This window comes from Chiloscyllium punctatum, chromosome 11, assembly GCF_047496795.1.
Source record: "Chiloscyllium punctatum isolate Juve2018m chromosome 11, sChiPun1.3, whole genome shotgun sequence".
Lineage (NCBI taxonomy): Eukaryota > Metazoa > Chordata > Chondrichthyes > Orectolobiformes > Hemiscylliidae > Chiloscyllium > Chiloscyllium punctatum.
The window spans coordinates 39021449-39158867 of record NC_092749.1 but is presented as its reverse complement, the minus strand read 5'-3'; the positions used below and the strand labels follow the sequence as shown (position 1 = coordinate 39158867).

At 40.5% G+C, this 137419-nt stretch overlaps 3 protein-coding genes across 6 annotated transcripts; 1 reads left to right on the top strand and 2 right to left on the bottom strand.

The window, feature by feature from the left end:
- Positions 1 to 22249: 22249 nt before the first annotated feature.
- cript (cysteine-rich PDZ-binding protein) lies at positions 22250 to 33048 on the bottom strand. Of its 2 annotated transcripts, XM_072580657.1 has the most exons (6): positions 32962 to 33048; positions 31209 to 31358; positions 30066 to 30131; positions 29912 to 29966; positions 24498 to 24601; positions 22250 to 23055 (listed from the first exon to the last, which is right to left on the bottom strand). In XM_072580657.1, exons 2-6 carry the CDS (start codon positions 31222 to 31224, stop codon positions 22991 to 22993), a joined length of 306 nt encoding a protein of 101 aa, XP_072436758.1. In that variant the 5' UTR covers positions 31225 to 31358; positions 32962 to 33048; the 3' UTR covers positions 22250 to 22990. The 2 variants fall into 2 exon arrangements, with proteins under 2 accessions (XP_072436758.1, XP_072436757.1); XM_072580656.1 differs by lacking the exons at positions 31209 to 31358; positions 32962 to 33048 and adding an exon at positions 31078 to 31202.
- An 84-nt stretch (positions 33049 to 33132) lies between these two features.
- pigf (phosphatidylinositol glycan anchor biosynthesis, class F) lies at positions 33133 to 99758 on the top strand. Of its 2 annotated transcripts, XM_072580653.1 has the most exons (6): positions 33133 to 33594; positions 33689 to 33780; positions 47912 to 48028; positions 75197 to 75305; positions 80954 to 81016; positions 99436 to 99758. In XM_072580653.1, the coding sequence occupies exons 1-5, from the start codon at positions 33364 to 33366 to the stop codon at positions 80993 to 80995; spliced, it is 591 nt and encodes a 196-aa protein (XP_072436754.1). In that variant the 5' UTR covers positions 33133 to 33363; the 3' UTR covers positions 80996 to 81016; positions 99436 to 99758. The 2 variants fall into 2 exon arrangements, with proteins under 2 accessions (XP_072436754.1, XP_072436753.1); XM_072580652.1 differs by lacking the exon at positions 80954 to 81016 and having other exon boundaries at positions 33142 to 33594.
- rhoq (ras homolog family member Q) lies at positions 98879 to 120255 on the bottom strand. Of its 2 annotated transcripts, XM_072580654.1 has the most exons (5): positions 119562 to 120253; positions 119201 to 119259; positions 113642 to 113806; positions 101391 to 101486; positions 98879 to 100180 (listed from the first exon to the last, which is right to left on the bottom strand). In XM_072580654.1, exons 1-5 carry the CDS (start codon positions 119704 to 119706, stop codon positions 100025 to 100027), a joined length of 621 nt encoding a protein of 206 aa, XP_072436755.1. In that variant the 5' UTR covers positions 119707 to 120253; the 3' UTR covers positions 98879 to 100024. The 2 variants fall into 2 exon arrangements, with proteins under 2 accessions (XP_072436755.1, XP_072436756.1); XM_072580655.1 differs by lacking the exon at positions 101391 to 101486 and having other exon boundaries at positions 119562 to 120255.
- Between the last annotated feature and the right edge of the window lie 17164 nt (positions 120256 to 137419).

Below are 137419 nucleotides of genomic sequence, written 5' to 3'. Positions count from 1 at the left end.
TGGTTGACAGGAAGCGGACGGTTTGTGTAAATGTATCTTTTTCAGATTGGCAGATATGCTTCAGTGGTATGCTTCAGGGATTGTGCTGGAACCTCAACTGCTTATAATTCACATAAATAACTCAAAAGAAGATTGGGTTGTCAAATTTGTGGCAACACAGAATGAGGTACAAAAATAAATTGTGAAGAGGATTGAGCAGGTCACAAAAAGATATTGGTAGATTAAGTGATTGGACAAAGTTATGGCAAAAATAGTATGATGTGGGAAACTGTCCATTAAATTAAAACAGTATATTATCTAAATACAGTAGTGGGAGATTGCTGAGCTCTGAGACACAGAGGGATCTGGGTACTTTGGCACATGAATTGCAAAAGTTAGTATGCAGGTACAGCAAGTAATTATGAAAGCAAGTAGAATTTATCATGAGGGGAACTGATTTCAAAAAACGGAGGTAACGATTTAGTTATTTATGCATTGGCAAGACTGCACCTGGAGTACTGTTCACAATGCTGGGCACATTTTTTAAGGACATAAAGGCATTAGAGGCTGTTCAGAGAAGGTTTACTGGACTAATAACTGAAATGGGTGGATTAAATTAGAAAAGATGAGATAAGCTTGTAGCTGCTGCAGTTTAGAAGAGGAAGAGGCAACTTAAGTGAAACATGTAAAATCCTGAGGGATTTTGACAGGGTAGGTGTGGAGAGGATGTTTCTATTTATGGGAAAATCCAGAGCTCGGGGGTCACTTAAAAATCATTAAATTTAAAATTGATTTAAAAAAAAGCTTGGGTATTTTTTTTTGTCTCTGATGGTCGTGAATCTTTGGAACTCTCTTTCTAAATGGTCCTTGGATATTTTTAAGGCAGGAATAGATAGACTCTTGTTAAGCAAGGAGGTGAAAGCTTATCAGAGATAGGCGGGACTGTGGATATAAGCTTACAGTTAGATCAATCATGATCTTATTGAATGGCCAAGAAGGTTTGAGGGCCTGAAGGGCCTACTCTTGGTCTTCATTCATATGTTCACATGTGTAAGAAGAAGTTTGGACAGTATCTATCTATGGATCAGGATTCCACTTAGTTTTTTCTATCCCTTCAAATTCCGGAAGGAATTGCTGGGACTCAAGAAACTTGGCCAAGGGTGTTTTAGGTTCAGATCGTTGTACATAGAATAAATAGGTCGGTTCTCATCCTAATCACATTTTAGGACATACACAATACAGCCATCCTTTTAGATGCGATATATGTTCTTCAGCTATATCAATAATACTATCCTTGGGATTTAGAAAACAGCCAACGGTTTTGGAGAGGGATTCTATTCTTCTGCAATTACAACTTTAAGAGTGGCATGCTAGGGATTCAAGGGCTATCGTTGCCTGGCTGGGGAGAGGGATATTTCGGCTGGTGTTCCATCTTCTGATTAGTTTTGTCCAGAGTTGATGTGTGGACATTGCAGAGAACTTGGTTACCTTTGTTCTAATTTGTCTGAAAACAAATAGCTTGCTGACATTCACATTTCAGACTTAAACCTGAGTAAGGTGTCAGAGATTGAATAACACCAGTGCAACAATTGAGCAGGAAAATCATTAAGAGAATGGAATAAGACAGAAACCACCAATAATGATTCGCCTTTGCCAACAAGTTAACTTTTGTAGATCAAAACATGTGTTAAAAGAGCGTATATTTTAGCTTGAGAATATATTCAAGAAACATGACATGCATTGACAATAAGCTTTAAAAATGTGTTGCTGGAAAAGCACAGCAGGTCAGGCAGCATCAAAGGAGCAGGAGAATCGACGTTTCGGGCATAAGCCCTTCTTCCAGCAACACATTTTTATGCTCTGATCTCCAGCATCTGCAGTCCTCACTTTCTCATGCATTGACAATAATCCAAATTGTGCAAGTTTTCAATTAACTGCAGATTATTTTATGTATTATGACAAGTACCTTTCTATTTAATTGTTATAAAGTCCTCCCATTTATAACTGTTCATGTCATCTAATAATTCACATGGAGGTTGTTACCTGTCTAACTTTGGGCCATGGATGACCTAATTCTTGATTACATTCTTTAAGATCTCGAAAATACGTAAATCAGATAAGAATCTTTTTAAAAATAACGTCAATTTTCCACATACTGATGTGTTGCAAGCGTTCCTTCTTATGAGGTTTTTAAATAGTTTTCAAGACAAGCAAGCCAAAAGCCATCTTACAATTTATGGTGTCTTTATTATTGTAAAATATTTCAAGGTACTTTACTGGAACAAAATTCAATGTCACACTGCACCAGGATATAAGAAGACTGATGTTTCTTTGATGAAGTAAGTTTTAAGTAGCATCTTAAAAGAGGAAGGAGGTGAAAGGTTGAGGGAAGCCATTCAAAACCAAGGCAATACTCAACATCATACAAGCCGTGTGCTCAAGCCATCAAAAGAAATAATGGTGAGATCCAATTAGGTCATCAAGCCTTGACTATATCTGCCCTTTATTGTCTCTCCTATCCACTTTTAAAAATATCTTTCTAATTCCACGTTTTAAACATGTGTAGGCTAAAGCTACAGTTTTCAAGACTCATCCAGTGATGTGATACTTAAGAACTAATAGCAGGAAGAGGCAATTCAGCCCTTTGAGCCTGCCCCACCATTCAGTATGATCATGGCCAATCTTATCTTGACCTGAACTGCTAAGCCTAAACTTTCCTACCCATTCCCCAAAAAATTTAGCCCATTACTAATTAAAAGTCTGTCTACTTGTTCCTTAAATTTATTCAATGTTCCAGTAATCACGGAACTCTGTGGAAGTGAATTCCATAGATTCTCCAACCTTTTAGAGAAATAATTCTTCGTCTCTGTTTTAAATATGTTACCATTTAGCCTAAAACTATGTAGTTTTCCCCACAAGGTCCGCCCTTTGTCTACCTTGTCAACCTCCCATAGCATCTTATATACCTCAATTACTTCTTCTCATTCTCCTGAACTCCAGCAAACACAGGACTAAACTGTTCAATCTCCCTCATAAGACAAACCTTTCATCTCTGGAGTTATCCTAGTGAATCTTCTCTGAACTGCTTCCAGGAGACATTGAGGTATTTTAAGAACTTGAATGACATATTCAATCTCCTGTACCCTGTAGGGAAGTGCTCTTTTGCTGAAGTCGCTTCTGGGACAGGAAATGGAGGGCAAGAAATTGAAGGCTCAAAGCCTGTTCTACCAAAGTACAAAAAGCAGTTAACATGCCGTTGTCAGTAATAATATGTGTAGGTGAGGGGAAACACTTGAAATAGCACATTGATTTCCACATCTATATTGGAATTTGTTCAGACTGAAGGTTTGTGTTGTTGGATTAGAATGGTGAAGTCCACAAGTAAAACTACCTAAGCTTCATATATATTCTTAATTTTACCAAATTTTTGTTTGATTGTCAAAGCAAGCATTTTATACTTCTGGAACACACCAGTGTAAAATCAGCTCACATTTATAAATATCTGAATTTTGAAGGAGAGAAAACACATCTCATCATAATTCACTGGAGGAGCCATGGAAATCTCTGATTAATAATAGTTGCTTCCTTTGTTCTGAGATTTCTGTGGCTCTTTCACTGAAGTTATGAAGTATGAGCTTAAGAACCCTTATTATGTTCATAAGTAGAACACAGCAAGTAATTTATGTAATTATCTGAAGAATAATGTTTTAATATGTGTTATTAAACTGTCAGCTTTATTATACTAACTGTAAACCTCCCCAGGTTTCTCTTTCAGAAAATGTTCCAGCTCGCCCACCCTTCGAATATAAAAAAAAATCATCTGCATTTCATACTCTTAGAACATAGATAGAACATAGAACAATACAGCGCAGAACAGGCCCTTGGGCCCTCGATGTTGCGCCGACCTGTGAACTGTTCTAAGCCTATCCCCCCACACTATCCCATCATCATCCATGTGCTTATCCAAGGATTGTTTAAATCTCCCTAATGTGGCTGAGTTAACTACATTGGCAGGCAGGGCATTCCACACCCTTACCACGCTCTAAGTAAAGAACCTGCCTCTGACATCTGTCTTGAATCTATCACCCCTCAATTTGTAGCTATGCCCCCTCGTACAAGCTGATGTCATCATCCTCGGAAAAAGGCTTCCATTGTCAACCCTATCTAATCGTCTGATCATCTTGTATGTCTCTATCAAATCCCTCTTAGTCTCGTTCTTTTCAATGAGAACAGACCCAAATCTCTCAGCCTTTTCTCATAAGAGCTTCCCTTCAGACCAGGCAATATCCTGGTAAATCTCCTTTGCACCTTTTCCAATTCTTCCATATCCTTCCTGTAATGGGGCGACCAGAACTATACACAATATTCCAAGTGCGGCTGCACTAGCATTTTGTATACTTACAGCATGACATTACATCTCTGGAACTCAATCCCTCTACCAATAAAACCTAACACATCGTATGTCTTCTTAACAGCACTATCAACCTAGATTGTAACTTTCAGGGATCTATGAACATGGACTCCAAGACCCCTCTGCACATCCACACTATCAAGAATCTTTCCATTGACCCAGTATTCTGCCTTCCTGTTATTCTTCCCAAAGTGAATCACCTCACATTTATCTGCATTGAATTCCATTTGCCACCTCTCAGCCCAATTAGATTAGATTCCCTACAGTGTGGAAACAGGCCTTCGGCCCAAAATGTCCACACCAACCCTCCAACAAGTAACCCACCCAGACCCATTTCCCTCTGACTAATGCACCTAACACTATGGGCAATTTAGAAGGGCCAATTCACCTGACCTGCACATCTTTGGATTGTGGGAGGAAACTGGAGCACCCAAAGGAAACCGCACGGGGAGGATGTGTAAACTCCACACAGACAATCGCCCAAGGTTGGAATTGAATCTGGGTCCCTGGTGCTGTGAGGCAGCAGTGCAGTTTATCCAAGTTCCCCTACAACTGGCAACATTTTTCCACACTGTCCACTACTCTACTACCTTTAGTGTCACCTGCAAACTTACTAGCCCATCCACCTATGCCTGCGTCTAAATCATTTAAAAAAGCAGATGGTCCCAAAACAGTTCCTTGTGGCACACCACTAGTAAGCGGACTCTAGGCTGAATATTTTCCATCAACTACCACTCAGCCTTCTTACAGAAGGCCAGTTACTAATCCAAACTGCTAAATCACCCTCAATCCCATCTGCATTTTCTCCAACAGCCGACAATGTGGAATCTTATCAAAGGCCTTATTGAAGTCAACTGCCCTACCCTCATCCACATGCATGGACATTACCACTTACCTCTTTCTGACCTCAGTGGTGGGCAAGTTGTTGGAGGGAATCCTGAGGGACAGGATGTACATGTATTTGGAAAGGCAAGGACTGATTTGGGATAGTCAACATGGCTTTGTGCGTGGAAAATCATGTCTCACAAACTTGATTGAGTTTTTTGATGAAGTAACAAAGAGGATTGATGAGGGCAGAGCGGTAGATGTGATCTAAATGGACTTCAGTAAGGTGTTCGACAAGGTTCCCCATGGGAGACTGATTAGCAACGATAGATCTCATGGAATACAGGGAGAACTAGCCATTTGGATACAGAATTGGCTCAAAGGTAGAAGACAGAGGGTGATGGTGGAAGGTTGTTTTTCAGTCTGAAGGCCTGTGACCAGTGGAGTGCCACGAGGATCGGTGCTGGGCCTTCTACATTTTGTAATTTACATAAATTATTTGTATGCGAGCATAAGAGGTACAGTTAGTAAGTTTGCAGATGACACCAAAATTGGAGGTGTAGTGGACAGTGAAGAGGGTTACCTCAGATTACAACAGGATCTTGACCAGATGGGCCAATAGGCTGAGAAGTGGCAGATGGAGTTTAATTCAGATAAATGCGAGGTGCTGCATTTTGGGAAAGCAAATCTTAGCAGGACTTATACACTTAATGGTAAGGTCCAAGGGAGTGTTACTGAACAAAGAGACCATGGAGTGCAGGTTCATAGCTCCTTGAAAGTGGAGTAGCAGGTAGATAGGATAGTGAAGAATGTGTTTGGTATGCTTTCCTTTATTGGTCAGAGTATTAAATACAGGAGTTGTGAGGTCATGTTGCGGCTGTACAGGATATTGGTTTGGCCACTGTTGGAATATTGCGAGCAATTTTGGTCTCCTTCCTATCGGAAAAATGTTGTGAAACTTGAAAGGGTTCAGAAAAGATTTACGAGGATTTTGCCAGGGTTGGAGGATTTGAGCTATAGGGAGAGGCTGACCAGGCTGGGGCTGTTTCCCTGGAGCGTTGGAGGCTGAGGGGTGACCTTATAGAAGTTTACAAAATTATGAGGGGCATGGAAAGGATAAATATGCAAAGTCTTTTCCCTGGGGTTGGGGAGTCCAGAACTAGAGGGCATAGGTTTAGGGTGAGAGGGGAAAGATATAAAAGAAACCTAAGGGGCAACATTTTCACACAGAGGGTGGTATGTGTATGGAATGAGCTGCCAGAGGATGTGGTGGAGGCTGGTACAATTGCACCATTTAAGAGGCATTTGGATGGGTATATGAATAGGAAGGATTTGGAGGGATATTGGCCGGGTGCTGGCAGGTGGGACTAGATTGGGTTGGGATATCTGGTCAGCATGGAAGGGTTGGACCAAAGGGTCTGTTTCCATGCTGAATGTCTCTATGACTCTATGGGATCTCAGCTATCTGTAAGAATAATAGGGTGGTTATGGTAGGGGGTTTTGACTTTCCAAACATAGACTGGGACTGCCATAATGTTAACGGTTTAGATGGAGAGGAATTTGTTAAGCGTATACAAGACAATTTTCTGATTCAGTATGTGGATGTATTAACTAGAGAAGGTGCAAGACTTGACCTACTCTTGGGAAATAATGCAGGGCAGGTGACTGAGGTGTCAGTGGGGGAGCACTTTGGGGACAGCGACAATAATTCTATTAGATTTAAAATAGTGATGGAAAAGGACAGACCAGATCTAAAAGTTGAAGTTCTAAACTGAAGAAAGGCCAATTTTGCCGGCATTATGCAAGATTTTTTGAAAGCTGATTGGGGGCAGATGTTCGCAGGTAAAGGGACGGCTGGAAAATGGGAAGTCTTCAGAAATGAGATAACGAGAATCCAGAGAAAGTATATTCCTGTCAGGGTGAAAGGGAAGGCTGGTAGGTATAGGGAATGCTGGATGACTAAAGAAATTGAGGGTTTGGTTAAGAAGAAGGAAGCATATATAAGGTATAGACAGGATAGATCGAGTGAATCCTTAGAAGAGTATAAAGGAAATAGAGGTATACTTAAGAGGGAAATCAGGAGGTCAAAAAGGGGACATGAGATAGCTTTGGCAAATAAAATTAAGGACAATCCAAAGAGTTTTTACAAATACATTAAGGACAAAAGGATAACGAGGGAGAGAATAGGGCCCCTCAAAGATCAGCAAGGTGGCCTTTGTGTGGAGCCGCAGAAAATGGGGGAGATACTAAATGAGTATTTTGCATCAGTATTTACTGTGGAAAAGGATATGGAAGATATAGACTGTAGGGAAATAGATGGTGACATCTTGCAAAATGTCCAGATTACAGAGGAGGAAGTGCTGGATGTCTTGAAATGGGTAAAGGTGGATAAATCCCCAGGACCTGATCAGGTGTACCCGAGAACTCTGTGGGAAGCTAGAGAAGTGATTGCTGGGCCTCTTGCTGAGATATTTGTATCATCAATAGTCACAGGTGAGGTGCCAGAAGACTGGAGATTGGCAAATGTGGTGCCACTGTTTAAGAAGGGTGGTAAGGACAAGCCAGGGAACTATAGACCAGTGAGCCCTGACATCAGTGGTGGGCAAGTTGTTGGAGGGAATCCTGAGGGACAGGATGTACATGTATTTGGAAAGGCAAGGACTGATTAGGGATAGTCAACATGGCTTTGTGCGTGGGAAATCATGTCTCACAAATTTGATTGAGTTTTTTGAGGAAGTAACAAAGAGGATTGATGAGGGTAGAGTGGTAGATGTGATCTATATGGACTTCAGTAATGCATTCTACAAGGTTCCCCATGGGAGACTGATTAGCAAAGTTAGATCTCATGGAATACAGGGAGAACTAGCCATTTGGATACAGAACTGGCTCAAAGGTAGAAGACCTCAAAGGTGGTGGTGGAGGGTTGTTTTTCAGACTGGAGGCCTGTGACCAGTGGAGTGCCACGAGGATCAGTGCTGGGTCCACTACTTTTTGTCATTTACATAAATTATTTGGATGCAAGCATAAGAGATACAGTTAGTAAGTTTGCATTTGACACCAAAATTGGAGGTGTAGTGGACAGCGAAGAGGGTTACCTCAGATTACAACAGGACCTTGATCAGATGGGCCAATGGGCTGAGAAGTGGCAGATGGAGTTTAATTCAGATAAATGCGAGGTGCTGCATTTTGGGAAAGCAAATCTTAGCAGGACTTATACACTTAATGGTAAGTTCCTAGGGAGTGTTGCTGAACAAAGAGACCTTGGAGTGCAGGTTCATAGCTCCTTGAAAGTGAATTCGCAGCTAGAGCGGATAGTGAAGGCGGCGTTTGGTATGCTTTCCTTTATTGGTCAGAGTATTGAGTACAGGAGTTAGGAGTTCATGTTGCGGCTGTACAGGACATTGGTTAGGCCACTGTTGGAATTTTGCATGCAATTCTGGTCTCCTTCCTATCAGAAAGATGTGAAACCTGAAAGGGTTCAGAAAAGATTTACAAGGATGTTGCCAGAGTTGGAGGATTTGAGCTATAGGGAGAGGTTGAACAGGCTGGGGCTCTTTTCCCTGGAGCGTCGGAGGCTGAGGGGTGACCTTATAGAGATTTACAAAATTATGAGGAGCATAGATAGGGTAAATAGGCAAAGTCTTTTCCCTGGGGTCGAAGAGTCCAGAACTAGAGGGCATAGGTTTAGGGTGAGAGGGGAAAGATATAAAAGAAACCTAAGGGGCAACAGAGGGTTTTCACACAGAGGGTGGGACATGTATGGAATGAGCTGCCAGAGGAAGTGGTGGAGGCTGGTACAATTGCAACATTTAAGAGGCATTTGGATGGGTATATGAATAGGAAGGGTTTGGAGAGATATGGGCCAGGTGCTGGCAGGTGGGACTAGATTGGGTTGGGATATCTGGTCGGCATGGAAGGGTTGGACCGAAGGGTCTGTTTCCATGCTGTACATCTCTACGACTTTAAATGGATAGCTAGGTTGAAATCTTGAGTCGAGCCATGTGTATATTAGGCACGTGTGAGAATCATGTGGAGTAGATCAATTAAAGTTAGGCAATAGATTTCAAGGAATAGTATCTGAAAAAATGTCACCGTTAGAGTGGAGCCTAGTACCTATCATGTATTGTAATGATTATCACATTTGGTGAATAGTGTTATAAAAAAGCCCAAGCCTGAAGTTAGTTCTTGACTTTGCCTTCTTCTCAACCAGTCTATATTGTCTGAAGTCAAGCTCTTGGATCTGAGCAGTAAAAAACAATCAAGAAGACTATCCACTAAGTATCCCTAAGATTTCTAACAGCCCTTCCTAGTAACCAAAGCAGCTTAAGGCATAAAGAGATCCTGTAACTCACCCTGTTTTGATCAACCTCTTCCTACTCATTGCCCAGGCTCGATGGTGAGGGTGAGAGGGTTGGATACTGAAACTCATATTAAATGGTCTAGAACAGATGTATTGAGAATACTTGTAGCAAAATAAAATCGATGACAGTTTAATGTATTTCAGTTAAAATTTGACAATTACTATCCTCCATGGCAATATGTAATTGTCACATCAGCAATTCAATGAAACAACAGCTGGATCAATCGATTAAATTGCACAAAAAATAAACATCTTCATATCACAATCAAAGGCATTTTGCTTTATAGACTTGACAACATTTCTGAAGCGTCTCTTCACTATATTTACCCTTAATCAATCAATCATTGTTCAATCCACGGAAACAACAAAAAGGGCAAGAGAAATAAGTCAGCTGCTGGGGAAGACACCCAAACTACATAATCAAAAATACTTACAGTAAAAAGAAACAGCAGAGTTTTATTCTCATTTTTTATAATCACACAAAGTATTTATAAGACTGTACATTACAAATCGCACATCAACAAATTCCCACCTTACATGGCAATATCAATCTAACAACGGTGCTATGTTATAGAACATAGAAATGTACAGCACAGAACAGGCCCTTCGGCCCATGATGTTGTGTCGAGGATTATTGCTAACCTAAAATAAAATAACCTAGTCGATGCACCCCTCAATTCACTGCTATCCATGTGCATGTCCATCAGTTGCTTAAATGTCTTGAATGACTCTGCTTCCACCACCAACACTGGCAACGCATTCCATGCATTCACAACTTTCTGCGTAAAGAACCTAATCTAATGTCTCCTCTATACCTCCCTCCTAATATCTTAAAACTATGACCCCTTGTGCCATTCAATCCTGCCCTGGGGAAAAGTCTCTGGCAATTGATCCTATCCATGCCTCTTATTACCTTGTACATCTCGATCAGGTCACCTCTCTTCCTCCTCTCCAGAGAGAAAAGTCAGAGCTTAGTCAACCTTTCTTCATAGGACAAGCCCTCCAGTCCAATCATCCTGGTAAACCTTCTTTGCACCCTCTCCGAAGCCTTTGTATCTTTCCCATAATAGGGTGACCAGAACTGGACACAATATTCCCAAGTATGGTCTCATTAGGATCTTGTTGAGCTGCAGCAAAACTTTGCGGTACTTAAACTTGATATCCCTGTTAATGAAAGCCAAAACACCATATGCTTTCATAACAACCCTATCGACTTGGGTGGCAACTTTGAGGGATGTATGCACTTGATCACCAAGGTCCCTCTGTTCCTCCACATTGCCAAGAATCCTGTCTTTAATCCTATATTCAGCATTCAAGATTGACCTTCCAAAATGCATCATTTCACATTTATCCAAGTTGAACTCCATCTGCCATTTCTCAGCCCAGCTCTGCATCCTGTCTATATGCCATGATAGAATTTTGATTTGGAACAAAAGACCATTCAAGTTGTGATTCAACAAATCATGTAGGTTTATTTTAGTTTATACATGACTTATCTGATAATCAATAATGCTTCAAGTCTGAAATGCTGTGCCTGGGAGTGCTGTGGAAGCAGGTTCAATCAAGGTTTTCATAAGGAGATTACATAACTATTTGAATAGAAACAATGTGCAAGGATATGGGATTTGGGGTGGGGGGGTGGGGTGAAAGGGGAGGGTTATGACATTGGCACTAAGTCATAATGCTCATTTTGGAGTGCTGCTGTAGAGATGGAAACCAAACAGTTCCCTCCTGCACTGGAACAATTCTGAATGTACTGCAAATGGCTGAGTTGTCTCTTGTTGGAAATGGTTATTAGTTGGCCATTTGTTAACCCGAAGTTTGTTTTTATCCAAGTCCTGCTGTAGTCTGGCATCAGTTATTAACTAAAGCTGTCATGAGCAAAGATGAAGATCTCCACTCCTGACATGAAGACAGGGATGGGGTTAAAAAGTGTGTAGGGAGGAGGTTGCGGGATATTGTCAAAGTCCCCAATGAAGCAACTGGAGATGGTCATAGACATTTTCTTTCAGTGACATCTTGATTTGGTGATTAATAACAGACAACAAATATCCTTGTTTCTAACAGCTATGACTCAAGCCACCGAAGAGTTTTCCTTTTCATGCAAAAGGTTGAGTAGGTTATCTATTACCTGCCTAATTGCTGGCAACATCCCAACAGAGGTGGGTAGGCAACAGGCACAACATCCCTCATCAGCCAGCCCACTCTGGGTAGGACGTATAGGATTCTGGGTATTGCATCATGGATACCCAGTTCTGTATTAATAAATTTGTTGCAACTAGCACATGGTGGTTATTTGTTATGCTGCACTGTCTCTGTAAATGTCTCTAACTTAATCTTGGATCACTGGAAGCATGATATGCTGCTGAAATGATACTGCTCTCTATGATCAGACAGCACAATACTAGCCCAGACATGTATGCGTCCATGAATGTAATAATTGCATATATTAGTAAGATGTCTGTTAAAGCTTTCAATATCAAGTTACCTATGAGGTAAAAACAATGACTGCAGATGCTGAAAATCAAATACTGGATTAGTGGTGCTGGAAGAGCACAGCAGTTCAGGCAGCTCGTTGGATGCTGCCTGAACTGCTGTGCTCTTCCAGCACCACTAATCCAGTATCAAGTTACCTATGTCTAGCTCTGACGTAATAACAGATAAAATAAATATTGCCACATCAGGTAAATATCCTGCTGGACCCAAAACTCACATCAGTAGTGGCATTCTACACAGAGAAATGCCTTCATAATTGTGAGAGGTTGGCTTCTCAAAGACTTTTACATGTCTGGTACAGCTATGTTATTGAAGACAAGGTCAAGTACATTTGCCTGTATTGTTGAATTTAGGAAATGCATCAGGGCTCTCACAGCTTGATTATTGATGGTGTTAACAAGCTTCTCTTAGTAGTGGAGATTGAAATCTTCCATTCAGAGTATATTCTGGGCCCCTACTTCTTTTGGGATTTCTCCAAGCGATGTTGAATCTACTAACAGAGGGGATAATGGTAGGCAGTGAACAGCAGAGGTCTAACCTGAAGCCATGAGAAGTCAGCAGTCAGTGTTAATGAGTCCAAAAGCCAGCACCATTTAACATAGAAATACAAAATCACACAACACCAGGATATAGTGCAACAGGTTTATTTGGAAGCGCTGTTCTGAAAGCTAGTACTTCCAATTAAACCTGTTGGACCATAACTTGATGTTGTGTGATTTTTAACTTTGTACACCCCAGTCCAACAGCAGCACCTCCAGATCATAGAAAATAAGAGTAGGCCTTCGACCCTGTTCTGTCATTAAATATGACCATGGCTGATCATCTCACTCAATACCTTTTTTTAGATTAGATTACATTACAGTGTGGAAACAGGCCCTTCGGCCCAACAAGTCCACACCGACCCGCCGAAGGGCAACCCACCCATACCCCTACATTTACCCCTTACCTAACACTACGGACAATTTAGCATGGCCAATTCACCTGGCCTGCACATCTTTGGACTGTGGGAGGAAACCGGAGCACCCGGAGGAAACCCACGCAGACACGGGGAGAACGTGCAAACTCCACACAGTCAGTCGCCTGAGGCGGGAATTGAACCCGGGTCTCTGGCGCTGTGAGGCAGCAGTGCTAACCATTGTGCCACCGTGCCGCCCACCTTGTTCTCACTTTCTCCCAATGCACCCTTCAGCCTGAAGAAGTACACCAAAGTCTTTCATCAAAACATTCAATATTTGGCCTTAATCATTTTCTGTGGTAGGTAGTTCCACAGGCTCACCACTCTCTGGGTGAAGGTATTTTTCACTTCAGTCCTAAATGGCCCATCCTATATCTTTAGGATGTGACCCCTGGAGCTGTCCTCCCTAGTCATTGGGAACATCCTTCTTGCACTTACCCTGTCTAGCCTTGTTGGAATTCACACCTCAAAGGCTCACACCTCTACTGGGTCTATCCAACAAGTATAACAAAGTCAAGGGGTCTTACTGGAGGTCTCTGGAAATTAATTGATAGACATAGCTAAGTCAGGCACTATATCCTGGTATTGTGTGATTTTCTGTGTTTCTATGTTAAATGGTGCTGGCTTTTTGACTCAGTAACACTGACTGCTGACTTCTCATGGCTTCAGGTTAAACTTCTGCTGTTCACTGCCTACCATGACCCCTCTGTTTGTGAAACAACTCTGCTCTAGCTTCCCAACATAGAATGATCAACTGTATGGACATTACCTCCAATCTACAGTTATCGTACCCCATCTTATACTCTTCAACATTTCTAATGTCAACTTTCATTCCATCCACCCTACCACGTGGGCTCATTCAAATTAGTTCCAAATGACAAAAATATAGCAAGTAACATAGTTTGGTTCATGTTTACTACTGCAATGTTGCACACAAGAAATGCCTGTTTGCCCTGGCACCTTCATTGCAAACAGGTCCTTTCTGGATAGCTAAACTCCCAAGAAAAACCTTCATAATTCCAGCACAACCCCAAACTGCCAATAACCCTATAATACAACAAACCCTCTACAACGGACTCCACTTGAACGTGTCCGTGCAGATCGGCAAATTTACGCAAACAACTTTGAAGACATGGAAACTGGACAGGATTGCAATGGTATTTTTTGTAATGAGCAGAAATCAAAGCTTCCTGCAGATGCTTCCCAGCGAACACCTCTTCGCCAGATTTGAGTGGGAGCAGCGGCCGAGGAAAAGCGAACCCGGGAGACTACAGCTAAGGTAAGACAGTTTGTTTCAAAATTACTTACCTGTAGCGGGCAGCGGAAGTGAGGTTGGAGCGCATAGCTGGGCGGGAAGGTAAGTGATTAGTATTTGAGTGGGTGTGTTCTAGACCCCAGGTCCTACTTTCATAGGGCCTCCCTCCCACCCTCCTCCTCTAACCTAACTTTAAAGTCCACAGGTAAGTGACTCAGTGTTATTGACTCAGTGTTCTTGTTTTTGGAGACAAAGTGTACAGTCATGGCAGCGCAGGCAGTGGAATGTTCCTCCTGCAGGATGTTTGAGGTAGGGGTGACCACCGATACTCCTGCCGACTTCGTCTGCAGGAAATGCAATCAGATCCTGATCCTCACCGAACGAGTTAGGGAACTGGAACTGGAGTTGGATGAACTGAGGATTATTCGAGAGGCTGAGAGGGTGATTGATAGAAGCTACAGGGACATAGTTACGCCGGAGAACAGAGGTAGCTGGGTAACAGTTAGAGGTGGGAAGGGGAAGAAGCAGGCAGTGCAGGGTTCCCCTGTGGTCATTCCCCTAAAAAATAAGTATACAGCTTTGGAAACTGTTGGGGGGGGACAGCCTTGCAGGTGTAAGCTGCAGTGAAGGGGTCTGTGGCTCTGAGACTCAGAAGGGAAAGGGGGAGAGGAGGAGAGCGCTAGTTATAGGGGACTCTCTAGTTAGAGGGATGGACAGGCGGTTCTGTGGACATGGGCAAGACTCTCGGATGGTTTGTTGCCTCCCGGGTGCTAGGGTCTGAGACGTCTCGGACCGTGTCTTCAGAATCCTTAAGGGGGAGGGTGTGCAGCCAGAAGTCGTGGTACACATTGGCACCAACGACATAGGTAGGAAGAGGGGTGGGGAGGTCATTCAAGAGCTCAAGGAGTTAGGCTGGAAGCTAAAAGCTAGGACAGACAGAGTCGTCATCTCTGGGTTGTTGCCGGTGCCACGTGACAGTGAGGCAAAGAATAGGGAGAGAGTGCAGTTGAACACGTGGCTGCAAGGATGGTGTAGAAGGGAGGGCTTCAGATATTTGGACAATTGGACTGCATTCTGGGCAAGGTGGGATCTGTATAAACAGGACGGGTTGCACCTGAACCAAAAGGGCACCAATATCCTGGGGGGTAGGTTTGCTAGCACTCTTCGGGGGGGGTTTAAACTAATTTGGCAGGGGGATGGGATCCGGATTTGTAGTCCAGCAAGTAAGCTAGCTGTGTGTCAGGATGCCCAAGACTGTAGGGAGGCTGTGGAGAAGGTAGCACTGACAGGGACTACTTGCGGACACAGAGATGGGCTCAAGTGCGTATATTTCAACGCAAGGAGTATCAGAAATAAGGTGGTGAACTTAAGGCGTGGATCGGTACCTGGGACTATGATGTTGTGGCCATCACGGAAACATGGATAGATGAGGGACAGGAATGGCTGTTGGAGGTTCCTGGTTACAGATGTTTCAGTAAGATTAGGGAGGGTGGTAAAAAAGGAGGGGGGGGGGTGGCATTGCTAATTAGAAATGGTATAACGGCTGCAGAAAGGAAGTTTGAGGGGGATCTGCCTCTGGAGGTAGTATGGGCTGAAGTCAGAAATAGGAAAGGTGCAGTCACCTTGTTGGGTGTTTATTATAGGCCCCCCAATAGCAGCAGAGATGTGGAGAAACAGATTGGGAAACAGATTTTGGAAAGGTGTAGAAGCCACAGGGTCGTAGTCATGGGCGACTTCAACTTCCCAAATATTGATTGGAAGCTCTTTAGATCAAGTAGATTGGATGGGGCGGTTTTTGTGCAGTGTGTCCAGGAAGCTTTTCTAACGCAGTATGTAGAGTGTCCAACCAGAGGGGAGGCCATATTGGATTTGGTACTCGGTAATGAACCGGGACAAGTGGTGGGCTTGTTAGTGGGTGAACATTTTGGTGATGGTGACCACAATTCTGTGACTTTCACCTTGGTTATGGAGAGAGATAGGTGCACACAACAAGGTAGATTTTACAATTGGGGGAAGGGAAATTACGATGCTGTAAGACAGGATTTGAGGAGCATACGTTGGGAGCATAGGCTGTCAGGGAAGGATGTGGTGGAAATGTGGAACTTTTTCAAGGAGCAGATACGACGTGTCCTTGATATGTATGTACCTATCAGGAGGAAAGAAATGGTCGTGTGAGGGAGCCTTGGTTGATGAGGGAGGTTGAATATCTGGTAAAGAGGAAGAAGGAGGCTTACATAAGGTTGAGGAAACAGGGTTCAGACAGAGCAGTGGAGGGATACAGAATAGCCAGAAGGGAGCTGAAGAAAGGGATTAGGAGAGCTAAGAGAGGGCATGAAAAATCCTTGGCGGATAGGATCAAGGATAACCCCAAGGCATTTTATGCATATGTGAGAAACCTGAGAATGACGAGAACGAGGGTAGGTCCGATCAAGGACAGTAGTGGGAGACTGTGTATTGAGTCGGAAGAGATAGGAGAGGTCTTGAACAAGTACTTCTCTTCAGTATTTACGAACGAGAGGGACCGTATTGTTGAAGAGGAGAGTGTGAAACGGACTGTTAAGCTAGAAGAGATACCTGTTAGGAAGGAAGATGTGTTGGACATTTTGAACAACTTGAGGATAGACAAGTCCCCCGGGCCTGACGGGATATATCCTAGGATTATGTGGGAAGCAAGAGAGGAAATTGCAGTACCGTTGGCAATGATCTTCTCGTCTTCACTGGCAACGGGGGTGGTACCAGGGGACTGGAGAGTAGCGAATGTTGTGCCCCTGTTCAAAAAAGGGAATAGGGATAACCCTGGGAATTACAGGCCAGTTAGTCTTACTTCTGTGGTAGGCAAAGTAATGGAAAGGGTACTGAGGGATAGGATTTACGAGTATCTGGAAAGACACTGCTTGATTAGGGACAGCCAGCACGGATTTGTGAAGGGTAGGTCTTGCCTTACAAGTCTTATTGAATTCTTCGAGGAGGTGACCAAGCATGTGGATGAGGGTAGAGCAGTGGATGTAGTGTACATGGATTTTAGTAAGGCATTTGATAAGGTTCCCCATGGTAGGCTTATGCGGAAAGTCAGGAGGCATGGGATAGAGGGAAATTTGGCCAATTGGATAGAAAACTGGCTAACTGGTCGAAGGCAGAGAGTGGTGGTAGATGGTAAATATTCAGCCTGGAGCCCAGTTACAAGTGGAGTTCCACAGGGTTCAGTTCTGGGTCCTCTGCTGTTTGTAATTTTTATTAATGACTTAGATGAGGGAGTCGAAGGGTGGGTCAGTAAATTTGCAGATGATACGAAGATAGGTGGAGTTGTGGACAGTGAGGAGGGCTGTTGTCGGCTGCAGAGGGACTTAGATATGATGCAGAGCTGGGCTGAGGAGTGGCAGATGGAGTTCAACCCTGCCAAGTGTTGTCCATTTTGGAAGAACAAATAAGAATGCAGAATACAGGGTTAATGGTAGGGTTCTTAGTCAGGTGGAGGAACAGAGGGATCTTGGGGTCTATGTACATAGATCTTTGAAGGTTGCCACTCAGGTGGATAGAGTTTGTAAGAAGGCCTATGGAGTATTATCGTTCATTAGCAGAGGGATTGAATTCAAGAGTCGTGAAGTGATGTTGCAGCTGTACAGGACTTTGGTTAGGGCACAGTTGGAGCACTGTGTGCAGTTCTGGTCGCCTCACTTTAGGAAAGATGTGGAAGCTTTGGAGGGTGCAGAGAAGATTTACCAGGATGTTGCCTGGAATGGAGAGTAGGTCGTACGAGGATAGGTTGAGAGTTCTCGGCCTTTTCTCGTTGGAACGGCGAAGGATGAGGGGTGACTTGATAGAGGTTTATAAGATGATCAGAGGAATAGATAGAGTAGACATTCAGAAACTTTTTCCCCGGGTACAACAGTGTTACAAGGGGACATAAATTTAAGGTGAAGGGTGGAAGGTATAGGGGAGATGTCAGGGGTGGGTTCTTTACCCAGAGAGTAGTGGGGGCATGGAATGCGCTGCCCGTGGGAGTGGTAGAGTCAGAATCATTGGCGACCTTTAAGCGGCATTTGGATAGGTACATGGATGGGTGCTTAATCTAGGTTAGAAGTTCGGCACAACATCGTGGGCCGAAGGGCCTGTTCTGTGCTGTATTGTTCTATGTTCTATGTTCTACTATTGGAGCTATTGTTGAATCAGTTAAGTACAAGTAGGTCGTAACATCAACTGTGCGCTAAAGTGAATACGCCTAAAAGATTAAAGATCACACAACACCAGGTTAGAGTCCAACAGGTTTATTTGGAAGCATCAGCTGCTGCTCCTTCATCAGGTGGTTGTGGAATATAAGATCGTAGGAGACAGAATTCATAACATAAGTTTACAGTGTGATGTAACTGAAATTATATATTGAAAAAGACCTGGAGTGTTAGTTAAGTCTCTTATCTTTTCAAATGACCATGTTGGTTTCAGTTCTTCCATATGTAAATTCTAGAACTTTCTTATTGTTAAAGTTCACTTGAGAATGTAACTTTAAGTGCCATGTTGGCTCGGACAATGCATTGAAGGTGTGAGGTGCCCTGTGTGAGGCTGCCCGTGCCCCAATGTTCAGATTGACTAAATCTAAAAGAGGGATCTACAGAATTTTACATGGATTCATGCAGTTTTTGAGCAAAATAAAATGCAATTCTGCAAGTACAAATTCACCCCACAAACTTGTAGGGGTGTGTGTGTGTGTGTGTGTGTTGGGGGTGGGGGTGGGGGTGCTATGAGTGTCTGAGAGAGAGAGAGAGAGAGAGAGAGAGTGTGTGTAAAGCAGAAGTCTGTGAGAGGGTGTATGCGAGAGTGTGGGAGTGTGTCTGACTGTATAACAAAGAACTTGTGTATGAAAGAGGGTGTGCATGAGTATATGGATCTGTAGAAGTTTGTGGTTGTCTGAGTGTGTATGTCTGTGTGTGAGACTTTGGGACAGGCAACAATGCAAAGTAGCTGAGCAGAGACTGATAGCCAAGTTCAGTGCCCATGGGGATGACCTCGACTGGGACCATGGGTTCATGGCACACTACAGGTGACCCCAGTGCACCACACACACTCACTCCCACACTTCTACCGCGTGACATTCTCACTTTCTCTCCAACACCTCCCCCCCAGCCCCCCGCCCCCGACACACACACACACGTTTGTGGGAGGAATTTATACTTGCAGAATTACATTTTGTTTTGCTAAAAAAACTACATGAATCCATGTAACATTCTGTAGATCTCTTGTTTAGATTAGAATCAGTCTGAATATTGGGGCACAGCCAGCCTCACACAGGGCACATTACATCTTCAATGCATTATCTGGGCCAACATGGCACCTATTAAAGTTCACTTGAGAATGTAACTTCAAGAAAGTCCTGGAATTTACATATGAAAGAACTGAAACCAATATGCCCATTCTAAAAGATGAGAGACTTAAACAATCCAGGTCTTTTCCAATATATAATTTCAGTTACATCATACTGTAAACTTATGCTATAAATTCTGTATCCTACAATCTTATACTCCACAATCCCCTGAAGGAGCAGCGCTCCAAAAGCTAGTGCTTCCAAATAAACCTGTTGGACTCTAACCTGGTGTTGTGTGATTTTTAACTTTGTCCACCCTAGTCCAACACTGGCACCTCCATATCATATCGCCTGAAAGAGGCATTCCAGGGACAGACTGCCATCTTGTGGTTACTTCGAACATTATTTCCATAATAACTTGGGGCAATTCCACCACCCTCCTCTTTCCCCCTTCAGTATGTTAACTAATTTGGTGATAGGAAAAATCTAATCTTAACCAAAATGATGATTTGTTTAGAAATTCCTTTATAAAATGCCAGTATCAATTGCAAGGTCAATATTGATCACCCTGACTTAAATAATTGACTAGATTGCCAGAAGTTTTAAAGAGTGAAGCTGTTGGAGATTTGTGGGTTTTGAATTTTATTTATTTATTTGACTAATCAATTTAAACTTTCACCTATTGTGATGCGACTTGAACTCACTCAGATTTGGGATAATAAATCCATCTGGATATACTAGTCACATAACCAGATTCTACCAGATTCCGCAAAGTGTGCTACAAGTGACCTTGTACCCTATACAAGAAAGAGGAAAATATTCCCCACCATTCAGTAATTTGCTATTGTAAATAGTATATGTACAGATGTTGTTGGACGTCAGCATCTGACTTAACTGTGATGCTCTTCACAGCTGAATAGTCTGATTCAATATAGGCTTCACTCACAAACAGTGAACATTCACATGGGGTTATAAGAAATGTTTAGAGACTGAGGTGATTCTGCACCAGTCCCCACCAAGATGCTGAAAATAATATCGGCAACCATAATGATGTTAAATGGATAGGAGTCCAAAGATCAGCTTCTCGTCTTTGATATAAACTTTCACCATTAAGTCCTCTTACCTTAGATGGTTAGATCACCAGAAGCCTTTTTGCCTGTATTTGCATTTCATTAATTAGCCTCCTCACAAGAAGCAACACCTCCTTACCAATTAACTTCTGCCCAATTCAAGAACTCAACTGTTAATCCAGGCATGTATTTGGCAACTTTGGCTCTCTGCCTCCATTCCAGCTGAGCACACAGGTTTCACAGCTATGTCTCTTCTCGCCATTTTCACTGGAACTGCTACAACTGCAGTAATACAAGCTATACTGGCAAAGGCATGATGTGCCCCTGGACCCAATTACACTCAACTAGTCAACAGCAAGTCATCTCCTTAGTTGCTCAGCGGTCAGTCTGCAGTGTGAGGTAGCAATTATTGCTTCAGAGTGGGCACTTCGCATAGAAGGCAAAGATTGCAGCTTGTGGCTGTAGGGAACAGTGAAGAGCCAACGTAAAACAGGGGGTATGTGTCACTATCAGCAGAGGTAGTGCATGTACCTACAGTTTACGTGGTTAATACAATCACTTGTATAGGGGCCAATTTCAAATAGGACCTGACTACATAAGTTATCAGAGAGGAATGCACAGAATTGGGTTGTGAACAATGGGGTCTACTGCATGCGTCACAGGACACAAGTCTCTGTAGCAAATGCCAAGACCAAACCACATCATATTGATCTGAAAATCAACCACACAGGGTTACAGTATCGACAAAGCATTGCCCAAAGTGAGAAGAGAAAGTGCATGTTTCCTTGTGACAAGATGGAATTCAAGCTGGAATCTGAGGTCTCCTAAAGGGCTACTTCAGAATCACACAATGCTTTACATCTGTAGTCAATTCAGAATCAATCATAATCTTTGAACAACTGAAAGAAACAAAAAACTTCCTTTGCCCACTGAAGATTATTCAAAAGAGAACACAGCGTGCAGTCTGAAAGAAAGGGCGCAGTATCACCACAAAACTGAAAATGAATTAAGCAAAGCACTGACATGAAGATAGAAAGACGCCTAGGGAACCCAATGTTTACAAATAAACGTGTTAACATAGTGAGATTAAAGATAAGAAAAATTGAGAATGAATATAAAAACCAAAAGAACTGCTGTAAATCAGAAACCAAAACAGAACCTGCTGGAAAGGTTCAGCAGGTCTGGCAGCATCTGTGGAGAGAAATCAGAGTTAACGGTTTGAGTCAAGTGACCCTTCCTCTGTTAACTCTGATTTCTCTTCACAGATGCTGCCAGACCTGATGAGCTTTTCCAGCAATTGCTGCAGAATGAATAGAACTTTGCCAAAAACCATTTAGTGGCAACTTATTTATAAGTGGATAGTGCTAGACACTATTGACAAAGATTTTAACAATGATGTCCAAAACAATACTAAACAGTTAACTGAAGTGCTTCTGAGCAGAGCTGAAGAGGTACAGAAAGCAGAACATAACCAGAGGAAAACCCAAATTTTAAACCACCCTAGCAAACTTGGAGCATACAGGATTTTTAAAGTTATAGATTTAATAGATAACTATTGATGTAGGAGGTTATCTTTAAAATTATTAAGGGCAATTAGAACAATCCAAGTACAAAGTTTTATTGAATTAGTAAATCCAATAGATATTATCGTTTTTCTCCATATACGGTTTATGCCCAATCATTACTTACATAAGTTAAAGAAAACCCAAAGATTACAAAATCACACAAATTCTATAATTAACTAAATATATTCATTTTAGCAATGCAAAAGCACAAATTACAGAAATTTTAATTTATCTCAGCAGTCTAAAACAGAGTAAAATCAAGATAGCAAAACAGCAAGAAAAATTCTATCCAGAAATTCCCAAAGTGTAGTCACCGATATTAGACCATTTCTACTTCTTCCAGTAAAACGTGTACATTGTGTCTTCCTACTTCTCCAATTATTTTCTCCATTTTCAGAGTATTTGCTGACAGGAATTTTTACATTTATTGCAGTGGACAGAACTCATAGGACGTCATGCACTCTTCACTTCACTGCTATCACTTATTGCTGTTTCCAGCTCAGGCGATTGAAGTGAAGTTGTGGAGCTACAATGTGTTATCACCTGCCAAGCTGTAGTGACAGCACTGCACTTCTTAAAATATACATTCTAATAAATGTTAATGAACAAATAGACTTAGTTGAGAAGTTTTGTTTAATTGACAGTCTTCTACTTTTGAAATATGCAGGTATAGAACCCCAGACAGGCTCATAACATATAGTTATGAACATGCTCACGGCTATATTGGTCATAAGTTTCCATGATAACCAATATATCCAGCAGCATCTCTGAAATGAAGTTAGACAGATGTCTGCTTGTAGTTTTTAGTATCCAGGATTTTTTTGCCACACATTGCACAGATGCCTGTAACAAAAGAAAAATTGCGTTACTGTACAAACATTTGAGGTTTCAGTTGATTAAGGTTAAAAACAAACAAACACTGCAGATATGGGAAGTGCTGGATGCAAATAAATCACGTAGCATCTGTGGGGAGAACAGAAAAGGGGGCATTTTGGGAAGGACCCTAGACCAATTCTAGAAGACTGTATGAAATAAATAGGAATAGAAATACTCAGACAACAAATGAAATAGAAACACAGGAACAAAACTGAACATTTTGCATTTCAAGCCAACTCCATCACTCAATTACATCATGGCTGACCTGTACCCTGACTCAAGTTACTCACCTTTGCACAAATTAACTCTTTCTCCATGTCCCTCTGTCGAATTTGAACCACCAGTTTCAAAGAGAAATCTAGTCAGTCCTACCCACTGCACTCCTATTTGTTCTTTTCCCTTTCCACCGCCATTTCCCCAAGAAGGATTTGCTTTATTTCCTTTCAATCACTAAGTTAAATCTATGCCCACAATCTGCAATAAGAAAATGAATTTGCGACATAAATAAACAAATGATTTAGATTTAAGCATTACTACAGAAACTCAGTTACAAGGTGAAGGAAGGCCGGAAATAAATATTCCATCATAAACAGTACCTTGGAGAGATAGTGAAACAGCAATGAAAAGGTAGCTCTGTTTAAAATAGATGACAAAGGCAGCAAGACAGGATCTGACCTCAGAAAATCATCAAGTAGAATCATAATTAGTGAAAATTAGGAATTGAAAAAAACTTAGAACACCGTGGTGGGCACATTTATAAGCTCCAATAACTTGTTGTATAACGTTCTGACCAAAACACTGATATTTGTGGGAGAGGTTAACCTTCATATTGACCGGGACAAACTAATATGCAAATATGCTCCAAAAGAAGAGTTGGTAAAATGCTTTGTGTAACAATTTATTGGATCAACATGTGGAATAGTTTAGGGGGAATGCTAGCGTTCTGTAATATTGTGTAATTTGTCAGAGCAAAATACCATCTGGGAAATAATACATTGAATTTAACATCAGGTTTGAAAGCGACATACCCCAAACACAAACAATCTTAGACTTCAAGCCAATTAAATAGGTATGAAACCAGAAATAAAGTTAACTGGGTAAATAGACCCAAGGGTATCACAGTGGCACAGAGGCTCAGTAGTTAGCACTGCTGCCTCTCAGTGCCAGGGAAGTTACTGAGAGCTCTGTGAAACATGGTGGTGGGGAACCCTTGGTTGAGGAAGATGGCGGACATTTCATTCATTGTCTAATATTTTACTGAAAGCTTTGTCAACACTGCACAGCTAGTTTCATACCTATTGTTGAAGTTGTCAGTGTTGTCGATGTCCCCAGGCAACCTCCATTAAAATATGTTTAAATGTGGTTTTCCCCATGTAAAATAATTAAAACAAAAAGTGATCAATACATACCTTTTTTGTACGCACATCCTTGACAATAATTAGAACCGGCCTGGTGAACTGCGCTTTTACAGATACGGCATACTGAAAATCTGCTCTTTCCATAGGGATCAAATCTAAAAAGACCAAATAATTCTGTTAGATTGTCATTTAACTGGACTTAGGAAAAGCAGATTTGAAGGAATGAAAAGGTTCAGAAGACTGGACAATCCTGTAAAATAGGCATTGAAGATGCGTAAATGTAGAAGTTCAGGAATACTTCATGGGATACAGAACAAGCATGTACTACCAGGGAAGAAGAAGAGTAAACAAGGATTGATATTGACAATAAAATTATAATGGAACAAAATATATACAAGAACATATAAAGAAAACTAAGAAATTAGCCAAGAGATTTGAATACACTTTAAATGGTAAATGTAGTATCAAGCTTATTTTGCTTGCAGTAAATGGCTACGAAAAAGTGAATAGTGGTTGCTGGTTGTGAAAGACCAAATATTAATTTTGATTTATGCCTTCACAAAAGTAAAGTATTCTTCAGTAATGCAAACAAGAGTTTGTCCAAGATTTAAAACAGATAAAGCAATACCAGTCTTCAAAAAGGAAAATAAGGACAAACTAGGAAACAGCCTAATATCTGTTGAGCATTCACTGTTAGAGGTATTATATAGGCATGCCAACTCACGATAGCGTATGAACTGCTGTTTATGCTTTAGGTTGCTGCCATTCATTAAGTGCAGGAAGCTACAGGGCTAGTGTGGTAGAGGGACATCACTGCCTGGTCTAACTAGAAGTCTCTCTTGTAATTAACAAGATATAGTTTATTGCAGATTAGCAATTAGGTTACATTGACATGATAAACATCACTACATTGAGGTGGCTCAGGGTTAGATCTCATTCCTTCGAAATTCCAAGCTGTTCTGCTTATAGTAAGTACGCATGACATCATCACAGAACATGATGCTCATCATACTCCTCTTAACTCTTTCAGACTTATCTACAACAGAAAGGATCCCAAACATTGAGCTAATAAAGAGACAGGCACTCCATAGTGAAAGGAAATCAGCATTAATTTGTGGAAAGTTCTGGCCAATACCTTTTCTTACCTGAGGAAATTAAGAATTTATGAGTGAGAATATTCAACAAATTTTGACTGAAATAAAAGCTATTAACACTGGGCTACACCATTAATTCTCAAGATAGGTTTTGGCAACCACCATCTTTGCTGCAGAATCTTTCTTGCTGCATTTTCTATGCTTCCAAATAAAAAGTTTTAAAAATCAGCAGATATTGCACCCAAATTACATCAGGAAGACCAAGCCATTGTCTGTGGCCCTCATCATAAAATCCACTCTTGAATCACCAAGTTTGTCCTGCCTGGCCACTATCTCAGGCTGAATGTGCCCAACTTGACCATGAATTGATATTCTTCTGATTTGACATTCTCCCGCTCACCAAAACCACTAAACTTCAACATCACTCTCTGCCTCCACTGATCTGCTACTGAAGCCCTTGTTTGGCGCTCTGTGAACTGCATATTCAACTACTTCTGTATTAAGACCATAAGACATAGGAGTGGAAGCAAGGCCATTCGGCCCATCGAGTCCACTCCGCCATTCAATCATGGCTGATGCGCATTTCAGCTCCACTTGCCAGCGTTCTCCCCGTAGCCCTTAATTCCTCTAGACAACAAGAACCTATCAATCTCGGCCTTGAAGACATTTAGCGTCCCGGCTTCCACTGCACTCCGTGGCAATGAATTCCACAGGCCCACCACTCTCTGGCTGAAGAAATGTCTCCGCATTTCCGTTCTGAAATGACCCCCTCTAATTCTAAGGCTGTGTCCACGGGTCCTAGTCTCCTCGCCTAACAGAAACAATTTTCTAGCATCCACCTTTTCAAAGCCATGCATTATTTTGTACGTCTCTATTAGATCTCCCCTTAATCTTCTAAACTCCAACGAATACAATCCCAGTATCCTCAGCCGTTCCTCATATGCTAGACCTGTCATTCCAGGGATCATCCGTGTGAATCTCCGCTGGACACGTTCCAGTGCCAGTATGTCCTTCCTGAGGTGTGGGGACCAAAACTGGACACAGTACTCCAAATGGGGCCTAACCAGAGCTTTATAAAGTCTTAGTAGTACATCTCTGCTTTTATATTCCAACCCTCTTGAGATAAGAGACAACATTGCATTCGCTTTCTTAATCACAGACTCAACCTGCATGTTTACCTTTAGAGAATCCTCGACTAGCACTCCCAGATCCCTTTGTGCTTTGGCTTTATTAAGTTTCTCACCATTTAGAAAGTAGTCCATTCCTATATTCTTTTTGCCAAAGTGCAAGACCTCGCACTTGCTCACGTTAAATTCCATCAGCCATTTCCTGGACCACTCTCCCAACCTGTCGAGATCCTTCTGTAGCCTCCCCACTTCCTCAGTACTACCTGCCTGTCTACCTAACTTTGTATCATCGGCAAACTTCGCTAGAATGCCCCCGGTTCCCTCATCCAAATCATTAATATATAATGCGAACAGCTGTGGCCCCAGCACCGAACCCTGCGGGACACCGCTCGTCACCGGCTGCCATTCTGAAAAAGAACCTTTTATCCCAACTCTCTGCCTTCTGTTAGATAGCCAATCCTCAATCCATCCCAGCAGCTCACCTCGAACACCATGGGCCCTCACCTTGCTCAGCAGTCTCCCGTGTGGCACCTTATCAAAGGCCTTTTGAAAGTCCAGATAGACCACATCCACTGGGTTCCCCTGGTCTAACCTACTTGTTACCTCTTCAAAAAATTCCAACAGGTTTGTCAGGCATGACCTCCCTTTACTAAATCCATGTTGACTTGTTCTAATCAGACTCTGCTCTTCCAAGAATTTAGAAACCTCATCCTTAATGATGGATTCTAGAATTTTACCAACAACCGAGGTTAAGCTGATTGGCCTATAATTTTCCATCTTTTGCCTTGATCCTTTCTTGAACAAGGGGGTTACTACAGCCATCTTCCAATCGTCCGGGACCTTTCCTGACTCCAGTGACTCTTGAAAGATCTCAACCAATGCCTCTGCTATTTCCTCAGCAACCTCTCTCAGAACTCTAGGGTGTATCCCATCGGGGCCAGGAGATTTATCAATTTTAAGACTTTTTAACTTTTCTAGCACTATCTCTTTCGTAATGGCAACCATACTCAACTCAGCCCCGTGACACCCTTTAATTTTTGGGATATTACTCCTGTCTTCTCCTGGGATATTCTCCTGGTTAGCATCAACATCTAAAAACCTCAACTCATCCAAAATTCTGCTGCCCATATCCTCCTTCACAAAGTCTTGTGCACCTGACACCCTGTGCTCACTGACTTATAATGGCTGACAGTTCAGCAATAATTTGATAAACAGAAGTTCAATGCTGTTTTCAAATCCTTCCATGGCCTCAACCCATTTTCTCTGTAACATCTTCCAGCCCCTCAGTGCTGAGATATCTACATTCCTTCAGTGCCAGCCTCTTGCAATTCCCCAATTTTAATTGTTTTACTCCAGTTGTTAACTGTGATCTTAGCTCCATGGCCCCATGTTCTAGAATTCTTCTGGAAATTTACATTGGTCACAAATCTGATGTTTGTCCTAATTTCTCTATATGTATCACGGTGTTATATTTTGTTTGATAATGCTATTCTGAAACAACTTGGAGCATTTTACCATGTTGAAGGCACGATATAAATGCATGTTGATAGTTTTGGGAGACTGCCCTTTTTAAAAAAGTAGCAATTATAGTGGGCTTATATTTTGGGAAATCTAAAACAATAGGTTTGCTTTGTATACTGTGTAAATTAAGTAAACATGCCAAGGTAGTTCACAGAATGCATTTAGATCAAAAACTGACACTAAACCAAAAGGAGATATCAAGGAGGAAGTCAAAAAGCTCGGTCAACAGGATGTTAAGATAGATTTTAAAAATGAGAGACAAAGATACTTTGGAAAATAATTCCACAGGTTAAAGCCTCAGGTGACAAATGGAAGTGCTATTAACAGTGAGAAATGGCAAATATACAAGGTCAAAGTTGTAGGAATGCAGTATTATTGGAGCTTGGTAGGTCTACAGAAGCTCAATAGCAGGTGGTTGAAGCAGAAGCAGAGACAGATATTACATTGACTTTATGATGGAATGCACGTGATTTCAGAAGTTCATTTCAGCGTGCCAAGATGGAGAGTAGTGATAGGGATTGAATCAGAGGCAAGAAAACCAAACATTTACCACACTTCCGTCCTTTCAAAATTTAAGAAGTGCAGTTTATCTAGGATATTGGATAGGTAGTCAGTAAAATGCTATCTTGGAGGACCAGTGCAGACACAATGGGTTGAATGACCTCCTTCTGCTCTGCAATAATTCCTCAATTCTCTGAAACAGTAGTGCAGGTGGTCAAGAGAGGTTGTAGAGAGATAAAAATGGGTGGCACAACGTACTTGTGGAACTTTATGTCACACCTTTGGATAACAGATGAAATGTATACTGTGAATGCTGAAACATTGAGAGGATCTTACAAATCAAAAAAACGTTAACCACAAACAATTTTGAAGAAATGTACATTTCATGACGGAAAGGAGACTTAAGAAATTGTTTATCATTCCATATACAAACTATTCAAATCAACAGAGTGGGGAAGTCCAAAATTAGAGGGCACAGGTTTAAGGTGAGAGGGAAAAGATTTAAAAAGGGACCTTTGGGGTAACTTTTTCATGCAGAGGGGTGGGCATGGAATGAGCTGCTAGAGGAAGTGGAGGAGGCTGGTACAATTACAACATTTAAAAAAACTGGATGGGATTATGAACAGGAAGGGTTGAGGGCTATGGGCCAAATGCTGGCAAATGGGACTAGATTAATTCAGGATACCTGGTTGTTGTGGACGTGTTGGAACAAACAAACAAGTCTGGTTTCCATGCTTTATAACTATGTGATTAGATTAAAATTTAAAAATCTTTAACAGTTTTGCAAGATGCAACCCTCTACGAATTATATTGATATGAAAATGTTCAATGCACAATGTTTCTTAAAATCATAATTCAAATAAAACATACAAATAAATATATTCTAATCAAACACAGTAGCAATCTATAGAACAGAGATCCCTGGTCCAAATTTTAGACCATGCTGCTTGCTAACCTCAGTCAACCTAGAAGCTGGATCACTGCCATTAACCTACAATTCACTCAAAATCCAAATTCCTAACTTTTACCCAGCAATGTCTGCTGAAAGATGATAATGATTAAGTTATTAAGCTGCTAATCACAAGAGCAATCAGAAAATCTCAACGTGCAAGCTTAAAACATAAGAATAACCACTCAGTGTGACTCCTGGAATTTTGCATGTACCTACCGAAATTCATGTGCATAGTCAACATTATCTTTGAAAATCTAGTGTTATACCAACCTTGCTTTTTTAGAAGTTAATGCTTTGTTTTCATTGATCTTGCGGCCACCGCTTTCTGTGTAAATGCATTACAACTTAAATTAGAATTACATGCTCTAAATGAGTATAAAAAAAATTTAAATCCATGTGCAGCCAAGTAGCAATGGATTAGTACCCATCGTGTTTCTTGATCCATCTTTCCAAGTGTCTGGTGTAATAACTCTTCCCAGCTTCTTTTCACCTATAAGAATAAAACAATAAGCAATAACTTGAATAAACCCAAAGGGGAAAACAGAAAGGGGTTGAATTACATTATTTTAATTTACTACGCTATAGATATATTAACTGTCAAGAACTTTCAATGAAAACCCCCCATAAGATCCCTGCAACACCTTTACTGTCAGATGGGGGGAGGAAAGAGAGAAAGACGGGGGGAGAGAAGAGATGGGGTGGGGGGGGAAGGAGGAGGGGGGGGGGGGGGAAGGAGGAGAGGGGGGGGGGGGGGGGGGGAGGGGGGGGGGGGAAGGAGGAGGGGGGGGGGGGGAAGGAGGAGAGGGGGGGGGGGGAGGGAAGGAGGAGAGGGGGGGGGGGAAGGAGGAGAGGGGGGGGGGGGAAGGAGGAGAGGGGGGGGGGGAAGGAGGAGAGGGGGGGGGGGAAGGAGGAGAGGGGGGGGGGAAGGAGGAGAGGGGGGGGGGGAAGGAGGAGAGGGGGGGGGGGGAAGGAGGAGAGGGGGGGGGGAAGGAGGAGAGGGGGGGAGGAAGGAGGAGAGGGGGGGGGAAGGAGGAGAGGGGGGGGGAAGGAGGAGAGGGGGGGGGGAAGGAGGAGAGGGGGGGGGGAAGGAGGAGAGGGGGGGAGGAGGAGGAGGGGGGGGAGGAGGAGGAGGGGGGGGGGGAGGAGGAGGAGGGGGGGGGAGGAGGAGGAGAGGGGGGGGGAAGGAGGGAAAAAAGGGGGGCAGGAGAAGGTGGGGTCGCGGGGGGGGGGGGAGAGGGGGGGGAGAGAGGGAGGGGGGGGCGCGCGGGGGGGACGCTGGGGAGGGGGGGGGGGCGGGGAGGGGGGGTGGAGGGAGGCTTCGGGGGGGGCGGGGAGACGGGGGCTCCGAGGTTGGGGGGGGGGGGGGGGGAAAGGGTGCGCTGGGGGGGGGGGGGGGGGAGGAGAGGGGGAAAATGGGCGACAAAATGGCGATTAACCGTGAGAAAGCCCAGACATTCCGCTGAACCCGGGAAAGGAGCAGCCAGAGCCGCGGGGTGGGGGAGTGTCCCCGACCCACAGCCCCAGCCCTCAGTGAGACCCGAGACCCCGGCCCCCGGCCCTCACTCACATTTCTCACAAACCATCCTCCACGGCCCCCTGCGCTCACTTCCGGCAACAATCCAGCTCAGGTGGAAGTTATCTCCCGGGTCTTAGTGCACCTCCGCAGAGAGAAGGGAAGGGGCCTGTTCTGGGTGTCTCCAGCAGCCCAGTATAAATCCTTATAGGAAAATGTTTCATTTAATTACAAATTATTGACCAATATCACACTGCTGAGGAACAGAACACGAGAACCAACACCTTCCCCACCCAAGCATTGCAGTAAGAAATGCTGGCTGAGGTTAGAAGTAGCCCCTCAGGCTGAAGATCCATCTGAAGGTGCCAGAACAACCTGCTCTGAATGTCTGACACTGTCTTTGTCCTAATGTGGGTTACTGAGATTACAAATAGCTAAACATTTTAGACCAAGCTAAAACGGTATTAGGACCGGTTACATGTACTTATTTTTATTTGGTGTTCACATTCAAGAGATGTAACAAAAAATGCTTTTGGGATCTAGTTTTGAAAATGAAACACTTAAAGTTCTCTATGTTCTGACCATAAGAGTTAAAGTTCTAAACAACAATCCTAACCATGTCCTAAACTTCCAATTTACTTTGAGTTTCAATGGGCTACAATTTACTCACATCTGAAGCTGGAGACACTTTTTACAGACACAGTCTAACTTTTAAAGCTCCTTTACTAATTCTAATTGAAATTCAGATTTTTAAAAACCCTAAGCAATAAATTTAAATAGTAGATTTTTAATCTACAAGGTTAAATGTCCAAATGACCACCACCTATGCGGAAAATGTCTGTGTGTCTAATGCAGTAATGTAACTTCTCCAAAAGTTACTGAAGTAACTCAATTAACAATAATAGGAAACAGCAAGCCAAGCAACACCATTTTAACATTTATAATTTTTATTTGCTAGCAATGCCACCTGAACAATATATTTTTATTTTCATAATATGTGTTCCCCTCATCAATAGCAGTGCTGATAAAGGGTTTTAACTGTGTGTGCCAGTATGTCCTCAGGCCTCTGCCCCCCCCCCCCAGGATACAGTTATCCCAGGTAATGCTGGCATTCAACACATCATACCATCATGCACTGCAGAAGAAGCCCTACAGCCTATTGATTTGCACCAACAAAACAAAATTCTTATAAATCTACACAAGACTCACTTTTTAACACCTGGCCCACAGCCTTTCCTTAAATGACATTTCAAGTATATTTGAAAGGTTGTGAATTTGCCCACCTCAACTACCCTCCAAGATTTCCATTAATCTTGGTAAAACAAATCCTAAAATCATCTCAATCTCCTGTTTGTTATCTTAACATTATGTTCCCTTGTTACTGACCCTTCAACTAAGGGGAACGAAGGCTTATTTTTCCCTGCCCATACTCTTCATAATCTTATAAACCTTAAATCAGTTCCTTCTGAGCCCTCCAGGCTTTCTTCATAGCTAAACTACTTCAATCCAGGCAACATCCTAATAAATTTCCTCTATACCATCGCCATCGCAAGCACGTTCATTCTTCTTCACCCCACCCCACAAGAACGTCCTCTGGATAAAACTATCCCAGGTCCTGCCAACCTCCCCTGGATATAGCTGACCCCCAATTAAACGCAATCTGGAGGAAACCATCCCGTGTAAACCTAGTTTCCTCCCCAAAAAAACAAATTGATTGTTCTCTTGATAACACTACTACAGCTGGCCTTCAGCACAACCTCCACCGAACAAACCTGGTCCCCAAAAGAACTTAACCTGAATCAACTACCTCAGGTACCTGACATCTCCTCCCCGGATACACCTGGCCAGCTGTTGTAACTATTCGAACGTCGAAACGTTACACTGCTAACGTCTTACGTCACAGGTCCCGTCCCCTCGGAATGATTGGTCCAAAATTGCCGAATAGTCAGTAGCTGTGGCTCTGATTGGTGGGATGGTGTTGCCAATTTCCAAGGGATTTCCGCCTGTAGTGTATGTGTATGATGGTGGTTCAGGTCAGGTGTGCAGAGGCTGGCCTGAAGGCAGGGAGAGGGAGATTCCAGATGCAGAAATACTAAAAATTTATTACTTGACTAAAAAGGCTAGTGTCAGTAAGAGTTGGTTGTGTTAAGTTTGGTACCAGTCTATAACGATTTGCACAGACGGTTCGGTAACAAGCCAAGGGAAAAATATGAGGGATATTGAGTTAAGAGGCATGTTTTCTGCGCATATTATTCTGGTCCTGTCCATTGTCTTTTCTACTTTGGTCCCCTCTCTATTTTTGGATGAGTTTTCTGTAACAGGAACCCACTTGCTGTGGTTGTGTGTTTGCTCTGCCACTGTTTCTGCTGTTACCATTGTTTTGTATTTATTATTGGAAACGAATCCTACCTCCAGCAAAAAGAATTCCCCCAGTAGCAAGGTGAGATTGTGACGGACGTTTCACTTTTTCTTAATGTACGGTTTGACTCAAAGTCTTAAATAATCTGTATTTTTTTATATATATTGCCTTCCAGGTCACTAAGATCTTCAGATCCTGTTTGTTGTTCTTTATATCCTGTGTCATATTTCATGGAATTTTAGTTTTATATGGAGCCCCACTTCTAGTGTAAGTATACAATTGGAATTTTGTCAAGACTTTTATTTTGAAAGGGTATTTTATGGCTTACAGTTAAGAAGAAATTGTAGGTAATTGACCTTTTTAACATACTCAGTTTTCCAGGTGAAGTTGGAAACTGGTGGATGACTTGAAGATTGTAAATGTGAGGAATGTAGCGTCTGTTTTATGCAGGCACCTTGGACAATTAAATCGTAGAGATGTACAGCATGGAAGCAGCCACTTCAGTCCAACTTGTCCATGCCGACCAGATATCCCAACCCAAACAAGTCCTATTTCCCTCAAACCTGGCCCATATCCCACCAAACCCTTCCTATTCATATACTCATCCAGATGCCTTTTAAATGTTGTAATTGTACTAGCCTCCGCCACTTCATCTGGCAGTTCATTCCACACATGTACCACTCTCTGAGTGAAAAAGTTGCCCTTAGGTCTCTTTTATATCTTTCCCCTCTCAGACTAACCTATGTCCTCTAGTTCTGCAATCCCCCACCCAGGAAAAAGACCTTATTTATCCTATCCATGCCCCTCATAATTTTATAAACCTCAATAAGGTCACCCCTCAGCCTCTGACATTCCAGAGAAAACAGCCCTAGCCTATTCAACCTCTCCCTATAGCTCAAATCCTCCAACCCTGGCAACATCCTTGTAAATCTTTTCTGAATCCTTTCAAGTTTCACAACATCTTTCCGATAGGAAGGAGACCAGAATCGCATGCAATATTCCAACAGTGGCCTAACCAATGTCCTGTGCAGCCGCAACATGACCTCCCAACTCCTGTACTCAATACTCTGACCTATAAAGGAAAGCATTCCAAATACCACCTTCATTATACTGTCTACCTGCGACTTCACTTTCAAGGAGCTATGAGCCTGCAATCCAAGGTCTCTTTGTTCAGCAACACTCCTTAGGACCTTATCATTAAGTGTATAAGTCCTGCTAAGATTTGCTTTCCCAAAATGCAGCACCTCTCATTTATCTAAATTAAACTCCATCTGCCACTCCTCAGCCCATTGGCCCATCTGATCCAGATCCTGCTGTAATCTGAGATCACCCTCTTCGCTGTCCACTACACCTCCAATTTTGGTGTCATCTGCAAACTTACTAACTGTACTTCTTATGCTTGCATACAAATCATTTATGTAAATGACAAAAAGTAGAGGACCCAACACCGATCCTTGTGGCACTCCACTGGTCACAGGCCTCCAGTCTGAAAAACAACGCTCCACTACCATCCTCTGTATTCTACCTTTGAGCCAGTTCTATATCCACATGGCTAGTTCTCCCTGTATTCCATGAGATTTAACCTTGCTAATCGGTCTCCCATGGGGAACCTTGTTGAACGCCTAACTGAAGTTCATATAGATCACATCTACTGCTCTGCCCTCATCAATCTTCTTTGTTACTTCTTCTTTAACAAAGTCATTTAGAGAAACCAAAATTGAAAGATGGAAGCACTGGTATTCCTTTCTGTTGTAAGAATAGAAGAAGTTAAACTTGTACAGAAACTTGGTTAGACAATATCTAGGATTTTGCTTTCACTGTTGGTCTCTGTTATAAAAGTAAATTGAGACACAAGTGAAGTTGCGCAAACAATTCTCACAGATAATATCAGAACCAAGGGATTAGACCTTTTGAGAAAAGCCGAATAAGGCCAGGCCCTTACACTCTGAGATTGTTCAAGTGGTAAATTTAGTGATGTCCTTTAAAGTTATGAAGAGTTTTGATACATTCTTTGTAGCAAGAAAGGGCATAAAACTTGGAGCTGATGAATATAAGTTAGTTACTAATCAAATAAGGAATTCAGAATACGTTTCTTTAGCCAGAGAATGGTTTAAATAACCTATCGTGGAGCAGTTAAGATAAACATCTTGAAAACTTGTAAAGGAAAGCTAATAAGTGTACAAGGAAGAACAGAACAGAACAGAAGAGTGTATTGAAAGAATTAGATGAAGTAGAGTGGAGGAAGCCATAGATCAGTGTGCTAAATTTCTGTGCTGTAAATCCTATATGGAAGGTAATGTTCTTTGTATTTATGCATTTGAGAATCTGAGTTTGAAATTTGATTTTAAATTGAGAATTGTGTATTTGAGAATTTTAGATGCAATAAAAGCTCGATGGTATATGAAAAACCAAATGAAAAGCTATGGTAATGAATGTATAATAGTTCTGGAATGCATGTGCTGCTTTTTAAAAGTGTCTAAGGTTGGGTTTGAAAGAGTATTTAATAAATCATAATGAGAGAGAGCAATGGAAAGGTGGCAGCATAACTGTTAATTAAGGTGACATAAGTTCAATACTCAAGGATAACATTAACTTGAAAGATCAAAATGTAGAATCTGTTTGGGTTGAGATAAACAATAAAGGTAAAAGGGCTCTCTGGGAACAGTTTACAGGCCCTGTAATCTGAGTTGTGCCATAAGACACAGCATACAGGGGAAAAAATAAATCAAGTATGCAAGAAATGTACTATAATAATCTTGGGTCAACATGGAGATCAGGTTGGCAAAAGTAGCCTGGAATATGAATTTGTAAAATATCATTGGTATGGTTCCTTAAAGCAGTGCATTTTAGAACAAACCAAGGAGCAGCCTATCCTGGACCTGGCAATGTACAATTGGACATGGTTAATCAATGGTTTAATGTTCAGTTTGAAAGAGAGAAAATGTGGCTTCATATATGGATGGCCCTCCTAGTGAAGGAGCAAACTCAACCTCCTCTGGGGAAATAAGGCAGGTCAAGTGACTGAGGTGTTAGTAGGAGAGCACTTTGGGATCAGTAACCATATTTTAAAAAAAATTTAAAGTAGTTATGTGAAAGGTCTGGTCCACAAGTTAAAAATTTAAACTGGGGGAAGACCAATTTTGATGATATTAGACAGAAACTTTCAAAAGTTGATTGGGGGAGGTGGCTTTCAGGTAAAGGGACATCTGACAAATAGGAGGCTTTCAAATGTGAGCTAATGAGAGTTCAGGATCAATGTGTTCCTGTTAGTGAAAAAGGCAAGGCTGACAGCTGTAGGGAACACTGAATAGCATGAGATATTGAAAAGAAAAAAAATTGTCATCGTCCCTGAAGTGCTTGATGGGGATGGTGTAAAGGGAACTTTATTTTCATTTGCAATGATACAGGAAACTTTCCCTCTGACCTTTAGACCATTGTTGTGTCTGCCCTGGGACCATGTAGTTGAAGCCGAACTGAGTGGATTTGTTTTTACTTTTCTTCGCATTTGAGTGAGTGAAGCAATGGTTATGCCACATTTCAACCCCTTGCTGTCCTTGCTGCAAGAGTGGCTGATAAGGGACAGAGTCGAGGAAAGCCATTTTTTGGGGGTTTTTTGTTTTCTTTTTTTCTCCAGAGAGTCACTGGAACTTTATTTCAGTTCAAGACTTGTGGAAACTTTTACTTTTCTGTTCTAAGAGTAGAGTGAGCTTTACTCTATACTTAATCCTGATACTGTCCCTGTCTGATGTGGGGGAATGAGGTGTTGGTCTCGGGTGGGGGGGGTGAAGGGAAGGGGGGAGGTGGTGTGGGGAGTGGAGAGATTTGATTTTTCTGTTTGCACCTATGTTTAAAAGAGTAGAAGGTGATCGTTCAGACTGGAGGCCTGTGACCAGTGGTGTGCCACTTGGTGCTAGGTCCACTGTTCTTCACTTTATATAAACTATTTGGATGCAAATATAGGAGACGTGGTTAGTAAGTTTGTGGGTGACACCAAAATTGGTGGAACATTGGACAATGAAGAATGTTATTTAACATAACAAAAGAATCTTGATCAATTGGGCCTGTTGGCTGAGGAGTGGCAGACTGAGTTTAATTTAGATAAATGCAAGGTAGTGCATTGTGGTAAGACAATCCAGTACAAGACTTGCACACTTGTGTAGGGCCCTGGGGAGTGTTGTCAAACAGAGAGACATAGGGTTGCAGGTGCATAGTTCCTTGAAAGTGGGATCACAGACAGGGTGGTAGAGAAGGCGTTTGGCCTTCATTAATCACAGCATTGAGGACAGGAGTTGGGACACAGTATTACAGTTGTCATATTAGTAAAGGCCACATTTGGAGTATTACGTACAGTTCTGGTTGCCCTGCTATGGGAAGGATGTTATTAAACTGGAAAGGATGCAAAAAAGATTTACAAGGATATTATTGAGACTGGAAGGTTTGAGTTATAAGGAGAGGTATAGAGAATGCTGGATGACTAAAGAAATTGAGGGTTTGGTTTAGGCAAAAAAGGAAGCATATGTCAGGTATAGACAGGATAGATCGAGTGAATCCTTAGAGTATAAAGGCAGTAGGAGTATACTTGAGAGAAATCAGGAGGGCAAAAAGGGGACATGAGATAGCTTTGGCAAATAGAATTAAGGAGAATCCAAAGGGTTTTTATAAATACATTAAGGACAAAAGGGTAACTAGAGAGAGAATAGGGCTCCTCAAAGATCAGCCGCCGAAAATGGGGGAGATACTAAATGAGTATTTTGCATCAGTATTTACTGTAGAAAAGGATAAGGAAGGTATAGAAAGTAGGGAAATAAATGGTGACACCTTGCAAAATGTCCGTATTACAGAGGAGGAAGTGCTGGATGTCTTGAAACGCATAAAGTTGGATAAATCCCCAGGACCTGACCAGGTGTACCCGAGAACTCTGTGGGAAGCTAGAGAAGTGATTTCTGGGCTGCTTGCTGAGATATTTGTATCATCGATAGTCAGAGGATTCTGGGTATTCCAAGATGGGAGGTGGGAAAAATTTCTGGCTGTAACAGCTGCTCCTTTATTGAGGTATTTTAGGTGTTGGAGGTGATTTCCTCGAATTCCAGGAGCAGCAATTACTGTTTTATATGCTGTAGCATTGTTTTGGAACTTTGGGAAAAAAAAAGTCAAACCAACAGCAGTTTTAAAAGGGAGAAGAACAGAGAAAGGAAGCACATGGTGAGGTCATTGTAGGAGAGAGAACCTGCACAGTTAGTGCCTTTGCTGTTTGACATCGGAGTGCATCTGGGAAAATTATCAAACAGTGAAATTCACAACTGATCTTGGAGGAACTGTTGGGTGAAATTCACAGCATGGAATTAGATAAGTTAGTCGTTGTTTTAAGTGTGGCCTACACAGAATCTACACAGGTGAGTAGAGTGGGTTCTTTCTTGGTTATGTGCTTTTGGGGATATGTCTCTTGATTAAACTTAAAATATTAGCCATAACTATTAATTTAACCTGGGGCAGTGTTTGTAGAGGAATAAAACGGTGTTGATTTCTGAACCTGTAGATTGTGAAGGAGCAAAAATGGCCTTTAATAGAGTGATATGTACTACTTGTCAGATGTGGGAGTTTAGAGAGTTTCAGGGTTACTGCGGATTATATCTGCCATAAATGCTGTTGGCTGCGAATCTTATCAGATCGAATGGATCAGTTGGAGAGACAGTTAGAAGCAATGAGGAATTTGCAGCAGCAACACTATGTGATGGATGGCAGTTATAGGAAGGGGGGAAAGTCTCCGATACAGTCACATAGATGGGTTAACTCCAGGAAAGGTAAGAGAGGTAGACACCAGTGCAGGAGCCTTTTGTGGATACACCCATTTCAAAAAGGTATGCTGTTTTGGAAAATGTAGTGGGTGATGGATTCTCAGGGGAACGTAGCACGAACAGCCAAGTTTCTGGTATTGAGACTGGCTCTAATGCAACGAGGGCTACGTCGGGTTCCAAGAGATCAATTGTGTTAGGGGATTCTGTAGTCCGAGGTACAGACAGACGTTTCTGTGGCCAGCAGCAAAAAAGCAGAATGGTGTGTTGCTTCCATGGTGCCAGGATCAAGGATGTCTCAGAGAGGGTACAGAATGTTCTCACGGGGGAGAGGAGCCAGCAAGAGGTCATTGTCCACATTGGAACCAATGACATAGGAAGGGAAGAGGTTGAGATTCTAAAGGAAGATTGCAGGGAGTTAGGCATAAATTTAAAATGGAGGTCCTCGACAGTAGTAATATCTGGATTACTCCCAGTCCAAGAGGTAGTGAGGGCAGGAATAGGACTATAGGGTAGATGAATGCATCGCTGAGGAGCTGGTATATGGGCGAAGGATTCCCTTTTTCTGGATTGTTGGAATCTCTTTTAGGGTAGAAGTGACCTGTACAAGAAGGATGGATTGCACCTAAATTGGAAGGAGACTAATATACTGGCAGGGAAATTTGCTAGAGCTGCTTGGGAGGATTTAAACTAGTAAGGTGGTGGGGTTGGGACCCAGGGAGATAGTGAGGAAAGCAATCAATCAGATACAGGTACAGTTGAGAACAGAAGCGAGTCAAACAGTCAGGGCAGGCAGGGACAAGGTAGGACTAATAAATTAAACTGCATTTATTTCAATGCAAGGGGTCTAACAGGGAAGGCAGATGAACTCAGGGCATGGTTAGGAACATGAGACTGGGATATCATAGCAATTACAGAAACATGGCTCAGGGATGGGCAGCACTGGCAGCTTAATGTTCTACGATACAAATGCTTCAGGGAGGATAGAAGGGGAGGCAAGAGAGGGTGTTGGAGGGGTTGGCCTTTTTGATAAGGGATAGCATTACAGCTGTGCTGAGGGAGGATATTCCTGGAAATACATCCAGGGAAGTTATTTGGGTGGAACTGAGCAATAAGAAAGGGATGATCACCTTATTGGGATTGTATTATAGACCCCGAATAGTCAGAGGGAAATTGAGAAACAAACTTGTAAAGAGATCTCAGCTGTCTATACTAATAATAGGGTGGTTATGGTAGGGGATTTTAACTTTCCAAACATAGACTGGGACTGCCATAATGTTAAGGTTTAGACGGAGAGGAATTTAAGAATGTACAAGGCAATTTTCTGATTCACTATGTGGGTTTACCTACTAGATAAGGTGCAAAACCTGAGATACTCTTTGGAAATAAGGCAAGGCAGGTGACTGAGGTGTCAGTGGGGGAGCACTTTGGGACCAGCGACCATAATTAAAATAGTGATAGAAAAGGATAGACTAGATCTTAAAAGTTGAAATTGTAAATTGGAGAAAGGCCAATTTTGACGGTATTAGGCAAGAACTTATGAAAGTGTGATTGGGGAAGATATTCGAGCTAAAGGGACGGCTAGAAAATGGGAAGCCTTCAGAAATGAGATAACAAGAATCCAGAGAAAGTATATTCCTGTCAGGGTGAAAGGAAAGGCTGGTAGGTATAAGGAATGCTGGATGACTAAAGAAATTGAGGGTTTGGTTAAGAAAAAGAAGGAAGCATATGCCAGGGATGGACAGGATAGATCGAGTGAATCCTTAGAGTATAAAGGAAGTAGGAGTATACTTAAGAGGGAAATCAGGAGCGCGAAAAGGGGACATGAGATAGCTTTGGCAAATAGAATTAAGGAGAATCCAAAGTGTTTTTACAAATTCAGTAAGGACAAAAGGGTAACTAGGGAGAGAATAAGGCCCCTTAAAGATCAGCAAGGTGACCTTTGTCTGGAGCCGCCGAAAATGGGGGAGATACTAAATGAGTATTTAGCATCAGTATTTACCGTGAAAAAGGATATGGAAGATATAGACTGTAGGGAAATCTATGGTGACGTCTTGCAAAATGTCCATATTACAGAGGGGGAAGTGCTGGATGAAATGAAATTGGTAAAGGTGGATATATTCCCAGGACCTGATCAGGTGTACCCGAGAACCCTGTGGGAAGCTAGAGAAATGACTGTGGGGCCTTTTGCTGAGATATTTATATAATCGATAGTCACAGGTGAGGTGCCGGAATACTGGAGGTTGGCTAACATGGTACCACTGTTTAAGAAGGGTGGTAAGGACAAGCCAGGGAGCTATAGACCAGTGAGCCTGATGTATGTGGTGGGCAAGTTGTTGGAGGGAATCCTGAGGGACAGGATGTACATGTATTTGAAAAAACAGGACTGATTTAGGAATAGTCAACATGGCTTTGTGCATGGGATATCATGTCTTACAAACTTGATTGAGTTTTTTGAGGAAGTAACAAAGAGGATTGATGATGGCAGAGCGGTAGATGTGATCTATATGGACTTCAGTCAGGCGTTCAACAAGGTTCCCCATGGGACACTGATTGATTAACAAGGTTAATTTAATGGGATGCAGGGAGAACTAGCCATTTGGATACAGAACTGGCTCAAAGGTAGAAGACAGAGGGTGGTGGTGGTGGAGGGTTGTTTTTCAGACTGGAGGCCTGTGACCAGTGGAGTGCCACAAGGATCGGTGCTGGGTCCTCTACTTTTTGTCATTTACATAAATGATTTGGATGGGAGCATAAGAGGTATAGCTAGTAAGTTTGCAGATGACACCAACATTGGAGGTGTAGTAGACAGTGAAGAGGGTTACCTCAGATTACAACAGGATCTTGACTAGATGGGCCAATGGGCTGAGAAGTGGCAGATGGAGTTTAATTCAGATAATTACGAGGTGCTGCATTTTGGGAAAACAACTCTTAGCAGGACTTCTACACTTAATGGTAAGGTCCTAGGGAGTGTTGCTGAACAAAGAGACCTTGGAGTGCAGGTTCATAGCTCCTTAAAAGTGGAGTCGCAGGTAGAGAGGATAATGAAGAAGGCGTTTGGTATGCTTTCCTTTATTGGTCAGAGTATTGAGTACAGGAGTTGGGAGGTCATGTTGCGGCTGCACAGGATATTGGTTAGGCCACTGTTGGAATATTGCTTGCAATTCTGGTCTCCTACGTATTTGAAAGATGTTGTGAAACTTGAAAGGGTTCAGAAAAGATTGGCAAGGATGTTGCCAGAGTTGGAGGATTTGAGCTAAAGGGAGAGGTTGAACAGGCTGGAGCTGTTTTCCCTGGAGCCCTGGAGGTTGAGGGGTGACCTTATAGAGGTTTACAAAATTATGAGGGGCATGGATAGGGTAAATAGGCAAAGTCTTTTTCCTGGGGTGGGGGAATCCAGAAGTAGAGGGCATAGGTTTAGAGTGAAAGAGGAAAGATGTAAAAGAGACCTGGGGGACAACTTTTTCACACACAGGGTGGTACGTGTATGGAATGAGCTGCCAGAGGAAGTGGTGGAGGCTGGTACAATTGTAACATTTTAAGAGGCATTTGGATGGTTATATGAATAGGAAGGGTTTGGTGGGATAAGGGCCGGGTGCTGGCTGGTGGGACTAGCTTGGGTTCGAATACCTGGTTGGCATGGACGGGTTGGACCGAAGGGTCTGTTTCCTTGCTGTACATCTCTATGACTCGATAAGAGGCTAGATAGGCTGGGCCTTTCTTCACTGGAGCATTGGAAGCTGAGGTGTGACCTTTATTGAGGTTTATAAAATCTTTGAAGGGCATAGATAAAGTGAAAAGCCGAGGTCGTTTTCCAAGGGTCGGGGAGTCCAAAACTAGAGGGCATAGGTTTGAGATGAGAGGGAAAGTTTTCACAGAGAGGCTGTTGCATGTATGAAACAAGCTGCCAGAGGAAGTGGTAGGGGTAGATACGGTTGCAACATTTAAATGACTTTTGGATGGATACATGAAAGAGAAGAGTGCACAAAAAAAGGCAGACTGCGTATAACATGGGCAAATTTCTAATTATCCATTTTAACACGAAATATGGGAAATTAATATACTATTGAATTGGAGACAGATTGCAGCAGTTGTTAGTACATAAAGTTACGACTGTCCTGGAAAATGGATCACAAAGTTGGTATGTAAATACAAGTGACTAGGAAGGTAAATGGAATGGTTTCATATATTAAAACAGTAATGGAAATTAAGATTACAGAATTTTTTTTACTGTAGCTGCACAGGGCATTTGGAGTATAGTGTATGGTTTGGAATTATCATTTTAAAAAATATATACAATTGCATTGATAGCAGTTCAGAAAAGACTCACTCAACGCTCTTTCTGGGATGAAGGGCTCACCTTATGAAGAAAGGTTGAACAGGCTAAGCTTGTATCCATTAGAATAAAAAAGAATGAGAATTGAGCCTCTTGAGAGGACGGAATAGGATGGGTAGCAGCAGCATGTTTTTTTTCTCTTTGAGGGAGACCAGTTTAACAATGATATCCAAGGCAAGTGAGAAATATTTTTCTCTGAAAAGGTAATTAGAGCATTGATAGTGGAGATTGGGTCATTACATTTATTCAAGGCTGAATTAGACAGATCTTTGATAGGCAAGGGAAGTGAGGTACAAACGGGAAAGTGGGTCTGAGACCTAACTCAGATTGGTAATGATCTTTGAAAAGGAGAGGCCAAATGGTCTATTTTCTGCTTCTACATTCCTAAATGTTTTGTACAGAGAAAATCCACATTTCAACTTGTTTGTGTCCCTGTGTTTTAGGTTGTCTTCTGGCAATTTTTTTATGGTCAGTTCTTTTCAATCTACCTCACTCTGCCTCCAGAATTTAATTGCTGAAAAGTACAAGGCAAAGTTTGATATTTAAGACGGTCGATTTTGAGGTATTGAAAGATTGAAACCCAGCAATGCTCCCTTCTCTTTATTAGTAATGCAACTCTGAAGAGGTGCAAAAAAAATCCAGCAATAAATGAAATGATTAACTGGGAGAATGAAATAAAACAGTTTATTTTAAATAGAGCATTACTGCGGAGTTCAGAGGTGTGGAGTCATTTAGATGTATTTAATCTTGAGTCATAACATGTTAGTATGAGGGTTTAGCAAGCCATTAAGAAAGTTAATAGGAAGCCATCTTTTATTGTGTGAAGAACTTAACTTAAAAGTAAGGATGCTATGCTTCAGTTATAAAGAGCATTGGAGAGGAGAAAGTGAGGACTGCAGGTGCTGGAGAACTGAGTCAAGAGTATGGTGCTGGAACAGCACAACAGGTCAGGCAGCATCCAAGGAGTAGGCAAATCGACGTTTCAGGCATAAGCCCTTCATCCTGATGAACCCAATCCACACTCATTGAGCATTGCAGAGGCCAATCTTAAATGTTGTGTGCAGTTTGTGTGCAGATATAAATAGACTGGAAACAATTCAATGGAGTTTTGGTAGAAAGCAGAGTATTCCACTTATTTACCTGCTGTATAAAGAAATTAGATCTTAAAGCATGAATGAACAACCAGTTAATTTTGAATCTATATTTTCTTCTTCCAAATATTGCACATCACTGTGAAATTCAGTTTAGATGTTCCCTTTCGTGCCTTAAATTACTTCTCAAAGCGTCCTATTAAAAAACTAGTTAATTCTTTTTTCAGTCATTCTCCAAGGACAGAATGTAAATTTTCCCAAGCCCCTACCCATCTTTCCAATAGACTGCTCTTATCACTTTTGTATTATCATTTTTGGCTCACTTCCACATTTTTACAACTTTGAATTTATGTTTGTTTAACAATTTTGGGGCCCAAGCTCCCAATCAATTTTTACACTTCTTCAAATGATACAATCATTTCTTCATCAACTAGTTTCAGTTTTACTTTCACATGCAAACTTGCAGATTTTATTACCAACCTCTCCCTTAAGTGAATTAACAATGGTCCCAGATAATGCTCCCTTGATAGGTACAGCCTTTTACTTAATTAGTTATTTACTTACTTCTGACCTTTCTGCAATGTAAGATAGTGTAGTGCAATGCAGAAGCCTTTGCTAGAAAGTTGTATTAAATCAACTGAGTTCTTACAAACAAGCTCTGTTGTAATCCTGATGAAATCTGATAAAGCTGCAAAGCAGAGTGTCGTCATACTGTGCTGGGACATTTTACTGGAGCGTAGGCGTTTGAAGGATGACCTTCTAGAAGTTTATAAATCATGAGGGGCATAAATAAAGTGAATACCAAAGGTCTTTTCCCTAAAGTGGGTGAGTTCAAAGTAGGGGCCATTGTTTTTTAAGGTGAGAAGAGAAAGATTTAAAAAGGGCACCAGTGACAACTTTTCGACATAGTGGTTAGAGTGTGGAATGAATTGTCAGAGGACATGATGGATGCAGTTTTAGTTACAACATTTTAAAAGATACTTGAATAGTACATAAATAGAAAAAGTTTGGAGGGATATGGGCCAACTGCAGGCAGGTGGGACTAGTTTAGTTTGGGAGTATAGTCAGTGTGGACTAGTTGGATTGAAGGGTCCATTTCCATGCTGTATGGCTCTGATAAAAACTGAAGTCTTTTAAGTGGGGGGAAAAAAAATTTTTGGTTTTTATACTTTTATTTGTTATTATCACTGTACCTAGAGTTAGTGAAAAGTTTTGTTCAGCATGCAGTCAGGTTGATCATACTCTACAAAATGCATAAGGATAATAGAACAGCGAGGAATACAATTTTTTGCAGCTGTGGAGAGGATGCAGAAAGGAAAAGGTCAACATTAAATTTGAAATTTGAGAGGTCCATTCAGAAGTCTAATGACAGCAGGGAAGAGGCTGTTCTTGAATCTGTCAGTACGTGTGCTTAATTTTTAAAATATATTCTGCCTGACTGAAGAGGTTGGAAGAGATTATTCCCAGGGTGGGAGGGGTCTTTGATTATGTTGGCTGCCTTCCTGAGACAACGAGAAGTACAGATGGTGTCAATGGATGGAAGGTTGGCTTGCGTGATGGACTGGGCTGTGTTCAAAACTCTTTGTAGCTTCTTACAGGCCTGGGCAGAACAATTGCCATACCAAGCTTTGATGCATCAGGATAAAATGCTTTCTGTGGTGCATCTATAAAAATTTATAAGATTCTTTATGGACAAGCCAAAATTCCTTAACCTCCTGATGTTGTGCTTTCTTGGCCATCACATCAACTTCGCTGGACCAGAATGAGATTGTTGGTGATCATCACTCCTCGGAACTTAAAGCTGTTGACCACCTCTGCCTTAGTACCATTGAGGTAGACAGGGGCGTGCCGTCCACCTTACTTCCTCAAATCAATAACCAGCTCTTTTAGCTTTGAGGTTGAGTGAGAGATTTTTATCTTTACACCATGCCACTGAGCGCACATTCTTTTCTGTATTCTGTCTCGTCATTGTTTGAGATCCGGCCTATAACAGTGGTGTCGTCAGTAATCTTGTAGATCGGGTTAGGACAAAATTTGGCACAAAGTTATGAGTGTATAAGGAGTATTATAAGGGTCTGAGTCAGCAGCCTTGATAAAATAAAGAAATAATAAAATAGAATAAACAAAAAGGCCATAGTATAATCCCAGCAGTCTCAAAATACTCCTTGTACAAATTAAAATAAAAATTGCTTGTACTAGCAGCAACCCTTGGATAGTACTCGCATAAAAATTCTGTCATCTAACATCTCGATAGGTTTAAGGTAACTGTGACATGAACCACTGGACTAGGACATCTGATAACTTCAAGAATAAGCTATCATACATCTACATTTATACATACCCAGCTTCCAGACCTCTTCAGGATTTATCCCAAACACTTCTGGTCTGGGACTGTCATTAATCTCTTACTGAGGTAATCTAGTTAAGATATATTCTCCCCTTCTCAGGAGCATTGCTGTACACTTGTATCTCCATGCAAGGAGTTCACAGTACTCTCTAAAACAAAGCAAAGCAAAAGGCTGTTTATGTGGATGTTTCTGTTGAGCTTTAAAAAATTCCAGACTGGGCGTTTTGTTTATCAAAAACCTTGAAGTACAATGATTCACCCTACTAAACTAAAAACTCCTAAATTCAACACAAACCTTTTAGATGATCAAATTGGCCCCTCAAACTGTGGATGTAAGTTTGCTTGTTGAGCTGGAAGGTTCGTTTTCAGATGTTTCATCACCTTACTAGGTAACATCATCAGTGAGCCTCTGGTGAAGCACTGGTAGTATGACCCACTTTCTATTTATGTGTTTAGATTTCCTTGGATTGGTGATGTCATTTCTTGATCTTTTTCTCAGATGATGGTAAATGGAGTCCAAGTTGATTTGTTGAGAGTTCCGGTTGGAATGCCATGCTTTGAGGAATTCTCGCGCATGTCTCTGTTTGGCCTGTCCGAGGATAGGTGTGTTGTCCCTCAAACTGTTCTTAAAAAAAAACCCACCATGGCTACAGAATTACTTACAACTCAATTATAGACTTATACACAAAATCCCATGTGTTAATAATTCAAAATGCAAAAATGGACTGAAGTGATATAAGCTTTTATTGTGCACATGTTTTTGATATTATAATATATAGCAAATGACTGTTTTATGAAGCTACCAACTATAAACTAATTTTGAATTTTCCAGGTCCTTCAGGGAGACCTTTATGTTTGCTGTTCTTTTGTCAACCTTTACAACACTTCGTTGCCTATGTATGCTAGGACCCAATGTCCAGGCCTGGATACGTGTCTTCAGTAAAAATGGGTAAGTAGTGGAGAGAGTGTAGATTTTGTATTGGTTCAATCATGTGCTTTTGTGGAAAAATGAACAAAATTGGGGAAGTTTGAATTCTGCAAGAAACCGACAAGGTTTTTATCCCTGGGGTGTGGGAGTCTAGAACTAGAGGGCATAGGCTTCGGGAGAGAGGGGCAAGATTTAAAAGGGATCTAAGGGGCAACTTCTTCACACAAAGGGTAGTGAGTTGTATGGAATGAGCTACCAGAGAAAGTGGTGGAGGTGGCACAATTACAACACTTAAAAGGCATCTAGATGGGTACATGAATAGGATGGGTTTAGAGGAATATGGGCCAACTACTGGCAAACAGGACTAGATTAATTTAGGATACTGGTCGGCATGGACGAGTTGGACCGAAGGGTGTGTTTCCATGCTGCGCTTCTCTATAACTTGAGTATTATGTTTTGTAATCCTATGCAATCTCATTGGGAGGACAAAGTAACAAGAATGTTTACAAGAAGTGGTTACAAGAACTGCTTGCATGCAGTTTGGCATAAGCTTCTCCCAGACTTTATTCATGATTTTAAAGGTTTTGAACCATCAGAGGAGCTCCCAAGAATCAAAGAACATTGTGTTGCTCTTGCAAAGCAAGTTGGATTTCAAGTGGAGAGTAAGGATGTTGGAAGACCTGCTTGAGTCCCACTTTGAAGACCTCTCTACAGCTGATCCACAACAACTTGTCGCTGAGGGGGGAATTGGAAGCTGGAGATGAAGAACATGAAGTCCATGAGGCGGCACCACGAGAGCTTTCCACTTCTCTCTTGTCTTCTCTCCTGAGGGGAGTTAAGAAGCAGTTCAGCTCTTAGAAGACAATGATTACAATGCAGAATACAGCAGGGTAGCAGTTGGTGGAATGAGGTCTTATTTGGCACCCTTTGAACAGCTTCTTTATGAAAGACAAAAAATGGCAAAGCAGCAAAAACTAGATGTCTTTTTTAAGCCAACCACCAGGAAACAGAAGACAATGAACCACAGCAATGAACTTCTGGATTAACTAGTGCTAGAACCACAACTGCACCTGGAGTTGGTGGTGATGATGACAACCCTCAACCTCTGTCTTAATAACTCTGCGACCTCAAAACCACCCTCCTCCCCCACCCCCCACCCCCATCAAGTTATATTCAAATGTTTTTCAGTCTGTGAAATTTACTGTTTTATTTCATTATTCGATATGAATTTAATATTTATACTGTGCTATCATTTGTGTTAGGTAGTCTGCTTTTAACACTCTTTTCTGTAAGCCCTGTTATTTTAATTGTACGATTTTCTGTAGCACAAGGTCACACAAGAACGCAACGATCACGCTATAGCAGAAAGGACAGTCTGGGGTAATTTTGCTCTTTGGTGTAGTATTACAGTAATAAGTCATTCTCATTCTCTACAAATTGCCTGAGAACCAATGGTCTATTGCAGGATTCATATAATCTTTCCTTTAAAAATTGAAGGCATGTATTATTTGTATATGGACCTTGACAGTGAGTCTTAACAACCATTTGCTGTCCAGAGGGACTATTATAGTTCTTCTAAACCTTGAACTCAACTGGTGACCATTTCACAGCCGTGGTTGCAGATACTTTACCTAAAGATGAGTCCTCAGGAAACTTTCTCCATACCCTTCCTTTTAAATCTGGGAAGCTGAGCTTTATGTTGTGTCTTCTCCTGCTATCCTGGTTGAAGTCAGTTATCCACTGTCGAAAGCTGTTATCTGAAAACTTGGTGGCTTAGTTGCTTGATGGATATGTTGTCCAAGGTTCCATCCAATTACTTTTATATGATGGTATTAGTTTATCTCTTTAAATTAATTCAGTGTATCAAATCAGTATAACCACAGAAATGTGCAGCCGGTAACAATGGAATATATTACATTTATGGATTGACTATGCATTTCTCTCAGGCATTTAAATCTATTTCCAGAACAATCCCAGTGCTCACAAGGGTAGATGGCAGATAAACCTAAGTCATACTCAGCCATGAAGTTAGCTCTTGACACATTTGGAAACACCTCACTGCTAAAATCTTCAGTTACAGGACTGTTTAATGTTAATTGCACAAGTCAAACTATGGAAATACTTTCCATTCCAAATATAGATTACTGGGTGGTCGTGAGATACATGGGCATTGATAGAATCTTAAGCTGCAAGATCAAAATTCAAATGGGTTTCATAGTCCAGGGACTTTGTTTCAATATAATAGAGAGTACTTAAAGTATTTAATCTTCTTAAACTAGATTGAATTGCTTGTGTTAATCATACTATGGTTAGACTACTTTTGGAGTACAGATACAGTTCTACTTTCCACGTGGAGGCACTGGGGAAAAATACAAAAAGATTTGTCATAACTATACCAGAACCTGGAAGATTTACTTACTCAAGTAAAGGGTGAGTAGGTTGGGATGTCTTTATCTATCAAGAAGAATACTGAGGTATGACCTAATGAAGGCCTTAAAAATTATGAAAGGATTTGATGGAGTAAGAATAGAAAGACGTTATTGCAGGTGAGTGTAAAATTAGAGTTAAAAACATAAGGTAGTAATTGAAGAATCGAGTAGGATTCAAGAGGAAAGTCTTTACCTAGGAAGTCTGAAGAATATGGAATTTACTGTGGCAAATACTATAGGTGCATTTAAAAAGAAGCTAGATATGCAAAGTGAAGAAGAAAGGATTAGAAAAATGTGTGGCTAAATGAGGTGAATTAGGACAGTCCGAAACTGTGGTGCTGGAAAAGCACAGCAGGTCAGGCAGCATCCGAGGAGCAGGAAAATCAATGTTTCAGTCATAAGCCCTTCATCAGTCCTGATAAAGGGCTTATGCCTGTAAAGTTCATTCTCCTGCTCCTCAGCTGCTGCCTGACCTGCTGTGCTTTTCCAGCACCACACTCTACTCCAATCTTCAATATCTGCAGTCCTCACTTTCTCCTGAGGCAGGAGGAGGCACCTGTAGAGCACCAATGGAGTGCTTTTGAGTTTGGTATGACTCTTCACAGGAAGAAGAGTTCTAGACGTGCCATACTGGACTCTCCCTATTAACGTATTTGCTCTCCACTGATCTGCATTTTGTAGCAGAGAGCGGAGGGAGCTGGGTGGAAATGAGGTCGGAGCGCAAAGCTGGTTGGAAAGGTAAGTGATTGTTATTTGAGTGGGTGTGTTCTAGACCCCAGGTCCTACAAAGTAGAGCCTCCCTCCCACCCTCCTCCTCTAACCTAAATTAAAAGTCCACAGACTTGCCCCAAAAAGAGGGTCCAAGGAAGTTCCCATGGATTGAAAAGTGAGGCTTTAGCTCAGGACAAGGAGGTTGAGTAAGTGATTATGCCACAGTTGAAGAGGGTGAAGACATTACTGCCAAGCTGGTTCAGTGTACTACATGCTTGATGTGGGAGGTCAACGACTCTGTGTCTGGCTCGTATAATTGTGGAAAGTGTGTGCTCGTTCAGCTACTGACAGAGCATATTGCAGCACTGATGAAAGAACTCTAGGACCTTAGGCTTATCCGAGAGAACGAGATCTTTCTGGACAAGACCTTCAGCGAGGTTATTACACCGACCATACCAGAAGAGAGCAGACGATGAGGAAGACAGAGAGGAGACACGTGCAAGACATCCCGGGGGAAGTACCTGTCAGGAACAAGTTGAACCTTTTGGAAACAGTAGAGACAGATGACACTGCCAGTCCATGAAGTGGCCAGGTCTGTCAATCAAAAGTTGGCGTGGAGGCAGAGCGGAAGAGTTGGACATGGCACAGAGCCGTGGTAATATGGGACTCCATAGTGAGAGGAACTGACCGGGTTTTTTGTGGCAGCAGACAGGACTTAAGGATGATGTGTTGCCTTCCTGGTGCTAGGATTAAAGACATCACAGACAGCGTGCAGGAAATCCTCAAGAACTAAGGTGAAGAGTCAGAGGTGGTGTACATGTCAGCACAAATGATGTCGGGAGGAAGAGGAGGAACATACTACATCTGGACTTCGGATAACCAGGAAGAAGGCTGAAAAGCAGGACGTCCAGGGTGGTTATCTCCGGTTTGCTTCCAGTTCCTCGGGCTGGTGTGGCCAGAAACAGGGAGATAATGGGCTTGAATGTGTCGCTGGGGAACTGGTGCAGGAAGCAAGGATTTAAATTCTTGGATCACTGGGGTATGTTTTGTGGTAAGCATAAATTATACAAGAGAGATGGTTTGCACCTTTAATAGGTTAGGGACCAGCATTCTGGCAGGCAGGTTTACTACTGCTACACAGCTATGTTTAAACTAAATAGCGGGGGGGGGGGGGGGGGGGGGGTGGGGGAGGAGGAGGAGGGGACAAACTGGATGTTTAAGAAGGAAATTGAAGAGAAAGTTAGAACAAGGGAAGTCAAGAAAGACAATGAGGCAGAAAACTCAAAGGGATCATGCTGTAAGGTTGAGTGAAATAGGAGTTGATGGGAAGGGTGAGGGCAGTAGCAAATTAAAAATACTATACATGAATGCACGAAGCATGAGAAATAAGATGGATGAGCTTGAGGCTGTTTTGGAAATTGGCAGATACGATATTGTGGGGATGACTGAGATGTGGCTTCAAGTGGACAGGGCCTGGGAAATGAATATTCAAGGCTACACGTGCTATCGTAAGGACAGACTGACGGGCAGAGGGGGTGGGGTGGCCATGTTGGTAAGGGATGATATTCAGTGCCTTGTGCGGGGGGACCTAGAATCAGGGGATGTAGAGTCAGTGTGGATAGAGCTGAGAAATTCTAAGGGTAAAAAGGCCCTCTGGGAGTTATCTACAGGCCCCCAAACAGTAGTCTGGATGTCGGATGTAAGTTGAATCAGGAGCTGAAATTGGCCTGTCGCAAAGATGTTACTACAGTTGTTATGAGGATTTCAACATGCATGTAGACTGGGAGAATCAGGATGGTACTGGACCTCAAGAAAGAGACTTGGTGGAGTGCCTCCGAGATGGATTCTTAGAACAGCTGGTGCTGGAGTCTACCAGGGAGAAGGCAATTCTGGATCTGGTATTGTGCAACGAACCAGAATTGATCGGGGACCTCGAAGTGAAGGAGCCATTAGGAAGTAGTGACCATAATACAATAAGCTTCAATCTACAATTTGAGAAGGAGAGGGTACAATCGGAAGTGACAATATTTCTGTTGAATAAAGGGAACTATGGAGCTATGAGGGAGGAGCTGGCCAAAGTTCAATGGTACAATACCTTAGCAGGGATGAGAGTGGAGGAACAATGACAGGTATTTCTGTGTATAATGCAGAAGATGCAGGATCAGTTCATTCCAAAAAGGAAGAAAGATCCTAGGAGGAGGCATGGGTGGTTGTGGCTGACGAGGGAAGTTAAGAAACATATAAAGTTAAAAGAGAAAAAGTATAACATAGCAAAGATAAGTGGGAAAACAGAGGACTGGGAAGCTTTTAAAGAACAACAGAGGATTACTAAGAAGGAAATAAGCAGAGAAAAAACGAGGTACGAAGGTAAACTGGACAAAAATATCAAGGAGGATAGTAAAAGCTGTTTTAGGTATGTGAAAGGCAAAAAAATTGTTAAGACTAAAATTAGGCCCTTGAAGACAGGAACAGAGGAATATATTATGGGGAACAAAGAAATGGTAGAAGAATTGAATTAGTACTTCAGATCTGTGTTTACTGGGGAAGACACAAGCAATCTCCCTGAGGTAACAGTGGCTGAAGGACCTGAATTTAAGGGAATTTATATTTGCCAGGAATTGGTGTTGGAGAGACTGTTAGGTCTGAAGGTTGATAAGTCCCCGGGACCTGATGGTCTACATCCCAGGGTACTGAAGGAGGTGGCTCGAGAAATCATGGATGCGTTGGTGATTATTTTCCAGAGTTCGATAGATTCGGGATCGGTTCCTGCGGATTGGAGGGTGGCTAATGTTGTACCACTTTTTAAGAAAGGTGGGAGAGAGAAAGCAGGAAATTGTAGACCAGTTAGTCTGACCTCAGTGGTGGGAAAAATGCTGGAGTCTATTATAAAGGATGAATTTACGACACATCTGGATAGTAGTAACAGGATAGATCAGAGTCAGCATGGATTTATGAAGGGGAAATCATGCTTGACTAATCTTCTGGAATTTTTTGAGGATGTAACTCTGAAGATAGACGAGGAAGATCCAGTAGGTGTAGGGTACCTGGACTTTCAAAGCTTTTGGTAAAGTCCCACATAGGAGGTTAGTGAGCAAAATTAGGGCGCATGGTATTGGGGGCAAGTACTAACTTGGATTAAAAGTTGGTTGGCTGATAGGAAACAAAGTAGTGATAAACGGCTCCATTTCGGAATGGCAGGCAGTGACCAGTGGGGTACTGCAGGGATCAGTGATGGGACCGCAGTTTTTTACAATATATGTTAATGATATCGAAGATGGTATTAGTAATAACATTAGCAAATTTGCTGATGATACTAAGCTGGGTGGCAGGGTGAAATGTGAGGAGGATGTTAGGAGATTACAGGGTGACCTGGACAGGTTAGGTGAGTGGTCAGATGCATGGCAGATACAGTTTAATGTGGATAAATGTATGGTTATGCCACTTTGGTGGCAAGAACAAGAAGGCAGATTACTACCTAAATGGAATCAATTTAGGTAAAGGGGCAGTACAGAGAGATCTGGGTGTTCTTGTACACCAGTCAATGAACGTAAGCATGCAGGTACAGCAGGTAGTGAAGAAAGCTAATGGCATGCTGGCCTTCATAACAAGAGGGATTGAGTATAGAAGCAAAGAGGTTCTTCTGCAGCTGTACAGGGCCCTGGTGAGACCTCACGTGGAGTACTATATGCAGGCCTGGTCTCTAAATTTGAGAAAAGACATTCTGGCTATTGAGGGAGTGCAGTGTAGGTTCATGAGGTCAATTCCTGGAATGGCGGGACTACGTTACGCTGAAAGACTGGAGCGACTGGGCTTGTATACCCTTGAGTTTAGAAGACTGAGAGGGGATCTGATTGAGACATATAAGATTATTAAAGGATTGGACATTCTGGAGGCAGGAAACAGGTTTCCGCTGATGGGTGAGTGCCGAACCAGAGGACACAGTTTAAAAATACGGGGTAGACCATTTAGGACAGAGATGAGGAGAAACTTCTTCACCCAGAGAGTGGTGGCTGTGTGGAATGCTCTGCCCCAGAGGGCAGTGGAGGCCCAGTCTCTGGATTCATTTAAGAAAGAGTTGGATAGAGCTCTCAAGGATAGTGGAATCAAGGCTTATGGAGATCAGGCGGGAACAGGATACTGATTAAGGATGATCAGCCATGATCATATTGAATGGTGGTGCAGGCTCTAAGGACAGAATGGTCTACTCCTGCACCTATTGTCTATTGTCTATTGTCTATTCTCAATCTATTTCTACACTGTAGGGATTCTATGATTCAATGATCTGCAGAATCTTTTCAGCATCCTGTATCCTTTATTCAAAATTTGGACCCTTGTTTACCCAGCGAGTGCATTCTAGTTGTAGTATACTTTTTGTAGAGGCTCTCTTTATTTCTGGATTTTAGATTGCAGGTCCACCTAGTAATGGACTGAATTTTGACCAAAGAAAGTAATAGCTGTTAAACAATTATTTCCCTAATTCACTGAAGCAGTCATATCAGCCACCCAGTATATCAATGTTCTTGAACTTCCTGGTGCATTTATTTGTCCAAATGTTGAATAGTTTCTAATTTTATTTATGTTAACATCTTCAAGTTAACTCACATAAATATAATGTCGTTTGAGTACTAAGACCTGGAATTCTGTTCCATAGCTACGTCTGTTCAGTCTGAGCAATATAAATCCACTCCACACTGATCCTAGTAAGTAGCACACTGAAAAAATAAGTAAGTTGCCAAATGTTTCTCATTAATATTGAACATCTAGAATATTTGATTTAGTTTAAGCTTTTAGTTTGAGGTATCAGTACAAATGAATGATTTTTATTTTCTTTGTTCATGGGATATAGGTGTCCCTAGCTGGGCCAATATTTATTGCCTGTGCTAAGTTGCCCCAGAGGAGGTGGTGGTGAGCTGCTGCCTTGAGCTGCTGCAGACCATTTGCTGTAGGAAGACCCAAAGGTGTAGGCAGCTGTTGGAGAGGCTGGTTCCAGGACTTTGATCCAGCAGCATTGAAAGAAAGGTGATCCCTTGCTGTTGTTTCCAGTGCCTTAGTTGCTGCCAGATGGTCCATCTGGTTTGATTACTTTTGTTTTCTTTCTTGTTATTGATACAATTGAGTGGCTTGCAAAGCCATTTCAGAGGGCAGTTAAGAATTGAATTGAATTTATTGTCCCGCATACCAAGTCACAGTGAAAGGCTTTGTCTTGCGAGAAATACAGGCAGATCAGAGTTAAGTAGCATAGATAGTAAATAATAGGTAAACAGCGGCAAAAACAAAAACACAAGTACAGGCAAATGATGAGAGTTTGTGAATCCATTCCGTATTCTAACAACCGTAGGGTAGAAACTGTTACGAAACTGGCTGGTGCGTGTGTTCAGGCTTTCTGTACCTTCTTCCTGATGGTAGAGGTTGTAGAAAAGCATTGCCAGAGTGGGATAGATCTTTGAGAATGCTGGCGGCCTTTCCTTGACAGCGGGCCTGGTAGATGGATTTTATAGGTGCAAGGTTGGCCTTTGTGATTGTATGGGCCGAGTTCACCACTCTCTGTAACAGTCTCCAATCTTGTACAGTTGCCATACAAGGTAGTGATGCATCCAGACAGAATGCTATCGATGGTGCACCTATACAAATTGGCAAGGGTATTCACTGTCATGCCAAATTTCCTCAGCTGCCTGAGAAAGAAACGATATTGTTGGGCCTTTGTAACCAGTGCGTCCACATGAGTCCAAGAAAGCTTGTTGTGGATGACCACTCCCAGGAGCTTGACACTCATTCCACCTCTGTGTTGTTAACGTGAAGGGGAGCATGACTAACATCCCGCTGAAAGTCATTGATGGGTTCCTTGGTTTTGCCGGCATTGAGAGCTAGGTTTGCTCAGTGCACCATTTTCCAGGTCTTTCACCTCCCGTCTGTAGTTTGTTTCGTCACAGATGGTGATTCAACCGACTATGGTGGTGTCATCAGTGAACTTGTAAATGGTATATGGTGATGCAGTCATGGGTATACAGTGAGTACAGTCAGGGGCTGAGTATGTACCCTTGGGGGGGTTCCAGTGTTGAGTGTTAGTGAGGATGAAATATTGTCCCCAATCTTTACTGATTGTGGCCTATGGGTCAGGAAACTGAGGATCCAGTTGCAGAGTGGGGCTTATTCCGAAATCACTAAGTTCAGTAACCAGTCTCAAGAGGATAATAGTGTTGACTACAGTTCAGCCTTCAATGAGTAGGATTCTTACACAGCTGTTCTTGGTGTCAAGATGTTCTAGGGAGGAGTGAAGGCCAAGTGATATGGCATCTGATATTGATCTGTCCTAGGGATTCAAACCTGGCTCCTCAGAACATTACATAGGATTACAAGTCTGGTGACAATGCCACTAGGTCATTGCCTCCCTTTAAATGAATTGCATGCTGAAAGAAAAAAAAGCAGCAGTAAGATTCTGTAAATACTGAATATCTGATCAGAGTTGAAAATTATGTATGAGGCTTTTTAACCACTTTTGAAAACTGCCTCATGATGTATTGGTATCTTTATTTTGGTTAAATATTCTTGACTTTGTTTCCTTGGATCGTAGTAATTTGGTGAAACATTACAAATAGATGAGGAATTGGGCCTGGTTGTCTTCCATTGTGGTTAAGGATCCCTAAAAATGTTCACACTTTATGCAAGTAAATGACTGAAGAAATTGCAGTCAACTGCTCAGACATCAAAATGTGAATTAAACATATGAGGAATATTATCCTCCAAGAATGGGTGCCATGAGTGTGAGTGGATAGTTACAATAACTGAACACTTGAGTTTTCGGTCATGGGCTATTTAATCTTATGGTTACCTCCACGACAGTGTCTCTGTTCCCTCTAGTGAATATTTGGCAGGGAGCTCTTCTGTGGATACAACTTTATCTAAACCTTTTGGAGACTTTCAAATATATTGGATGGATTTGGCAGCGCTGTATCATGATGAGAGAAGTACACAGATGAGATTGACATTTGGAAGAGCAATGAATCCACTGGTTGACAGCATTACATCAGATGGTAGCAGAGGTCTTTCATCTCTTAGAAGAAGACCTACTTCCATTTGGACCTGGTAGATAGATAGTTATTGCTGTGGAACTCAGCAGCAAACTTATTTTTTTCTTTAAAACTGGTTCCTTCCACACCAGAGGTATATTGAGGATGTCACAGTTAGCTGCACATAACCACATCCTCTGTCTCAAATAATTAATGTTGCCAAAAAGAGAGTTGTATAACCTTCTGTAGTGATGGCAAATGCCAGAATTGAACACTTTGATTCACAATGTCTCTGAGATATTTGTTCATCAATATGCAGCCAAAAGAGATTCATGAAGTTATTTTCCATGTTCACTGTGATCCATCATGATACACTGTAGGAGACAAATTTTGTGACTGGATTCTGGAAGATAAGGGTTGCCTTCTTCAAACTTGGCTCATCTCAGGACATCTGTTAGCAGCAGTTCTGGTAAGATTAGGCAGACTGAACCAAGTGCTACATGACTATCCGGTGTCGTGGAACAAGCCACTGGATTAATGAAGATGTGTTTCAGGTACCTAAGTACAGGTTTGTGACTTGGCAGCCAAGGTGTTGAGAATGATGGTAGTTTGCTGTGCCTGAACAACATGGTGCAGCAGAGCAGTTGCAAGTGAATAAGGATGAAGGAGCATATAATCTTTGGTTTTCAGATGAAGTTAAAATGAAGGTTGATGGTAGAGAATCCATTGCTAGAAGACTCTGAGATTTCTGCCCAGGGCGCAAAGGTGGGCGAAAATTATGATAGATAATCTAACCTCTCATGAGCAAAGCAGCAACAAAAACCTGGGGCTCAATACCAAATCAAGAACCAGTGCTATTCTGACAACCCTAAACTACCTTTGATCTACTGTCTATCCATTGACACTCTTCCCAGCAGATCCTGTCATGTATTGACATTCGTCATGTAATTGGTGATAGGTAGATGGAGGTGGGTGTAATGGTGATAGGTCAGAGGGAGGGTGGAGCAGATAGGTGGGAAGGAAGATGGACAGGTCATGAGTTGGCAGGTTGGAACTGGGATAGGTGGGGGGAGAGGAAATGTGGAAACTGAAGTCCACATAGATGCAGTATGGTTGGAGGGTCCCAAGGCAGAAGATGAGGTGTTCTTCCTCCAGATGTTAGGTAGTTGGGGTGTGGCAATTGAGGAGACCCAGGACCTGCATGTCCTTGGCAGAGTGGGAGGGGGAGTTGAAGTGTTCAGCCATGAGACAGTGGGGTTGGTTGGTGCAGGTGTCCCAGGATGTTCTCTGAAGCGTTTTGCAAGTAGGCGCCCTGAGCAATCTGCTTGCTCCTGAAAAAAAAAGCAGGTTTTATATTTATGGAATATTACAACTCTCCTTTAATAATTCCAATGATTTTTTTAAAAAAGATTGTTTGATTATTTTTCCATTACTTATAAAGACCTTTTTTGTGGACACCTTTGTGAAGATGCCTTTTTATTTCAGTCCTTTTCAAAAGTGGGCTGAAATGCAGGACTATTTTTAAAACCAGTGTTCCAGCCACCCTCGGACAGTCCACCCTGTTACCTGCCCGGGGTGACTGCAGAGGACAGCCTACCTGCTTTCAGGCTCTCTGTCTGCCCCCACATTCCCATTGGCTCTCGCCCAACCTGACACACCTTTTGGCCACCTCAAGGACAGCCCATCCCCCTCCCTGGTACGACAGTGCACAGAGCAGTCCACAAGCCTTCCAGATCTCAGCCTGCCCCTACACATCGTCTGGTGCTTGGCCATTATGACCTGATTAATACTCCGTTTTTTTTCTCTTTTTTTTCCCCTTTCTTCCTTCCCCTACACTATCACCTGACTGCAGTAGTGCTTATTTTTCCCCAGCGCCCATGTCGTGTGTGTGCAGGTGTTGGACACAGTGAAGAACAGCAAGTGTGTAAATCTTTATTTATATTCCACTACCAGGAAGAAAGGAGACACCCAAGTGGCCAGTGACCATTCTCAAAGGGCAATGCTGTATGATCAAACATTGAAGGGGAGGTCGGGGATTAAATCAAAATAGAGTTGGGGGGAAATAATACACTCCACTCCCTGTGGTGCCCACCTCTCCCTGAACAGCTCAAAGGTGTTGGTGGACACCTCATGCTCCTTCTCCAGAGACCCCTGGGCTCTAACATAACCCCAGAAGAGGGTTAGGTAGCCGGCCCTAATGACCCCCTCCACTGTCTGCTGCCTGGACCTATTTATGGAAGTTTGGCCAAGTGTAGGAGCACACCCATGAGGAGGTCTTCTGACCTCTTTCCCCTCCAACCCCCCCCGCCCCCCTCAACCGCATTGAGAAACCCCTGTTTATATCTGTCAGCCAGGGCTCCCTGATTTGGCCCAGGTTATTGACTGTCCTATCCTTGATTGTGGTTCATGAGATCCACTTGGTCTTGGTTCCAATCATTACAATTTGATTATAATAAATAGTTCTTTTCTTGTTAATGGAAAAATCTAGTGTGCATATTCTGAGAACCTGAATTAGACAATTCTGTGGTTTATTCAAACATTCACATTTGTGACTATGGGAATAGTGGGGCTGAATTTTCAATGCATTGCCCTAGTGGTCAGGACGCTCTACCTTTAATCCCTTTTGTGTATTCCAATCATTTAGTTTTAGAAAGTATGAATGTTACGACTTGTTTTACTGTCTGTGAAAATTCATCAATTGATGGCATGCTATTGTTGTTTGCTGTCAGCTATTGTTCAGAATGAATCAACTTCTGGGGAAGTGAAATCAATGCCACATTGTGCACTTGGTGGGTGTTTTTTTTGTGGTGCTCAGCAGTAAGCACCATCAAATCCATGGCAATAACATTTAAAAGAATGAAAACTTAACATTTTGTCTAAACACCCATGTATAACTGAGAGTTAAAATTTCTTTGAGTTTGCTGCCATCACTCTGTGATGCCTCCTTTGCAGTTTCGGCATAGGTTGTGATCCTGCCTTGACTGCTGTGGTGGGCTTGTTCTAGGCCTATTGGGTTGTGCAGCCCATGAAAGCCCAATAAAGACCATTGACAATGTGGCAGCGTTTTGAGTCCTAACTTGGAAGCATTGGCGCAAAAGATAAGAAATGAGGAAGCTTTTGAATGAAACTCCAACTTTCAATTCTCTTTTTGCTGTCATCTCTTTACTGGGCCAGCCTATACCACATCGACTTTTCCTGTAGACTTGCTTGTTGAAGCTCTGTGTTCCTGTAAGGCCAAGGATAAGGACAGGCTGATATGACTGTGAGTGAAGCAAGTATGTGGGTTACAGGAGACAGTTGAGGAGGAACCTTAGAGCTTGCAATTGTCTAATAAAATTAAAGTTCTTTTAACTTTTTTGAGCGAGAGCAGAGGCTGAATGGAGAATTAGCAAACTCACTGTGGCATTGTGGCATTAGAACCCATTTAAACGAAGAGTAAAAAGAAATTTATTTGCACTGAAGAACAGTACAGTTAGTGGAATAGATACTCTTCTCTGCAGATGAGAATGAGAGTCCCAGATACACTCTTTTATGCCTAATACCAGGATTGGAACATAGAACATCGTGCGTAGTACTGGCCCTTTGACCCTCAATGTTGCGTCGACCTGTGAAATCAATCTGAAGCCCCTACACTATTCCATTATCATCCATATGTTTATCCAACGACCATTTAAATACCCTTTAAAGTTGGCAAGTTGACTACTGTTGCAGACAGGGTGTACCACTCTCTTACTACTGAGTAAAGAAACTACCACTGACATCTGCCCTATGTCTATCACCCCTCAATTTAAAGCTATATCCCCTCACGCTAGCCATCACCATCAAGGAAAAAGGCTCTCACTGTCCTCTCTATCTCATCCTCTGATCATCTTGCATGTCTCTGTTAAGTCACCTCTCAACCTCCTTCTCTCTAATGAAAACAGTCTCAAGTCCCTTACCCTTGCCTCATCAGACCTTCTTTTCATACCAGGCAGCATCCTGATAAATCTCCTCTGCACCCTTTCCAATACTTTCACATCCTTCCTATAATGCGGCGACCAGAACTGTACACATACTCCAAGTACGGCTGCACCAGAGCTTTATACAGCTGTAACATGATCTCATGGCCCCGAAACTGAATCCCTCTACCAATAAAACATAACACACCATACACAACCTTAACAGCCCTATCAATTTTGTGGTAAGTTTCAGGGATCTATGCTTGTGGACACTGAGATCTCTCTGCTCAACCACACTACCAAGAATCTTACCATTAGCCCAGTACTCTGTATACCTGTTACTCCTTCCAAAGTGAATCACCTCACACTTTTCAGCATTAAACTCCATTTGCCACCTCTCAGCCCAGCTCTGCAGCTTATCTATGTCCTTTTGTAACCTGCAACATCCTTCTGCACTGTCCACAACTTCACCGACTTTAATGTCATCACCAAATTTACTAACCCATCCATCTATGCCCTCATCCAGGTCATTTATAAAAATGGCAAACAGCAATGGAGCCAAACCAGATCCTTGTAGTACCCCACTAGTAACTGAACTCCAGGATGAAACCCCACCCTTCAACCCAGGATATTGGTACCCTTCTGGTTTGGGTGTAGACCATCCAGTTCGTAGAGGTCTCACCTACCCCAGAATGAGCCCCAATTATCCAGGTATCTGAATCCCATCCTCCTGCACCATCCCTCTAGCCACGTGTTCAACTGTTGTCTCTCCCTATTCCTCGCCTCGCTAGCACGTGGCACAGGTAACAAATCAGAGATGATAACTCTGTTTGTTCTAGCTCTCTAAGCTTCCACCCTAGCTCCCTGACTTTCTGCCTTACATACCCATCCCTCTTCCTGCCAATGTCATTGGTGCCTATGTGGACCATGACTTGGGGCTGCTCCCCCCTCCTCCTAAAGGATCCCAAAAATACGATCGGTGACATCACGGACCCTGGAACCCAGGAGGCAATACACCAACTGAGAGTCTCTCTCATTCCCCCAGAACCTCCCATCTGTCCCTCTAACTATGAAGTCTCCAATGACTAATGCTCTACTCCTCTTTCCCCCACCCCAACCCCCCCTTCCCCACTTCCCTTCTGAGAAACAGGGATAGATTCTGTGCTAGAGACCTGTACCTCATGGCTTACCCCTGGTAAATCCCCCCCCCTCCCCCAACAGTATCCAAAACAGTAAATTTGTTATTGAGGGGAACAGCCACAAGGAGATCCCTGCAATGTCTGCCTGTTCCCTTTCCATCCCCTGACTGTAACCCATCTACCTTTTTCCTGTACCTGAGGTGTGAACTACCTCCCTACAACTCCTCTCAATTACTCCCTCAGCCTCCTGAATGACCCGAAGTTGCTTCAGCTCCAGTTTCCTAACGCGGTTTCCGAGGAGCTGGAGTTGGGTGCACTTCCTGCAGATGATGTCAGTGGGGACACTGGTTGTGACTCTTGTCCCTCTCATTCTGCAGACAGAGCAGTGAACTGCCCTAACATCCATTCCCACTGTTCTGAATTCCCAAAGAGACAACTGGAAAATAAAACTAGTAACCTTACCAATCCGGTGCATAGAACGTTTTCTTTGGTTAGAGGAGGACAGGTGGGAGACTCTATCTAAATAGTATAAAGCAACCACTCAAATATATTAATTCACTTACTCAGCCCGTCCAATGTGCGCTCTACCTATGCATGAGGTAAGTTTTTAAAAGATTAATTTACCTTCCCAGCAGCCCCCTGGTCCTCGCTCTCACCGCTCCTGCTGCTGTTGAACATGGAGGATTAAGGTTGCCCGCTCAAGGCTGGAAAGGCACTTGGGGTTTGGTGATAAACTTGTATATATTTCTGTAGTCATGCTGGTTTACTTTAAAACATGGTGTTAGAGATTCCCTGTAGAGTAATGGAGTTTTGTTTTCATTGGGTGAGTTTTATGAGCATAAAGAGGAAACCACTGGGTATTCAGCTTCAGGTAGAAGGTTCCAGAATCAAATTTCACTTTTGCATTTTGGAGAGTGGTGGTGGGTGAGTATACTTGTAGCTTGAATGCCATTTTGGTTTTAGTTTGCAGAAGACTTTTGGCTGGGGCTGGATGTAAAACAATTCTTCCTGGCAAAAGGAGGTGGTTTAGAACTGTGACAAATCAATTATCTCAGTTTCATTTTAAAATTCCACACCACAAGTTATTCAAAGATGACAAGGTTTAAGCTCAGTTGTCTGAAGAGTTGAAACAGATATGAACAGGCTCTCAAGACTGGGAATTGAAGTAATCATTAACTAAGGCCTATAAATATTTGTGACAGGAAGGAAGTCTCTTTGGTGTGAGTACTGTAAGAGTGTTGCATGGGTTACTGAGATTGTATTTAACAATTTTTTTTTCAAATGCATTAGACTTGTGTTATATGTGAATAATTTGGATTATTATATTTTATTCTTAATTTCCTTTATGTTATAAACTTATTTTGTTATTAAAATCAAATCTGCAACATTGCATGTGAAAGACCATCTTGTTCAAAATAAAAACAGCATATAATCTATCAAGCCAGATTTGAGTTGGAATCTGACTTGTCCAGTAATATCATCAGCTGGGATCATAACATAGAAGATTAGGAAAACAAAGCCAATGAAGAACACTTACAAAAATAGGAAAAAATTAGCAATGAATATCAAAACACCCAGTAAACGTTTCTATAAATGTGTAAAGAAAATGACTGCTAGAGTAAAGATTGGCCTTCAATGAGTGAAACTGGGAACATAATGGGAAGCAAGAAAGTGGCAGAAACTTTATCCAATTATTTTGTATTTGTCTTCACGCAGAAGACAGAAAATATTCCCCAAATAGTAGAAAAGCAAAGAATGGAAAGGAGGGTGGAACTGGGAACATTCACAACTACATGGACAGTACGGAGAAGATTAATGGAGCAAAAGGCTGACAGCCTTTGTGCTGGGATCTTAAAGGATGTGTCTACAGAGATATTAGTGTAATTTTCTATTTTAGATTCTGTGAAGTTCCCGTCAGTTTAGAAAACTGAAAGTGTAATACCATTGTTCAAGAAAACCAGACCCACAAAGCAGAAAACTACAGGTCATTTAAATCTCACTTTTGTTGTTGGGAAAGTACTAGGATACATTATTCAGGTGGGAGTAGCAGCACATTTAGAAAATGGTAATGCAATTAGGCAACGCTGGCATAGTTTTGAAAAAGGAAAATAATGTTTCAGGAATTTGAGAGAGGTCTTTGAGGTTGTACTGTGGGTGGCTCAAGGAGCATGTAGTGTATTTGGATTTCCAGAGGCGCTCAATAAAGTGCCACATAAAGGGTTATGTTCGAGGCATGGGCTTATGGTGTTGGGAGAGATACACTAGCATGGACAGAGGAATGGATAACTAATGAAAAACAGTCAGGGGAAATGGATCATTTTCAGCTTGGTAAGTTGTAACTAATGGTGTGCTGCAGGGAGCAGTTCTGAGCCTCAACTATATGTAATCTTTATAGTCAGTCCTTTCATCCGAGTCATTAATAGGTTTGCTGACAGTGCAATAAAAGTGGAAAAATGGGTTATGAGGAAGAATCTTCAGAGGTATATAGATTGTGAGTGGGCAAAATTGGGGATGGAACGTACTGTGGGAACTGTGCGATTGGCAGAAAGGATAGAAAACCAGAATACCATTTAAACAGGAAGAACTGCAGAATGTTGCAGTGCACAAGGGGTCTGGGTGTCCTTGTACGTGAATCAGAACATGAGAACTGTGTGGGAAGCAAGAGAAATTATTGCAGGGCCTCCTGCTGAGATATTTGTATCATCGATAGTCACAGATGGGGTGCCGGAAGACTGGAGGTTGGCAAATATGGTGCCACTGTTTAAGAAGGGTGGTAAGGACAAGCCAGGGAACTGTAGACCGGTGAGCCTGACGTCCGTGGTGGGCAAGTTGTTGGAGGGAATCCTGAGGGACAGGATGTACATGTATTTGGAAAGGCAAGGACTGATTTGGGATAGTCAACATGGCTTTGTGCGTGGGAAATCATGTCTCACAAACTTGGTTGAGTTTTTTTTGAAGAAGTAACAAAGAAGATTGATGAGGGCAGAGCAGTAGATGTGATCTATATGGACTTCAGTAAGGCGTTCAACAAGGTTCCCCATGGGAGACTGATTAGCAAGGTTAGATCTCCTGGAATACAGGGAGAACTAGCCATTTGGATACAGAACTGGCTCAAAGGTAGAAGACAGAGGGTGGTGGTGGAGGGTTGTTTTTCAGATTGCAGGCCTGTGACCAATGGAGTGCCACAAGGATCGGTGCTGGGTCCTCTACTTTTTGTCATTTACATAAATGATTTGGATGCAAGCATAAGAGGTACAGTTAGTAAGTTTGTAGATGACACCACAATTGGAGGTGTAATGGACAGCAAAGAGAGTTACCTCAAATTACAACAGGATCTTGACCAAATGGGCCAATGGGCTGAGAAGTGGCAGATGGAGTTTAATTCAGATAAATGTGAGGTTCTGCATTTTGGGAAAGCAAATCTTAGCAGGACTTATACAGATAATGGTAAGGTCCTAGGGAGTGTTGCTGAACAAAGAGACCTTTGAATGCAGGTTCATAGCTCCTTGAAAGTGGAGTCCCAGGTAAATAGGATAGTGAAGAAGGCGTTTGGTATGCTTTTGTTTATTGGTCAGAGTATTGAGTACAGGAGTTGGGAGGTCATGTTGCGGCTGTACAGGACATTGGTTAGGCCACTGTTGGAATATTGCGTGCACCTCTGGTCTCCTTCCTATCGGAAAAATGTTGTGAAATTTGAAAGGGTTCAGAAAAGATTGGCAAGGATGTTGCCAGGGTTGGAGGATTTGATCTATATAGAGAGGCTGAACAGGCTGGGGCTGTTTTCCCTGGAGCGTGGGAGGCTGAGGGGTGACTTTAGAGAGATTTACAAAATTATGAGGGGCATGGATAGGATAAATAGACAAAGTCTTTTCCCTGGGTTCGGGGAGTCCAGAACTAGAGGGCATAGGTTTAGGGTGAGAGGGGAAAGATATAAGAGAGACCTAAGGGGCAACTTTTTCACGCAGAGGGTGGTACGTGTATGGAATGAGCTGCCAGAGGATGTGGTGGAGGCTGGTACAATTGCGACATTTAAGAGGCATTTGGATGGATATATGAGTAGGAAGGGTTTGGAGGGATATGGTTCGGGTGCTGGCAGATGCACTAGATTGGGTTGGGATATTTGGTTGGCATGGACGGGTTGGACCGAAGGGTCTGTTTCCTTGCTGTACATCTCTATGACTCTAACATGTAGGTACAGCGAGTCGTTGGGAAGGCAAACGTAATGTGGGATTTTATTACAACGGGGATGGAGGATGAAAGTGGGCCAGTCTTAGTACAACTGTACAAGGTATTTATGAAACTGCACCGCATGCACTAATTTGTTCTCCTTACTTATGCAGGTAGAGACTTGCATTTATTGTAGTCTGGTGAAAGTTCAGTGGACTGATTCTGGGAATGAAGGATTTGTCTAATGAGGAAAGATTGAGCAGATTTAGAAGAATTAAAGATTGAAACACAAGATTGAGTCGGGGTGTGGTGGGTTAGATACTGAGAGAATACTGAGACAATTTAGAAGTGGGGCCACAGTTTAAAAATGAGTCTTGCTTAAAGATGGAAGTTAGAAGCAATTTATTTTGAATTTGTTGGTCTTGGGAATTCCAAAGAGCAGTGAAGGTCATTGATTATATTGACAGCTGACATAATTTAGGTCTACAAATGAGTTGAGAGTTATGGAAGTGGGCAGAAAGTGCACAGTCTGATCATTCACAAATATCTTAATGAATCATTTGTGCAAGCTTGATGCACTGATTAGATCTACTCCTGTTTCAAATGATTTTGAGTTATGTGGAAAATCAGTCTGTTTTCTTTGGAAAGGGGACTTCAAGTGACATTTTGGAAACTTAAATTATGAAAGCTTTGAATTAGTTACACTGGCTCTGACAAGTCATTCCTTTTTAATTTAAAAAAAAGCAAAATAGGAAATTCAGGTGCAATTAGGGAACAAAGTAATGGATTGGGAATTACAAAGAAATTCATTGACAGAAAAGGTACATCTAAGTTCAGGCGCTTGCTGGGTTTACCAAATCTGTGTGTGTACCACAGGGAGTAGACAATCCATCTGTGACCCTGTGTGATTATGCACAAGAAACTATCTAATGGTCATCTTTACTGTTTGCTTCTTGGAAGTAACTGTGAAAATTTAGTACATCCTGTAGTAAGTAAAACAGTGATGTCGGAATTCCCTTCTTTGTGGTTGACTAAGCTGCATTAAAACTGTATTTTCTGTGACACGCAGGGTGAAAAATGGGCAAAAGTTTAAAGGCAGGTGGCTTTGAAAGAAAGTATCACTAACATTAAGTGAAGTAATGAAATTCATAATAAATTAGAATGGATTTTCAATATGCACTGGAATTAAAATCAAAAGTGTCATCAGTTCTTTTAGTGTCAAAAATAATTTGACTACTACTGTCACTGCAAACATTATATGTCTCTGCTTGAGCAAACTATTGTATCCATCGCATTAATTTCTATGAAGTAATTTATTGTGTATGTATGTTAAAATTTACATACCTGTGTACAAGTCTTGAGCCTTAAAGGGGTTAAAATATTAAATCCATCTTGTCAGAATACATAGGCAGCTGGTCGATCCGGACTGCAGTATGCAGTAAGTCAAGTTGCGAGCTTATGTTTCAGAGGGTTATGTGATGGGAGAAAATTTGAAATTGCTCAAGAGGCCAGCGAATTGGGCCGTAAGATTTAAGATTTTACTATTGTAAAGGTGAGCCCTCATATTAATGGCTATTATTTAATTTCCTATTTGAATTAATTCTACTGACATTTTCCATGCCACAATTAACAGGATGCGCCTTCAAGAACAAGAATTTATGCAGATTTAATTGTTCCAGTTTCTTGCAGTATTTCAACACTAGGGATTGTGCAATCAGATGTACATGCTTCAAGAAACTATACATTTCAGTGTAATGCTCAGACTGAAACTTTTGTTAATTCGTGTAAAATGGTCTCAATTCAATAATCCAAGAGAAGGCTATTGAACATTTTGATGTGTAAATTACAAAAGCATATATTTTAAATTTCTACTTCAAAATAAGTGCTGATACTCAGTGGAAGTAAATACGTTGGAAAAACTTGGTCCTTGGATTAGAATTACTGTGCACTTCCATGTTTGGCAGTTATGGGCTTTTATCATGGGCTAACAATAGGAGTGATTGGTAAGAGACTTAATGTGTTGGAAATCTTTTCCTCAAGACTGCTCCAGTCTAGGATCTGCTATCAGCCATTATTTTTAATGTTAAAGCTGACCTTTAAATCGCTTTTTTAAAAATGTAGTTGTACCTTTTTTGTTTTATTGAACAAATTCCAGCATGAATCAAATCAGTTAGAATGTTCCTTGCATTTCAGAATCAACTGAGCAAACAAAGTACTTGGCTGGAGTATAAAGGAATTGAAACTCTGAGTGCCTGTGTGATCCTTCATTCCTTTTTTTTTCACTAGCTTCCATTGCTCAAGGCAACAACTGTCTCGTACTCTAAAGTAACTGAAGCTTTATTGGGAGCACAGCCAAGATCTGCAATTGAGTTGCCCATTTACACTGCAGTCGCACTGTAAGACAGCTGCTCATTATTAATAATGACATGCATATGTATAGAGAAAAACTCTAACTTCCTGACTGGCAGAAACTAGCAGTGCAAAGGGAAGACCAATGTACCATTTGCTAACAGAGTGCGAAGTTTTGGTACAAAATATTATGTATCTGGTTGCATTTTAAATGTGAATTTTGGTGAAAATCATACTGAAATGAAAGTTTCAAACTGACACTAAGTTATACGTGATTTTAAAAAGATCTTATTGCAGTGAAATTATTCCATCTCAGTAGTCAGAATTGGCAACCTCGTTTTCACCACACTCCATCATCTTTCCACTGAAGTACGCAGAACAATATTCAATCATGTTAAAACATTTTCTTGGAGGCACATTTCCTAGTATTGCTATCAGTTCTCCTTGGTTTGCAGTTTAAAATCTTTTCAGTATTTTCCAAGTTAATGGAAAATATAAATTCAGCTGGTTCAAAATCCACTGGTGAAGACCAATTTTACCTCCCATGTTTGTGTGCTTTCACAGAACTTTATCAAGGAGAGGTGAGAATTGTTAAATTTTGAGTAAACTCTTCAAGTGCTGAGTTTTCTTGGTGTTTTAATAAGTTACAGGACAGTTTAGTTAAGAAAATCGGAAGTGATTGTTTGATATACTGCTATCTAAAGAAAGTGTAAGCTAAATAAGGCATCACTTTTCAAAAAAAAAATTGGATGATGGATTGAAGCCCATTGCTTAAAGGGCAAAGAAGTTGATTACTTCCACAGGCAGCAATAATTTGATAACAGTAAGCCTGCTTTTCTAAAGCATTGATGATTGATTGAATGAATTAAGCTTGTCTATCTTTCTTACCAACTTTTAAAATGTTCCTGGAAATCTGCCTCTTTCACCAATTGGTGGTCTATCCCAATACCTTAATGTGACACTTGTGAAAGAAACTTTGGCTATTTTATTTCATTACGAACACCATACAGAGTGGTTGTTGCACAACTGTGACTCATAGTCACTTGTGTGATAAATCTTTATAACTATTTGGGAACTTGGATCGAAAGTGGAAGAAAGATGAAAATTAATTTCCAGTTCTGTGAAGGTGACTTTTTTAAACAGAGGTCAAAGTTATTTTTGAACTGTAAGTTGAAACATCAGTTCCAAGAAGGTGTGCAACTTAACTCCTGGGTAGCTTATTCTTAACATTCAGCAAATAACTTCAATGACTCCATTGAGTTTTATGAACTTCACAAACAGCTGACCAGGTACAACTAGTAGACTGAGTTCAGAAGAGGAAATGCCATCCTAACTGGGGATGTTAATTTGTCGAAATCTCTAGCGAGTGAGAGTTGGTAGAATTCTCCAGGTTGTCAGAATTAGAAGGGGTATCTAAACTATTTAAAGCTGAAAAAATATCTTTGGGCTAATCTAGACTAAGGAAGAATGCTGTGGAGGGTCATTTAACTGAAAAAAATCACAAATCTGAGAGGAGTGACACTTCACTTGGATTGAGTGCCTGTGAGGCACATTTCGAGTAAAGGATTAAATCTTCCTTTGCTGTTTATGAAGATCTTTAGAGTTATAGAGGTCTACAGCACAAGAAAAGGCCTTTCAGCCCATCAAATCAGCCCCAGTCAGAAACAGCCACAAAACTATTCTAATCCCATTTCCCAGCACTTGGCTCATGTGCACTTGCGATATCAAGGCATACAAGGCAGTTAAAATGTTATAAATGTTACGAGGGTTTCTACCTCTACCACTCTTACAAGCAGTATTTCAGATTCCCACCGTTGCCTGGTTGAAAAATGTTTCCTCCTGCCACTTTCCTTAACCTATGCCTTTTTTGATCATTAATCTCTTCACTAAGGGGAAAAGTTTCTTCCTGTCTATACTCCTTATAATTTTAATCATCTCCATGATGCCTGCCATCTAATCATCTCTTTGAAGAATTTAGTCAAGTTGGTCAGACATGATCTTCCCTTAACAAAACCATGCTATTCTTGATTAATCTCTCTACCTCACCAAGTGCAGATTAATTCTGTCCCTTGGAATTGCTTCCAATAGTTTTGCACCACTGAGCTTAGACTGACTGGCCTAAAGTTTCCTCATTTATCCCATGCTCCTTTCTTGAATAATAGTCCCACGTTGGCTGTCCTCCAGTTCTCTGGCACCCTTCCTGTGGCCAGACGGCAAGTGAGAATTATTGCCAGTGCCTCTGCTATTTCCTGCCCTGCCTCACACAACAGTTTTGAAAGTGTGGTGCTGGAAAAAAAAGCAGGACAGGCAGCAACTGAGTTTTAGGCACAAGCCCTTCATCACTCAACAGTTTGATACATTTCATCTGCTCCTGGAGATTTATCTTCTTTTAAGCCCACCAGATCATTCAACCTCCTTTTCTCTTGTCTTGGTAATTTCTTTTAATTAAAACACTGTTCTCACTGATTTCTACACCCACACCATTCCTCTCACTAATCAACACCGACTGGAAATATTAGTTTAGAACCTTACTTATGTCTTCTGGATGCATGGACAATTTTCCACTGTGGTCCTTAAGAGTACTACTGTTCCCCCAGTTATCCTTTTACTGTTAATGCACTTGTAAAATAAGCTAGGATTTTCCTTTTATTTTATCTGCAGTAATCCTTCCATTTCCCCCTTTTAGCTCTCCCAATGTATCTATTTAAGATCCCCATGCACATTTTGTATTCTCCAGTGTTTTTACTGTTTGAGTCTTTGGTGGCTGTCATCAGCCTCTGTCATTCTCTTTATCCAATCCTGTATACCTCTCCATATCCTAAGCTCGCTGGATTTGTTGGTTGCACCCTTTATCTTTATTGGAACATGTTGGCCCTGTACTCTTCCCATTTCATGTTCGAATGTATCATGCTGTTCTGATACCGATTTATCTGAAAGTATCCACTCCCAGACAACTTTGGCCAAATCCATGTCTGATTTTAATAAAATCGACCTTTCCGCAAGTTTAGAACTTTGATTTTAAGCTCATCCTTGTCTTTTTCCATAACAATCTTTAATATCACCAGGTTACGATCACTATCTGAAAAATTCCCTGCCCCCCCTCCCCCTCCCCCACTGATAGTTGCCACACTTCCATACTTAAAATGAAGTCTGAGACTGCCCCTCTCTTGTAAGCCTTCTATGTACCAGATTGTATACGTCTTTATAAATTGTGTTGGATAGCCTTGCTTTTCTTTTTTGTGCAATAAACTTGTGTTCTTTTGTTAAAAGAATGTTGGTAGCCACAGATCGCTATGCTCAATGATTGACCACTATGGTAACCAAACTCCAAAAATAACTCTTTATGATCTATCCTATCTGTTCACTCGAGGAGCTGATTTGTCCAATATTTCCAATCTTCTAACCAGTTCTTTATGAAAATGGTTTACTGTAGTGCAGTGTAGTGGTGAGCATTGTCACACTGGTTGGTCATATTTGATTGTGATACATTTAGGATAATTCTGCCCCAGATGCCCAATCCAGCATCACTTGGCTTCAAATTATAGCTAGTTGAGACATGGCCTGCTTTCGGATCTTTGTGTAGTTAAAACTTATGTTAAATATGGCTGTCTGTATTTGCTGGCAATGTTTGATAACATGGGGAAGGAATCACTGTTATCATGGTTTCACAGTAGTTTTACATTGTTTCCAAAAATAACTTTGGAAAACTTTCATATTGAAACTCTAGATAGCACAAACTTACGGAAAAATGTAATGAGTCTCCTTAACATACTTTTGGTGTCCACCTTCTTAAAACTGTTAAACCAAATATGTCATCTTGGACATTGGCATGCCATTTGACAAAGATCACCAACTTCCTTTTTTTGTTGGCTAGAGATGTTGTGTGGTCAACACTATAGAACAACAGCCAGATTTTATTTTGGACAGTTTAATAGAGTAGAACATCTCAGGAGTGTCATCAAACAAAATTTGACTCTTTAAGCTACATAAAGAGAGATTAGAATAAACAAATGTTTGGTGGAAGGGATACATTTTAAACAATGTGTTCAAGGATAGAGAGCCTGAGCGGCTTGGGAAAAGAAATTTACAATGTGGAGTTAGGTAGCTGAAAACATGGCTTCTGGTGCTGATTAGAGTAGTGGTCGCAATCGGAGAGGAGCAGAGATCTTGGAGGGTTGTAGGGATGGAGGAAGTTGTTTTGCTGAGAGCTGAGGAAAGGCCATGGAGAGATTTGAAAACAAGGGTGAGAATTTTAAAAGTGAGGCATGACCAGAAGCTTTGATGAAGGAGGCTTTCTGTGAAAATCAGGTTGGGCTTTTAGCTGTTATAAACTGCAGCTGTAGTAATTGAATAAGTGCAGCATTACATCAAAAGTTGCTAGACGAACAACCCAGAGGGCATGAGTTCACATTCCCTATGGCAAGCTGTGTAATTGAATTTAGTAATGGAAACTAACCACCTCAACTCATTTTATGTATGGTTCCAGTCCTATAGATTAGACTAGATTAGATTAGATTACTGACAGTGTGGAAACAGGCCCTTCGGCCCAACAAGTCCACACCGTCCCTCTGAAGAGGGACCCACCCAGACCCATTCCCCTACGTTTACCCCTTCACCTAATTGCCCATAGTATTAGGTAAGGGGTAAATGTAGGGGTATGGGTGGGTTGCGCTTTGGCAGGGTGGGGTGGACTTGTTGGGCTGAAGGGCCTGTTTCCACATTGTCAGTAATCTAATCTAATCTAATCTAATCTAAACCATGGGCAATTTAGCATGGCCAGTTCACCTGACCTGCACATTTTTGGACTGTGGGAGGAAACCGGAGGAAATCCACGCTGACAGTTGCCTAAGGCGGGAATTGAACCCGGGTGTCTGGCACTGAGACAGCAGTGCCAACCACTGTGCCACCGTGCTGCCTATATATGTGATTGATTCTGAAGTCACTATCAAATGGAGATGCATCATGAGGAGAACCAGTGTGGGATAATAAATTCAGTCTGAGCGCATCTCCCGAGTAAATATTAGCAATGTCTGAGGTGAATTGCTAGGCCTCTGGGTTTACTGTGGAATGTCAGTATGTCTGACAAAGAACCGTTTTGGCTGTGTTCTATATAATCTGTACCTGTCCACATTGCGGTGCAGTGGCTCAAGAACAACACTTCCCCAAGGGCAAGAACTAAAAATAGATGGGACAGCTGCTGACTGAAAAAAGCCCAATAGCTATCCTTTCAGAGTTTCCCAGAACAGGAGCTAGCAGAAGACTGTGACTGATGGGAGAGAGCAACAAAAGAAAAGCCTGACCCTGTTCTCCCTTTCACATTTTCCACTTGTTTCTTTTCTTTCTCCCCAAATTCATTTTGTCTTGCAAATTCAATTCTGCCTTTCTACAGTTCAGTCTTTTTGGGTAAGAAGTAACCTTGTATTTATGATACCTTTTTGTTACTATACAGGGCTATGTCAATCTGGGATACCAGTCTTCAGATCACCACAATTTGCAGTTTGTTTGGAGCCTGGCTTGGAGCAATTCCGATTCCGCTGGACTGGGACAGACCTTGGCAGGTATGCAGTTGTTCATGTGAAGCCAGAAAAGTATGCTGTTTGGAAAAATCTACTATTCTATGTAACTTATTGCTCTTTTACAAATGTGCCATTATGGGAAGGGAACAAGGTTTGAAAAGGACCAGAAATTAAAAAGCATCTGCAAGTGAAATGAAAAAAATCCATTAACTGCAAATATGTTTCCAATTCTAAAATAAAGGAAGCAACAGTCTGTAATATTGAAATTCCACATGCTGGGAGCCAAAGTGATGTAAGGGCCTTCTGAGAATCACATTTGAAAGTGCAAGTATTTATCTACAGGGATGATGAATACTCCAACACATTTAATACTGTACATAGTTAAATTACACTGGGGAGAAAGTGAGGACTGCAGATGCTGGAAATCAGAGCTGAAAATGTGTTGCTGGAAAAGCGCAGCAGGTCAGGCAGCATCCAAGGAGCAGGAGAATCGACGTTTCGGGCATGAGCCCTTCTTCAGGAATCATTCAGGAATGATTCCTGAAGAAGGGCTCATGCCCGAAACGTCGATTCTCCTGCTCCTTGGATGCTGCCTGACCTGCTGCGCTTTTCCAGCAACACATTTTCAGCTCTAAATTACACTGGGCCAAATAAAGAATAAGGTGTAAATCTCTAGGCTGTTTAGCACACAGATTTTCAAATTTCATTTCCTCACTCCAAGAATTCCACAATCATCACATTTCTGTATTTGTTGAAACACATCCATAACCAGCTGATGCCATGTTAACTATTAAGTAACTGGATCAAACTTTGTACAACTCTACAATCCATTTATAATTACAATAGCATATGCCTTTGACATCATAAAATATCCAAGGTACTACTTCACAGCAATGTTGAATACATTTTAACACTAGCTACATAAAGAAAAACCTGAGAAAGTGATCAAAAATTTATTTAGAGATCCATTTTAACGAGAGCTTTAAAAGAGAAGAGTTAGAGAAGTGGAGAGATTTAAGGAGGCAGTTCCCTCCTTAAGGCAGCTGAAAGCATGGGCACCTATGGTAGAGTAATTTATATTTTATTTTGTTCGTTAAATGAGAGTGTCACCCACCTCTCCTTCTCCCTGAGAATATGATGATGATCTGACTTCTCTAAAGTTCATGTGGTGTGGCAATAATCTCCGTGTTGCTAGGGAGGGTGTTCCAGGATTTTGACCCAAGGAACAGCAATACTGTGGCTTTCAAGATGCTGTGTGACTTGGAGGGAAGCATATCTGGTAGTGGTGTTAGCATGCATCTGCTGCCCTTCATCTAGGGGGTAAGAGATTGTAGATTTGGAAGTTATTGTTGAAGGAGCTTGGACAAATTGCTGTCTTTGTGGTACACATTGCTTTGTCCTTCGAGTGGTGTAAATTGAGCATGCTGTTTTGTATTGGATAGTGTCTAAGTATCTTGAGTGTTGGAGCTGCACTAAATCAGGCAAGTAGAACATGTTCCATCAAATTCCTGGTTTGTGCCTTGTAGTTGGTGGACAGGCTTTAGGGAGTCAGGAGATGATGTACTACTTGTGGGATTCCTAGCTCCTGACCTGCCTGTTTAGCCATAGTATTTATATAGGAGAAGGTGGACTGACCGGCTGTGCTTTTCCAGCACCACACTTTTTGACATAGTATTTACATGGCAGCTTCTGGTCATTGGCAAAATACCATTATCTTGGAGGTTGCCAATTAACAATGATAATGTCATTAAATGTTGAAGGATAATAGTTAGATTCTCTTGTTGGAGATGGTCACTGCTCAGTTCTTGTGTGGTGTGAATGTTACATACCATTTAGTAGATGAAACTTCCATGTTGTTCTGGTCTTTGCTGTTTTGAATATGGGCTGCCTAATTATCTGAGTTGCAAATTCTGCTGAATACTCATTATCGAACACTCCCTTCTGACCTTATGATAAAGACAGCTGAAGCTGGAGCTGCAATTACTGACCTATAACCACAACCGTCTTCCCTCGTGTTAAGTATGGAAGGTTTTACCTTGATTTCTGTTGGTAGTTTTGCTAGGGCTCCTTGATGCCACATTTAGACAAATGTGGTCTTGATATCGATGGCCATATTCTTACCTCCTATCTGGAGTTCAGCTCATTTATCCATGTTTGAGTCAGAATTGTAATAAGATCAGGAACTGCATGACTGGTGAAACGTAAGCTGATTGCCAGTGAGCAGGTTATTGCTGCATTTATGCTACTTGATAGCACTGATGACACCTTCCTTCACTTTATTGATGTTGGGGAATTGAGTAATGAAGCAATAATTATGGGCCAGGTTGAATTTGCTTTTGCATACATGACATATCTCAGCAATTTTAAGGGCAGGAGGGTGGCTCAGTGATTAGCATTGCTGCCTCACAGCACCAGGGATCTGGGTTTGATTCCAACCTCAGGCGACTGTTGTAGAGTTTGCACATTCTCCCTGTGTCTGCAGGGGTTTCCACTGAGTGCTCCAGTTTCCTCTCTAAGTCCAAAAATGTGCAAGTTAGATGCATTGGCCATGCTAAATTACCCATGGTGTTTAGGGATGTGTAGGTTCAGTGTTTAAGCCATAGGAAATGCAGGGTTACAGCGATAGATTAGGGGGAGGGTCAGTTTGGACAGGTTGGGCTGAATGACCTGTTTCCTCAATGTAGGGATTCTATGAATTCTCCACATTGCCAGGTGGATGCTGGTGTTGTAGTTGAACTTGAACAGCTTGGCTAGGGATGCAGTGAGTTCTGGAACAGAGGCTATCAATATAGCTATTCCAGAAAATTGGTTGAGGGAAGGACAGGACTGACAACTCATTGATCTGGGTTTTAGATACGATAGGTGGAAGGCCCAAGAGAGAAGGGGAAGTGGTGTTTTTGATTAAGCAAAATATTGCTACTGTACTTAGAATATTTCTGAGGGATCGTCCAGTGCAATTATAGGAGTAGAAATTAGAAGTAAGAAAGGGATGATCACCTTGGTTTGGTTGTTCTATAGGGTCCTCAATAGTTAGAGGGAAATTGAGGAGCAAGTATGTAGAGATATCTCAGATATATAAGAATAATAAGGTTGTAATAGTGGGGGATTTTAATTTTCCAAACATTGACTGGGACTGCCATAGTGTTTAAATGCTTGGATGTGAGGAATTTGTTAAATGTGTTCAAGAAAATTTTCTTTGTCAATATGTAAATGTACCTACTAGAGAATGAGAAGAACAAGTGACTGAAATGTTGGTAGGAAAACACTTTGGGACTAGTGATCATAATTTTATTAGTTTTAAATAGTTATGGAAAAGTATAAGCCTTCCATAAAAGTAAATGTTCTTAATTGGAGTAAAGCAAATTTTAATGGTATGAGACAAGAACTTTCAATAGTTGATTGGAGTAGGCTATTCGCACTTAAAGGGACGACGGACAAATGGGAGGCTTTCAAAAGTGTGATGACAAGAGTTCAGAGGCATTAGTTTCTGTTAGATTGAAAGGAAGGCTTGGAAGGATATAATAGATGATTCAAGATATTAAGATTCTAGCCAACAGTAAGAATTCATATTAGATAACTTGGATCAAATGAATCTCTTGTGTAAAAAGATATATCCTCTCTTTGCCCTCCTAATTTGAGAGCGCCTTGGCTGATATGATTAAAGCTAATCCAAAGAGTACGTTAAGAGCAAGTAGAGAGAGAATGGGGCCCCTTAAAGATCAACAAGGTTGTCTGTGTTGAACATCAGAAGATGGGAGCGATATTAAATACAGTCGTAGAGTCATACAGCACAGAAACAGACCCTTCGGTCCATCTGGTCCATGTCAAACATAAACCCAAACTAAACTGGTCCCACCTGCCTGCTGCTGGTCCATATCCCTTCAAACCTTTCCTATTCGTGTATTAATTCAAATGTCTTTTAAACGATGTAATTATACCCACATCCACCACTTCCTTGGGAAGTTCATTCCATACACGAACCACCCCCTGTGTAAAACAAAAAAAAATTTCCTTTCATTCTTTTTAAGTCTCTCTCCTCGCACCTTAAAAATGTGCCCCCTAGACTTGAAATCCCTATGCTAGAGAAAGGACAACTACCATTTAATCTATCTATACCTCGTTATTTTATAAACTTCTATCAGGTCGCCTCTCAACTTCCTACACTCAAATGAAACCAATCCCAGCCCAACCAGTCCTTCTTTTTAACTCAAACCTTACATATGTTACAATGTCCTGGTAAACCTCTTTTGAACCCTCTCCAGTCTAATAATATCCTTCCTATAACTGGGTGACCAGAACTGGACACGGTATTCCAGAAGAGGCCTCACCAATATCTTGTACAGGCTCAACATGACTTCCCAACTCAGATACTCAAAGGACCGAGCAATGAAGGCAAGCGAACCAAATGCCTTTTTAACTACCAACACTATATGTGACACAAACTTCAAAGAATTATGTACTTCCAACCCAAGTCCATTTTTCTACAACACTACCCAAGGCTCTAACATTAATTAGATAAGCTTTGTTTGTTGTCCCAAAATGCAATACCTCGCATTTATCCAGATTGAACTCCAACTGCCATTTTTCAGCCCATGGACCCATTTGATCAAGATCGCTTTGTACTCTTAGAGAACCTTCTTCACTGTTGACAATGCCACCAATTTTGATGATGTCCGCGAACTTACTAACCATGCCTTCTGTGTTCTCAACCAAATCATTTAGATAAATGACAAACAAAAGAGGACCCAGAGCCAATCCCTGTGGAACACCGCTGGTCACAGGCCTCCAGTTCGAAAAGCAACCCTCTACCATTACTCTGTGTCCTGCCTTAAGCCAATTACGTATCCAGTTAGCAAGTGCATCCTGAATTCCATGTGGCCTAACTTTACCTTGCAGAACCTTGTCAGAGGCTTTACTAAAATTATAACATTTAAAGTACATTTGGATAATTACATGAATGGTAAGCTTTCAAGAGATATGGGTCAAATGCAGGCAGGTGGGACTAGTTTGGTTTGGGAACATGATCAGTGTAGACCAATGGGACCGAAGGGTCAGTTTCCATGCTGTATGACTGGATGACTCTGACTCTACTATTGGCAAATGTTGTCAGGGCCCATAGCCTTTGAAGTATTAGGTCCTTTCATCCATTTCTTGATACATTGTGAAGTGAACTAAATTGGCTGAAGACTGGCATCTGTGATGCTGGGGACCTGAAGAGGGTTCATGAACAATTCTATGTAAATGCAAGCCAATTTTTTATTAAACAGCTTTGATACAGTGGATTAGAATACTCCATTCACCTAAGGACTCTTTTATTTGAGTGTTCTCAGCCCATTGAGCCTCCCCCATCATTCTGTGGCTGATGAAACATTTCACTGTCTTTTATCCATTTCTCCATACCCCTCTACCTCAGCGTAAATCAGAAATCTGTTCATTGCTACCTTAAACATACTCAAAGACTGAACTTCCCAGCCCTCTGTGGGAGAGAATTTCAAAGCAGTAAGAACCCTCTGAGTTTTTTAAAAATTCCTCATCTCAGCCCCTATGTTGCATTATTCGTTTTTTGCAAATTGTGCCCCAGGTTCTAGATTCCCCTTGTGGAAAACATCCTGCCTACATCTGCCCTGTCTATCCTTGGAAGAATTTTGCATGTTTCAACAAAATCATCTCTCATTCTTTTGAAACTCTAGAGAATACAAGACCAGCTTGCCCAATCTCTCTTCAGAGGATAGTCCCAATCCCTCCAAGAACAGGTCTGTGAACCTTTGTTGCATTCCTTCTATTGTAACAATATCCTTCCAGAGATGAGGAGACCAAAACTCTGCATCTAGAGTTCCAAGTGTTTTTTTTTCCCCTTGTTAAACCAGTCTTACGTTTGCAACAAGACCCTAACTGAGATGCCAGATGCCAAGGATGGATAATGCAGGAAATGGAAAATTCAAATTGATTCAATGAAGGGGACTATAGTGAAACTGGCACATTTTGGAGCTGTACAAAAGAAATGTGTAGCATTTGTAGCTTTGATCACTTTGAATACAAAAGGGAAAACTTCAGATGTTTTCAGTTGCTTTCAAAAAGTAGCAAAGCGGAATTTTTTAATATTGTACAATTTTGCTTAGTGTGCATATCTGCCTTGATGGTTTTTGACAACTTGAATAAACTCCAGAAACTGTTACACCAACATAGAATTCTTTGCTGATGAGAATTCCTGGCCAGTATTCCTATGGAAATGAGTACTCCCAAGGCGCTCATTATTTAAAAACAACTCTGCAAAATCTGCCACATTCTCACTCGTACCATTATTCAACAATATGTAACAGTTGAAACACTTGTGCTTCATTAATTTAATCTTAAACTTTTTTTCTTTTCAGTTTCCGTTGTTTGTAACCATTCTGTCATGTCTTTATTGACAAACATTTTGGTTTTCTATTTATATTTCTAAGATGTTTTCATTCATTTTTCATTATTTACAAAGAGCTTCTTCCTCATTCTTTTTCCTTGGTTTGTCCCTCTTGGCCCAAGTGCAAGCTTGGAAATCACCAAGTACCTCACCGACAAATAATTATTTTGAAACTGTAATCACTTCACTCTTTTAATGTGGGGAAATGCAGCAGTGAAAATTTACCCAGAGAAAGATGGCAAAATCAGCTTTGTGAAAAATCATGAAATCTTTATTATTGTTCATTTAAGCATAACTATTGGGAAATACATCAGAAATAACTTTTTTTTTGTTCATCAAATTGTGCCAAACCATTGTTTACATCTACCTGAGAGACCAGTTGGGGTCATGGTTCAACATCTCATCCAAAATACAGCATTAGCAGACCATGTGACAGTCTCAATACTGTACTCTAATATTAATCTGAACTATCTGCTCCGGTCTATGAGAGAGAACACACATGAAGGGCCTTTGGAGAATTATCTTTAATTGTTTATGGACATGGTATGTGGCACTCCATCACATAAATGTAATTGAGATTAGGAATTCACTGGGTGATATATTTGTCTGAGGTGTTGCAGGCACGATTTCTAATTTGATTCAGTTTTGACTGATTCTTTTCAACTCGTTAAATGCCACTTTCTTTCATAACTATTTATCAAGGCTTTCAAACTGCGTGTCCTCACGATATACCTCTTGTAACGAAAATATTATCAAAGACTATAAAGGCAACCACTCTGTCTAGTTCCCATACCACCAACAGATCTATGCTTGCAGTGGGCAGATTACTGAACCAATATTGGTGGCCATCCCATGATCCACAATCCATTTGAATGAAGCTTGCTTAAACTTCTCCATAAATGAGAAATCAACCAACTAGTGCTCATACTATTATTCACACAGTTTTCTAATTACACTCCCCTAATCTCCAAAACCTCATGAGTAACTGAGCCTAGCTTCACATTCTTCTTGCTCTATACCCCTAAAGTGTTTTTTTTAAGTTATGCTTAAAAAATTAGTTAAAACGTGCCTGTTCCATTTCGGGACAAGCTCTTTGGCTTTTCTTTCTTTCCTCCATCATTTCTGGAGCTTCAGTTTTCAATGGGCTGCTACCTTTTCTGCACCTCCAAATGTTTGAGCATCCACCTGAACTCTTTCCTATTTGCTTCATGTGAATGACTCAGAGCCATCTCATCAGCAACACTTTATTTCTCATTGTGGCTTGGTGGCAATTGATTTGATGATTAGATTCCCTACAGTGTAGAAACAGGCTCTTCGGCCCAACAAGTCCACACCAACCCTCTGAACAGTAACCCACCCAAACCCATTTCCCTCTGACAAATGCACCTGACACCACAGGCAATTTAGAATGGCCAATTCACCTGATCTGCACATCTTTGGACTGAGAGGAAGCCCACACAGACGTGGGGCGAACGTGCAAACTCCACACATACAGTCACCCGAGGCTGGAACTGAACTTGGGTCTCTGGTGCTGTGAGGCAGCAGTGCTAACCACTGAGCCACCATGCTACCCTGGCTTATACTCTGGCAGTCATTATGTTCTATGTATCTCTCAACTTGACTATTTTTCTTGCTTAATATATAATGGTTTTGCCACCTTTCTGCTGCTACCTGACCACTTGTGCTTTGTGTGTTTGTTTCTCTGTCATTTTCTCTTGCTCACCTTCCTTATTTTTTCCTCTCCTTCCCATGCCCTTTCTCTTGCGGCTCAAGTTTCAGCAGTTCTTTGTCATACTGCTAGATGGAGCTCTGCCTAGTCATACAGTGTTTGAGAAAAGAGCAGTTACAACCTCATTCAGCAAAAATATGCTTTCCATCTGCGAACCATTGACACATGCGTGCAGTGGGCGAGTGGAACTGCCTCACTGTCCTTGCCGAATGAGGAATGTAATGATGTTTCATTGTGAGAGATTTGTGGCTTTAATTCTACTTCATAGTAATCCTATTGACATTTTATTTAGTACAATTAAGTCCAAAGGTGACTATTGTTCAGGCTTCTTTTGCCATTTAGTGACTTCATTACATAAGTCCTCTTACATTAACTGTCAAAAAACTAGTCCTGAGCAGTAAATCATTGAAGTTTTAATTGGTCAGACAGGATGTGTATGACGCATCCAAATGATAGACGGTTGGTCTTTTCTGCCATATTTTATAGAAAATGGTTAGGCAAATGCAAATGTTTCTTTTATAGAGTAGAGTAGAATCTCTACAGTGTGGAATCAGGCCATTTGGCCCAACAAGTCCACACTAACTCTCTGAAGAATATCCCAACCAGACCCCTATTATTTTACATTTCCCCTGACAAGTGCACCTATCCTGCATATACTGAAGCATTATGAGCAAGTTAGCATGGACAGTTCACCTAACCTGTACATCTTTGGACCATGGAAGGAAACTGGAGCACCCAGAGGAAACCCACATAGACACTATTGCTGACAAGGTGGTGTAAGAGAAGGGCTAATTCAGAAGTGTTTGTTCCTCAACAAATATAGCTTAACCACTTAAAGATGTATTTGATTCCAAACAGTTATCAAATCGTAGCCAAAGAATCTTGAGCAAGCTTTGCTCTTCTTATGTCTTCTTCACCTCTTAAGGGTGTATCTTTGCCTCCTTCGTTTCCACTTAGAAATGTTATTGCCATTAAATGTCCAGGACAAGTGATTAAGCATTCTTCAGGTGATGGCCATTGTTTATGCTTCTACATTTTGGTTGGACTAGCTCATCAAAAAGGCTGTCTTGCAGATTTAATGCCACAGTTATTTATCGGTTATTCGTTGATGTTGTAGTTATTATCCCATTGCTGCCTGTGGACGCTTGATGTCTGTAACTGGCTGCGATGTATCTTACATTACAACAGCAACTGTACTTCAGGCCATGTAACACCAAGAGACCTTGTGGTGTTAAAATGCTATTTATATACTGGTATTTTTGTTAGTGTTTATCAAATAGTAATGCAATTGTTTTCTAGGCATAACAAGAATTTTTTTTGTAAAATGCAACTAAATTTGAAAGGGTTCAGAAAAGTTTTACAAGGATGTTGGAAGTTTTGAGCTGTAGGGAGAGGCTGAATAGGCTGGGGCTATTTTCCCTGGAGCGTTGGAGGCTGAGGGGTGACCTTATAGAGGTTGATTAAAAATCATGACTGGCATGGGTAGGATTAATAGTCAAGGTCTTTTCCCATGGGAAGGGAGTCCAAAACTAGAGGGCATAGGTTTATGGTGAGAAGAGAAAGATTTAAAAGGGATCCAAGTGGCAACTCTTTCAGCCACAGGATGGTGCATGCCTGGAATGAAATGCCAGAATAAGTGGTGAGTCTGGCACAAATACAAATTTAAAAGGAATCTGGATGGATATATGAATAGGAAGGATTTAGAGGAATATGAGCCAAATGCTGGCAGATAGAACTAGATTAATGTAGGTATCTGCTCAGCATGGACGGGTTAGACCAGTGAGTCTGTTTCTGTCCAACTCTGACTTTGAGTCGATGACGGACAATTTAATTTGCATAACGAGTTTCTGTCTTTGCGAAAGAGCTGTAAGTGGAGCACAAACTTTAGTGTTTCACTTTTTTTCCCTGCTTACCCAGTTGTCTCCAATTTGATTCCCTACTTAAAAGCAATAACTGATGTTTGAGTATACATGTATTGGCAGACATCTGCCTTACACGGAGCTAGTTAGTTTTCAGGTTGGTATCAGAAAGGTTGTTTGATCTTTAACAGAGTGCAGTCCCTTTTATTTTTGAAGACTACATACAACTTACAGCAAGGATTAGCGGATAAGAATCAGAACAAGGACTTCAGTAAATCTTGACTGAAAATTAAACCGCTTAAGTAAGAAGCAGAAGTGATAGTGTATGAATGTACAAAACTAATTTCAAGATGGGCCCAGAATTCAGTTTGAAACCACAAGAAATGCCACAGAATACTGAAGTAACAAGTGCCTGGATGATATATCCAGAAAGAAACTTTTGCTTATTCCTAAACAATTAAACAATACACCCTCCCCACCAAACGTTTCATTAAATAAAATTGTGTGGAAGAACAATAGAGTCTTCAAACTGATCATTTAAAGCACAGGTTATTTGCATTGAAAATATAGCTCAGCTGTAAGAAAAACAGAAAATGCTGGCTATACTCAACAGGTTTGGCAGTATTTGTCAAACGAGAAATCAAGTTAATGTTTCAGCCTTTTCTTCTTCCTGTGGAGTGTGCACATTCTTTCCATGTCTGCATAGGTTTTCTCCAGGTGATCTGGTTTCCTCCCAGGTGAAATCTTCACCTGACAAAGGAGCAGCGCTAAAAAAGATTGTGATTTTAAATAAACATATTGGACTATGACCTGGTGTCGTGTGACTTCGGACTTCATCCACCCCAGTCCAACACCGGCATCTCCACGTCACAACTTTGGAGGAAGATGGGGTCAATACATTTCCACAGGTCATAGTCATAGAGTCATAAGAAGTGCTAACAACATCCATGCCTCCCAAGTGACCGGCATTGATCATCTCCAGCAATCAAGAGCCTAACCGTCTCCTCTTGACATTCATTTGCCAATGAGAAATCTTGCAGCTCTGGGGTCATCAGAAGCCAGAAGCTGAATTGAAGGAGTGATCTAAATGCCATGCCTGTCGAGAGTGAATGAGACCATGCATTCTACCACTAGTGACTCACCACATAACTCCTAAAAGTGCCTCCTCCACCTTTAATGCCCCATGAATTAAAAATTGCTGTTCTTATGAAGTATGTGTTGATATAATCTCTCCTTTCCACAGAATTCGCTAAAAGCCATTGGAGGAGTGCAGAAGTATTTTAAAAGGCCAACGGAAAATTGGCCTTAACTAAAGGGTTGCAGGAACACAAAGGCATGGCAATTGAGAGTTCATGTCATCGAAGTTCAGTTCCAGATTCAGCTCCTAGGTTCTATTGGCCTTTTGAGAGGTGCAACAACTATATTTTGAGTAAAAATGGTTAAATTTGAGTATAGGTAGCAGATTCTGTTTGTATTCCCAGGGATGGTCGAATTAAGGTGTTTCAGGTAATAAAGGGAATTAATAAGTTGGTAGAGAGAAACTGTTTCTTCTGGCATTGGGTGTCCAGATAAAGGCAGAACTCTGAGATCTAATCTATACAAGAATGATGTCAGGAAACCATCCTCCAAAGAAAAGTTAGTAAGAATCCAAAATATTTTTTTTTGAATTCCCTCACCCCCATCCCAAAAACAAAAAGATGCTGAAGCTAGGCCAATTGAAAATTTCAAAACTGAAATAAATTGTATTTTTGTTAACTAAGGACCATAGAACTAATGTAGGTACATGGAAATTAGCATAGTTTGGTTCAGTGTCAGAGTAGGGTGAGACAACAAATGGACTTGCTGTTGTTTCAATCTAAGGAGGATGTTTCTATCTCTTGTCCAGTGCTGAACCCAGTTCTCGGAAATTCCTGAGAGTGCTCAAGATAAAGGGAATTGATCTGCATTTTAGCATTTCTTTTGTGAATTCCAAATACTCTATCTAATGATTGCCTCATCAAAGTTGTGCAATTGATGAATAATTTGCAGCTTGATTATCTGAGTATTCTCAATGAGCTTTTGAAATTTCATGTTTGAGCTTCATTGTTATTCAAGGCTATTCCCTACTTCTGGTCGAGCCTGTCTTGGCTTCTCGTGTCTGTTTCATTGAGAGTTACTTCATAGGGGCAGAGATCCTGAGGCTTAAATGGTGGCCAGCCTTGCACTCAGCTTACACAGAAGGTAATACAAGTAGAACAACAAGAGGCTATACAGTCATAAGTTTAGGAGCAGAAGTGGATCATTTGGGCAATTGACTCTGCACTGCCATGCACTGAAACCACGGCTGATTTGATCATCCTCAGCTCTACTTTCTTGCCTTTTCTCTATAGCTCTTGGTTCCTTTGTTCATTAAATCTTTATCCGTGTTGACGACACTTAATGACCTATCCTCTGCAGAAAAGAATTCCACAGATGTACACCCTTCTGAGAGAAGAAATTCCTCCTTGTCGCTGTCTTAAGTGGGCCACCACATGCTTTGCGATTTTGTTCTCTGGTCCTATACCCTTCCACAAGGAGAAGCAATGTCTAAGCATCTACCCTGTCAAACCTTGTAAGAATCTTGTATGTTTCAGTAAGGTCACCTCTCGTTCTTAACTCCAGTGCATACGTTCCAGCCTATTCCAAAAAAAAAGTCTTTCTGTAACTGGAATCACATAATTCACCTTCTCTAGGTTGCCTCCTATATCAGTTTATCTCTGCTTTAGGTAAGAGGTCCAAAACTATTCAGTGTTCTAGGTGTTGTCTAACTAGTGTCTTGTATAATTTCAGCAAGACTTAGCTATTTTTATCACCCATTCACTTTGAAATAGGGGCCACCATTCCATTTACCTTCCAGTATATGCTTAAATGCTAGCTTTTTGTGATTTATGCACAAGGACCCCTGCATCTCTGCGGCTTTCCTTTATCCTTCCTCCCAAAGGGCATAGTTTCATATATTTTCACATTATATTCCATCTGCCAGTTTTGTCCTTGCATTTAATCTGCCTATATTGCTTTGTAGATGCTCTGTCATTGTCACCACTTGCCTTCCCACCTATTTTTCTGTTATCTAAAAACATGATGATAATACATTCACTTCCTTCATCCAAATTACTAGTCTATATGGTAAGTAATTATTGCTGTGGCATTCCACTATTTGCAAGTTGCATCCTGAAAATGGGTTCCCTTTATTCCAATTCTCTGCTTTCAATTAGTTAACCAATCGTCCATACCCATATACTACCTCCAACACCATAGGTTCTTATCTTGTAGGTTTATGTTCTTTGATTTAACATAAATGTTTGAGTGCCTTTCCATTTCTTCAGTTGCTGGCAGTTTTAAGGGAGGAGGCCGCAGGGGACTGAGTATATAGTTCTGATTGACAGCAGGGTTAAGTCACCAGTGGGGCAAATTCTCCCTTCTAGAACTGCTCAGGTTGTTGGCACAAGTGACCGATGCGATTGTTAACACGCAAGCTGAGTGCCAGTCCAGCAGTGGGGGAAGGGAACTTTATATTTTTAATTTTAGAGTTGGGGAGGTCCAATCCTTTCTGTAGCTGCCTGGTCAGCAGGATGGGTTTACACTGTGTCTTGCATCATGTTCACTCCCAGGCACCTGTGGGGCAAGTTACTTCAAAAATAATCTTGTCTTTGAATTGCTGCTTCAGGCTGCTAGCTATGCCAGCATGTCACATTTTCTTTTAAGTTAGTTGAGACTTTCCGGAAAAAATCTTGATTGTTCTGAATTCAGTTCTTCTTTCTGAGTGGAATAAATTCCAGCCCTATTTTTATTACCAGCACCCTACCAACTCTCACTAATTCTGATTCCAGTATATCATTTTTAAAAAAATTTTTAAGACGATGTTTGTAATCTTTAATAAAAATGAGGATTTGTCAGAAGACCCACTTTGCCCTTTTTAGATCACTCTTTCTGTCTGAGTGTGTTTTACTGTTTTGTCACTTAGTGTTATAGCCATCCATTGCTTCTGGCCATGACAAAAGTTGATTGTTAAGATAGACTAAGATACGTTTTCATTTGTGGGACGAGATTCTCTGTCTAATCTTTATATATTTTGGCTTTTAACCAAAGTACAGTTGGCTGGTTCTGTTAATGGCATCTTCTTGGGTTGGAACCTTTGTCACAAAGTTCTTTGGGTTAGACCCTAAATGAAACATCTTCTAATCACATTATTGAAGGAATGAACATGCATTTATATGGTGCATCCCAAAGTTAAATGTAGCAAATTAAGTTGTTTGAAATACTTTCCTGTAGAGCAGTGATTGTATGCTGCTGCAGTGGCCTCAAATCCAGCAATGAGATAAATCCTAGAAAATAGTTTATTCATGGATAAATATTGGCTATAATAATTTTTCAAATGATACTCTCTTGCTCCTCTGCCTTCTAATCTGGCTCAAACATATTATAATGGCCTTTTTGAGGAAGAGAGTCCTTTTGCTTTAATGTCACAACTCCAGGGTAGAGGTGCTGATATTGTGGCACATTTCAATATTAATGTGTAATATATGCTTTAGTTTCTGGAAGGAAGTTTGAATGTTTCCCTAACTAACTTTCCAGTACAGTGAAGAGAACTACCACTAAAGCCATGGCTGACAATACAAAGCTGTTGAATAACTTAAGTTTCTTAATAATGCTAATACTTAATGGTTAGTGTAGTTTGTTTTTGGACTACTGGAGCTTTCTGGTCATTTTCTATATTGTTCTATTTCAACTACTGCTATTGAGATTTCCACCGTCCTCATAAGGTGACCCCCACCCTTTGCAGTGCACTTTGAACCAGAATAGTGCTCTCTACTAGACAGTTCTAAATTAACGACTCCACCTTAAACTTGTTCCACTTGTGAACTTGAAGGTTCAGTCAATCAAGCTGTCTTTTGGATCAGCATGTTCTCTGCCAATGCACGATCAGCTATTTCCTTCCTTCTGGGCTTGGTAAACACTGCTATTGCCTCATTTAATGATGACATTTTTATAAGGAATCGACAGGCAGTTAAATAAACCATAATTGAACCATATGACAGAGCATGCTTCTTGACTGTAATACACAGTAGTGCACTTATCTGCCAAGCCAAAAGCACTCTTCTAGTTTCCTTGCAAGACCAAATGGGGAAAAAGAACATCTGAGACTACAATAGCACTTACATTTTTTATTCTGCAGTGCCTGACCCCATCTTTTTTACCAAGCTAACAGGAAATTTGAAGATTCAGTAACTTGATTGTCAACATCTGCAATTTTAGTTTAACACTTTGATTCCCTACAAGCCCTCCGACCCAGCAAGTCCACTCTGAGGAGTAACCCACCCAGACCCATTCCCCTAACCTATATTTACCCCTAATGCACCTAACACTAAGGTAATTTAGCATGGCCAATTCACCTGATCTGCACATCTTTGGACCGTGGGAGGAAGCCGGAGCACTCGGAGGAAACTTACGCAGACACTGGGAGAATGTGCAAACTCCACACATATGGGAATCAAACCTGGGTCCTTTGTGTTGTGAGGCAGAAGTGCTAACCACTGAACCACCGTGCTGCCCTAAGGCCATACTCCCTTTTTCTTCCCCCACCCTAAAATGTTAATGTGGCTTGTTTCAGAGTTGCTATGAAAACTGAGGGGAACTGAGAAACACTGGAACTGTCTGGAATTGAATGCTGAATGGTTTCAAACAGGGGTGTGAAAATGTACATTGTGATATTAATATAGAACGGGGTGGGGGGAGGATAGTAGGATGTCAGGTCTTGGAAAGAAAACTGTTCTTATTTATTTATTAGCAATTTTGCCATACAATATTTATACAAAAATGAAGAAGTCTTGCTTCTGGGACTGCAAGCCTCTAGCAAAGCAGCAGGAGGTATAAATCTGACCAATTTGTGTATTTAGTATTGCTTAAATGTGCACATCATACCAGAGGGGAACTGAGCAGTTATCCCCTTTTGTAGATTTTTGACAATTGGATTGCAGTCTTTTAAAAACGCTGCAGTAGTAAATGTGCATGAGACAATGGATATAGGTGAAAAGTTCCCATAAACTGATCGATGTTAAAAGCACTTTGTTCATTTGCTCCTAGCCTTATCTTGTCTTGCATTAGCAATGCATTAGATTGATTTCTTTAAAGAAAAACAAACAGACCATATACCCTAAGAGATCTGAGCAAGATTAAACCATACAGCTCCCTGAGTGTGCTCTACCATTCACAAGATCATTGGTTTTAATTCCTCTTCCCCACCTCCTCCCTTGATTCCCTGAGAGGGTAAGACTCTGTCTTATTGAAACTTTAAATGTATATGACAGTAGAAACTCGTTCACCAACCTTTTGAATGAAAAAGAATTCTCATCTCCGTCTTCCAAGCGCCTGAGACTATGCATCTGCGTTCTAGATATCACAGAGGCTTCAGTCTCTCCAAATCTATTCTCAGGTTCGTTTTAAAAACCTTTTGTTTCAGTGAGATCACCTCTTACTCTTTTAAACTCCAGAGAATAAAGATCCATTTTGGACAGACTCTCATCATAAGAATCTATTTTTCAACACAAGGCGTAAACTTCCTAACAAGAAACCAGCTCATAAAGTATTTTAGTTGCAAATCTAGTGTTAAACTTTAATCAAGTATCAATGTCCTGCCAATAGTTTTATTTGCAAGATGCTTGCAGAATATCTAAATCCATCAAAATAGTTCAAGATGCTGGTTTCTAAATTTCTGGCAAGTTTGGGAATTTAATAGTTATTTAGGTGCATTTTATAAGTATGGTAGATCCAGTGAAGGATACTGTTATACTAGCAAGATTGTTTTAAAGAAAAGCAGATGCTAATTTTATCTTGGCACTAGTTTTCAGTTAAACTGATTACATGGCACTTTCATATTTCCTCATAGCGTGTAAGTAAATCAAACATGAATTCTTAATAAATAAGCTACATGTATGTTTAGATAAACTGTGCTTTTAAAATTGCTTAAGTAAATATTTGCAACTTTCATTTTTCAGATCAGTGTAGGTGTTCTTGAATGCTGTGGTTGTCTTTACGTCCTTTCTTCAGCTGAACATATTTGGGCATCTGAAACTTAAAACATGTTACAGGCCCTGAGACTAATACACCATTGTTGTCTACATTTGTGTCTGTGTGATCAATTCTTCAGATGAGAAAATATCAAACTTTATTTGATCTAGTTCACATTCCAAAGACAAATCTGACACTTTACTTTCCAACAGCCAATAAAATCCAGCAAATTGAAATAACACCCTGTATAGTTCATCACATACTGTACACAACAATTGTGCAGTAAATTCACTTGTGTTCTGCAGACTGCAATGAGAAGCAAACTTGCTACCCTATTTCTCTTTCGTTGCCCACGTACCTATGATTGTTGAAAAACTCTTCATGATTGGGTATCTCCAATGTTACGGGGGATATTTCCAGTCATAAATTTTGCTGCTGAGCTATCTGACTAGATAAAAATATCAAAGATTGATGTGCAAGAAATGATAATGACTTAAGTGGCCAGCTAATTAACTAATGGGATATCATGTAAATTTTATGTAAGGATGTGTTGATAACATAATAGGAGGAGGAGCCCATTCAGCCCCTTAAGCCTGCTCTACCGTGGCTTATCATCTACCTCAATGCCATGTTCCTACACTATTCCTTATCTATTAATATTGTTAGAAACGAGAAATTATCAGTCACTGTGTTGAACTTATTTAATAACCTGAGCTTCCAAAGCTTCTGTCATAGAGAATGTCAAAAGTTCACCACCCTCCTGAGTGAAGGTGATTCCTCATTTCAATGTCGCTACCTTTATTCTGAGATTGTGCCCTTGCTTTGAAGCATCACAGCCAGAGCTACAGTACATTGGTGGACAATGGAAGGAGGAAGATTAGGGTATGATTTAATTGTTTTTCAAAAAAAAGAGTTGACAAAATAAAATTATTAGCTAGGTAGATCAAGTAGTCGGATATGCCTCAGGGCAGTTTAAGGATGCATAAACTATTCTAGCCATGTTTTTCATATGGTCTTTTCATATGCTGCAACCCTAACCAAGTTGTTCCAGTGCAGCTACAACACTGGCATCTACCCAGACCTGTGTAAAATTTCCCATAAACCAGGATAACTGAACCCAGCCAATTACTATCCCATTAGTTTACTCTTGATTATCTGTAAAGTGGTGCAAGGTACCATTAGCACTGCTCTCAAGCAGCACTTACTTAGCAATAAATTGCTCACTGCTCAGTTTGGGTTACGCCAGAGCCACTCAGCTCCTGACCTCATTGCAGGCTTTTATCCAAACATGAAAGAAAGCTGAATTCATGAGGTGAGATAAGAGTGGCTGCCTTTGACATCAAAGCTGCAGTTGACCATGTGTATCAAGTAGTTCTAGCAAAACTGGGTTCAGTGGGAATATGGAAGAAAATGGTCCACTAGTCAGTCATATCTACCACATAAGCAAATGGTTGAGGTTATTGGAGATCAGTCATAGTGGCATAATATGGGTGGCACAGTGGCTCAGTGGTTAGCACTGCTGCTTCACAGTACCAGGGACCTGGGTTCAATTCCTGCCTCAGGCGGCTGTCCGTGTAGAGTTTGCACATTTTCCCCATGTCTTCATGGGTTTCCTCCCACAATCCAAAGGTTAGGTGAATTAGCCATGCTAAATTGCCCATAGTGTTAGATGCATTGGTCAGGGGTAAATATAGGGTAGGGGAATGGATGTAAGTTTGCCCGCTGAGCTGGAAGGTTCATTTTCAGACGTTTCGTCATCATACCAGGTAACATCTTCAGTGAGCCTCCAGACAAAGCACTGCAGATGATTCCTGCTTTCTGTTTATATGTTTGGCAATAGTTGGTGATGTCATTTTCTGTTCTTTTTCTCAGGGGGTGGTAAATGAGGTCCAAGTCAATGTGTTCGTTGATAGAGTTCCGGTTGGAATGCTATGCTTCTAGGAATTCTTGTGTGTGTCTCTGTTTGGCTTGTCCTAGGATGGATGTATTGTCCCAGTCGAAGTGGTGTCCTTCCTTATCTGTATGTAAGGGTATTAGTGAGAGAGGGTCATGTCCCTCTGAGGGTCGGTGTGGATTTTTGGGCCGAAGGTCCCGTTTCCACACTTGGGGAATCTAATCTGCTCCAGGCCATCTCTGCATGAGTTCCTCAGGATGCATTTTTAGTGGTTTCTTCCATGACTTTCTAGCCATCCTAAGGTCCGAAATTGGGATGGGGAAGTTTGCTGATGATTACACAATATTCAGCATCATTTGTGGCCTAGATACTTAAGTAATTAATGTCTAAGTACAGCAAGAACTGGATTATATTCAGGATTTGGGCTTAAAAAGTGGCAAGTAATATTCTCAACACCCAGTACCAGGGAATGACCATCTCCAACAGAGAATTGAACTATTGCCTCTTGACATTCAATGGTGTCACCATCACCGAGTTCCCCCATTGTCAAAATCCTGGAGTGACCAATAACTAGAAACTGAACCAGACTAATCGTATAAGGGCTTATGCCCAAAACATCGATTCTCCTGCTCCTCGGATGCTGCCTGGCCTGCTGTGTTTTTCCAGCACCACATTTTTTCAACTCTGGTCTCCAGCATCTGCATACCTCACTTTCTCCTAATCGTATAAGTACTGTATCTACAAGAGAAAATCAAAAGCTCGTAATCTTTCAGCAAGTAACATACCTCCTGACACCAGGCACAGGTGAGGAGTGTGCAGAATTACTCCCCACCTCCCTGGATTAGTGCAGTTCCATCACTCAAAAACACTTGACACCATCTAGGGCAAACCAGCTCACTTGATTGAGACCACATCTACAAAGATTTACTCAGTCCAATGCTAACCCTCAATTGTAGCAGTATGTGCCATCTGCAAGTTGCACTGCAGAAATTCAACCAAGGGCCCTTTCATGGCATCTTGCAAGCCCATAAGGACTAACATTTAGGAAGACATGGACAGCAGACAGCTGAGAACACCACGACATGCAAGTTTCCCTCCAGGCCACTCACCATCCTGACTTGGAAATATTATCACCTTACTACAGTATTGCTCAATCAAAATCTTGGAACTCCCTCACTAATGGCTTTGGGGCTGTACCTACACAAAATGAACTGCAGTGGTTCAAGAGACAGTTTACCAACACCTTCTCCAGGACAATTAATGCTGTCCCTGGTAGCAATGCATATTTCCTTAGTGACTTCAGGAATAAAAGTGTAAAACGTAAATATTAGATGTAATGATGGATTCTATATTATCAAAAATAAATGGTGAAAATTCACTCACTTCTTATTGATCTTTAGCATTAAACATATATCACTTTATTTGGCTTTTGACAAAGTTTAGAAAGCAACATAATCTAGATCCTTTTAAAATGTGAATAATTTAGATTGAGGAAATGATTAAATATTGGCAACAGGCTAGGTAATGTATAACAAGCTGGCAAACCGACACAAAAATATACCCGCCCTTTTTACCTTTCTCTCTCTTCTCTAACTACCTCAAAGAATGGATAGACAAACATTTGTCATAAAAATTAGATTAAAAGATAAATTGTGAGATTAAATCAAGACTCAAAATGCCAGTTACTTGTCAAAAGGCCATCCAAAGTTTGAGTGCACACGGGGTATGTAGATTCCTGAAGGAAAAAGGAAGCAAGTTATTTTCGTCATGTCCTATTTTGAATCAGGAGGGCAGATTTTGTGAATACAGTAGTTGATTTGTTTACAGAATTTTTGTTTTAAAGCAACATTTGGACAAGATGAAACACAAACAGGTGATTTATTTTTTTAATTTTAAAGTAAATAAACATAATTTTTATTTGTAGAACAACAAATATAGATGCAGTGTACACTTTCCTAAAATGTGCCTCAGACAATTCCCCTGACATGTCTCTTAAACCAGTATGGGTTTTACCCATTTCCTAAACTAGCTGTTTTTATAACCAATTTAAGCAGCTTTTATGCAGTGACTGTACACCTACCAGGAAACTGGCTTGAGACTATATAAATTGATTTCATGTGGGATCCTCCTGGTTCAGTGGCAGCTAGATTCATCTGTCCAATGCTTTTTTCCAATGTGCTGATTTTTCTCGTGTGCAGGTGCTGACTATTATATAGATTTGGTCTGTTAAAAGCAGTCTTCCTGTACATTACCTAAGTTAATGTACTTGAGCTGCCCTGAAGTTTCTCAGCCATGAATTGTATCGCAGGCTAGACATGGCTGATCTTGACATCCACATTTTCCAGTGGAGTCACAAGACATGATCAGGAATAGAAACATCTCTTACTCACTCTGAGCTTGGGACTCAGACCAATTATAGCAGCTCTGGCTTAGGACTGCACAAGTGCCTTTAACCACTAGGCTAGCAAGCCAGCTGAATATAGAAATTAGGCATAACTGTCACAAAAGCAGTAGGAAAACCAACTTTTTCTTCTGCACTGACTGGCATTACCTTCCATTACCTTCATATATTTGCATAAATTCAATTGTGGCTCAAAAATGAATTTGGAAAACAGCTGGACAGAAAAATGTGCTCTGGATAAAGGTTAGGTTAGAGTGGGACTTACACAGTTGTTCTTGCAAAAGCACAGGTGTAATGGACTGAATCTACTCCACATCCTGTAACTATTTCAATGCTTTTGAAATCTCAAATCATCCTATTGAATTTTAGATGCCGATGTATGCAAATTTAACCCTTTGAGCACAGCTGCTAACTAATCTCGGTTGTTTGAAGTCACAAGGGGTGAGGAACGAGTTTGTTGGGCCTTGAAATTTTATGACTGAATGTCATCATTTTGACTAACTTTCTTGTCCAGTCTTTCAAACTGACTTTCCAACCACTGCCCAAATGTTATTTACAAAGGACCTAGATAGGTAAAAGGACAAAAGAATAAGTAGAGGGGAACAAACCAGTTAAATGTTACTTTGATGTTATTTAAGTTAAAACATTTCAATCTCTCAGCCTTGAAAAATGAAAAGTTTTATGAAATGAAAGTTTATTTTTCTGAAGCATTTTAGTTTTGAAATTTGGTATTGACTGTACAGTGTCATTTGCAGTGAAACTTCTGCTATATAAGTAGCATTACTGCAATAGGGGATTTCTCTGGGTTACTCTAAATTAATTATTTTTAAACCAGCAGGAACCACAGGATTCTGTGCAGCTGTGGGTAGTCTGAGGCTTAGTGTTTTTTTAACAAAAAAAATGATCTAGCAATTTGATTCTTCCTCTTCTGATAAACAAGTAGTCAGTAGGTTAGAGCTAAACCAACACAACAGCACAACCGTTTTGTTGAGCTCTGTCATATCGTAGAGGACTATTATCAAAGACAAGTCATTGCTCTATGAGCAGTATTGTTTTGGAAATAACATCATGTTCCAAAATGCCCACTATCTTTTAAGTACTGAACAGTTATCCTGACGTTTCCACCCTCACCACAATGACTACACTGCCTCGAGAAGGCCCATCATCACCAACTTGGGCAACCAGGGTGAGGTAGTAAATAGGCCCTGCTCACTCACCCATATCCCAAGAACAGATTGTTAAAAGCTTTCCATTCTCAGCATTAAAATTGACTGGTCAATCACATAGTCAGTCAATATTTTAATATGAAATGAAATGTCTTGATGAGATATACCACCATTTTATGGGATTAGGGTATTTTTGGAGAAAGAGAAATTTATTAACTACTCAATTTAAGAAAGAATGGATAGGAACTGATTAAACTGAACCAAATCCATGGCAGGTCATATGCTTTGAAATTAGGAAGTTGAGTGTTATTTTAAAAATTTACATATTTAACTTTGAATTAGAGTCCATTCTATAGATTTCTGGGAATGGATTGAGAGTTAATGAAAATCGATAAGTGGTATTTTGTGTAGATTAACAGTCAGCTTGTTTGGTCCTGATGACCTTTATTGTAACTTCTTACAATTCAAGTTAGTGAGCCTAGTTACATGAATGTTCCTGTGAAATTCTCTAAATGCAATTCCTCCTCTTACCTTTTTCTAATTTATCAAAATCACTCCAATATGCAACAAGTTGTTCCATTGTTTCAAAATCTTCATTTTCACTAAATATCTGTGTTCATTTATTTAATTTCCCCACATACAATTGAAAAGATGCTGAGCCACAGTCATATTTCCTCTCCTGATTGCTTAGAGTGTATACCTTATAAGAAACGATCCCTTTTTCATAACAGCTGCAATTTAAAAACAAAAAAAAATCAGAATTTCCATAACCAACATAAAATCAAAAGATGAATCTGGTATGACCAGCTTATCTACTGAAAGAGTCAAAATAATCAGCAAATTAAAGTTAAACATCGGTCCTGTAAAATAAGAACTGTGTCTATTACCCTAAATCTAAATATTCTTGTCTGCAGTGGTATTTTATTTTAAATGATGCTTAGAATAAAGAGCAATCAGTTGGAACGGTGTGTAAACTTATAGCTTGTTCGTTGCCACACAGGTTTGCTAATCTTTATGGTACTGGTTTTACTCCTCTTGAAAAAGAGGTTGCATTCTATATTTTGCAGTCAAGAACAGCAGAAAAATAGAATGAGCATTCCCTCATTGGCATGAACAGGGTTAAATGATTTTACACCACTATACACTGAAATAATAACATTTATTTTGTATCAAACAACATTACAAAGTTGAATCCTCAGTATCCAGTTTCAGGACACTGAATGGAGAGGTGGTGGGGAAAGGAATCAAACTTTATTTTTTGATGTAGCTTGCAACTCTTAATGTCGCTGTATTTCACATTTTTCTACAGAAGAGGATGTTTCCTATAATAATTTTAAACTCAATAAAAACCTAGATTAATACAGGTGTGGTATATAAGTTTTAGTGTTTAACATTCTTTAAGTAAACTTGCCAAAAGTAGGTGAACCCTACAGAAAACCCATTTTTAAGAAACATTCTGTGTGTGTATAAATGGCTGTAATGGTGAAAATGAAAGTACAAATTTTTTTTTAAACTTGTTCCCCACTTGCAGAAAAGAACAGCATTAGGAAACAAATTTGATACTTTGCTATACAGATTTCACTTTTAACTTCTGATTAAAGCCAGGTTAGGCAAAAGGAAAGATTAGTTTGTTTTAAAATCTGTGCTTAAGAGTTTCTTCATGTGCAACCCGTCATTATGGTTGTTACTGTTCACAGGTGTGGCCAATTTCCTGTACACTTGGAGCAACACTTGGATTCACTATCAGTCTTGTCATCGCACCATTATGGATATACTGGCACAAGAAACACCTCACATACAAATGCAGATGATTTCAGCAGCTGTTGAGAAGGCTCTAATACATTTGGTTAAACCAACTCCATTCCGAACTATGCAGAACCACATGTGGGTAATCGGCATCTCTCCAAGGCTATATTTTGTAGAATAAAAATGTTTACTTTTCTTGAACACTGTTCCAGAACAGAATAAGTTTTTGTGGCATGCCTCAGATGATTTGCTTCCTAACTTGAGGGGGGGAGGGGGGGGGAAGAAAATTGTAGCTTTTGCAAATGAAACAACCCCTGAGAATCTTTGACATTGTACTTTCCAGGGAAATAAATTCCTCCATATGACATCAATTTGCTATTATTTTCCAGACAGTACAAAACTTGTGCGGTTGACGATGAATCTAGATTACTTCCATCTTTAGCTGCAATGCACACATTATATGTAATACAAGCACTATTTTATAGTTGCTGGAGGGTTCTTCACAGTGGGCTGGATCAGCTTTTGTTCCTGTATCCTCACTCATGTGATCATACAGCAGTTTATACATCTTGATCCAAGTCTTTTTTTCAAAACATTTTTCTTTGGAGTTAGAATGGCTATTATGGCTTCATCAAAGACAGTCTTCAGTCCTTTCTGTGTTAACGCTGAACACTCCACGTAACAATATGCTCCAATCTGTCAGATGGAAAAAAGGAAAGGAGTTATATTTTACACATTTTGTTGCAATGGCAACAGAAAATTAGACAAATAGTCTGGAGAGTTATTTCATTTGTAAAATCTTAACTGAGGAAAACAACTTGAATGTAAAATTCAATTCCTCAATTTAACCAAAATCACCACAGCGTCCCCATCATTTAAGTTTGCTTCCTCTGATTATCCTAAAGATACTGACTTATTCTGCAGTGACTTTTCCAAATGGCTACACTCTGAACATAGAGCAGTAATTTTTAAACTGTGGGATATAAGGTTTGGCCAGATGAGGCCCAATCAGCGCCAAAAACTGCCTTGAAACCAATAGAGAAGATGCAAGCTAGTTCTTTTGCTTCTGTAGCAAGCCTGATCCTGGCTATAATCGCATTTCTTTTTGGTGAATTGCACCAGGTGATGAGACCTCAGCAAAAGAGGAATGCAACCATGCTCAAGCCCAGCTGAGTCACTGGCAATAAAACCCAGGAGGATAGATAGCAAAACTGAGCCAAGGGAAATGGGAGAGGATGAGGAAAAACAAACATGCCAACAGTTCCCCAGTTAAAGCTAATTGCTCCCAGCCTTGGAGTTGAACAAGCACAGAGTTAGAACTAAAATCCAAGCTAATTCTTACATCACTCAGTGTCTAAGGCCAAACCTTGAATGAGCCTTGCAACTTAGTACATTTTGTTCTGTTGCAATTGGATTTACTCATTCAATTCTGCAGACATCTACTGCTAAGTAGCCTGCAGTCTGATTGCTGATTTCATTTAATCTAATGACCCGTTTATATTAACAATCACCACTTTTAAGTTCATGGTACAGACTTGGTTGTATAAATAGCTACTATAATGGTCAACTGAGAATTGACTGCTCTTTTCTCAGCCCACACACACACACTATTAATAAAGCTTTGAACCTTGGTGTGGTTTTGATGAAAATGGGAGACTAAAAGAAATAAAAAATCAAATTCTTTGGCATTCCTTCAAAGTATTATGGTAATGGCTCATCGAACATTTTAGAGAATAACACTGCTCTATGTGAAGGGAAAATACAAAGCTGTGAATCCTGGTCCTTTTATTAAATAAAAAAAATCAATATTTTAGAAATTTCAATATGCTCCAATCATTAGTATGTCCAGTTCAGAAAGTAACACTCTGTTGAATAGCAAAATCTGATCTCAAGTGAAACACTGTACCCCCTTTGCCAACTTCTCCCCTTGCTCTGTAGTCACAGGCTTTTCCTTCAGGGTATTTAGTCTAGTTAAAGTTCTTGGGTCATCACGAAGATCAATCTGAAAAACAATCCATACAGAATATGAATTTCAGACAAATTTAGAAGTCTGTTTGTTGCACATTTTCCAGATATTTCAAACAACTGAGCTTTTGCTGAAAATTAATGTTCTAAAGCTTCCTTTCAAATGGATTTCATGGATTGGGTCCTTCATTCATGGCACTTTGGTGTGAATCCAACTGGTCGCACTGCATATTGTTTTGAGTAACCAGGACTTAGAATTTTACAAGTTCAGGATAATATTGCACCAGTTAGCACTGGCTTTTGGTTCATAGAGGTATAAGTTTCTAGAGCTTAGAGTATCCGTCTTCCTGAATCCTTCCTTTGTCCTACTATTGTGACAAGGTGTTTAAAGTAGAAAATGACAATTTTTATTTTGCAGTATTACAATTATAGATATACCACTCAATGGAAGTTACTTTATTCAGTCAAAGTAGAATATTCAGTTGCTAAGCAAAATACATTACCCTTAGGGAGCTATGAACTTGATGGAATAAGGGGATTGTATTAGTTCAAATTTGCTACAATCTTAGGATTTTAACATTACAAAATGCTCTTCTCCTCAGTAGCATATTCAGACAATTTTAAATCATTGAATGCATACAACACTGGGAGGAAACCTTTTAATCCATTATGTCTGAATGAACAATTCACCTCATAATACTCCCATGCCTTTGGCCTCACCACCCTGCCAGATTTCCTTTTCAGATGGAAAAATTCAAATGACCCTGTTTCCATCACATGCAGACAGTGTATTCTAGACCTTAACCACTTACTGCATGCAGATGATTTTCCTCCATTGTTTCCTTTGCCAATTATATAAATCTGTGCCCTTTGGTGATCAATCTTTCCACCAATAGAAGCCATCTTTCGCTCCATGGTTTAGAATAACCCTTACCAAATCTCCTCTTGCCCACCTTTTCTCTAAGTCTTACCTCCTCTCACTTTCTACACAATTTACGTTCCTCATCAATTCTATTTTCCACACCCTTCTCAAAAGTGTGATACCCAGAAATGGTCACAGTGCTCCAGGTGAGGCCAAACCAGTATTTAAAATATTTTATTTAAATTATTTAGATATGTAATGGCACAGCTCTGAAACAGATGAGTCGTGAACCCAGACTTTCCTGGCAGGGACAATATCACAATGCCACAACAGCCCTAAAAACCAGTGCTTTGTTCCCTTCTGCCTCTTTTGATAAAGTTAAATGCTTTATTATCTGTTCTCTCAAGCTTTCCTACCATGATAGCTGCACATGTAAACCCTGGTACCCCTATACACAATACAACTTTCTCCATTAAATTTCTTATGCCACTTATCCCTGAATTCTAGCAATCTGTCTAGGTCCTCAGATTATTCTGTTCACAATTTGCACTCTCCTGCACACAATTCACAATGTTTCCAAGTTCTGTATCATTAGAACATTTTGAAATGTTGCCATTTACCCAAAAGGTCCGGGTCATTAATAAACATACAATCAGGAAAAGCAAGAATCCTAACACCAACATTTGGGAGCTCCACAAGAAACCTTTCTGAAGTACAAAAAACAAATGTATACCAAAATGTTTCCTATCATTGATTCATATTCATGCTAGTACTGTCCTTTTTATTCTGCAAGATCTAAGTTTGCTCAATATTCTATTGTGCGGCATTTTATCAAGTTACCTTCATAAAGTTTTGGATACAACAAACAGCAATATTCTCAATCGGTCACCTCAAAAACTCTAAGTTAGTTGAACACAGTTTGTCCCTCTCAAATTTAATGTTGGCTTTCCTAATTAATCATTTGAAACCATACGTAGAGGGAGTGGAAGGAAGAGCTTTCGGCCCATCAAGTCCACTCTGCCATTCAATCATGGCTGATGGGCATTTCAACACCACTTACCCGCATTCTCCCTGTATCCCTTAATTCCTTGCAAGATTAAGAATTTATCAATCTCTGCTTTGAAGACACCCAACGTCCCAGCCTCCACTGTGCTCCGTGGCTATGAATTCCAGAGGTCCACCACTCTCTGACTGAAGAAATGTCTCCTCATTTCCATTCTATATTGATCCCCTCTAATTCTAAGGCTGTGCCCATGGGTCCTAGTATCCCCATCTTTTGGAAACAGTTTCCCAGCGTCCACCCTTCCTAAGCCATGAATTATCTTGTAAGTTTCTATAAGATCTCCATCAATCTTCTAAACTCTAATGAATACAATCCCAGGATCCTCAGATGTTCATCATATGTTAGGCCTACCATTCCAGGGATCCATCTGTGTGAATCTCCGCTGGACACACTCCAGTGCCAGTATGTCCTTCCTGAGGTGTGGGGACCAAAATTGGACACAGTATTCCAAATGTGGCTTAACCAGAGCTTTATAAAGTCTCAGTAGCATATCAGTGCTTTTACATTCCAACCCTCTTGAGATAAATGACAACGTTACATTTGCTTTCTTAACCACGGACTCAACCTGCAAGTCAACCTTTAGAGAATCCTGGACTAGCACTTCCAGATCCCTTTGTATTTTGGCTTTATGAATTTTTTCACCATTTAGAAAATAGTCCATGCCAGTGTTCTTTTTTCCAAAGTGCAAGACCTCGCATTTGCTCACATTTAATTTCATCAGCCATTTCTTGGATCACTCTCCTAAACTGTCTGAATCCTTCTGCAGCCTCTCCGCCTCCCCACTTCCTCAGTACTACCTGCCTGTCTGCCTAACTTCATATCAGTGAATTTTGCCAGAATGCCCCCAGTCCCTTCATCCAGATCATTTATGTATAAAGTGACTATTTGTCCAAGTGACTATTAATTTTGTCCCAAATTATCATTTCTAAAATCCTCCCAGAGTGAAATGAGTGGAATGTTAGTGTTTTGGTGCAGAAGGCCATTTGGCCCATCTTGTCTGTATTGGGTCTGAGCATTTTGACTTGGTGCCAAACTCCTGCCTTTTAGTAAAAACACTTCACATTGGAGGGGTATTTAAATAGAAACAATGCTCTTTTGAATGTCTCCATTGAACATCCCCAGACAGTGCATTCCAGACTTTTAACTACTCAGTGAAAATGACTTTTCCTCACTTCACATTTGCTTATTTTGCAAAACACTAAATCTGTGCTGTCGAATTCTCAATACTTTTATGAGCAGAAACAATTTCTTCCTATATATTGTCCAGACCTCTCATAATTTTGAAACTTCTATAAAGTCTCCTTAGCCCTCTCCTCTCCAATGAAAACAGTCATAGTTTCTCCAATCTATTTTCATAACAGAAGTTTCTCATCACCAGAGCAATCGCAAATCTCTTTTGCATTGTTTCTAATGCAGTCACATCCTGCTAAACGTGTGGTGCCCAGAACTGTACACCGAACTCCAGCCGAGCTCTAACCAGTGTCCCATTTAGGTTCAGCATAACCTCCTTGCTCTTGTACTTAGCTCTTAGTTATGAAGTGTAGAATACTGTAATCTTTATCATCAGCTGTCTACATGTACACCTTAACTCCTAGTTGATGGGCAACATGGTTGCTGAGTAGTTACCATTGCTGCCTCACAGTACCAGGGACCTGGGTTCGATTCCACCCTCAGACGACTGTCCGTGTAGAAGTTGCACATTCTCCCTGTGTCTGTGTGGGTTTCCTCCGGGTGCTCGGGTTTCCTCCCACAGTCCACAGACATGCATCTTAGGGGAATTAGTGAGGTGAAATGCAGGTTGACAGGGATAGGGTGGGTGGGAAACTCTTTCACGGGTCAGCAAGGATTTGATAGGCCAAATGGCTATAGATTCTATGATTCTGTAGATTACACCAAGCAATGCAATGTTATTATTCTTATTCTTTGGCTCTAGCCAAATCAATTCATATGGAATCAGTTTCCACCACCCTCCCAGTTAAAGGTCCCAAGGACACTTTGACAGTGACTGAAATGTGTGTACAGTATATTGGGAAGGGTGGGTGGGGTGGCGTACGTTGACAGGAAAGTGAATAAGCACTCAAGGTAGGTTGAGCTAGGCTTTGTGGAAGAAAGCAAGGACTGCAGATGCTGGAGATCAGAGTCAAGAGTGTAGTGCTAGAAAAACACAGGTCAGGTAGCACCCAAACAGCAAGAGAATTGACGTTTCAAGCATAAGCCCTTCATTCCTGATGAGGGGCTTATGCCCGAATCATCGATTTTCCTGCTCCTCGGATGCCGCCTGACCTGCTGTGCTTTTCCAGCACCACACTCTCAATTGAGGTATACCCTGTATCGTTCTATTTAACTCAGACCTGCCCTTCCTCGAGTCAAGTAATATTTATCACTTCAACATAATAATCCAATACAGACTCTGGGCCTACAGCCGCCCAATCTTAGTGAACCATATTCCATGCATTACATGGAGATACATGGAGTGACATTACATGTTGTTGTACATCTCTGTATGGAGGCAACACACCATTCTGGACTCAAAGTAAACTTATTGAATCACATGTCTGTTCCCCTAACTAAAGAATCCCCTATCAGTAAGTAACACCCTTTCCACTTTCTGCCTCACCCCCTGTACAGACAGGCCACCCATGATGCCACAGGATTGGCTCTTGTTGTACACCTTTTATTTCCTTGTTCAAAAGGAAGTATAATGTCTGCAATTGTCCAAACCTCTGGCATTGCTCAGAGTCTTTGAAAACTTATAGCCAGTGCTCCTGCAATTTGCACTCTCACTTCCGTCGGTATCCATGGATACCTTGTGTCTGGTCCTGCTGTCTTATCAACATTAAGTGCAGACACCCTCTCCAATGTTATCAATCAATTTTAAACTCATGTGTCTGAATTACTTCCTCTTTCAACATGGTCTGGGCATCTTCTTTGGAAAGGACAGAAGTAAAATGTTCATTTAATACTTCAGTCATGCCCTCAATGTCTTTGTGCAAATGTCCTTTCGGTTCCCGAGTTGGCCCATTACTCCTCTTACCAGAATTTGACTTTTTAATATGCCTACTGAAGACATTTTCATTCAATTCAATTTTGTATTAGCTGCCAGTCTTTTTTCTCAGTCTGTTTGCTTATTTAATTTGCTTTCTCAATGCACCTCAATCCTTCAATGAACAAACTCTTGATTGTAGTAGTGTCGCAAGATGGTTTTTACTCAGTAGAACTGGTGTCATAAATATCATAAGACTACTGAACACCTTTTAGAAAATATGTCGTCAGTATTCAAGCATCAAGGTTGCATTGAATTACCCAATTATTGAGATCTCCCACCCCCCTCCCCACTAAATATTGATCAACAAATTGACACCTGTCAATCATAATTTCAAATAAAACTTCAAACAATGCTCTTACATCATGGTGCTTTCATTTGTAGAGATGGACAATGGTAATGTTTCAAGAATTCTGTAAATAGGCCTGCGTAGTGTAGGTCAAAGCATGACTCAATACAGCAAAAAAAATTTAAATGGGATTAAAAATCAAACAGTTTTGAAAGACTGGAACAATAAATCTAATTTTGAGAGTGTATAATTGAAAAGCTTTCCAAAATGACATAAGCATTTTCCATGTTTAGGATACAAATAGACCGATGAAAAATAATCTGACCCAAAGAGCAACAATGGCGTGGCTTCAGAGACCAGTCTTTGAAATCTAGTTCGCTACTTCTCAATGTACATGCTAAACTCTCAATTATTTAATTCACGAGCAAACATGCCACCGCTTAGATTACATGAAGCTCCTCTGAGTTATGCTAAAGGGAAAACAAGTGAAATGCCACATGTAATCTATTAATGCAGGATTTGGCAAAACAAAAATCAACATTAAACATAGCAAAATTAAAATTTGCAATATGCACTGGAAAAAGATTGCTTCGCATTTTCCTTTAAATTGCAATAAGCATGTCACAGTCAGTTATCATCATGTGAAAATGGTCAAGGACTGAGGGCAGATCAGCATCTGGTTCTATATTACAAAGACAGACTTTAAAAAAAAATCCACATTAGACTGAATATAAACATCAAGTGCTTTGCATTCTGAAGATGCTAACAAGTGATTTTAAGGTTATAATCTAATTTCAAGTTTCAAAGGCATTCAAAATCAAGCATGCAAATATTGTGAACCCTTTGGTCAGATATCTGCCTTATGATCACTTCCAACTATCCATTACTGTACATTTTAATAGAGATTGAGATCATTTTAAAAGGTTCAAATGAATCATTCAACACCATCAGAAAATTTGAGGGACTATTGCTAAAACTGCTGAGTATTTTAAAGTCGCATTTTATTTTTGGTAATCAGACACATGAACAGCACCCAAAAGTCTACTTCAACTACTCAGAACACAGCCCTATATCTGATGAAAGGAAGACAATTATGAAACCTGGTTAAAGTGTTAAGAACTTTTTGCAAATTTAACAGACAGGAGATCAGTTTACACAGATATAAGCAAAGCACATATGGTTCCAGAATACCCATTTGTGAAGAATAAATTTATATTTTAAAAAATAAATTTGTGATATAAAAAGTTTGATACCAATATAAATCTTCATGATTTTTGTCAAAGCTAAATGGGAGCATTTTTTAAAAAAAGCAAGTAATTCAGCAATGCCCCAGCATTCTCTGCAATGGAATCAGAAATGACTGCCCATTCACCATATGGTGATTCTCTGTTGAGTTTTCAAAAGAGATATTCAGTGACTCAAATCAGAGTACATTAATCAGCAATGCAAATCAAAAAGAGTGCTGAAATGTGCGACAAATCTGTATCATTAAAGATAGATTAGGGCTCATTTCAATTTTAAAATTGTGTATTATCAACAGAAATTGATGCTTTAGTGTATATGAATGTACAATAATTAATTATAATTCAATCCAGCTTTTTTTAATGGTCTTAAATATGTAGCAGTCTTTTTAAATAAGGAGTGTGTTTTCAACTTTGCTGACATTTTGACTGTATGGATTGACAGATTTCAGAGTCAAATCACACCAACTCAGCAATGTTTTTCCATTAGCATGATCAAAGTTCACTAGCTTGCTCACCTGCCGTCATACCTTGTTTTGTTACATTATTGTTTTAGTCATGTTACAGGTGCCCTGACATTTCTTCATGTTTGTTCCACACAGCAAGACTTGGGTGTTAGTGTTACTTTGAACCTGATTGACGTGCTGTATTACAAATTTTGCAACAGCAGGGTAACAATTTCATATGAACTTTTGTTCATTAGAATTTTCAGATTTGAACACTTAACTCACGTAAGTGCCCCAGTGCATCTTGTATATATAAAAGCTGAGTCAACAAATATTTTCTCCAGCAAGACCAAGATTATAAAAGAATAATCAAAAGTGTTGGAACTTGAGGCCACAAAATTGATGTGGTTGCCAGTAACGACAGCTGATCAGCACATGTTTGGAAACCCATGGTGACAATTTTCTTTCGAACATCGAGTGATAACAACTCACTCGATGGATATATCTGGAAGTACTTAACACTGATGTTTTCTTCCTAAACTTACCTTCTGCTTTAACTCAAGCATCGTTGGAATTGAATGGCTTGTGCCCGTTTCCTATCAAAAACATGTTTGTGTTGGATAATGATGAAAGCAAGCATTTAAACAAAAAACAATTATCATTGTATTTGAAAGCAAAGTTAGATTGAATACTCTTAAGAGTAGATTCCTGTGTATGTATGATTAAAATACCTTGCCTTTGATCAAATGTCAAAATGTCCTGAATTGTCTGTGCACAAACTTGACCGGGAGGTAAAAGGAAAGTACTGCAGATGCTGTAAGTCTGAAATTATATGTTGGAGAAACTCAGCAGGTCTGGCAGCATCTACAAAGATAGAGACCAAGTCGGTGTTTCATATCCAATATGACTCTTCTACAAAGTTCCAAAGAGTAATCATATTGGTCTTAAAACATTAACGCTGTTTCTCTCTACCAGACTTGCTGAGTTTCTCCAACATTTTTTATTTCTTTGAGGGTTGTTTACTTCAGTGCAGAAATTCAAATGACTAGGTATTGGTTCCCACAATGCTGTGTTCTTAGAAACAGTTTAAGCATCAAATATAAGATTAATTCAGATATTCTTCCAATGCGATGCGCCCTAACTGATTATTTTAAAGTTATTTTTTCCACACTTCATTCTTTAAAATAAAAAAGGGGCAAATCCCAAATGTATCAAAAGAATTACAATGTGAAGGTGGGAGAGGTGAAATGATAAAACTCAAAATCAAAATGAAATAGGATTATCTTTCCAAAAGCAATGCTATCTAAGGCCCTTCTACTAATATGAATGTGTTTGGATAATTTCTTCCAAACAAACTCCCATAGGCCTTCATTAGTAAAACGTGTTAATGTTTATCTTTGATTTGGGTAAATTAGAGTCAATATTTTGACATGAATATATTCACTAGCATCATTTATAACTGAGAAAAGATTTCCGTCACCATGATAAATAGACATCTGTGTTTCTAAACTTGTGACTGAATCTGATATTCTGTGAAACTAATGCACCACAAAGCTTTCACATTCATGCACATAATTATCACTACTTCTTCATTTAAAAAAAAATATTACAGGTAGAAAAACAGGCCTTGATTTCATGCTGAGATTGGATTTCATGCACCCTAATGTAATTTCAGGGGGCAAACCCACCTCTGCTTAACTGCTCCATTCCCCATTTCAATTTTTCAAATGACTGCCTTTTATTTAACCTGAGGGTGACAATGAGCGATCCTATGAAACAGGCCAAGGTAACCAAGACTAGCTCTGTACAGGATGCCATTATTGCCATGGGATTTCTTAATACAGAAGAGATTCTATTAACCAGCCTTTAGGATCTCATGGCAAATCCATCAGCCAGTCCTGGTGACTTAAAGGCACAGAACTGACTGATTACTTTGGAGTCACGCATCTTCCAGGAAATGCACATCCCAACAAGAGAGAATAGCAACATTAAAATTCACTGTATTCACCTTGTCTGAATCTAGAACCATATTGCCCTGGGTTCAACAATGTCCACAAGTTAATTCTGAGATGTTCTATAAAAGCTGTGCCAGCAAATTTCAAGTCCAGGTTGGTAAATAATTAGAGAAGGCTTTGCCTCTTATTTTACCAAAGCATGTCAACGCTATCAGAGTGTACAATAAGAGTTAAGATGTAGCACCTGCAGGTATGAGTGCCAGGACAACAAAATTGCAATAATTGGATACTGTGCAGGTAATTAACACTTGCAGCCTTGACATACCTTCTACATTATCCATCCACCTTGCAGTGCCTACAACATGCGATGTTCCAACAAACTGAAAGACCTTGTGAACTCTCAGTCTCTACCATCCGTAAGGACAAAGGTTTCAAATGGATGAGGCATCCTGAACAAGCAAGCTTTCTTCGAATAAAACACAATGCACTACAGAGCACCAACTGTTCGGTCTAGTTCTCTGCACAGCACTTAACTACACCAAATAACTTGTTTCTTATTGCTAAGTTGGATCATGGCTCCTCCCTCAAATGCAGATGGATAACCAATATGAGAATAGTCCACAACATCCAAATGACCTTTGGATACTACCTCCTCTGAATGACTAGGCAAGGACTTGGTCATCCATTGTAAGACATACATGGACACACTCTTCATACTCATACCATCACAGGGATGTAGTCTACTGGCTGCAGTCTTCATTGCTACTGGTAAGAACCTACTTCATTGGTCAGACATGGGAATTATTTCAACTTAATACATTTAATGCTGTTTTCACAACGGAGAAAAGAAAAGAAATGTAATATGATAATAAAATGCCTAACTTGATTTCTCAAAACATTTCAAAGCAAGCAAAATTGTGCATTACAAACTCCCTCAAACACCAATGTAATAAAGACTAGAAAAGTGTTTATTTTAAAATGAGATGTCAATTAGGCAAAATAGTTGGATCTAATAATGAAGTACCTCTGAAGGTTAGGTTATAGATAAAGCAAGTTCCTCTGTCAAGTATGTTAAAATGTCTCATGGTCTTGTTTTTAGTTCCTTCTAGTTATTGTTATCCTATTTGAAAGGAAAATAGGTCTAGCACTTCAATGATATTTCATAAAACTATTAAGGTTGCAGGAATCAGGCCATTTGTCTGAGAATGTCTTCACCTGCTGTCTGAAAGAGCACTATGACTAATCACCATTCTTCTATCTTTTTCTAAAATCATGAATATTGTTTCTATTTAAATAACAATCCAGAGCTCTCTTAAATACCCCAATTGAACCTGCCCTCATCACATGTCCAGGAAATGTTTTTCAGACTCTAACTACTCGCTTATTGAAAAAGTCTCTTCTCACAATTCTTTATATCTGTTCCCTCTCATTCTAGATCCTTTTATTACTAAAGTACCCTTTAGAATAAAATTTAACTACTGAACTTTCTTCATTTTACCCCTCCTAAACACTGTAACTAAGAGTTTATTTAGGTGACCTGTTACCAGCCCTCTGCAATTGCCACTCTAGCTAACCAACAGAAAATATACATCATTATACATTCCAAGTTTCCCTCACTGTCATTAGATATGTAGACAAAACCAAAAATTCAACATACTGTTGAAGAATGGATCCTTCAAATCCATTAAAGGCATGGCTGATTAAACACCAAAACACCCATTGAGGGGTGACACCTAATAATATTCCAATCAGTCAGAATTTTAGTACACATTATGGATAGTCCCAAACAGAATACCAAATAAAATTTAATGGTTTCTTCTAACTTAACAGAATATACTAATCCAATTTCACAGCACGTTTACTGCACTATATTGCTTGTTGAATTCTTCCTTAGGGTAGATCCTATTTCAAGTCTCACATCCAGTATTCAGAGCTGCTTTCATTTACAGAGTTATCTGGACTCTGTCCTGGTCTCAATAATTTTGATTCAAACGGTGGGAATACTATTATTGAGCTATTGGTCACTCAATATAAATGCATATACCCACTGGATGTCACTGCTTATTTCGAGAACATATCCTAATCTCTAATTGCTGGGGCTGTCTGAATCAAGACCCAAATCTTTCAGCTTTTGACTCAGACAGAAATGTTATCACTACATCAAAAGCTTTCTCCCTAAGCTACATCAACCAACTTTAAATCTTGGCTTGAATCAAATGCTTTGCATCTAATATCCCGATGTCTAAAGAAACTTGATAGTGTAATATCATCATAATGGAAAAATAAAACCAAGTAAATTCGCGTATTACTTACATCTTGCCATATATTTTTGTTCAAAATAAATTTTGTTTCCAAAATAAATTACTTTTTAGTCAAGTGACCAATTCAATACAAACTATAATCTTAAATGTTATTCGGCCATCAGGATACCATTAATTAAAAACTAAAAATTGAAATAATTTTGCTAAAAATTGCCTCCATTGTCATTTAGTGATTTGTTTCATCTTGCCCTTATAAACAGATGTGTAAAGGTTGCCCACAAAGCTAAATTTAATCAGCTACCTCCAGTAAAAGCTAAGGTTGTGGCATTATTGAAGATTTATTGTACATCTTTTAGTTTAAAGATTTGCTGTATTAAGCAGCATTATTCACATGATTTAAAGATATTCTGGAGCATCAAGTGAATTAATGATATTTTGCAGCACTCAAATCGGTACCAAATTATTGATATTAAAAAAAGAAGACATAATGAAGACAAAGAAAAGTTTAGGCTTTTTTCCTTTTCCCGTAATAATCCTTACGGGTTCCAGTGTAAAAACACAAGCTGAGCTTTACTCGTTTCTACTATTCCATTCCCTCCCCCAAACACCTCTTTGATCTGACAAAGTTGAACAGTCCAGGCAATAGGCCAACTGTAACAAATGCTGTTTCGTGTTTAACTAATGCAAAGTTGCAGCAGGGCAAATCAGCAAGGTAAGTAACGTGGGAAACACAGAGTAAAGTAATTGCCCTTCCCACTAGATCTAACAAACCTTATCCCTCTCCTGCCAAGTGATTTCAAGTTATGCCAGTCAACAAACCAGAAACATCTGTTTGGGAAGTTAGAGCTGTTAAGAAAAGGCAATACAATATTTGACTAACAAACTTAGGGAGTGGTACCCAGAGTCTTAAGTTGTAAGGATAGGAAATAAATCACCAATCTAAGCTTAACAAAGTTTGCTAGTAGTTCCTATTGTAGACACATTAGATATATGTTGGCTGGACGAGTTATATAAGTTTCCAAATAGATGTACCTGTGTTCCAACTAATAGGAATGGAACATTTGGTGCATATTCTTTAAGTTCAGGCACCCACTCTTCCCGTACGTTCTGAAATGAGGCTGGATTCACGACCGAGAAGCAGATCAGGAAGACATCAGTCATTGGATAAGACAAAGGTCTCAGACGATCATAATCTTCCTAAGGAATCCAAGTTATTGTAAATGTTAAAAAATACTGCAAATATTGGAAATATTGCATAAAAATAGGATGTGCTGGAAGCATGGAGCATCTCCACCTACATCTTTTTAAAAAATAAGATGACGTTTCAGCTACTTCTTCCACTCAGCGGTCAATACTCAAAACCATTTATTTCACTTTATAAACACTGACTGACCTGTGTACCATGTGCTTCGACCACTTTGTGCTTTCATTAAACAATTATGTCTAAAATAAGGATTCAGGACATTTTGCATGATAAGAAAACCATTACAAACATTGTGCATATATTCTTCTAATGATACTGTTTCAGACAAATTATTTTTTCATAATCGGAAAACCAGAAGCACACTCAGATGCGTACAGGTATGAAACAGGAGAACTGGGTATTGATCAAATACACACAATAATGGAAATTACTATAGTACTGACTCACATCTGATTGAAAAGATGCCTTACACTTTTTTAGTTGCTTCTCATGCAGGAGAGCAAGTACCAATTGCATAGTTTGCCTAAACAGAGTTTTAATATTATTGCCCAGTGAGTTATTTCAAGCCAGTGGAGTTGTGGCTATATGAAAGGATAAGCTGTCACAATGTCCCAATTCTTGGTTTTGAGATTTTAGCTTGGGTGTTGAGTACCAAATAAAAAAAACTTAAAGACAAGACTCTTCCAAGAAACATTGCATGAGGAGGCAATATTTTTTAATCCAAACTGCTCAATTGAAACCAGGTACACAACTCCAAATAGGGAAAACAAAGAACAGAAGCAAAGTTGATATTGGAGACATGGTTTGTAATATTTGGGTAGTCAACAAAGCATCTTCCTCTAGTTCAATAGTCTACAGCCAAGGATAAAACTATGGAGTCGTACAACACAGCTCCTTTTGCTCCCTGGCCAAAGAGTAAGGTTTGGGGTTTATAAGTTGACAGCATTGCATAACAGGGTTCTATTTAAGCACTATTGAGACTCATGTGTAAAAAGACTGGAGCTGCTACTTACTTAAATCACTTTTCACATGTTGGTAACTCAATAATAACAACAAAAACTAAAATGGTCTAGTGCCCATAATATAAATTAAGGAAGTCAATAAAACATTTTGCAATTTTTAAAATTAATTTTGCCACACAAATCAAAGGCAATTGTAATACTATTCTACAGCCCGAAAGCAAGTGCTTGAAGGTTTATTCATAAATTGTCCAAACAAAAACTTTGGTTTAGAAAAGAGTGATATTAAAAATATTTATTGCATATTATCTCAAATACTTTCAATTCTGTTTAACAATGTATTCCTGTTATTTTGAAAAACTTTGCACAGTCCATTCACTCTTCTTGTGAAATTATTAATTTTGAGTTTATGAATATTCAAATTCTTCCACTCAAAAATAAGATTTAAAGTTATTAAAATTCAGTTAATTAAGCTTTGTCCTAACCAATCAAGACATAAATTAATATCAATTGTTTGGACTGGAGATTGGGCAGAGAAATGTTTTCTGTCAAGGGAATAACATTGATGTGATGTGACAGTTTCGGTTTTTCAACACTAGTTAGATGCAAGGAAAGAAGGGGAAGGTGTGGAGGGGAAGAAGGACAAATCAACTATGAATTTCCCCTAAAAGGGCATCTGTTCAATTCATTTACATTATATACGATGGAATCCACCAGCGGAAGCTGCTGGAGCAAATTGAGTCTCAACACACAACTTCAAAGTTTTGACAAGCAATTGAAACCATTGCAACTGGAATGGTATTAAAGTGTATTTAAATGTGAAGTTAATGTCACATAATTCAAAACATCTAGAACTGAAAATGTAGTGTTTGCACGGACTTGCTGTAAAAGTTTCCTACAGAGTTAGGAGAAAATAAAGAAAAAGTTCATTTAATTTGTTTAAAGGCTACTCAAGATTTAAAGCTGTCCAATTCAAAAAGATATTTAAAACCCCTCTCAGAGGCTTAACTTTGGAAAGTGTTGAAAAATAAGACCATTAGTTTATAGACATAAGGCTGCTCTGAAATATAATGCATATATATTAAAGTGTAGAGAAAAAAATTCTCTAATATAGAAATTATAAATTTAATCTTTTAGCTTTAGGAAAAAAAAATTGCAGTAGAATATATGAATTTAAAATAGTTAGGTTACCAATTGTAAAGTAATTGACCATCTGTTGCTTTCATGCTCGTACACTTAATCACGGCAGGGTGAGTCAATCAAAACCATCTGCCTGACACAAAAATAGATGGCGAGCATGTGGTCGCATTCCAACAAATATCAAAATGTCAATACATTGATAGCTAGGGAATGGAAAACTTGGTGAAGCAGTGTTTCACAAGTATTTTACACACAAAAAGAAGACTGAATGTAAAGGTTTTATTGATTGCAAAAAACCCAAGTATAGTTTTCAAGCTTATTCAGTAATTATAGTTAGTCAGCATATAAACATTCTACTCTTGACAAAACTATGAATACAGCTTCTTTGGAAAAAAGAAATACAACAGAGCAGTTTTTTTTCAGATCGTAACATTAGGGTATGGCTATTGATATATAAAAGTAAAATACCACCAATCCACTTTCACCGCCCCTTCTAATCAGCCCACAAACCAGATCCATACTAGCTGAGGCCATGCTTTCTGCAGATGTTAATAGGTCAGAATGTTTCAGCAGGAAACAGTCTCTTGCAATGAATGCCTGCTGCTACCTTTCCAATTTTCCCCATTATAACACAGAAACCTTTCTTTCTAAAAAAAATGTTGTGGGTACAATTTCCACTAGTTTACTGGAGTAATTTCAGTACAATTTAGATAGAATCAGCCAGACCAGCGTAAAAAAAGAGTGGAGATTCTGAGAGTGAAGTTACCCCAAATTCATTTTTTAAGTGTTCCTCCCCTCCCTCAAGTTTTCTGCTTGTTCAAGATTCAATTTACCCAGATCTAGCACTGTCCACATAGAGAGCATACCCCTGGACAGATCTGCAAAATTCCATAAAATTTGCTGACTGAGGAAGGAACTTCAAATTAGACTTCTTTTCTTCAGCACATGGACGTGTTTCCAAAACAAAATTATTCTACTCACTAAGAAACTGACCTGTATACAACAAAATTATTAAAATGATTCTGTACAGTTTATTTCAAACAGTAATTTTAAAATCAGAGTATGCATAAACTGGGAGTCTGGACAGCCTTACTAAAATTAAACCCATTCTCATTTGCTATTTTAGTTATCAAAATCCTAATTTGGACTGGTTAATCCAATTTTACTATATTGTTCAGGTAGCTGGTTTAAAAATGTACTATTTTAACGTGTGGGCTATTGCCAAACTTTAAAATTTAGCAAAGCAATTAATTAATATCACAAGTGGATCCAGTCTTCCTTCATACGTGATAGTAAGGGATTAGGATCTCATAGACCGACTCCCATAGACAAATTTCTGAGCAGTTACACAGACCAAAAATCACTGTTACAGTCAACTTAAAGTCCATGTGTCACACATGAAGACCAAACCATGATGAGTCCGGAGCTGCAGAATTTGCTATTACACTTTTAAATATATTTGTTTTGGAAAAAAAATGTTGCTTACGATATTAATCGAGTAATGCTGAAATACTTAACTTTCCACCCAAATAAAATGTAATGTTTTAAATTTGAAAAGGCCATGTTTAGGAGAATTAATGAAAAGTTGTGCTGATTAAAATGAGCGTAATCAGCAGTTTAAAACAGCCAATTTCTTGAGTAGATTAACAACTAACTTGGCATTACCCGCTAAAAATAAACTATGCCTACTTGTAATGTAACAATTATATGTTACAGATAACAGGTAGCTGCATCTTTTTTGTAAGATTACATTTTTGCAAACCATATTCTTCATTAAAAGTGGCTTAATTTGAATTTTAAATAGATTTTTAAAAGCATTAAAATTTGCATTACATATTATATAAACTTAAGAAATTGTACATAAATGGGCAAAATTATTTGCATACACAGGAAAATGGGAAGAGTAAAAACACAGCTAGAGCATACTGGTCATTCATCACAGATTGAACAATACTGGCTAAAATATTACATACCCGATTTTTTTTTAAAAATCTACTCTTTGATTCTATAAAGGCTCACATGGTCATATATTGAACTGAATGATAGAATTTCCAGCAATTTTAGATGCAGCTCTATTTCCTTGTGGAATTTTCAAAATTTACTGTTGTCTCCTGCACCATCACCCCCCACACAAATAAAAACTTACCTTTTTACACAAAGCACTTATCTATTAATTTGAATTCAATAGGTCATAATTATTAATAATATTACCTATCCTTAGCATAGCCTGGCTCATATAAAGTCAAACAAATGAGAATTTATTTGCACATATTAACAAGAAACTCTCAAATCCAAAAACATATATTATCAAATCTCTATCTTTCTGACTTATGATGTACTACCATCACTATCATCCAACTTCATCAGCTCTTCTTTGGCAAATCACCATTTCAAAAGAAAAATGCTACCCTGATTGTCAAAGGGTTTTTTTTTGTCAACTTCTACTCAAAACATTCTTAAGCACCAAAGTGCTGAAAGTCCAAATGGGACATCTGGAGAGTTGGTGAATGATGGGTTCAATAGGACATTTCCTTAACCACTGAAATTTATCAACATAAAACTAAACTGAGCCAAGGATAAAGAAGGAAATAGGGTTATTTAAGAGTTAAATTAGACACAAAGAGAAAAAGAAAAAGTAAGAGTATTAAGAGTGAAGGGAAAATCAAAGCGAAGAAGAAAAATAAAACACTTAAAAGCAACAACTTTAAGAACATTTTACTAACCATGGGGGTGAGACTTCCAAGTTTTCAATTGTTTCTTTCATGACTCTTTAAACTTGAATTTGAATTGTAGAAACATATACTTTGTTAATAAAGCATCCTTAAAGTGTGAAATAGCAGTCATAACTTTCTGTGGAGAGTTCAACTCATACTTATGGAACAAGTCCAGCAATTTCACAAGGAGGCTTGATGGGGAGTTTCAGTTTTGCGAGGCGAACAGTGATTCACAACTCACGGCCTAGTGCTTCCTCACCACAAATTGCTGGGGTGGGGGCAATGGTGGTGGTGGTGGTTTAGGTATTAGATGCAATGATGACTATATGTGCCATTCTTTCCCAACCAGTATTTGGGATATTGGCACTTTATGTCATCACCGCTTTAAAAAAAAACCTTCCCCAGGGAATTCAGGTCAAATAAAACAACAAGACATTTTCACTCAAACTAAGTAAACAAGTCGTCACATTCTGTCATAAGCTAGTTATTACAGATTGCTAAACTTTCCTAAACTAAAACACATTTTACAATATACATTAGGCCAGAAAACGTTTACTTTTTTTAAACATCTTACCTGTCCTGCGGTGTCATAAAGTCCAAGCAGATACTGTTTACCTCCCACAGTGACAGTGACTGGTCAAACAGGAAAAGAATATATATAACTAGTTATACGAAAATACTACAGTAACTGGCACAATAATGTCGCAAATGTTTCTAATTAATAGCGGATGGAACATGCATCCAAAAGGCAGACGTCTGATTGAAAGACTATAGCCAGACAATGAAACTTTACTGAAACTTTCCCAAAAAGTTTGCGTTCAGCATTAGGAGCTGGGATCAACTCGTAAACATCAAGAAAGAGAAATTAAAACTTACTTCAATTCTTTTTTCAAAAAAAAGAAACGCAGCTAGAGATTTCTAAAGGAAATAATTACCCGCATAATGGTCGAACACAGTGGGCACATATTCCTCTGGAAAAGCATCGTTCGCGTAGCTCATCAGCAAACAAGTTTTGCCCACTGCCCCGTCTCCGATCACCACACACTTCAGCATACTCCTCGGACCTGTTCCATTGGCCATGGTGCGGCAGCCTCATTGATTCGGCATCACCTTCCCACCAGGGCATGGCAAAGGTGCCATTTTCCACATGTTCAAGCTGTTCTGTGCTTCTCAAACAAATGCATTCCAACCTCACCACCTCCCTCCCAACCCGCGAACAAAAAGCCAAACAGGGGGCAAAAAAAAAGAACCTTTAATGTTAACAAGATGATGAAAAGAGTACTGGCGGCGACTTTCCTCTCCGACTGATCAGATGTGTCAAGAGGACGAGCGCTGACAACATAGAGAGAGCTTGCTCGCTGCCCACACACTCAGTTAGCTTCAAACAGGAGAGTTTGCCACATCTGGATTCTCTTCCCGCTGCAGCAAGGGAGGTGAATGGCAAATCTTTACCCTAAAAAAAAACTCTGTGCCTCCTTGCCCACTCCAGTCACTTTTCCCCCTGCGTGCCTGGCTCCTCTCTGTGTGTGGATGTGTTGAGTGTGCCTCCTTCCCAAACCCCCTCCTGGCCACTGGCCACACTCCAGCTGCATTGTACAAGCAGCCCCGAAGTTCGCTTGGCCGGGGAGGTGGGAGGGAGGGTGGGGATTTCGGCTGATTGACAGCCCGCTCGGCCAGCCAGCAGCCCACATCGGCCAGCCTGAGCCAATGTCGAGAGCGCTAGGGCGAGTGCTTCCCATAGCACAAACCGAGAGAGAGAGTCATTGTATCACTGCTGCAGATATCATGTGACAAGAAAGTGACCTCATCCATTCCGAGCAGCGCTGAGATTTAAAACAAGAGTCACAGCGACACTGCCTATGAAGCTAGAATACCATTTGTAAGATCCTCTTCCTGCAGACAAAAGACTCGCTCGAGATATAATTATTTTTCACGTCGTTGTATTGTTGCGAACCGATCATGTTACTTTTTAACACAACGTCACAGCAATTGCTGGAGTCTTATTTCAAACAAGGAGATTCCGCCTTAAGATGCTTTCCATTGGATTGTGTGTGTGTTGTACAGTCTGCACTGTTCGTCATTAACTCGGGAAATCGCCTGCCAAATCCTAATGTCACCCCTAAAACTGAGAGGCAAGAAAGCAGTCAGGGGGACAACTCTCCTTCCAATTTTCCCTTTCACTTGGCAGGCCTGCAGTTCGTGAGCATCCCTTCAGATAGAGCCACGCCGTCTGATTTTGGTGCCCACTGCCTCCCAGCTTAATTCAGGGAGCAGGAAGCTACAGTCAGTCTCTCCTGGGTCATCGAGAGGCCATTGATCCAGCCAAGACAGCTACCGACATTTCATAACCAAAGTCAGAGATACTCTAATTCCTTATTGTTGGTCACCATTTCTATAAAACGTTTCCGGATACGACTGAAATTTGCATTCATTAGCTTCAACATGTGCTACCTTGTTTCACTGCTGTATTCAAGAACAAAATGTCCCCCATAATGCCAATACAAGCCAAAATATTTATCTTCCGCTCATACAAGTAACTGAAATATCACTGCAAATTGATTTCCTATCTGCCATTTCATTGCTTAAAGTCCACACCTACTAAACTGAGTTTCCTTTCCTAAACCCGAACTACCTTGAAAACTGCTTTTTCTCTTGTCTCTCCCTTCCCCACTCTATTCACACTGAAGGTGGAATTCTTGAATTTTCCACTTTTTCTTATGGTACTAGAATAGGCTTTTCATTCCAATTGGCATGTTTATGTTTTATATGTGTCTCCTACCAATCTATTTCATCTGACCCTATCAGCAAATCTTTCCATTTCTTTCTCACTCAAGAACTTATTTAACTTCCCTTAAAAGTATTTAAGCTATTCAATTTAACCATCCCAAATGGTACCAGGTTCCACATTCTAACTATTCTATTCCACAATCTATAAACTATAAGCTGAGTCACAACTGCACCAAGGCTCATATCTGTATCACACATATTTTTGCCATATTCCACCAACTTCCAACATTGCAGTGAATTAACTTTAGTATTTGATACAGAAAATTAAACTTGTTGAAAAGTTCAAGTCTCCTCTGACTTTGCTTGATTCAAAACCTTCTGGCAAAAGACTGCTCTTTAACAAATCATCTAATAACATTCTGTACATGCACCATGAACCAGTCGACATGCAGTGAGCACAAACATCTGAAATCTTTGATTCTACAGCATTGCAGCATTAAAGGCACAGGTACCGGTGCTGAGGATTGAGGGTGGGACTGAAGTTTTTTGTCAACAGAAGTCTTCAGATCAGGGAGTCTTGTCAAATTATTTTTAAAAGTGGATCTTGCTATTTACGTCAGTGGTTATAATCTGTGCAAATCAGGGAAAATGGAGGTCACAAGCAGAAACCTATAAATTGGATAGAAGAACTAATAACACAATGTATGGAATTGTAAGTCCATTGTAAAGGTCAGAAATAGACTGCTTTAATAATGAAACACAAATATCTTTATCAGATATTTCAAGAATTGCTTGTGTGTCGTACAGCACTTGCTACAGTTAAGAGGAGAGTAAAGAAGGCTGAATCATAAACAACAAAGCAATGCCAGGCTAGAGAGAATTAAATTGCACCATAAAAATAAAATATCTGATATTTATAAGAAGTTAATTACTTTTTCGGTTGTTTGTTATTTGGTTGTGAACAGCACCAGAAAAACTAGATTTATTGTCCATTCTGTAATGGTTGTTTGTGGCTCTAGTCCTTGAATTACTATAGTTCCTCTGATCATAGTTCACACAGTAATGTTAGGTAGAGAATTCTGGGAATCTGATTCATAGATAAAAAGGGAACAGTGGTAAGTGATCACGTCAAGTCAGGGAAAATGCCTGATTTGCGGGCAAACTGAAGGTGATGGTGTTCAATTTGTGATAGAATGTCCAGCATCAAATGGTGATGGTGGGAGAGGGCACTGAGCAGAGGAGTTTGAACAATTGTGCCAGGACCTCCAGCAACAGGTGATGACAGTGAAGGAGGGCACCTGGAGCAGTCAAATAGACCCTCTCTGGAAAAAGGATGTTTTGGGGGAAATAGGACTCACAGGAAGACATAGTTAGATGGTCAAAGGAGTCCATAACCTAATATAAACCACAAGCTTCAAAACTACCATATGGGCTCTGTATTTCACATTCTGTCTTCATACATGTGATGGATAAAACTTTTGCTATAAATTCTGCATCCTACAATCTTAGGATCCACAACCACCTGATGAAGGAGCAGCGCTCTGAAAGCTAGTGCTTCCAAATAAACCTGTTGGACGATAACCTGGTGTTGTGTGATTTTTAACTTTGTACACCCCAGTCCAACACCAGCACCTCCAAATCACAATGAAGCTTTCAACAGCCATAATTTCGAATCCCTCCCTGTCTGTCTAGATGATTCGTCTTTGATTCAATATGCTAGGATAACTTTGCAAAACTAGAATTTGTCATAGCCCACTTGGCACAGTTTTAACTTGAAAATCAAACTAGAGAAGGATCAACTTTTCCAGACATAAGTACGATACCTTGGGCACTTCATCATCAAGGGAGGCATTATTCCTGAAGATGAGAAAGTCCGAGTGGTGAAGGAAGTTCTAGCCTAAGACTGGGAGAGCACTGTATGGGTTCTTCTGTCGAGCGTGATGCTATGGGAGTTTTGTGCAAGGCTACTCACAGTTGGCTGCCCTATTCCATGATTTGCTGAGGAAATGAGAGAATGCTGAAGGAGTGATTGGAAAAAGAATTGCAAGTTGGGATACTTTATGGAGTATCACAGGGAGTTGGATACGAACAGGTGAAGTGCTTGGCTTCCTAGATTTCCATCTCCCCTTCGTACCGGAAACTGATATAAATTTTCTTGGCCCAGTAACAGTGTTGTCCCAGGTACAAGGGCAAGAAAGAGTGATTCCAATTGATGTCACTTAAGAGTCTCAAGCTGAATGAGAGGGATATAGAGAATTATTCTAGTATGAAAAGTCAAACAGCGAGCTTTGAGTTAAGTTATTTCCCAGCTATTCAGAGACCTTTTGGTGTATCCCAAGTTTGAACTGTTTTCCAACAGCAACTCACTCAACTACTTTCAAATATCCACCAAGCTTGGAGCTACAGAGTTTCAATGGGTCACTGACACACAGGTTTTCAATTCTAGATGCAGTACAGGTCAGGCAAAAGTAATGAAAATGCTAATGCCTTTAGCCTGAAGCTGACCGGAGGGAGGGAACACACCCCCTACCCAGTTGGAGGGGTTGTGGCTGACATTGAGCAACAAATCAAAGGCAGCATGCTGACCAAAACTCCCTATAACATTCAGGCATAGATTCAGTGGAGTGTCAGCAATATACATGAGACCCCACAATGGGGTATATGCCAGTCAGATCTCCAGGAGTCATACGGTTGCTGAGACTTGCTTCAGTTGCTGCCTCCCAGCACCAGCACTGTGAGTAATCTACCTTAGAGCCTGGATCCTTTGTAAGTTTCCAATACAGCTCAGGGAGTGATCAGGTCCTCTCAAGCAATTGGTGGATATCACCCCAATCTTTGCCATTTGCACAGGCTGACGATGCAAGAAGAAAATACTGATATGGACTCAAACACACTAGCTGTCATGCTGCAATTAAACCTGCTAATCATGTAACTGAATATCAAATGGCCACTGTGTGCTTTGTATAGTTGCTTGGATGGAATTGAACCTCCATCAGTAGGTGGCAAATGAAGGAGAATGCTGAGCAGAGGAGATTGAACAATTGTTCCAGGACCTGTAGTAGCAGGAGCCATCAGTGAGGGATGGTAAATGGAACAGTCAAACAAACCTTCTCTGGAAAAAAGATGTATTTGGGGGAAAGAAGCCTCATGGGAATAACCAACAGAAAGGTAAAGGTTTCCTCAACCCAATGTAAATCACAGTTTGCTTCTATATACACATTTTGTTATTTAACTTTAATTTCCTTTTCTGTTTATAAAGACCTGATGCCAATGGAGTAAAGATCTTTGGACAGTGCGTGTGTAAGTGTCATGTTGAGAGTGTGGTGCTGGAAAAGCACAGCAGGTCAGGCAGCATCCGAGAAGCAGGACAATTGACATTTCGGGCATAAGTCCTTCATCAGGAATGCTCATGACCAAAACGTCGATTCTCCTGCTCCTCGGATGCTGCCAGATCTGCTGTGCTTTTCCAGCACCACACTCTCGACTCTGATCTCCAGCAATCTTTGAGTGACACATTTACCTCTCTAAGCTTATTTACTCTAAAACTAATTTGCGTTGGTCCATGTAGTGATCAGGGGATCACTTTGTGGTTCAGTTTATAAATTAGCCCCGAAATGCTCATAATCCCTCCTTTCCTAATCCTACCTGTATTGTTGATATCTATGTGGACCATGGCAACTGGATCTATACCTTCCCCAGCCCAGAAGAAATATCCTGCAGAATGGTTAGAATATGAAACCAAAGAGTAGTTACAGTTCCGTGGTGGCTCATTTTGTAGTGCATTTACCTCTGAATCATAAGATTCTGTGTCTAAGTTCCATTGTAGGGTTTGGGCATGAAAAATCAAGGTTGACAATCCAGTGCAATGGTGAGGGTGTTTTGTAGCGTTGTAGGGGCCGTTTTTCAGATAAGTTTACATCTGTCTCACTATAAAGATGCCATGACATCATTTTAGGTCAGAGGAGATTTTCTCTGGTGCCATGGCCAATATTTATTCTTCAATCAATACCATAAAACACAGCTTAGTTAGCTGTTATCATGTTGCTGTTTGTGGCACTTTGATGAGTGGAAATTGATGGTTATAGTTCCAATATTACAAGAAGGCTACATTTCAAAATGTAGTTCAATGATTGTAGAGTACTTTGAGGCATCAGATGGTCATGAAAAGTACTACATAATTGCAAATGTTTCCTTTTTTTGGGTTTTAATAGCAAAATTTAACAAAAATAATTCATGGGATCTGAGTATCTCTGATTGGGCTAGCATTTATTGCCTGTCCCTATGTGCTCTTTACAAGGTGGTGGTGAGCTATTGTCTTGAACCAATGCTGTCCATTAAGTGTCAGTACACTCAAAATGCAATTAGAGAGGGAATTTCAAGATTTTTCCCCAGCACCATGAGAATGGCAATACATTTCCAAGTAAGGATGGTGTATGACTTGGAGGGAAGCTTCCAGGTGGCGATGTTTCCTGTATATTTGCTGACCTTGACCCTCTAGGTCGCAAAGGCCATGGGTTTGGAAGGGGTTGTCCATGGAGCCTCATTGAATTTCTGCAGTGCATCTTGTAGATGGTACGCACTGCTGTTACTGGGCATTGGTGCTGGAAAGTCTAAAGTGATGTCAATCAAGTGGGCTGCTTAGTCTTGGATGGTCTCAAGCTTCATGAGTGTTATTGGAGCTGCACTCAGCCAGGTAAGTGCAGAGTATTCCATCAGACTCCTGACTTGTGGTTTGTAGATAGTGGACAGGTTTACAAGAATCAAGAGCGGAGTTACTCTCTGCAAGATTCCTAGCCTCTAACCTGCTCTTGTTGCCATTGTTTTTATATGGCTAGTCTAGTTGAATTTCTAGTCAATGGTAACCTACAAAATGTTGTTAGTGGGGATATGGCCATTGAATTTCAAAGGATGATGGTTAGATTATTTCTTGTTGGAGATGGTCATTGCCTGGCACTTGTGTATAACTTGTGTATCGTCAATATTACTTGCCACTTGTCAGCCCAAGCCTGGATATTGTCCAAATCATTTTGCATTTGGGCGTGGACTTCTTCAATATCTGAGAAACACAAATGGTACTGAACATTGTGCAATCATCAGCAAAACCTCCTACTTCTGACTTTCTGATGGCGAGAATTACATTAGTAAAGCAGTTGAATATAGTTTGGCGGAGGACACTCTCCTGAGGAATTCCCGCAGAGATATCTTGGATCTGAGATCATCAATCTGCAACAACCGCAATCTCTTCTTTCATGCCAGGTATAACTGTATTTAGTGGAGAGCTTCCTTCCTGATTCCTATTGATTGCAGTTTTACAGGGCTCCTTGATGGCACACGTTGTAAAAGTAGCCTTGCTGTGCAGCCTTCATTCTTACCTCACCTCTGGAATTCATCTCTTGTTTATATTTGAACTAAGGCTGAGGTGAAGTCAGGAGCTGAGTGGTGATAGTGACCCAAACTGAGTGTCAGTTAGCAGGTTATTGCTAAGGAAGTGCTGCTTAACAACACTGTTGATGACACTTACCAACACTTTATTGATGATTGAGAGTAGACCAATGGAGCAATAATTGCCCGAGTTGATTTAGTCCTGCATTTTTGTTTACGGGACGTACTTGTGCAATGTTTCACATTGCTGGGTAGAAGCCAGTCTCATAGTTGTACAGAACCAGCTTAGATAGCAGTTTAGCAAGTTCTGGAGCACAAGAGATGGAAAGGAGTAGCATGATGTGTTGATGGGGACAGGTGAAGGATAGTAGGCCGCTCCAGTAGACCAGAAGTATTGACACAAATCTGTTGGACTAAATGATCTGTTACTGTGCTGTACCAAACAGATTAAAGCTAGTAAATTAAAACATAGCTATTCAGCAAACACTAGGAAAAAGCAGCAGTTATTCAACGAGAAAAGGCTAGTTTTATATTTGCAGGGCATTTGATATTATTTCAAGAAGGAATGCAAACAATTCTCAGAAAGAAATCCTCCAGTGTTATGGACCAGATTAAAACCCCTCCAGCTATTAGCGATTTTTGAGAAGATTTGAGATTAACTGCAGACCAACACCCACAAAGAAAGCAACACACACAGACGAGATACTTAACTACAGAAACAATTGTCCCAACACCCATAAAGGGCGCTGCATCAGGACATTAGTTAAATGAGGCACAACACACTGCAGCACTCAGGAACTATGAGCAGCAGAGGAAAAATACCTATACAGCATATTCAAGAAGATAAAGGCAGTCTGCCAATTCTTAAACAACAAAACCATACAAGTAGACAAACATGCCCAAGAGACCAAGACACATAAATAGAAAGTGGGACAGAATGCCAGTGCTTCACCGGAGGCTCCACTGATGATGTTACCCAGCATGGTGTCAAAACATCTGAGAACAAACCTTCCAGCTCAGTGAGCTAACTTGCAACCCCCTCAAACTATATTAAGGAGATAGCCTCGACCTAACTTTTTATTATTTTAAAGGTAAGTGCATGGTATTGCATTCCAGATTTAACTCAATCGGTCAACCTACTCAACTTTAAGCAAGCACACTTTATTTTTACATCACGGTTAAAATACAGACAAAATAAAAAGGAAAAGGAAAGAATTAGCTTAATTGTAAATCTATCAAAATGCTTAACAAATTAATACATTTATTGACTACTACTAATTAACTGTTCCAATGCAGTAACATCCCATAAACAGACCCTTGGCAAAGGCAAATTCAGTAAAAATAGATTGTCTCACATGCAATTCTAGCAGCAGGAAGAGTACCCCAGCCTTTAGCTGTACCAGAGAGAGAGGAATAAGAGCTTCCACATCCAGTTTCAAAACTCCAGCAACTGCAGAAAACTAAAACTAAAAATTCTGGTTCTGTGGGAGCTTGAACTCACCCATTCAGGCTGCTTCTATTGCTCCAATGTAAAAATGAACCCCAAGGCCTCACAAGCTGTTTTCTTTATTAGCTTTGAGTAAACTGCTACTCTCCTCTGTTTCAACTGTCCTTCATTAAAAAAGGAGAAAATATACCTCTTAAAGTCATAGTATTTTCATACCAGCTCCACTCTGATTTCTCCAGTTGGTCAGTGAAAGGTGTCATAACTTTTAGTCTTTAAACTGCTGGTTGACCGGATGTCTCCTGATGTTTCTTGAGATACTATGCTCGCACAACATTTGTCATTTCTCATGTTGATCAATTCTGTAGTCTCAAGTGGTGCAAGTTTCAGGTGTTTTATTAGGACCATGCTGGGCAAATCAAGATGAACCACTTTCCTTATAGTCTTCAGATCAACTCTCAAGCTGTTATCTTCCTATATTGCACTAGAACTAAAGGAATAGGATCAAGACTAGACCATACGGCTTGTTGAGATTGCTTCACCAATTAACCCAATCATGGCTGATCTTGGGCTACAACACCACCTTCCCACTCCCCATACCCTTTGATACTCAGAGACCAAATATCTGTCACTGGCAGCCTTAATCAATTTGTCAATTCAACATCCACAACCCTCTCAGACAGAAGTTTCCACAGAATCACAGCCCTTTGAATGAAGTAATTTCTCCTCATCTCACTCCTGAATGACAGGCTCCTGATCCTAAGAAAGAATCTCCGTGTTTTAAATGCCTAAACCAGCAGAAATAAATCTCTCCGTCTACCCATATCAAACCTCTTCAGAATAGCACTACAGGGTTGTTCTATTCCCTTGCTTGTTTTTTAGACTTCAGTTTCAGCATTCAAATCTCATACTTCATGAGTGAAACTATTTGAGTTCAGATCTTACTGTTCTTTTTAACCAAAATTCTCTAGACCTTCCTCTAGTCATAATAAGCATGGGGTAGCAGAAGACACTGTCATAGCGAATGTAATAAAGTCTGCAATATCTCGCCAGGGACCTTCCAAGTCATAGATATTTGTTTTTTCAGCAACTCCAGTTAACTGCTTCCTGTCTAGACAAAATTAAAGTGTTGAAAGTTAAAGTATCCAAGGAAGTCTAAAGAAACTTTTGATATTGCTACATTTACCCAAGATATTAATTTATTACATGGGATAGCAAGTATATTATGATACACAGATGGGATCATATTGCTGAGGGATACGTTATCAGGTTTATTTTTCCAATGCAAAAGATTTATAATTTGGGTGTATTGAAACATGGTTGAGTATGAGTGATTCCACACTAATTGAAATTAACACAACTGAAGTAGCTGCATAGAAACAAATTCTACAACATTGTTATGAAAGTGAGATTTCTCAGACTTTATCCTTCTCCAGCACAATAACTTCGGCAGGACAAAGCAGAGTGGGGTTTGTGATGAACATCCATTGAAGTCAGGCAAAAGATTTACTGTGAAGGAAATTATCAAGATCTTTTATTATAAAGTCCCAGTTCTGTAGACAGAACTAGTTGGAATTGTAGAACTGGTTCCATGTGAATGATGTTAGGCTCCACATCTAAGGGCTTATGCCCGAAACTCAGATTCTCCTGCTCCTTGGATGCTGCCTGATCTGCTGCGCTTTTCCAGCAACACATATTTCAGCTCCACATCTAATGCTGAATTTATGCTACTATTGAAATAAATCTGGGTTTAAATTTAGTGACGTCAGCTATTGCTTCCTCACAGTCTAATCATCAACATTCCTATTATGCTTACTTCAGTTTAACAGTGGAAATCAACATAACATGAATATAATTAAAACAATGTCTGACCCTGGGATCTATAGATTTGTACTGACAATGATCTTAAAGATTGACTAGAGAAGCAAATCATGTGAATTGAGAAATTCCAGTTCCTCTAAAACCCAGAATATCACACCAGCACTTTCAGTTTACTTGCTTCTTTCATTTAATAAAGTATATGCTTCCTGAAATCAGGGTGCAATTTTTTCACATGTACATATTGGAAGCTACCTTCCATTGTTTGTATGGCTGTGTATATATTGCATATTATACAATGTTTGGGGTTTGCAGTTATTTCACAAAACCCTGGTCCTGTCTAGTTTGATTCATGAGGATATCAGTGCTGCTGTTTACCTATTTTAAGATTAGACTTTCCTGGAGCACTGAAGGAATTGTTTGCTTGTTCTTCCACTCAGATTTTGGAATGTGGCATGAGTCATGTAGAGTAAGGACTGTAGACTGCCTGGTACCTCAGCTAAAGATCATTACCTTCTCAAGAGTTCACATTTCCCCTAGAATTTAAACGTGAAACATTCAAAGTTTGCACAGAATTGGACTGAAAATCTATGCAGTCAAACAAAACAAGGTGCACAAACAATTCTCAAACATTCACCTATCTTTCCTGTCTTTTCATATTGACATATGCAGATCAATAAGGCAGCTCACCATCGTCTTCTCAAGAGTAACTTAGGCTGGGCAAAACATGCTAGCCCAGCCAGAGAGGCCCATATGCCCGAATAAATAAATAAATAAATAAAAGGGCCCATGAGTGTTTCACCAAAGTGTTTGTTGGGGAAAGATTGCCTTTTGCCATAGTGGAGGAATGCAGCATTTTGCATTTGATGGTGATAATTATATTAATTAGTAAGACGGACTCAATCTCCAATAAGAATGTCCAACAGTATGGTCCTAGAAATGTAGGAAGGGTGAGCCAGTTATGTTTTCTGTGGTTTTGTAGACAGCTTTTCAGAATTGGTTGTATGTGAGAATATTATCAGAATATGTGCAATAACTTTGGTGTGGCATGGTGGTTCAATGGTTAACTCTGTTGCCTGACAGCACCAGGGACCTGGGTTTGATTCCTGCCTCAGGTGATTGTCTGTGTGGCATTTTCACATTCTCCCCGTGTCTGTGTGGGTTTCCTCCCAAAGTCCGAAGTTGTGCAGGTCAGGTGAATTGGTCGTGCTAAATTGCCCATAGTGTTAGGTGCATTAGTTAGGGGGAAATGGGTCTGGGTGGGTTACTCTTCAAAGGGTCGGTGTGGACTTGTTGGGCTGAAGGGCCTGCTTCCACACTGGAGGGAATCTAATCTAAAATCCTTCTGGTCACAGTCCAACCAATAACTGTGATTAATTATCGGTCTGTCACCTTTGTAGAAAGTATACTTTTCCTAGGGAAATGAATTTCCTAATGAAAGTTCCTACATTCCTGTATTTTGAAGAGGAAAGGGCGAAAGAGATTATATCGAAGATATTTAGAATGAAGCATCACCGAAGGCATTAAGATCAAATCAAAATATTGCAGATGCTGGAAACAAAAAAAAACCTGGAGCGGTTTCTCTCCAGAGATGCTGAGTATTTCCAACTTTTTCTGAGACATCCCTTCCCAACATATAATTATCCACTGAGCAAATCTTGGAATATTCTGACTGTCGTTGCCTCAGAAGACTGCCTTTCACCCCTCAGGCAAATGATAAACAAATCTACTAATGGTTAAAGGTCTGCAAGCCAATTTCTAAAGGAGAACAGACTTGTACCATGTATCTTGCTGAAAACAGATCCGTAAGGCAGAATTTGGGAAGCTTTGTCACATCAGTCAGGCAGTAAGTCACCATTGTATTTAAAAACAAGAACTGACTGTGTAATCGGGAGGGGTGTGCAATTCACACCATTCGCACTGGAAAATGAGAAACAGAAAGAGAAGTATTTAACACTACATCATATAATTCCCACAAGCATTTTGAGTCAGCATGGTTTTGTATGGGGGAAATTGTGTCTCACTAACTTGATTGAGTTTTCTGAAGAGCTAACAAAGAAGATTAATGAAGGCAGGGCGATAAATGTCTATACAGATTTCAGGAAGGCATTTGACAAGGTTCTGCATGGTAGACTGGTTAGTAGGGTTAGATCATGTACAATCCAGGGAAGCTAGCCAATTGGATACAAAATTAGTTTGAAGTTAGAAGATAGAGGGTGGCAGTAGAGGGTCGTTTTTCGGACCGGAGGCCTGTGACCAGCAGTGTTCCACAATGATTGGTGCTGGGTCCACTGCTTTTCGTCATTTATATAAATGATTTGGATGTGAATCTAGGAGAGACAGTACGTAAGTTTGCAAATGACATCAAAATTGATGGTGGAGTGGACAGCGAAGAAGGTTATCTCAGATTATCACGGGACCTTGATCAGATGGGCCTTTGGGCCAAGGATGGATAAATGGAGTTTAGTTAAGATAAATGTAAGGTGTTGTATTTTGTAAGGCAAACCAGGGCAGGACTTACACAATTAATGGTAGGGCCCTAAGGAGTGTTGTTGAATGAAGAAACCTATGGGTGCGTATGCATGGTTTATTGTAAATGGAGTTACAGATAGATAGGGTGGTGAAGAAGGCATTTGGCACGCTTGCCTTCGTTGGTCAGTGCACTGAATATAACAGTTAGGATGTCATGTTGCAGCTGTACAGGACATTGGTTAGGCCATTTTTAGAACACTACATTCAATTCTGGTCCCCTGCTATATGAAAGATGTTGTTAAACTTGAAAGGGTTCAGAAAAGATTTACAAGGATGTTGCCAGGAATAGGTGGGTGGGGGGGTGGGGTTGGGTTTGAGGTATATGGAGAGACTGAATAGACTGGGGATTTTTTCCCTGGAGCATTGGAGGCTGAGGGTGACCTTATAGAGGTTTATAAAATCATGAGGAGCATGGATAGGGTGAATTGAGAAGGTCTTTTCCTCTGGGTAGGGGAGGCCAAAACTAGAGGGCATACATTTAAGGTGAGATAGGAAAAGTTTAAAAGGTACCTGAGGAGCAATGTTTTCATACAGAGTGGTGAGAGTATGGAACAAGCTGCCAGAGGAAGTGAATACAATTACAACATTTAAAAGGCATCTGGATGAGTAACGAATAGGAAGGGTTTAGAGGGATATGGCTAAATGCTGGCAAATGGCACTTAATCAGTTTAGGGTAACTGGTCTACATGGGTGAGTTGCCCGGAAGGGTCTGTTTCTGTGTATAATTCTGTGATTCTAACTATAAAGAGTAACTGTGGCACTTGAAGGACCATTTAAAAGGCTATTAAGAGGAAAGATTTTGATTCAATCAATGATCAGCTGGTGTGAAATGCCATTAGCTTATCATAAATCCAAAATTGCCAGGAAACTGCCAGAACCGTTTTTATCATGGAACAATTATTTTGTTCTCATTCATTCAAGAGATGTGAACACTTCTAATAATGACCAGCATTTATTGCCCTTGACAGGGTGCTGATGAGCTGTCTCTGGCACTATTGCAGTCCATGTGGGTTATGCCTACCCACAATGCTGTTAGAGAGGGAATTCCAGCATCTTGATTCAGTGACAGTAAAGGAAAAGCAATATGTTTCCAAGTCATGCTTATGAATGACTCGGAGGGGATCATGTAGATTAGGTCATATTCCTATCTAACTGCTGCCCTGCCCTTTTGGGTGGTAGAGGTCATTGCTTTTAGCAACAATATTAGTCATGACATGGATTGATGTCAGGATGGTTGAGTGGCCGATGAGGCTTTACCTGCAATAATGGTTGTAGCACCAGAAGGAATATGTTAGAGAGTTGTCAGTACAAGAATGGCCACAGTTAATCAGTATGCATTCTAAACTTTTGATTGAGAGGGTAAGAAATTCAACAGAGCCCAGTATATAACTTGGCAAAAGTTTCCAGTACCATTGTAATTAGCCGTATTCTATATAATGCCATCATAACAGGAGAAAGGCTTGATGTTTCTCAAAATAAAGATGATAATGATGAAGATGGTGGAATCAGTTCCCTTTGCAAAGAATGAAGTGGATGAATAGATTACTTACAGGGTGGAAACAGGCCCTTCAGCCCAACAAGTCCACACTGACCCGCCACCCATCCCCTACACCTAATACTACAGGTAATTTAGAATGACCAATTCACCTAACCTGCACATTTTTGTACAGTGGGAGGAAACCGGAGCCAACCCACACAGACACGGGGAGAATGTACAAACTCCACACAGTCAGTCACCTGAGGTGAGAATTAAACCCAAGTCTCTGGAACTGTGAGGCAGCAGTGCTAACCACTGTGCCACCGTGCCGCCCACAATAGGGAGGAGATGATGTAGTCAGGGCTACCAAGGAATAAAGACTCAACTCATAGCCAGTGTTCAGCATGAATACAAGATGACTTTCCAAATAAAATTGATATACACCTGCCTGTTTGCACCCATACCTTACAATGTCCCTTTCAAAAAAATTAAGACAATTACCTTCATAAGAGACTATATTTCCCAGCTATAAGTCCTGAAAATTCAAAGTGCACATTGAATTGAACGCAAAGTTCCATCTAGTCGATCAATGTACATAAAACAAGATTGCCCAAAGGTTGCTCAAGTATTTAACAACCCTTCCTATACTTCTTGGCACCTTTGCTACCTTCATTGCAAAAATGTTTAATTTACCCTCTCGAAGGAGTGATTCCTGAGAGAGATGACACAGTGAGGTTCTGGGATGATTTCTCAGGAGCCTTAGATATCAGAAGTGACCTTCATGTCAAGGAGGCACCTGTCCCAAAAGAACCAGTTTCCAGTAACCTTTCACTTCTAGAGGGTAGTCATATACTCAAAGAGATTCCATAATGGGTGTCAGTGTCCATGTCAAAATAGATAAGGGATGTTGGTGTCATTTATAAGTCAAAGACATGTTATTAAGTGTGTATTTTTTCCTGAATAAATCAAAGATCTTGAGCCAAATTGGCTTTCTCATCAAAAATAAAGAAGATAACAGTTGATTACTATTAAGTAACAGTTTCTGTATTTTTATGCATAGCAATGAAGGAAGCAAAAATTGTTAAAAATCAAAACATGCTTTTATGACAATTCTCAATGTCTTCCTCAATGCTGCTGATGGTGAAAATCCCACCAGTCTCTGCATCCAACACATTATCCTTAAACACTTCCGCCAACTCCAACTAGACCCCACCACCAAGAACATCTTCCCCTTCCCACCCCTCTGTCTTCTGCAAGGACAGTTCCCTTTTACAGTCCTTGGTTTGTTCCACTCTCCCCACCAGCACCCCACACCCCCAGGTACCTTCCCCTGCAACCAGAAAAGATGCCAAACCTGACAGTACACCCTGCCGCCCCCACCCACCCCCAATCTCCATCCAGGGCCCAAACAGTCCTTCCAGGTGAGACAGAATTCACCTGCCTCTTCTCTAACCTAGTTTACTGAATCAGGTGCTCTAGAAGTGGTCTTCTCTACATTGTTAGGACCAAACGTAAACTTAGGCAATGGTTCGCCAAGTATCTCAGCCAGGCCCCCAGACTTCCCCGTCACCGCCCATTTTAATTCCCCATCCCACTCCCTTTCCAGTATGACTATCTTTGGCCTCCTCCATTGCCACAATGAACCAAACCACAAATTAGAGGAACAATACCTCATCTTCTGCCTAGAGCCCAGAGAACAGCCCAGAGAACTCAACATTGAGTGCTCCAATTTCAAATAACCTCCCTTCCCATTCCCTGATTCCCTTCCCAGCGCCTTCCCAGTGCCTTCCTCTTCCTCTTCCCCTCCCCCTCCCTGCCACCGACTGGATTAATTCCTCCCATTGACCAACCAGGTCATACGCTCTGCCTGGCTTCACCTATCCCCACTTCACAACCTTTCCCCCTCCACCCCCTTTTTCTGCAGCTCCCCCTACATTCACCTCCACTACTGCAGAAGGGTTACACCCAAACCATCGACTTCTCCACCTCCTGATGCTGCCTGGCTTGCTGTGTTCTTCCAGCCTCCTGACTGTCTACGATGGTGAAAATGTAGCAGGATTGTAAACTATGAGGGAAGTATCAGGCCGCAACAGAAAGTGGAATGGCTAGACACGTAAAAGATGAAATTTGACAAAGAGTCACATTTTGGTCGTTTGGACGAGTACAAGCAATGTAAAATAAGTGATACAATTCTAAAGAGAATAAGGAACAAAGAGACCTGACAGTGTATGAAAGTCATCATTTGAAGGTATCATATTTAACATTGATTCAGTTTAAAATCAATATGTTAAGGGTCCTGTAATCTCATAGAATGTCACAAGATCATTTCAACATTATTTCCCACCATGACTGTGGCCAGTCCCTTTGACCAACCCTCTGACTTGCATTCCACATAACCACTTTCAAAACTGGACCCAGCATTCCCAGCTACTGTATTCAATTCTATAGTTGTTGAGTTCCAGTATTAATCTGGCTTTGGAACAAAGACTTTCAAGTTGGCATGTCTGCACTTTCTTATGAGAAAGTTGAGGCAAAAGATTGCAGTGCAGCATTTTACAACAGCATTGTTGCAGCTTCCACCTTGTGATTGGTGTTCACCAAGTGTCCTCCCCACGTCATCCCAAATGTTGATTTAGTGTAGCATGGAGGAAGCCACCATTTCATTGATGGACAATGAGTTTAAAAATAGAGATAGCTGCTGCTACTCCTCCGTAATAAATGATGGATAGTTTAACTTCTATAGGTAGCTTCATAAGTGGACAAATTACTTTAAACAGGAAAATCGTTTGAGCAACCTGAGTCCAGAAACAAAATAATAAATGGAGAACAACCCTTGTACTTCTGCAGCATTTGGACTCGCACATTCCTGGAGATCTGTTTAAAGAAATGGAGGTGTTGAGGTAGGAAAAGCACTTTGTAATTCAGCTCAGGTTTTGTCTTGGAGCTCAGGTTCATGATTATATTTCTCATATAGTTTTTATTTTCTATTTTTAAAATGTTTATTTGTACATTGTTCAGGTTTACATTGTTACATAAAATAACGTGAAAAATATCCATGTGCAGGGAATAATGCTTTAGTTTTTCTCTGAGAAGGAAGACCCTACAGAATCTAAGAAAAATCGCATCGTCCCAGTCCCCATTAGAGAGAGACAACTGTCGGTGAATTTAACCTGAGGGTGACTATGCCTCTGGCAAGGGGAAAAGTTGAGAGGATGGGACCTTTATAGTAACCTCAGTTAGTGCAGGAATTTAACCTGAGTCATTGGCATCACTGTGAACTATAAACCAGCTAACCAAGTTGACTCAACCTCCTTATAACCCGTACTTCATTTAAAGTTGTTCCACTTAAATTCATAATTTTCAGGAACACAGCCACAACTTTAAGTGAAAACTTACTGTACATACATCTTTTA

Bases quoted from the DNA above. Each gene is read 5' to 3' on its own strand.
- cript (XM_072580656.1), bottom strand. The intron at 29,967-30,065 runs GTACTAATCCAT...GCATTTACACAG, and splicing joins TGGATCAAGAAACACGATGG to AAAGCGGTGGCCGCAAGATC. The intron at 23,056-24,497 runs GTATGTATTGAT...CTTTTGTTACAG, and splicing joins AGGATGTGCGTACAAAAAAG to GCATCTGTGCAATGTGTGGC.
- pigf (XM_072580652.1), top strand. From the start codon at position 33,364: ATGAGGGATATTGAGTTAAGAGGCATGTTTTCTGCGCATATTATTCTG. The intron at 33,595-33,688 runs GTGAGATTGTGA...ATTGCCTTCCAG, and splicing joins AGAATTCCCCCAGTAGCAAG to GTCACTAAGATCTTCAGATC. The intron at 48,029-75,196 runs GTAAGTAGTGGA...GTTACTATACAG, and splicing joins CGTGTCTTCAGTAAAAATGG to GGCTATGTCAATCTGGGATA.
- rhoq (XM_072580654.1), bottom strand. From the start codon at position 119,706: ATGGCCAATGGAACAGGTCCGAGGAGTATGCTGAAGTGTGTGGTGATC. The intron at 113,807-119,200 runs GTAAGATGTTTA...TGGATTCCTTAG, and splicing joins TTTATGACACCGCAGGACAG to GAAGATTATGATCGTCTGAG. The intron at 100,181-101,390 runs GTACAGTGTTTC...TCCATCTGACAG, and splicing joins GGGAGAAGTTGGCAAAGGGG to ATTGGAGCATATTGTTACGT.